The sequence below is a fragment of the Arachis hypogaea genome, chromosome 18 (genome assembly GCF_003086295.3).
Source record: "Arachis hypogaea cultivar Tifrunner chromosome 18, arahy.Tifrunner.gnm2.J5K5, whole genome shotgun sequence".
In the NCBI taxonomy this organism is placed as follows: Eukaryota; Viridiplantae; Streptophyta; class Magnoliopsida; order Fabales; family Fabaceae; genus Arachis; species Arachis hypogaea.
The window spans coordinates 134,285,736-134,402,881 of record NC_092053.1 but is presented as its reverse complement, the minus strand read 5'-3'; the positions used below and the strand labels follow the sequence as shown (position 1 = coordinate 134,402,881).

General features: G+C 31.5%; 10 protein-coding genes across 24 annotated transcripts; 2 read left to right on the top strand and 8 right to left on the bottom strand.

Moving 5' to 3' along the window:
* Positions 1-26,628: 26,628 nt before the first annotated feature.
* LOC112769213 (uncharacterized) lies at positions 26,629-33,579 on the bottom strand. The gene is made up of 5 exons (XM_029294849.2): positions 33,403-33,579; positions 33,176-33,287; positions 27,815-28,406; positions 27,132-27,733; positions 26,629-27,053 (listed from the first exon to the last, which is right to left on the bottom strand). Exons 3-5 carry the CDS (start codon positions 28,377-28,379, stop codon positions 26,877-26,879), a joined length of 1,344 nt encoding a protein of 447 aa, XP_029150682.1. The 5' UTR covers positions 28,380-28,406; positions 33,176-33,287; positions 33,403-33,579; the 3' UTR covers positions 26,629-26,876.
* A 1,428-nt stretch (positions 33,580-35,007) lies between these two features.
* On the bottom strand, positions 35,008-38,717 carry LOC112772952 (protein NUCLEAR FUSION DEFECTIVE 4). 2 transcript variants are annotated; one of them, XM_072224671.1, is made up of 3 exons: positions 38,148-38,717; positions 36,101-37,044; positions 35,008-36,026 (listed from the first exon to the last, which is right to left on the bottom strand). In XM_072224671.1, exons 1-3 carry the CDS (start codon positions 38,490-38,492, stop codon positions 36,002-36,004), a joined length of 1,314 nt encoding a protein of 437 aa, XP_072080772.1. In that variant the 5' UTR covers positions 38,493-38,717; the 3' UTR covers positions 35,008-36,001. The 2 variants fall into 2 exon arrangements, with proteins under 2 accessions (XP_072080772.1, XP_025673762.1); XM_025817977.2 differs by having other exon boundaries at positions 35,008-35,878.
* Positions 38,718-42,613: 3,896 nt separating this feature from the next.
* On the bottom strand, positions 42,614-45,954 carry LOC112772995 (thylakoid lumenal 17.9 kDa protein, chloroplastic). Its single transcript, XM_025818031.3, has 4 exons — positions 45,590-45,954; positions 45,028-45,142; positions 44,779-44,848; positions 42,614-42,969 (listed from the first exon to the last, which is right to left on the bottom strand). Exons 1-4 carry the CDS (start codon positions 45,901-45,903, stop codon positions 42,740-42,742), a joined length of 729 nt encoding a protein of 242 aa, XP_025673816.1. The 5' UTR covers positions 45,904-45,954; the 3' UTR covers positions 42,614-42,739.
* A 654-nt stretch (positions 45,955-46,608) lies between these two features.
* On the bottom strand, positions 46,609-51,596 carry LOC112772014 (protein-tyrosine sulfotransferase). Of its 3 annotated transcripts, none has more exons than XM_025816895.3 (13): positions 50,844-51,596; positions 50,603-50,668; positions 50,278-50,440; positions 50,113-50,184; positions 49,645-49,933; positions 49,150-49,290; positions 48,756-48,860; positions 48,510-48,651; positions 48,160-48,206; positions 47,973-48,041; positions 47,756-47,875; positions 47,442-47,586; positions 46,609-47,263 (listed from the first exon to the last, which is right to left on the bottom strand). In XM_025816895.3, exons 2-13 carry the CDS (start codon positions 50,649-50,651, stop codon positions 47,229-47,231), a joined length of 1,377 nt encoding a protein of 458 aa, XP_025672680.1. In that variant the 5' UTR covers positions 50,652-50,668; positions 50,844-51,596; the 3' UTR covers positions 46,609-47,228. The 3 variants fall into 3 exon arrangements, with proteins under 3 accessions (XP_025672680.1, XP_025672678.1, XP_025672679.1); XM_025816893.3 differs by having other exon boundaries at positions 47,455-47,586; XM_025816894.3 differs by having other exon boundaries at positions 46,609-47,260; positions 47,455-47,586.
* Positions 51,597-52,012: 416 nt separating this feature from the next.
* LOC112772222 (mediator of RNA polymerase II transcription subunit 30) lies at positions 52,013-55,018 on the top strand. 2 transcript variants are annotated; one of them, XM_025817122.3, is made up of 4 exons: positions 52,013-52,677; positions 53,311-53,406; positions 53,712-53,875; positions 54,626-55,018. In XM_025817122.3, exons 1-3 carry the CDS (start codon positions 52,267-52,269, stop codon positions 53,808-53,810), a joined length of 606 nt encoding a protein of 201 aa, XP_025672907.1. In that variant the 5' UTR covers positions 52,013-52,266; the 3' UTR covers positions 53,811-53,875; positions 54,626-55,018. The 2 variants fall into 2 exon arrangements, with proteins under 2 accessions (XP_025672907.1, XP_025672906.1); XM_025817121.3 differs by having other exon boundaries at positions 52,044-52,677; positions 54,629-55,018.
* Positions 55,019-55,964: 946 nt separating this feature from the next.
* Positions 55,965-58,883, bottom strand: LOC112771139 (non-specific phospholipase C6). Its single transcript, XM_025815771.3, has 3 exons — positions 57,347-58,883; positions 56,685-56,861; positions 55,965-56,584 (listed from the first exon to the last, which is right to left on the bottom strand). The coding sequence occupies exons 1-3, from the start codon at positions 58,479-58,481 to the stop codon at positions 56,286-56,288; spliced, it is 1,611 nt and encodes a 536-aa protein (XP_025671556.1). The 5' UTR covers positions 58,482-58,883; the 3' UTR covers positions 55,965-56,285.
* A 2,115-nt stretch (positions 58,884-60,998) lies between these two features.
* LOC112771166 (CBS domain-containing protein CBSCBSPB1) lies at positions 60,999-67,935 on the bottom strand. 9 transcript variants are annotated; one of them, XR_011876118.1, is made up of 18 exons: positions 67,398-67,935; positions 67,187-67,312; positions 65,982-66,150; positions 65,739-65,871; positions 65,473-65,643; positions 65,249-65,327; positions 65,028-65,141; positions 64,835-64,901; positions 64,545-64,650; positions 64,401-64,468; positions 63,813-63,907; positions 63,593-63,726; positions 63,124-63,209; positions 62,939-63,028; positions 62,095-62,380; positions 61,905-61,980; positions 61,546-61,609; positions 60,999-61,295 (listed from the first exon to the last, which is right to left on the bottom strand). XR_011876118.1 is itself a non-coding variant. In XM_025815810.3 (15 exons), exons 2-15 carry the CDS (start codon positions 67,297-67,299, stop codon positions 62,177-62,179), a joined length of 1,629 nt encoding a protein of 542 aa, XP_025671595.1. In that variant the 5' UTR covers positions 67,300-67,312; positions 67,398-67,935; the 3' UTR covers positions 61,697-62,176. The 9 variants fall into 9 exon arrangements, 3 of the variants coding, with proteins under 3 accessions (XP_025671595.1, XP_072080761.1, XP_072080762.1); XR_011876119.1 differs by having other exon boundaries at positions 67,187-67,309; positions 67,398-67,740; XR_003186936.3 differs by lacking the exons at positions 60,999-61,295; positions 61,546-61,609 and having other exon boundaries at positions 61,697-61,980.
* Positions 67,936-69,276: 1,341 nt separating this feature from the next.
* LOC112770989 (F-box/LRR-repeat protein At5g63520) lies at positions 69,277-74,494 on the bottom strand. Of its 3 annotated transcripts, XM_029295076.2 has the most exons (11): positions 74,087-74,494; positions 73,523-73,630; positions 73,344-73,436; positions 73,135-73,269; positions 72,490-72,591; positions 72,337-72,376; positions 71,772-71,915; positions 71,154-71,329; positions 70,549-70,667; positions 70,174-70,203; positions 69,277-69,820 (listed from the first exon to the last, which is right to left on the bottom strand). In XM_029295076.2, the coding sequence occupies exons 1-10, from the start codon at positions 74,345-74,347 to the stop codon at positions 70,188-70,190; spliced, it is 1,194 nt and encodes a 397-aa protein (XP_029150909.1). In that variant the 5' UTR covers positions 74,348-74,494; the 3' UTR covers positions 69,277-69,820; positions 70,174-70,187. The 3 variants fall into 3 exon arrangements, with proteins under 3 accessions (XP_029150909.1, XP_025671308.1, XP_029150910.1); XM_025815523.2 differs by lacking the exon at positions 70,174-70,203; XM_029295077.2 differs by lacking the exons at positions 70,174-70,203; positions 70,549-70,667.
* Positions 74,495-101,929: 27,435 nt separating this feature from the next.
* Positions 101,930-103,692, top strand: LOC112772250 (heavy metal-associated isoprenylated plant protein 4). The gene is made up of 5 exons (XM_025817155.2): positions 101,930-102,054; positions 102,136-102,352; positions 102,517-102,722; positions 102,805-102,886; positions 103,059-103,692. The coding sequence occupies exons 1-5, from the start codon at positions 102,046-102,048 to the stop codon at positions 103,610-103,612; spliced, it is 1,068 nt and encodes a 355-aa protein (XP_025672940.1). The 5' UTR covers positions 101,930-102,045; the 3' UTR covers positions 103,613-103,692.
* Positions 103,693-110,376: 6,684 nt separating this feature from the next.
* LOC112772103 (palmitoyl-acyl carrier protein thioesterase, chloroplastic-like) lies at positions 110,377-115,820 on the bottom strand. The gene is made up of 6 exons (XM_025816979.3): positions 115,270-115,820; positions 114,081-114,214; positions 113,599-113,712; positions 112,904-113,081; positions 111,900-111,968; positions 110,377-110,820 (listed from the first exon to the last, which is right to left on the bottom strand). Exons 1-6 carry the CDS (start codon positions 115,684-115,686, stop codon positions 110,557-110,559), a joined length of 1,176 nt encoding a protein of 391 aa, XP_025672764.2. The 5' UTR covers positions 115,687-115,820; the 3' UTR covers positions 110,377-110,556.
* Between the last annotated feature and the right edge of the window lie 1,326 nt (positions 115,821-117,146).

Genomic DNA, 117,146 nt, shown 5'->3' with positions numbered 1-117,146 from the left:
AATCATAATGTTATATATTATCGCTAAAAATTTGCTACTAAAAATAATTTTTGCTGTGGTGTCTTAATATATTGTATATTAACAAGCACAAACTTGGGTAGTAGCTAGCTATATGAATTGGATTTAGTAACTTACCATCCACAAAGGTAAAGAAGGAAGGTGGTGAGTGACAACAAGCCAAACAAGGCCATAACCAACAACATTTTGGAACACTCCAAAAAGTATAACTACCCACATCGGCGACGACTCGTTGATCTTGCCGGCGATAAGGCCTACGTTGTCGCCGAGATCCTTGGCGACACTTAAAAGGGCCACTTGATCACACTACAAGAGACACGCCGAATAGCGGCGGTTCTTTAGGAATTTGTGGCGGTTTTTAACCGCCGCAAAACGAAATTCCAGAGATTCTACAAACGTTGTCTATTAGGGGGTGGGGATTTGATTTTGCGGCGGTTTCAAAACCGCCGCAGATTTATGTGGATTTTTTTAAAAGAATGCGACAATATCACATACAAAGCGAATGTAAATGACTTGCTAGCATAACCTTCCCTTATAATAAAAAACAAGATTATATCACCAGTTCATGCACATGAATAAATTCATGAAGCCATTTCACAATTTAAGACAAAATAAAAATTTTGACAGAATAAAAAAAGCATACTTTAACCTCTTTTATCATAATTTCTTGTTCTAACTGCAAAGCAAAATAGTGCAGTTATTAGCTAAACTATTTAATAATGCTTGTTGAACTCGTCTCACATTCCAATTTAGACCTCTTCTCTCGGCTCCATTGTTCTTCATTGGTTGTTGACTCCATTTCAAGTTCCATACTTTGGTGAGACTGTTGTTGGTTCTCAGGAATCAAAGAATGCATGTTGAACTTGCTTTGAGTCCCCTCCATTACTTTTGTTCCTGGGGTTTGAGTTTATTCTCCAAACTCCCCAGTTGCCTTTGCTCCCTCTGTCTTGGTCTAGAGATTCCGTCTCTACAGGTTTTTTTATTTTTGCTTGAGGTGTGTGATATATTTGATTAATGTGAATGAAGAACACTAGGTTGAGTTGAATTGAATTGAATCATGGATAAGAGTATGTTAACTGGTTTGGAATCACTTCCAGAAGTTGATCAGCAAAGAATAGCGTCCATGATGTAACAAGTTCAAATCCGTGATAGGTACTTCCTCTTCACTCTATCTGTTAACTAATTCCATGTATTTTGATTTGATTTGTGTGTAAATTAATTTAATTTGTTTTGGATTATGATTGGATGAGAAGCTAAAGGATGGTGCATGGTCTTACGTAGAGCTTGCTAGAGAGTGAGTGATACGAGGACATATGTTTTAATAGTTTTAATTATTCAATGGTCTTATATCTATACATATATTTCCTTGCCTTTTAATAGTAATACATAAAAAAATCAAACTAACAAGTAATAAAAAGTAATAAGTGTATGCTTTTTTAATAGTTTGGCATACAAATGCACTTAATTCTCTTCTGTTTTATAAATAGTAATTAAATATGTCATATAAGAAACTGAGTTAAGTGTATTTAGAATATTATTTGTGCACTTCTTTAGCTGTACAATTTATTCATCCGTTCCAAATATGGATGCCAGTTTAAGTGCCTCACAAAACTTCTGAGACAATATATAGAGAAAAACTTTTCTTCCTATAAGGATAAATGGAGAATATAAATGAGAAGCAGTGATATAATTTTTGCACTTTGCTTAATAATGGAGCATAAAATAAGGTAAACAATAGTATGGTCCAAAATAACAGCAGAAGCTAAATCTTTAAGGTAATGTTCTGCGGAGAAAACTTTTCTTTTAGGCAGCATATACTAGATTCAAAAAATATCCATAGGTACTCTAGCAAGAAAACTTACTAGCATTTTCAGTACATAAAATTCTCATAGAAAAAATGAAGCGAATAATTAACTGTATCAAAATCCTTCATATTGAAAGCAAACACATAGAGACAGAGCAGATTAAACTGCAGCACTAATGGTTTTTAATTCTCATACCTAAGAAAATTACTTTCTGAATGGTGCACTCATTAATTAACAATTGTGAGTAAAATAATTGATAAAGTGAAGCCAATGAGCATGAATTAAAAGACCACATCCACAGGCTTTTTCTCTATTTAGAATATTATTTGTGCACTTCTTTAGCTGTACAATTTATTCTCAGAAGTTTGTTACATTAGATATTCCTTTTACTTCTGAAAATATATTAAAATTTATTTTTTATGTTGATTTTTTTTATTTTTTTGATGCCCTGACTGTATTATAACTTGTGAATTTTATTTCCTTTTTGATATTCAATATTTTGACAAATTTGCCATGGTTTATAATCTATTGATACTTGCCTTTTTCATGCTTAATCTGTGTGATTTAGAGATATTTTAGAGCTGACTAAGACTTTTAACATGAAAGAGGCTGAGGCAAAGGCATATATATTTGAAATCCATATTACTTTCCTTTTTCCAATACTGAATGAACTGCAAAAGTAACTGAGTATGGTCTTAATACTTCTCTTTTCAAATGATTGTTTTCTTAATTCCAAATTATTGGTTAAGCATATCAAGATATGCAGACATAGAACCATTATCTAATAAATAGCTAGGATTTTGCACCTAAATAGAATAGCTAGTGTTCTTTATCTTTTGTCCCATAACTTCTTTCCTTTCACATGTTAGTGTCCTTATGTTTGCTAATAAAAGAATTTCTTCCCACCAGACTTCAATTGATGCTGCAAACTATAACGGGGTGATGTTATTGGGTGGAAGAGCGCCAGAGTATCTTGCTCATGATCCTTTTGTTGTGGCACTGGTGATCAAGTTTTTCAGTTCTGGAAAAGCACTTGCTTCCATTTGCCACGGACAGTTGATTCTGGTGGCTGCAGGTGTAGCTAAAGATCACAAGTGCACCGCTTTTTCTCCTGTTAAACCAGCATCGGTTGCCTCTGGTGCTCATTGGGTTGAACCAGACACCATGGCACCAGCAGTGGTGGATGGTAATCTCATTACTGCCGCCACTTATGAAGGGCACTCTAAATTTATTCAGCACTTTGTAAAGGCACTAGCAGGCAACATAAGTGGCTCCAACAAAAAAAATCCTCTTTCTTTGTGGGGTATGTAATGATTTTCAGGCACACAACTGATAGGAACTTAGTACTCAGGGCACTAAGGTCTTTGTTTATTCTCTTTTCTTTTATTTATTTTAATTTTAGACTTAATTTGTAATCCTCTTTATATTCATTGATACATGAAAATTAGTAGTTTAGACTTTAGACATGTTTCATTTTTTTCTCTATTGTTGAATGATTGTTCAATTGGATAGTTGGATCTATTGTTTTATGTACTAATATACTGTAGCATTATAGTTCTTGTGAATCTTTAGAATATATTTACTATGCTTTGTTAGAATATTTTTTAATTTAGTATAATTGTGTATTTATTTTTATTTTATAATATTTAACTCATTTAATATGTAATCATATTATTAAATATTATGTTGTACAAAAAATTATTAGAATATTATATATATATATAAAATAAAAAAAAAACAATGAGGGACCTAAGGCTATACTTATAAAAAGTAGCCATGGTATACAATGTGGTTATGCTTTACAGGTGATGCAGTAGTGTTGAAAAGCGTAGCCTATTCTGGCAAAAATGGAAGCTGAAAAGCGTAGCCTTTGGTCCTGGACAGCATCACTTGAAAAGCGCATCCTATTCCCAAACGCCAAAAGTGTATCCCTTGGTGCAGAAAAGCGTAGCCTTTGAGAATAGGCAACGGCCGAATAGGAATCACCCCAAAAAGCGTAGCCATAGCCCAGAAAGCGTAGCCGTAGCCTAAGACATCATTTTTTTTCACTTTTGGCTACACTTTTCAAGTGTACATGAATGGGTATTTTTCTTGTAGTGAGATTAACTGACCATATATAACTGACATCCGACCAGAAATCAAAACGTCGGATATACAATTAATCTTTGTTTCAGGCACCGTTACTCAGAGACATAACGGTTATCTTCATTTCTCGAATATAAAGGAATGGCAGGGAAATCATTTTCATGACATTACATTTTTGGCAAATCTTATTACTCATTTACTTACTTGAGCGTTGAAGCGCCTTTTACAAGTATCCATCCCCTTTTTTGTTTTTTCACCGCCGACGTATACTTCATCTTGATGAAGAAGTTGTGAGCATCCATCAGTGGACGAGTTATACATCGGTAATGTTAGCAAAAACAATTGGCACCCACCGTGGGGCCACGAAATAAAATCCTTATTTCTATAGGCCCCAAAATTCTCTTCCCTGATCATGGCTGACCAACCTCCCCCCTCACTATTCGAACTTCTTCGAATGGTAACCGAGCTACAACAAGACAATCAGCGCATGGCAGAAGAGAATTAGCGAATGGCAAATCAAATAGCCGAGCTAACCAATGCTCAGATTGAGAATAATGACGATCACAACGAATAGCCAGAGGATAAGGAGGAAAATTTTGATCCAACTCATGTCTCTGAAACTCAAAGACTAGAGGGAGACCCGCACAACAATGACGGGGATGAATTAGACAACGCTGTCGGCCACTTTACGGCCGACGTTATGAACTTCAGATTACCTAGAAACTTCACTTTACCACTCACGCTAACTCCTTATGATGGCATGGGAGGCCCAAAAAAGCACATCAAGAAGTTTCAATCTATAATGATAATTAACAGTGCCTCTAATTCTATTTTATGTCGTTGCTTCCCTACTTTTTTAGATGGTCCTGTACTTGATTGGTTTTCTTCTTTGCCAGTAGATTCCATTTTGCGCTTTCAGGAACTTGCCAAACAATTCGAGGATCAATTCGCTACATCTTCGACCTATCTCCATGACTCTGACTATTTAAACACTATCAAGCAAGGACAACACAAAAGTTTAAAGGACTACATTACTCGCTTTACCAAAGTCGCAATGACCATTCTAGACCTCCACCCTGAGGTGCACCTACATGCCATAAAAAGCGGACTCCTTCCTAGAAAGTTCCAAGAAACCATCACAGTTTCCAAACTAAAGACCTTGGCCAAATTCAAGAAAAGGCTAAAGGCCAAATGAAAATCGAGGAATTGAGATAATCTCAGAAATCTGAGAAAAATCCAAACAATAAGGAAAATGACAAAGGTCGGGACAGTAAGAGGCCTTCCCGATTAGTACCACGTTACGACTTTTACACCCAACTTAATACCAAAAGAGAAGACATCATCAAGGAGATACTGAACTCAAAATTAATTAAACCTCCCCGAAAGGCTGGAACCTACCAAGATATAAAGAATGTAGATAAAACAAAGTACTGTGCTTTCCACCAGAAATATGGGCACACCATCGATGAGTGTGTCATAGCCAAAGACTTGCTCGAGCACTTAGCTCGGCAGGGGCATTTGAACAAACATATCGGAGGGCACATTCAGAAGCGCAACACCCATCCGACTGACTTATCTTCTGCAGGTCAATTGATGAAGGCCAAGAGTAGGTTTGGAATTTCACAAAAAGAATTTCTTCGTTGCAAGTATAGTCCAAACCAACAATTAACTCTCAATCAAAGTTTAATTCAAAGATGTCACAAGCAACACAAAATAACCGAGAGTTTTAAATCTCGGGTCATTCTCCTTAGGAATTGCAATGAAGTGCTCAATAATTGGCTATGGGAAAATGGGGGTTGAGATTGCAAGAGGCAAGTAATGTAAATAGTAAGGAATTAAAGAAATAAACAATAACTAAATATCAAAAGTAATTAACTCAAGGCACTTAATCAAGATAAAGGAAAATTCAGGTGCTAAGAAACCTCTTTGCAAAGATTGAGAGTTAAGGTTACCTATCCTAGCCATTGACCACAAATATATGATGATTATGAAGAGTTAATCCTACTTAGTCAACCCTAACATCGAGGATAAGTCAAATAGGTATAATTGATCTCAATCCACAAGTTGTAGCCAAATCACTAATTAGCTTAGTGAAAGACTAGCGTTAGTGGAAACCAAATCAACTAACTACCCTAATATATCAATCAAGAATGAACATCAATGACTCTAGGTTACAAAAGTCCTCAATTCCAAGCCAAGAGTGTGAAAAACTATGCTAAAACTAAGCCAAATATTTTATCAAACACTTGGTATGCATAAAAATAAAAGCATATTAAATTGCAATAAAAATAAAATCTAAAGCTACCAAATGCAAGAAATTAATAATAACAACTCAATTAAACATCAATAAACATAAAAAAATCAAATTGCATTAATAGAAATCAAAATTAACAAGAGTTCATCAACAATAAAATAACCAAATAAAAGAAATAACAAGTAAAAATAAAAGAAGTAAGATGCTAGAACAAGAAATAGTAAAGAAACTAAATCAAGACAAGAATTAAGACCTAAATCTAAGATAAAATTAACTAAATCTAACCTAATTCTAGAGAGAAGAGAGAGCTTCTCTCTTTAGAATAACCTAAAGCATGTTACTAAAACTAAACCTAATTGCTTGCCCCTTGTTCTCTCTTGAATTAGGCTTGACATAGCTTCAGAAATGAGTTGGAATGGGCTTTGGAAGCCCAGAATTCGCCCCCAGTGTATTGCATTAAATGAAATCACGTGCTGAGTGTCACGCGCTTGATGAGGTCTCTAGTCACGCGTACGCGTCGCATGGCAGATTTCCAAAACTTCATTTCTTCACGAATTCTCTACTTTTACATGCTTTTTCTTCATTCCTTCAATCCAATCTTTGCCTTCCAAACCTGAAATCACTCAACAAACACATAAAGGCATCGAATGGGATTAAAAGTGAATAAAATTTAGCAATTATAAGGCCTAAAAAATATGTTTTCACTGTCAAGCACAATTTAGGAAGAAATCATGAAACTATGCTATTTTAATGAATAAATGTGAGAAAAGTCAATAAAATCTACTCAATTAAAGCAAATAAATACCATGAAATGTGGATCCATCATCAATCTTCTCGGAAAAAAGACAAAGCTTATACAACTCAGCCCAACCGGCCCCGTGGGGTGATCAATTGCATATCCAGAGGTTTCGCTGGTGGAAGGGCATCAAACTCCGCTTGCAAACGCACATACCAAGCTATGCTCGCGGTAGAAAGCACAACTAGTACTCAACAAACACTGTCGACCATACCTGAAATGACTTTTAAGCCATTCGATCTTAATTCAACAGAGCTCAATTTAGATGACCCCGTTGTTATCTCCATTTAACTAGGAGATCTAATAGTTCGAAAGGTGCTGTTGGACCCAAGAAGTAGTGCTGATGTCCTGTTCTATTCTACATTCCAGAAGATAAAGATGAGTGACAACATACTCCAGCCATCAACTGGAGACCTCGTTGGATTCTCAGGTGCACGGGTACCTGTGTTAGGCTCAGTGTGGTTACAAACCACACTCTGTGAGAATCCTCTATCTAAAACTCTAGATATTCAGTACCTCATAGTTGATTACTTCAGTCCATATAATTTAATACTTGGCCGACCTTTCTTGAATAAGTTCGGTGCAATTGTATCTACAATTCATCTTTGTGTGAAGTTTCATGCGAGGATAATCTTGTTGCCACAGTTTACAGTGACCATCGCGAAGCTCGACATTGCTATAACATCAGTCTCAAAATACCAAACAGAACTGCAGGAGCACAAATAAATGCTATCAACAAATCCATCAAACTGACTCCACTAGCCGAATTGGATCCTCGTGTTGAATTTCAAGACCGACCTATACCAAATGAAGAACTAGAAAAGGTTAACTTAACTAACAATCCAAACAAGTTCACTTTTGTAGGATCAACCATTTATGGCACCAAAAGAGAAAAGCTCGTCCAATTCCTTAAACAACATGCCGACCTTTTCGCTTAAACACCAGCAGACATGCCAGGAATTGATCCATCAGTAATATCCCATAAGCTGGCTATAAACCCAGAAGCCCGACCCATAGCTCAGAAGAAATGCAACCTTAGAATGGAAAAGAAACAAGCATTCATGGAAGAAACCAAGAAGCTCATTGATGCAAACTTCATTCGAGAACTCAGATTCACAACATAGTTAACCAATGTTGTCATGGTAAAGAAACACAATGGTAAATGGCGCATGTGTGTCGGCTTCACTGATTTAAATAAAGCATGCTGTAAAGATGCATACCCTTTACCTTCTATTGATACTTTAGTTGATAACTCTTATGGTTTTGAAACTTTAAGTTTCATGGATGCATACTCTGGTTACAACCAGATTCTCATGCATCCATCAGACCAAGACAAAACCGCTTTTATAACAGAATACGGTAATTATTGTTATAAGGTTATGCCTTTTGGCCTAAAGAATGCAGGGGCTACGTATCAAAGACTTATGGACAAAGTATTTGCAAAACAATCGGCCGAAACGTTGAAGTATATGTTGATGACATGGTCACAAAAACAAAAGTCGGCAAGTCTCATGTGGACGACCTTTCGGAGATCTTCTCACAAATCCGAAAATACAACATACGATTAAATCCCAAAAATGCGCCTTCGATGTCCAGGGAGGTAAGTTCCACAGATTTATGCTCACAAGCCAAGGTATAGAGGCAAATCCAAAAAAGTATCGAGCTATCCTGGAGATGCAAATCCCTCAAACAATCAGAGAAATTCAACAACTAACAATGAGACTCGCTGCCCTATCTAGATTCTTACCTTACTTAGCTTCCAAATCTTTTCATTTCTTTCAATTACCAAGAAAGAAAAACAAATTTAAATGGGATGATGAATGTAAAACTACTTTCTCATATTTGAAAAATAATCTTTAAAAATCCCCTATTTTGCAAAAACCTAAAGTCGGGGAACAGCTTTATCTTTACTTGTCTATAATTGAGTGGGCTTGTTAGTTCGGTTCTTGTCACAGAAAGAGACAAAGTCCAACAACTTGTTTATTTTACGAGCAAATCATTGCAAAACGCCGAGCTTCGCTATCCAAAGATAGAAAAGCTCGCACTTGCTTTGGTTTTCTCAGCCAGACGTCTTTGACCTTATTTTTAGAGTCATACTATCAATGTACGCACTGACCAACCACTAAGACAAGTACTCACAAAGCTAGAACTAGATGGGAGATTAATAAAATGGTCAATCAAATTATCAGAGTTTGATATCAAATACCAATCCTGAGGATCAATAAAATCACAATACCTAGCGGACTTCGTTACCAAATTTATTGTGCCCAATTCCAATGATGCAAATACCGAATGGATATTATACGTCGATGGAGCTTCTAATCCTCAAGGGTCAAGGGCAGGAATTCTCCTCGAAGACCCAACAGGAATAGTTTTGGAACACTCCCTCCGTTTCTCCTTTAAGGCAAGCAACAATCAAGTCGAATATAAAGCACTTATTGCCGGCTTAAGGTTAGCCATTGAGTTAAATATTTCAGCAATAAAGGTATACTGTGACTCTCTATTAGTTGTTCAACAAGTTAATCAATCTTTTCAAGTCAAAGATCCTCTTTTAACAAAATACCTGGATATTGTTAAACAACTTATAAATAATTTTTCAAATTTTGAAATTCATCATATCCCTAGAGAACAAAATCACCGAACTGATATTTTGTCAAAATTGGCTAGTACACAATCACATACTACTACTATTTTACAATCCACTTTGATTACACCAAGCATCAATTCAATGAAAATTTATCACATTACTAATCAAGATGACTGGCAATGGCCTTACATCCATTACCTAAAAACTGAAAATATTCCATCTGAAGCCACCAATCCGAAGGACTACCTTCAAAAATACTCCAAGCCGGGTTCTTCTGGCCCAACCTACAGAAGGACTACCTTCGAAAAGTGAAAACCTGCACAAACTGTCAGAAATACGCTCTAGTTATACATCTACCAACCGAGCAACTACATCACTCAGAGGTAAGCTGGCCATTTTATCAATGGGGAATCGACATTCTCGGCCATTTTCCTATTGCACCAGGACAGGTAAAATTTCTGGTTGTGACAATTGACTATTTTTCTAAATGGATTGAGGCGCAACCACTAGCAAAAATCACATCAAAGCAAATGGTTTCCTTTGTTTGGAAACATATAATATGCAGATTTGGTATACCTCATCATGTTATTACTGACAATGGTCGCCAATTTGCCGACCATAATCACATCCTTTTTGCAGAATCTAAAAATCACACAATATTTCTCCTCAGTTGAACACCCACAAAAAATGGATTAGCTGAAGCAGCCAACAAGGTTGTCCTACACGCCTTGAGAAAGAAACTGGATATGCAAAAGGGCTTTGGGCAGAACTTATTCTAGAAATACTGTAGGGTTATAACACGACCATACACTCTTCTACTAAAGAAACCCCATTCCGTTTGGTTTACGGGTCTGAAGCAATGATCCCATTAGAGATCTCTCAATCCTCACTAAGGACACAAGCAACTAATCATGACGAAGTTCGACGAACCGAACTTGATTTAATTGAAGAAACTCGAGACATAGCTTCCGTCCGCCACCGAGCATTGCAACAAAACATAGCCCCGAGATACAATCAGATGGTCCACCCTCGCTCATTCCAAACCGGCGACTTAGTACTCCAAAAGACCGAACAGGCCAGGCGACCCCCCATCTCATGGAAAGCTCGCCGCAAAATGGGAGGGCCCGTTCTGTACACTTGAGAACCTCTTCATCATTTGTAGCATCTTCAGACTCCGAGAACACTTCATTCTCCTTGAGGACCATTATCCTTTTATTTGGACACTCTAAAGTATAATGGCCTAATTCCTGGCACCTAAAGCATTGAATTTCTCGATGCTTTGAAGAAGGGTTACGTGTGGAATTAGACTTTTTCTATGTTTGTTTGTGTTCTTTTCTTTCGAATCGGCAACCTTGAAGCCATTTTTCTCCTCAAACTTAGCTCCCCTAAAATTCTATCTGGAATTAGAGTTGGAAGAAGATCACATCCGCTTCTCTCTTTAATTCTTTTCTACCTTTATGGCCATATTCACCAAGTCCTCCACTTACACATATGGGTGAAGTTCAACAGCATATGCAATGTCTCGATTCAACCTACTCAAGAAACATGCCATAGTAGCTTCGGGCTCTTTTTCAATATTTGCCTTGATTAGTAGCATCTCCATCTCCTTATGATACTCTTCTACTAACTTAGAGCCTTGGTACAACCTTTGGAGCTGTTGATATAGCTCTCTGTAGTAGTAAGATGGTACAAATCGATGTTGCATAACCTTCTTCATGTTTTCCCAAAATTGAATTGGTGCTTTTCCAATCTGTCTTCTATTTTTCTCTAACTGATCCCACCAAACAAGAGCATAATCTGAAAATTCTACAGTTATAAGCCTCACCTTCTTCACCTCAGAATAGTTGCGACACTTAAAGACTAGCTCCACCTTTCGTTCCTATTCTAGGTACGCCTCAGAATCACTTCTACCTTTAAATTTCGGTATGCGCATGTTGATAGCATTGATATTACTATCAATATCTTTTTGTTGCCTATACCTCCTGGATTTGGATGAAGCCTCCTCCTTAAATTCCTCAGAATAATTGTGAATAAATTCTCAAAAATGCGCTCTTCTAGTAGATGTTAAAGAGTTAAATCTCGAATCCATGACATCAAGACGCTGTTGAACCCTTTCAGTATGCAAACGATGGCTTGGAGTTGGAATGTCAATTTTGGATCTTGGCTCGTTTCCTCTTCACTAGTCACAGATTGGTTTGGTTTCAATGACATCGAAGAACTGCAATAAGAAAAGTCCTCACAACGCTCTTCTCATGTGTATCACCTGAATGAAGTCACTCGTATTTGTACTCAATTTTTGGCTTGTACCCTCTTTAATTTTGAGCTTACTGCTCTTATCTTTTGCTACTCTTAGATTGCTTTAACAAGTTGCACTTCAGAAATTAAGAAAATGAGAGAGCAAACTAAAATAATATGAATGATAGAGACTTTCAATTTGACAAGAAGAAAACTAGAGTATGTTACAGTGGAAAGAAAATAATGAGCAACGCTAAGGTGACAGTGATGAGTTTTGAAAACTCTAAATTTAATTTGATGATGAACAAATATTATTAATTTAATTTAAATTACAAAATTGTTAATTTGATTTTAATTCATATGTATTGATTGACAGTTTTGTTGGTGCAGATTTTAGCATATGGGCCGAACAGAAAAGAAAAATGTTGCAAGCCCAATTATATTGAAAATACATTCAGCATTGATACAAAATTAATTTGATCCTAATGGCTGAATAGTTGTTGTGTTATTTGGGTCAGAATTTGTGATACAAGCCCAATTGAAATTCTTGCTCCAAGACCATTAAAGTTGGTCCGTAATCAAAAGGAATTGGGCCAGATTGGATTTTTGTTGCTACAAGCCCAATTATAATCTTTGATTAATGATTCAATGCTTGGTCCGTATCTAATTGAGAAAGCAAATGTTTTGCTTCATTGCTTCCAACGGATCCCACCTTTCATCATGTGATGGATTTCAAATTCAATTAAACTTACGTTGGGAACCATAAGAGAGAAAGTGTAATTGATTTGATTGATTGCATTAATGCTACACGATACTCAGCATAGAGAGAAGAAAAAGCAACTCACTTTTAATTAATTTGTCCAACTTCATTTAATTATTTTTCTTTTACTCTATCTCTTTCTCTACTCTTTCTTCTTTCTTTCGGTCATATCACAAAGAGCATGGAAGCTAAAGCTAGCCACCGAAGAGAAGAAGAAGCACACTACAAGACCATCACAATGATGGCAAGAAAAAGAAAACATAATGTTTGCTATGGCTGAGATTCTCATCACTTTTGGTAAGATTTGGTGAAGAGATCTTGGCTTCTTCATATCCAAAAATGGAAGAGAAGATCTCGGTCAGAGAAGAAGATTCTTGGAGAGATGGCTTGACTCTGATCTTGCTCAACCACCACAGGAGGTAGCTACAGTGGCTACGTGATGGAAGAGGCAGAGATTGGAGCAGATGAAGCTGTCATCATCAAGCATGCATCAAGGGCCAGGAGTCCATCTTGGAGAGCAAGGCAAAGATGGAGGGCTCGGATTGATGAAGATTGGTGACCAAGGAAGGACTAGAGGTAATTGCATGTTGGATTTTGCATTAGTTATCTCTTCTCTCTCTGGCAGAACCGGTTCTGGTTTGAAGAAGAAGAAGTTTAGCTTGGTTTGTTTGGTTTCAACTGTGGAGGCTTCTCCCTATAAGTAAGGGTGAACAGCCAGGGCTTGAAGCAAGGAGTGAGAGTGCAAGGCACAGAGTTCTCATAGCTACCTAAGCTAACAGAAGTTCTTCTCCTTCAATGTTTTCTATTTTGTAATTTTTCTTTTTAATTTTGTCTGTATTGAGTCTCATGGAAAAAGGCAAACAGTGAGATTTGTAAGAAAAAGCCATAGAGCGAAAAAAGGCAGAGTATGCAAAATTAAAAGAAAAAGCCATAGATGTCCTTAGAGGTCCTTTGTACATCTGTGTTGTGTTTCATGATTCTGTGGGAATTTCCTTGCAAGTGGGTTAGTACTTAGCAGTTGAAAGCTTGGCATTGACCAAGTCAAGTTCAGGATTGGAGTTTAGATTATGGACTTGTCCCGGATAGGAAGGGTAGTTCCTAGGGAGAATTGGTGTTTGTAATCAAGGATGATTATAGTGAAATTCCATCATTGTTGTGATGGAGACTGGATGTAGGCTGCACTGCACTTAGCAGCTGAATCAGGATATATCTTGGTGTAATCTTCTCTTTCTTCTACTCCATTTCTGTTTCTGCTGCCCAAGAGATAAAACTGAAAAATATCTCGTGCCGGTTGACGAGACAAAAAAAAAAAAGTCTCGTGGCTGGGTACGAGACAAAAGAAAAAGTCTCGTGGTTGGGTACGAGACAAAAGGCAAAAAGTCTCCAGAAGTTGTTTCAAAGACCAGCAAATGTTATTAAGTGAAAAAGGGGCTAAGATTCAACCCCCCTTCTCTTAGCCACTGAAAACCATCAGACAGAACTATAAAAATTTTAATCCTAACTAAAACACAATAATTCTACAAAGTTAAAACAAAGTAAACATGTTCGAAATTTGTTATTTTTTTTTTACTCTCTTTTTTTTTCTATTTTTTTGGTGATTTTTTTTTCTTTTGCAGACTCTGACTTTAAAATATAATAATTTCAGAAAACAAGAGATCAAATAAGAAAATTGGAGTTTTCGATTTTTTGTGACTCTAAAGTAAATTTGTAAAAATAGAAGATAAAAACAAAGAGACTAAACAAGAATCTATAAATGTATAAATAAATAAGAATTTACCTATTACCTGTAACTAATACTAAATGATAAGAAAATACAGATGAAATTGAAAGACTAAGAAAAGACAGCGAAAATATAAAAAGATAGATAAAGATTTTCCTACTAGACCTCTAAGAAATTTGTTCTTAGCAACCTAGGTTAACAGAAGGGTTTTTTCTACTAAACCTTCAAAGAACCTGTTATTGACAACCTAGATCAAAGAGTTGGAAATTGAAAGAACTAACACTAAGAATTATCTTTAGACTGGATCCTTCAAATTTCTTCATGCAACAAGCAAAGTAAATCACTCACCTCACTTGATCACACATAAAAAGCGTGCATATTAACACCTAAAAAATTTATTCATCAAAAGTTCTTTAAAATGACTCACAAAAGTATTTCAATAGATCCCTAATATATTAACCCAAACGTGAGTCAAATCTTTTTAAATATGACTCTAAAATTAAAAGATATGATAACTAATTTAAATAAGATTTGATCTTATTAGATTAGATCAGATTTTATTTAAATTTAAAATTTCTAAAAATACTACTAAACAAATTAAAATTAAATCAAATCTTCTAATAAATTAGTCACCAAAAAAATCTTCTAATAAATTTTAACAACAGATAATTTATGCCTTCCACTAAATTTAAAAAGCATTATTAGATTTTTTTGCACTCTCAACTAGTCCAATGAGACTTGTCCTTTCTCCCTTGGCCGACAGTTGATAGATTTTCTCATGTATGAGGGTGCCAAGTTTTCAAAATTTTTCTTGAGCTTCTTTGCATGTTCTTTAAAATGGAACTTTTTAGAAGTGTGAAATCTCCATTTTATCCATTTGTCTTTAGATGTCGATTATCAAGATCATGATATTGAGGTGTGAGCTTAAACACAAATTAGAATCCTAATCCCCCATCTCTGTCCTCCTTCATGTAGGCTCCCTCATTAATAATCACCACCATGTGACCCCCATTACCGTCGACAGAGACCTTGAACCCAAATCGCTTATCTCTGTCCTCCATCAAATGAGCCCCTTATCATCTCATGCCCTTAATATTAATCTTGAACCCCAAACCACATTGTCTCTTTTATATTAATACATAAAAGATAAAACATTTTTTTTTTTACATTTTTAATGCATCGAACCATTTCAATCCAACTAAATCGTTTTGAAAAATTAAAGTCTTTGAATTTAGTACTAAACATATCTAATCAATTCCTATTTTGTATGTATTCAAAAAAAACTTTTCAATTTTCAAACAAAATCAATTCCAAGTTCAAGGAGTCCAAATATACCCTTGGAGAATTAACACCAATGTTTTTATTTCAAATACTTTTTCAGGATAAAGCTTTTGCCTTCATCCGTAATTTCCACTATTCACTAGCTAACTCAATGAAAATACCGAGATTTGTTTCTTGATGAAATTGCAACAAATACTAAACTGCAACACATATATATGCCACATCTAAAATTTAATAAACTATTTGATTATCTTGCCAATAAAAGGACAAAAGATGAATGCAGAAGCCAATGAGTTATAGCTCAAATGGCATAGTCTTCCCATACTCATCTAAGAGGTTGCGGGTTCGAGTTTCCTATCTTTGGGAAAAAAAAAAAAAAGATGAATGCAGAAACCTTATGCATCAAAAGGTACTTTTAGAAAAAAGACTGGCAATTCTGCATCTGTTAGGCTGCATGATAACACAGTTTTTCTTTTTCTTTTTTTATTTATTTTCTTTTTTTGGGGGGGCAAAATCATGTTGTAGTTCAGGCATCTTTGCCAGTGTTTTCCCCTAATTCCATGTTCAGAGCTTCGGCTAGGATCTTCTCCCTATTCTTCTTCTGTCTGTCTACAGCAACCATATATAGGCCTAGACAAGTATAGTCATTAATAACAATAAACACAAGCTTATAATTGAACAAATTCAAGAAAAAATTAACACTATAATTAAACATGGTTGAAATTAAGAATTTAAGATTATAATTTTTTTGGTTGCCCACGGTATCCCTCAACCCGAAAGGCTAAGGACTAATCTGTCGCGGATCGGAACTCCATTTAAGGGTCTGCCGCTGGCCAATGGATTGCTGCATGCACAAGACGAGATTCGAACCCTCGACACTTGCTTAAGTGGACGAGTGAGCTAACCACTCGACCAACCCAAGTTGGTTAGATTATAATTGAATAATGAGAATAATCTATCTATCTATTTATAATATATTAAAACAGAACACAAAGTAATCTCCTAATGCATTATTAATCTTATAGTTTTCTAATACTATGCCACGTAAGCATAAGTAATTTGTTTGGCACAATTTGCTTACTACTTATCTAATTAAATTACGTTTTAATTTTTTTGTTCTAACTCCTCTTGTGTCTCATTAATATAACTTTGGATTCTTTTTTACTTTTCTTCTCACTCTCATTACATTTATTTTTATTTAGGTTACTCTATACTTTTAATTAGTTTTTTATATATCTTCAATGTTAATAATATTTCTCTTTAATAGGTATTGTACGAGATGTCTCCGGTACATATTGAAGGGTGGATCGGGAACCTGCGGGCAAGGCTGGAACCGGATTGCTTGACTGGAGCGATGGGGGGAGGTACCTGCAAAGACACTCTGACGCTCAAGTCAGAATGGATCTAAGAGGTAGAAAGTGTGAGGAATGAATGAATACCTGGAGGGACCTGGGTCCTCTTATTTATAGGTGGTGGTGAATATCTTATCTTATCTTATTTAGCTAAGATAAGAGAGATATTTGGGTTAGAGGCTTTGAAGGGCCGGTTTTTGGGCCTTCGGGTTGAAGCGGGTTGTCCCCGGGTAACCGGATATGCGGGATCCGTGGGTCGGATCCGTAACAGGTATAAATATAATTTATCATCTTTTTTATACTCACTTCTTATGTTTATTATATAAGATTATAACTTAGGATTCTTTTTCACTCACGCATAATTCATCCTCTTATTTTATACTCACTTTTTCTTATGTTTACTATATAAATCATATTCACTTCATACATCTTCTCTATCTCCTCTTTTCATATAATTTTATGCCTCTTATTCTTTTTCCTCCATTCTTACTAATGTTTTGCACAAGTATTTGAAGAATTCGGTTGATTACCAAAACTCTTTTTGTTTGTTTGTTAAACATATGTATCAAGTAATAAATTCCTAAAACACTAGACCTTTATAATTTTTTAGATTTTTTTTTAATTTTGATCTAATTGTATTCATTAGTTATAACATTCATAAATTATTTTTTCTTTAAATAATTTATATTTTTTAATATCATGTAGTTGTAATATGTTAAAAATATATGGTACTATCGTGAGTCATGAAAAATAAAATTAGAAAATTGAATGTTAATTTCAATTATATATCATGTGGTTTACAAATTCTTTTTAAGTTTTTTCATTTAGTCTAATTGTATTCATTAATTGTATTCATTTTATGGATCTAATTCTAGTTAAAACGGTTTGAAACTAAGAATTTAATATTATAATTAAACAAAGATTTTTCCTATAAAATTTCGTATGTTTTGGTTACACAGCAGATATTGCTTGAAAATTAATTTTACAATAGCCATATTTATATAGCAAAAAAAAAGGACTCAGTCCATTAGTACATTATATACACAATTTCTGTATAATAACCGATTATATCATAAATAATTTATTCATAGAATTCTAACAGTCCACCTCAAGCTTGAGCTAAGACTGAATGCACCAAGCTTGTTACATAAATAAGTTATTCTAAGACCTCATAAGACTTTAGTTAAGAGATCTACCAAGTGATCATTTAATTTGACAAAGCTAGTAGCAAAGTTATTAGAGAGTATCTTTTGTCTAGTGAAATGTCAATCAATCTCAATGTGATTAGAAGCAATGTGCAAAGCCGTCTAGTTGTCACATACAAGTGTCTTAAGGTTTGATTATCCTACATTTGAGTTTTGCAGGAAGTTGTTTCAGCCACATAAGCTCACATGAGATCAATGCCATAGCACAATATTCTACTTCTGCACTAGATCTTTCAACCACATCCAAATTTCGACTTCTCCAAGAAATAAAATTGCCAGCAATGAGGACACAATAGCTAGAGGTAGAATGTCAATCAATCGAAAAACATGCTCAGTGGCACTAGAATTTTAACAATGCTGATATCACTGAAAAAGATCAGCATACTTTGCAAGGGATAATGTGGATTGGTTTGGAGTAGTTGAGGTGGTGGTGGGATTTGTTTGAGCAACATTAATCGCCCGTGGCAGGAGACCACGAAAAATCTAAAATTTACAAATAGTATGACCCAAATAATGGTAGTGATAGCATTCTGGGCATTGGCGGCCACCAAAAAAATGACGCGACCAATAGCTCGGGAGACAAAGGCAAATGAACTAATGGTAGGCTCAACAGGAGGTTTTGAGGAATGCAAAGTAGAGAGACCCCAGATTGTATTATTAAGGGAGGGAATAGTCGTGGACCCAAAAATTAAATCACAGGTTGAAGAGTAATCGAGGCAATACATATAAGGCTAGAATCATAAAGAATGAGATACTTTGTTCCAACTCTTTTTCTATAGTTGTTGCAGGAGGCAACAATTCATTGAAATCATGGAGAGCACCATGAATTTTTGCCAAATAAGAAGACATAGGACCATCAACTTGACAAGGGCAATGACATTCATGAGGCCTTAGCAAACTATATAGGACCACTGAGTGTCATTAGTATAAAGGGCCTTTAGCCTGCATCTAGACGACTTAACAAATGACGTGCACAAAAAAATTGCTTAATAAAGGGATGGATGGTGCTCTTGATGAGGCTGCAAAGTTGCGCATCAATTTTAGCCTGTTTGGGAATAGTACGCCAAAACATATCAAAATACCATGAGTCATATAGTTATTACCATCCAATTTGTCTATGGTAAAGGGTACACTAACATAATTAGTGAAAAATGGGAGTTTTTGCAGTGGAAGTAGAACTTGCAACAGCCATGAGAACAAAAAGGAATGACCAGTAGAGAGGGAAAGAAATAAAAAAATCCAGGGGCAAAAACGAAAATAAAAAAGGGCAAGGTCAAACATGATCGGATGAGAAAAATAATCGGATCTGAAAAGTCGACAGTAAGGTGAGCACGATGGTAGCTGTGGCAATGGAACGAGACCGTGAATGCGCAAGCAAAAGGGATGGCGGTGGGTGTGCTGCAAGGAGAAGAATTGGCAAGTGAAGGGGTGTCAGAAGGCGGACAGAAGTTCTGGTTTAAAGGCTGAGCAGCACATGCCGACACAACTCCAATGACATAAGCGTTGTGGAACCTACAATGGAGGAACTGGTGGAGGAAAGCTAAAAAATAAAAATACAACAAAAGGTGCTGCCAGAGTAACTCGCTTGTATAGGGCAGGAGAGGTTCTAGCAACTGAAAAGACGCACGATAACAACGGGAAAAGAAAATGAAAAAAAGGACCGTGTGTCCCCTTGGCACACGAACTAAATAAGCCTCTTTAAACACTGGATACCATGGTAAATGTGAGAGGGAGAGAAAGACATAAGAATTCTTGTGTGTTGGTTACACAGCAAAGGCAAGTTTATACAGTTTGGTAGAAGGAATCTATACACAATTACAGGATATGCACAATTAACTATCATATCATAACGGACCATATAATATCCTAACTCATTTATTCATAGATATTCTAATATCTCCAACGAAGAAGAAATTTAGAAGAGAAAAATATATTTACAATTGGAAAAAGTCAAGAAGAAAATAAGATTAATTAAACATAAATTTTCTCCCATTAAAAAGGGAAAAGACAGATTTCAAATCATAGTTTCTTGACAGTTTAACAAATTTGGCGAAATAAAAATCCATCAAAACAAAGTCAAGAATGCTTACCAGCAGCACTTCCAAGAGCACAAGCCCAAAGAATTCTCATGGACCACTTGTCCCCGACAACTCCTCTGGCTCCCATGTCATCAAGAGAAGGGAAGAAGCTTTGGTCTGAAAGGCAAGGTAAGATGGGGAATTTTATGGATGAAATACTTAGCCAAGTAAAATAAGTAAAAACTTGCTGATCTATCTATTCGTGAATATCAAATCTTCATCACAGAGGGTGAAGAGCTATGGTTTAGCCAAATAAAAAGATAGCAAAAATTGTAAAAGAACTCAAGAATTTCATTCAAAGAATGAGAAGATATGTTCAAGAGCACCTCTCTAACTTAAAATATTCTTTTCTTCCACACTCAATTATCAACTATTTTCCCATGCATTCCCCATTACCCCCACTTTCCTCCTCAAGAATTATCATTCGCAACATAAACATAACATGGTCAATAACTTAGTCAAACAAATAAAGTTTATTTGAAGGATTAGTTCCCACAAGACATAACTCTAGACTATTCATTAATCAATACTTAGTTACAAACTCTCAGACAACTAGATAAATTTTAGAATAGAATCCTACAACAAACCTATTCATACTATATAAATGCTGAAGAATGACATGAAAACTTAGAACTTGGGTTTCTCCCACACTCAATTGTAAACAGTGCATTCTACGGAGTACACAAACACAAGCATATTCTGATATATTCATATAATTAGGAAATAAAATATTCAAAATAAAGCATGAAGAGCTGAGGAAGGAATATAAGAATACAAGATTCTATCCCATCATTTAGCAGACACCAAAATAAATAAATACATGAAAAGATAAAATCAAATAACAACAAAAACAAATTCCACACTTTCAAACGAGAGAAATTATCCACCGTGAATTCAATAACATAGACATAGACTTAAACCCAACAGAATGGAGAATGGGTCCCGGAACGCAGTCCCAACACACGAAACGAACTCTCAATTGATATTGAAAAACGTAGAAGACAGAGTCCATCTTCAATCAATAGAAACCACGCTACTATCAGCAAACGATTGATTGAAAAAGGGAAGAAAAGGGATTACCTCAGTTACTCTAGAAAAGACTTTGCTCACCGCAGGAATGAAAAATGTGTCCACTTTCCAGGTAGTATTCTTGTGGCAACGGATCGGGTTGTCAATTTGGGGATTGTGTGAACTTATTCGGGTCAGCATTGGTGTGTTATAAGGAGAGTATATCAAGGACAGTCAAAAACAAGCCGAGTCCTATACAGAACCCGAACCCGAAGCCGATAAATCCCAACCAGTTGGAAACCCGATCCCCAACCCTTCCCTATGCTTGAACTCCCTCCCCTGAAGGGGGAAAAATCACGAGCAGGTATTCATAGCCACCAATTGCCAAGCTCGGTTACCAATGATACCCACCCACTCCTGCTAATGCCATTCGAAGAGAATACCAATGCTACACCTTCCTTCTTCTTGGATCTTCTAAGGCCGGAAAATAGATGGAGCTAGACCAAAGCTCAGAATTCCACCACAAATGAACCACAAAGAACCGGTTCATTATACCCGAGCAAGGTTCTGAAAACCGGAACGGACCGCCCGGTCCGACCGGTTGAACCGCGAACCGAAATTCATTACGATTTGGTTTAACTTATAAACAAGGTTCTAAAAATCGGACCGGTTATCAAACCGCTTTAGTCACGGGTTTACTGGTTTATTAGTCCAACCGGTGGTTCAATCGAAAAAACCGTTTTAGAATAAAATAATATATAAATTATAAATAAACATCCTAAAATATCTTCCAAATTTAAAACACTACACAAAAAATCATCAACCAAAAAGGATTTCAGATTAACTTTGTGATAAAGTACCAGAAATTTAATGGATTTCAGACTAATAACATTTATTTTTTCATCTTTACAGATGATATTAAATTCCGTATACATATACTATATATGGGTTTATTTTTTATTTTTTGGACCGAGTATTAGAAGCATTAATTATCATACACTGCACTCTTTCCCGCTACTGTTTATTGAGCTTAGCCAATAGCACTTTCAAGTTTCAATTCGTCTACCAATTAGCAGTGATTTTCTAATAACAAAGTCAAAAACCAATTGGTTGTTTTTGGTCTTTCATCATGTATGTAAGTATGTTAATTAACAGGGACAAAGCAACGTTCTAAATAACAAAATTGTTAGCATAAAAATTAATAAAGATAAACATAAGATTGATTATAATGAACAAGTAATAGTTTCACAATTTTAACATGGCCTGAAGTGATCTTAGTGGATGATCATGAACAAACTCTACTAAAAAAAGGATGGAAAACCAAAAAGAAAGAAAAACTTGGAATGCTAGAACACTGTAATTGCTATTTAGAAAATCAATATAGTAACAATGTTATTGAGTTTGCACATATATATTCAAGACTCATCCCAAGACTCCTTTTTAACAAAACTAATCTCAATTGATATACCAGATATATATTTCTTATAACTAACAGAACTTAATTTTACTAAGTGATTTCACTATCTTTTGTACCCTTTGTCAAGTATAAATTAACTAATTTAGTTAATACACAGCTCCAAACACGGCAAGTAATCTGCTTCATACACTCCTCAATAACAGTGAACTATGCTTCATAAACAACTCAAATTGTCAAAATCAAATTTCAAGAAATGCATAATTTATCAAGCATGGCAAAGCTAAGTTCTCAAACAAAATTTTAATTGAACACAGAATCGCAACATAACAGAGCATAAAATACAGCAGAGTATATCACAACAGCATTGAGCAAAGCTAATCAATAATAAATTAAACATTCAATAATTAATCAATCATTCAATAATTAATATAATATCTGAACGAAAAATAAAAACAAAAAGAAAAACAAGCATTAGCAGTGTGCAGAGAAGCCATTGCCTTCTTCGATCTGAGCAGTCTGGGCAGAGTACGAGGAAAAGTGGTTGAGCGCGACGGACGACGGTGACCAGGCGACAAGCACGATGACGGACGGAGGCAGAAGCGTGGCTGAGCAGAGGTAGACCAGACAACGGACGCGAAGAACGAGGAAGAAGCTGTGATTGGTGGATGAAGAGAGGAGTTGGAGACTTGGATCACGACGACAACGACCAGACAAGGACAGAAGCTCCTGAGCGCAACGGACAGCGGCGAAAACTATTGTAAGCTAGGGTTTCTTTTTGGGGGAAGATAGCTTCGTTTAAGAGAGTGAGAGTTGAGAGGAGTTGGAGTGAACAGAGGTTGGAGAGCTCAAGAATGAGGATGGCGCGACGGACGGCGGCAGTGTCTCCTTCCTTGCAGCAGCGGTGGAGGCTCCTGCTAGGGTTTTGTTTTTTGTTTGAGAGTGAGTTTGAGTGGAGGAGGAGACTGAACGCCGAACGCTTTCCCTTGTTGTTTTTATCCGAAACCCAAAACAGCACCGTTTCAGCAAAACTGGCCGGTCTGACCGACCGGTGCTGTTTTGGGTTTCGGATAAAAACAACAAGGGAAAGCGTTCGGCGTTCAGTCTCCTCCTCCTCTCAAACTCACTCTCAAACAAAAAACAAAACCCTAGCAGGAGCCTCCACCGCTGCTGCAAGGAAGGAGACACTGCCGACGTCTGTCGCGCCATCGTCGTTCTTGAGCTCTCCAACCTCTGTTCACCCCAACTCCTCTCAACTCTCACTCTCTTAAACGAAGCTATCTTCCCCCAAAAAGAAACCCTAGCTTACAATAGCTTCCGCCGCCGTCCGTCGCGCTCAAGAGCTTCTGTCCTTGTCTGGTCGTTGTCGTCGTGATCCAAGTCTCCAACTCCTCTCCTCATTCACCAATCACAGCTTCTTCCTCGTTCTCCACGTCCGTCGTCTGGTCTACCTCTGCTCAGCCACGCTTCTGCCGCCGTCCGTCATCGTGCTTGTCGCCTGGTCACCGTCGTCCGTCGCACTCAACCACTTTTCCTCATACTCTGCCCAGACTGCTCAGATCGAAGAAGGCAATGGCTTCTCTGCTCACTGCTAATGCTTGTTTTTCTTTTTGTTTTTATTTTTCGTTCAGATATTATATTAATTATTGAATGATTGATTAATTATTGAATGTTTAATTTATTATTGATTAGCTTTGCTCAATGCTATTGTGATATACTCTGCTGTATTTTGTGCTCTGTTATGTTGTGATTCTGTGTTCAATTAAAATTTTGTTTGAGAACTTAGCTTTGCCATGCTTGATAAATTATGCATTTCTTGAAATTTGATTTTGACAATTTGAGTTGTTTATGAAGCATAGTTCACTGTTATTGAGGAGTGTATGAAGCAGATTACTTGCTGTGTTTGGAGCTGTGTATTAACTAAATTAGTTAATTTATACTTGACAAAGGGTACAAAAGATAGTGAAGTCACTTAGTAAAATTAAGTTCTGTTAGTTATAAGAAATATATATCTAGTATATCAATTGAGATTAGTTTTGTTAAAAAGGAGTCTTGGGATGAGTCTTGAACATATATGTGCAAACTCAATAACATTGTTACTATATTGATTTTCTAAATAGCAATTACAGTGTTCTAGCATTCCAAGTTTTCCTTTCTTTTTGGTTTTTCATCCTGTTTTTTAGTAGAGTTTGTTCATGATCATCCACTAAGATCACTTCAGGCCATGTTAAAATTGTGAAACTATTACTTGTTCATTATAATCAATCTTATGTTTATCTTTATTAATCTTTATTAATTTTTATGCTAACAATTTTGTTATTCAGAACGTTGCTTTGTCCCTGTTAATTAACATACTTACATACATGATAAAAGACCAAAAACAACCAATTGGTTTTTGACTTTGTTATTAGAAAATCACTGCTAATTGGTAGACGAATTGAAACTTAAAAGTGCTATTGGCTAAGCTCAATAAACAGTAGCGGGAAAGAGTGCAGTGTGTGATAATTAATGTTTCTAATATTCGGTCCAAAAAATAAAAAATAAACCCATATATAGTATATGTATATGAAATTTAATATCATCTGTAAAGATGAAAAAATAAATGTTATTAGTCTGAAATCCATTAAATTTCTGATACTTTATCACAAAATTAATCTGGTTAATCTGAAATCCTTTTTGGTTGATGATTTTTTGTGTAGTGTTTTAGATTTGGAAGATATTTTAGGATGTTTATTTATAATTTATATATTATTTTATTCTAAAACAGTTTTTTTGATTGAACCACCGGTTGAACCAGTTGAACCAATAAACCAATAAACCAGTGACTAAAACGGTTTGATGATCGGTTCGATTTTCAGAACCTTGTACCCGAGTGGCTGTGCGACCGAATATTGCGCACAAGGAACATCAAATTCTTCTTCACTCGGGATATATCCCTGCCTCATCCGAAATTTGTTTGGGACTTGAAGCCCTCAAACTGGAGTAAATACCCATAGTAGTTCCTGAGATTCACGCAATTACTCATAGTAATCCCTAAGATTTTGAATTCCCTATTGTAGTCCTCCAGATAGAGCTCCGAGCACTCAAATTAGTCCCTGGTCATATTTCAGGTGATGACTCATCACCGGAACGCTGACGTGGCCTAGGATTGCCACGCTGGACTGCTGCCAACGGCTAGCTGAGCTGGCTAAGTTCCAATTTTTACCCAGATTGGTCCCTCGTAGTATAATTAACCCTAAATCCCCAAATTCTCATACACCTCCCCTCTTCGTCTTGTTCACCTCTTCTTCTTCCTCTTCCATACAATTGTTCCTGTTCATGCACTCTCATCCGGGATTGTTACTGATGTCGATGATTGGTGGAGGTAGCACTGGGGGTGGAAGCTCTGTTCGTTTCCCATCTAGCTGGAATCGGAGTAGAACGCAAACGAAGAGCAGAAGATCGGCGCCGCCAGAATGGTGCGGCTGTGGCTGTAGGCCAGTTCTCAGATGGTCTGGCACAGATTCGAATCCGAACAAACCGTTCTATGGCTGCCCCAATTATAATGTAGGTTAGAGTAATCACTTTTGTTGCTGTTATTCTCCTCCCCTGACTGTTCTTGTGTTGTTATGCCTCCCCTGACTGTTTTTGTGCTGTTCCTCTCCAAACTTTGATCCTTTATTGGTTGCAGACAAGTGGGAAGAGATGGTGCGGGCTTTTTGTGTGGGCAGATTCTGTGAATGAGGAACAGGTTGAAAAGTCAGAATCGTGTGGTGATGAAGTGAAGATCAACGTTGATTGGAGGCTTCGAAGGTTGGAGGAGGATGTCCAGATGCAAAAAGTGATGACCCAGTTGTTAGTGTTAGGTGTGTGTGTATTGACAGTGTTGTTGGTGATCCTGTATTGTAAATGATGAATGAATTGGTGGTTTTGGGTTCCTTGTTATCAACATTTGTAAAAATCTGCTTCTTGATGGAATGAAAAGTTTTACTAACTATGAAATTGTTGTTAATTTAAATTCCATTGTGTATGAAAAAAATAAAGAAACTGCTTCTTGAATGGTAAAGCACATAGCATAGCATATTAACATAAATTCCATTGTCTATCAAGAAACAACAAAAGTTGACTGTAAAAGGCAGCCTAGAAACCATGTTGCTGCTATCAGTAGTTTCATCAACAGCAAGGCCAAGGCATACCAAAAAGGCCTTTGCATCACAGTTTACCATCTAGTCATTATACGATGGAAAATACTAATAACAAAACACAAAACAGAAACTCCTAAGTACATATATCTAGTATTCAATTCTTCTTTCTTGGAGGCCTAAATCCTGGCGTTGGGATGAACTGCATCAAGTTGGCAAACTTTGAAGATGTTGCTGAAGATGCACCCTGCAAGGGATTCACCGTTGGTGCGGTTGGCTGATTAGAGGATCGTCTTCGTGGTGACAGCTTGGAAGGTCTTTTCGGTGCAGGATCCTATAGGAGAAATAAGTGGCATTAACTACTATTTATGCATGGAAATAACAACATACTCAAATGTAAAATTTTAGTTACCTTTTCAGAATCCTCTTGCTCAGAAGCAGAAGGCTGAGTTAATTCGATCTCCTGGGGATTGCTTCCCAAATCTGCTTGGCCAGACACGTGTTGGGGCTGATGAACCGGCTTCTCAGGCACAGTATGAAATTCATCATTTTTCTTCTTCTCAGCTGCCTTGGCGGCAGCGGCAGCGGCTGCTGCTGCAGCAGCAGCAGTAGCAGCATCAGCATCTTTTTTCTTTTTGCAGCCTCTCTTTGTATGCCCCTTATCACCACAGTAACTGCATGTAAATGCACCCAGCTGTCTCTTTAGGTGTACACCATCTGCAGTGTTGCCTGAGAGTTTTGGGTCAACTTTAGGCTTCTTAGTTCCAGAAGCACTCTTCTCGTCCGCATCCATCCTCCGCTTCATCTTTAGTTTTCCAGGTTTTGTCTTGATTTTAGGGGCATGTGGCCTGTTACAGTCCTCTGCTTTTTCCCACAGTGGTTGACCCGGAATTGGATTAATGTGGTGGTTATAAGTTTCCTTGTATGACTCCATGGTCAGCCATCTGTGACAAAAGTCTTCTGGCTGTTTGTTCACACGAGACAGGGCAGCACAAGCGTGCACACACGGGATACCTGCAGGTGCCAAACAGTGAGAGGAACCATGATAATAGTTATGGCTGAAGAAAGTAAAATGCATAAACACAATTAACTTACCCGTTAGCATCCAAAATTGGCATGTGCACAGTCTCTTTCCTATGTCCACAACATGGTTGGTTGGATGTCTGTGCACCTCAAATTTTTCGTATCCGTTATCCCCAGTCCAAATAGGCTTCCAATGCTTGGATTCTTTCCTCACCTTCTCCAGCCTGCTCTTTATAACAGGTGTGAGCTTCCCGGTGTGATTCTGCAGCTTCACCTTGTTTTTCGCTATGGTTCGCATAACAAACATCCTTACCTCCTCCAGCAATGTTATGATGGGTTTGGCTCGTGCATCCTTGATCTTAGCATTGAACACTTCGCAGGCGTTGTTACAGATGCTATCCAATTTCGGCTTATGACTGAATAAGCTTCTGGTCCAAGCATTCATAGGCCACTTCTCTAAGTATGCCCAGGCATCCTCATTTAACCTTTTGATCTTCTCCATTCCATCCCTGAATTCTTGGTATGTTGTTGCCCTTGCACATTCCCACAGAAGTCCCCTTAGCTGTAAGTCCTTCCAGTTCTTGTTGAAATTTTTCCATAAATGCCAGACGCAGAAACGGTGATGCACATCAGGCATCACCGCTTTCACTGCTGATATCAGTCCCTACCAAATTCAGTAAATGTTAGACACATAATCGTCCCTGACATTATAATCGTTACACATAATAGTCCCTAACATTTGATTAACATCCCCATAATAGTCCCTATAATTGAGGGTCGTGACCCATAAAGGTCCCTAGCGTTTAATAGAACAGCTCGATTAATGACAAAACCAGTAATTACAAGTTCTCTATAAGATGCACTACAATCATAATGAAAGCACAATTCTTCAAGCAAGCATAACAGCACACCTAATAAGTAACCATGAAGATCCAATCATCTCACAGTCTATGCAGATAAGCAAAACAGCAAAATTCTTAACAAAATAAATAACCATCATACTCGAATGGAAGCTACAATTATTCAAGTAAGCATAACAGCAGAAATCTGAATTCCCTTATAACTAACCACCAAAATCCAATAATCCAATGATCAAAGGTCTTACACTAAAAGCTAACCAGCCAAATCTAATGAAAGCACAATCATTCACAGAAAGCATAACAAAACAATTCTTAATATAAGATCACATAAAATCAAATAGAGACATTCAAATTAAGTCACACCTTTTGCATATCCGATATGAAGCACCAGTCATGCTCTTTATAATGACCCAAGTCCTGATGAAGTAGCTCGAGAAACTATCTCCATGTCTCTGTATTCTCCACTCTGACAATAGCCCAGGCTATGACATAGATATGATGATTAGCATCTAACCCCACGGCTGACAAAATCTGTCCACCAAACCGGGTCTTCAGGAAAGCACCATCCAAACCTATCAAAGGACGGCAACCAGCCTTGAACCCGTTTTTGCAGCCACTTAAGCATATATACATTCTATCAAAGGTAACTTCACCATCTGGTTGGGGGGTGGTGCATATTTGTATAGTGGAACCGGGATTAGTCTTCAACAGCGTCATACCATAATCCCTAACCATCCTATATTGTTCTTTTTCATCCCCATACACTACACTTCTTGCATCCATTAATGCCCTGGATATTGAGTTTTTATTCAGAGTCAAGTCAAACCGTGTCTTGAAGTAAGTTGTAGCCTCGCAGTGTCTAAAATTTGGATACTTTCTCACCTTCTTCACAAGCTTGCTGCATACCCAATTCCTGTTGGCAGCCCTATTCTTGTCCTCTCTTGGGCAAGTGTGGTCATCATTGAATGTCTTAATTTGTCAACATGTGTCTTCATGGTCTCTTGATGCATAAGCCACCCATGGGCACTCTTTCACCTTACACACCGCCCTGTACCTAATGTTATCATTTTTCACTATCTTTATGCTCCTTCCCTCTTGGATTGTATATTCTCTCACAGCTTCTCTAAATTCCCATTTAGTTTCGAACTTCATGCCTACCTCAAGGTGCAGCTCTCCAAACCTTGCACCCTCCCTAAACAGCGAATTTGCCTCTTCAGATTCATTTCCTTCCTCCAGCTCATCTTCTGAGTTTGGAGGCGTCTTCATCTCCTCCGAGTGCCAAGAATTGGTGCCATCTGAGTCAACACCTGGGTCTAGGTCATCCTCTACCCCTTCATGAACACAACCCACAAACCCAAGGTCAACCTCAGCGTCGCTCACCTCCTCCACCAAACCATCGTCTTCATGTAATATCTTCTCCTTCCCTTTACCTAGTGGACTAATATTTCTCTTACCCACCGTAGCATGTATCATGTTTCTCCTAATCCTACTCCCAGTTTTAGGATCAATCCCTGTAGCCTCAGATTCAGAGGAACTACCCTCATCCGGACCTGGCTTGAACATGCTATCCTCTTCACTATCAGAGGAATCAGAAGATACATCAAAGGGAACTTCATTGTTAAACACTTTGCTAGTAAATCCTCTAGCAGCAGACCGTGTGCAGGGTCTCCTGGAAATACTTGGTCTCTTAAACAGTTTCTGCTTCTTGCTCCTATCTGATTTGGTGTTCTGACTGGATTTCGTGGGCTGGCTGATTTTGGTGGGCTTGGTGAGCTGGGTGGGCTTGGTGGGCTTGGTGACTTTTGGGGAGTTGTTCTTCTTCACAGGTTTGGTTGTCTTGGAAGGATTGGCAGTTTTGGAGTGTGATGGTTGTGATTGCCGTGGAGATGTTCTGTTTTTTTTGGGACTGGATTTGCAAGAAGTGTTGGGTACAACCTTAGGGATAGGAGGAGCAACTATGATTGCATGAGTCTCTGTAACTGGGGGACTCACATCAGTATCTGTACCTGCATTACATCCCTCTCCACCATGATCATCCAAGTACACAACTGTGTTATCTCCCTCTAACACCTCCGGCACTGACACTGTATGCTCGAAATATATATCAATCAATCCCTCATTTGTCCTAGCACAATTCACCATCTCTCTTATCTCTATGTCACTGTTTACATTTCTCAACCCCTTCTCCAAACATTTTCCAGGAACATACCACCAGCACTGTTTAATGTCATTGTACCCAAGCTCCCTATGGTAGTTCCTTATGTAGAACACATCCAAAGTATCAGTGTCTAGATCACCTAAACAGGCCTTATTGTCCGGAGAATATATCATAATTCCTTCTGCATTTTTTTTGAAGTCACCCCCATGATGAAACATGATGTCCAACTTCTCCTCCATCTGCAAGAAATTTAAAATTTTTACAATACATAGGGAGAATTTGAAAGCCTACTCATGCATTAAAAAGGAAAAATAATCACCACAAGAAAACTTTTTTTTTCAAACCTCCATACTAATCCCTGTTTCTTCCCTGTTTCATTGGTATTACAGCAACCCCACAAACCCCAACCAACATTCAAACCCTAGACACTACAATGACACCAAAACTCCAGAACCTCAACAACACTGACCAATGCTATCATCAAACAATACTGTATTCAAAATGCAAACTTAAAAAAAAAAAAAGGTTACCTTGAGTCCGATCACAACGTCAGAACCTCGTCTTTGTGGTGAACAAAGGGAAGGGAAGAGCAACAACAACTTCTGATTAGATGACTTCCTCTCTCAAATTTTTGTTAACCCAGCACATACAACCCTACGGCTACGCCATTGTTGGGGAGATGAAGAAGAACTCAGAAGGTGGAAGAAGAAGAGACGAAGTGTTTGTGTTGGTGGAGAAAACTGTTTTTCATATTAAGTAACAACTATACGGCGTCGTTTTTGGCTTTCAAGGGCGCCAAACCCAAAACGACGTCGTTTTGGACATGTCCCACGTGGCAATCCTAGGCCACGTCAGCGTTCCGGTGATGAGTCATCACCTGAAATATGGCCAGGGACTAGTTTGAGTGCTCGGAGCTCTATCTGGAGGACTACAATAGGGAAATCGAAATCTTAGGGATTACTATGAGTAATTGCGTGAATCTCAGGGACTACTATGGGTATTTACTCCCTCAAACTGCGATGATAAGGAGCGAGAAGATCAAGAATTTCGAATTTGAGTTTACCAAACAAACCCGGAGACACCAAACGCAACCCAACCTAGTTCTAAACTACTCATCTCCCTCTTCTCTATAAGACCTTGCATCCTTTCATCTACCCGGATATCCTTGCATTTCTCTATAAGAACTTCGCTTAGCTTCGCATCATGAAAAACGCGTGAGCCAGTGTTTGGGGATTTTGTAATCTAATATTAATCTTTGTGAAGGAATTTCCAACTGGAGTGGGTAACTGAAAATAAAAGGAAGAAATCTTGCTTTTCAAAACTCAATTCAGGTCGGTAACTTATTGGGAAATAATAGGACATACACAAATCAAAGTGAAATGTCACAAAAAAAAAAAGCTAAAAATTATAGATGCTGCTACAACACACATCTAAAGTCATTTTCACAATAATTTTATGTCCAAAAGCAATAAGAACAAAAGGAGAATTTTAAGGGCGGAAAATAAATTAAATAAAATACAAAAAGAACTATTTGGAAAGGTTTGGTTCCACAAATAGTGGAGCTGTTTACTTGGTTTGTGTTGATAGGCAGGGTGAATACAAAGGATAGGTTGAGTCGTTTTGGCATTATTAGACAGGAAGATAACGTATGTGTTTTATGCAATAATGATGTGGAATGGGTACATCACTTGTTTTTAGACTGTGCATTCGCTTGGCAGGTGTGGAGTGCTTGAAAATCAGGACGTGGATACCAATGGTCTTGCCCGGGTACGATGAAAGAGCATTTTCTAAGTTGGACAGAGGAATCGAGGAGTACGGAGGCTCGAAAGCAGTGACTAAGGTGTTTTAGCGCAATTATTTGGAATATATGGTTGGAAAGAAATAGGCGGATCTTCCAGAATCAAAGCAAAGATGTTGCACAAGTTATCCACATGTCCGCGACCAGCGTTAATGAATGGAAAGGTGTTGATCCTCTGGGTTGTTGATGGCTATGCCGAAGATGACACCGGGACCTTATCATGTTACTGCTTCTTGTAGGCTTGTGGTGGTTTTCTAGTTCTTTGCTCCACGTTATTGTGTTGAGCTCTTGATTTTGTGTTAGTTCTTTTAGTAGGTTTGTGGTGTATTGCTAGTTCTTTTTGCTCACTTTATTGTGTTGAGCTCTTGTTTTAAAAAAAAAATACAAAAGAAACGGCAGCAAAAGGAAACAAATCCAAATGATAGAGAGAACACATAACAAAAAGGGATAGAACAGAAGAAGAAAGTGGAAGTCATTTCCAATAATATTAAAAATTGAATCCTCAGATCTTCACATCCCATGATTTTTTAAAGAAATCAAATCCCCGGAAACTCGTGAAGTGAGAAAGTGGAAGTAATCATATTAAAAGTGAATAGAATTATGAAAGATGAATGAACCTGGAGACTGACCCTTAACAATTGCCTCTCGAAAGGCAGCTTCCTCAAGATAGCCTTCTGCTTCTGAGAAATCACTGTCAACACTTGAGCAATGAACAGCCTCACAACCTTGCTGCAACAAAAAAAAAACCCCAAAATGAAAATGGCATTAACACAAACACCTTAAATGCATAAGCAATCAAACTGTTAAAGAAAGAAAGCAACCCATCAAAGAACAGATCTTTTACATCTTGGAGGGCTTATTGAGGGCACCACCAGTGACCTTGGCGACACGGAGCAAAGCAAGCTCGCTTTCAGATCCTTGAGCCACTGATCCAGAAGCAAGGAAGCACCAAGAGGGAAGAGCCGAAGAGGAAAGACCATTAACACGGTTGTGCGTGTGAAACTGGATTGTGGATTCACCAATTCAGTCATAGATGAGGTTTTTTTTTTTTTTAATTTTGGATTTTAAATTGAATATAGATTTTTAGATAAATAAGTTACTTAATAGATATTAATTACGTTACTTTTGAGTAAACGTAATTTTAGTCACCAAAAAAAACGTAATTTAAACAATACATAAGTTAGGGCCAGTTTTAGTAAACATATTAATTATAAATAAGTTACTTAATACAGATTAAAATTACGTTATTTTTGAAAAAATAATTTAAACAATAAATAGTTATATTAAAAATTGTTTATAAATAAATTATTTTGTATTTAAGTTTTTAGTTCAAAAAATACTTATTTTAAAGGAAATGTGATAAAAAGTAATAATATTATGAGAAAGGTTATTTTTTTAATTTTTTTATAAATTTTTAAATAATTTTTAAAAAAAACTATAATTTGACTTTGAAATTTGCACCAAATATTAATACTACTACTTTCATAAGTTAAAAACTCAAAAAAAATTATTTTTAAAGTTTCCAAATGAGTCTTTAAAATTATTTAAATAATTTAGATTAAAAAATCAAAATATAAAAGAAATTCAATTTGGTTTGAATTTTTTATTTAAAATTAATTTTTTTTAAATAATTTAATTTGAATTTAATTTAAATTTCAAAATCTGAATTTTTATTGTCCAACCCTAATTAAAATTAGTTTTTTTTTTAATGGTTAGATTTAAATTTGGCAGCCATCATCTTTTTTTATTCATAGTAAATGTTTGAGAATATGTTTTTAGAAGTGAGATTATGTCATCTCTATATCATCATCCGTAATTAAAGTAATATTTCACGGTCCCCATTGCTTTGTTATTTTCTTTACATTTTCTCGATTTAAATTTCTTTTTTGGTATTTATGGTATTTTTCAGTTCAACAGACTACAAATTAATTTGTCATAGATCTGAATTTTATTTAAAGGTTTACTGTTGGCCAAAAAATTATTACATGTACAAAGCGAAATTTAAATTTCTCACACTTGCTTAAACGAATAAGTGAGTTTATCACTCAATCAACGCAAATTGATTCTCGTTTCAATTTTATATCCCACACACTATAATAAATACAATAATATCTTTTCAAACAACATGACACATATCCAAATCCACAAAAATGACAAGAGGGCCTGGGTTCCAATTACGGAGCCCGTAACTAATTAGAAAATATCTTTTAAAATATGATTTATTGCAAAGTTAAATTCTTATTTAGAATTTAATTTTGATGTACTTTTAATATAAAGTAGTTTTACATATGTATTTAATTACATAATGCTACATCAATAAAAATAATTACTTTTTATATTGACCGCATAAATAGTCATTTAAAAGGACAAATCTAATTGTACAACTGCATAAAATTGATATCCTTAAACATGTAGTGGGTTTTAAACATCTTCAAGCTAAGAGTAAAAGGAGATACAAAATTCTTTCTTTTTATTGTTTTGATTTGATTCTTGCATATGATCTCCAAGACGGGATTTCTATATAAGCAAGCTCACACAGGCAACATGAATATAACAATCTTGGACAAGAAAGGCCACAACAATTACACATAATAGACCATGTACACATCCAATACAACATTCAAACCTAGGATCTCTGTAACTTCAAGACATTGAATTCAAAAACACTGAATCTGTCTCCATTGTCCTATATGGTGGCCAAAAAATATATTCCGACACACCTATTTTCTTGCGCAAATAGGTTTTGTGTCGCTCGATGTCTATATTTCTATCCTGAGACAGTTTTCGAACGCAATCTTAGTGACACTACTCAAGATAGAGACTTCACATGAAGTTGCGCATAGAACCTCTTAGTCCGGCAGACTAAGATCAAGCTCAAAGCTGCAGCGAACAGACAAACCACTGCGAAGATTATACATGTCAGGGAAAAGCATATGTTTCCTTCACAAACAAGCGATTCTTCGTTTCTTGCAACATAAGGCAATGTAAAGTTCAACGAGGCCTTAAGACTCTGCATTCTCTGTTTTGCTTGCTGCTCTGCATAGTAGTCATATATTTTGCTCGCGACGAATCCGGACAAAAATAGAGATCCGGTTGGGCTAGCCACAGTGAGAAAATTGTACAAAGTTCCAAAGTTCTTCAAGCCAAATATCTCCGAAGCTGCAGCAATTGCAATTGACCAGTGTGCACCATAGCCAAAACCCATTGATATGGCCACTACATAAACTTGACCAACCAAACCCATGGCATAGTAGGAGAGTCCCACTGCCATCATTCCTTGAACCACTGCCAATGCTAGAAGTCTCGAGTACGCAAAATTTCTATTTAGGGGAAAGGGTACATCAGTAGAGGGATTATAGGATTTGGAGTTTTGATCTTGGAGGGAAAGGTAAGGATGTGAAATAACTGAAGTATAAAATTAACTAAGCTTTACACTTCAACTTTCAAACCCTTCTGATCCTGTTTTTCCTATCCAAAATCAAAACTCGCAATCAAACACTAGGTTGTACTAAAATTCAAAACCAAGAAGGAAGAAGGCAAACCTTACTATAACCTCTGAGAAAAAGCCGCCGCCGACTCGGCCGAGGAAGTTTGATATGCTGATAACTGATATATACATATTGACATTGTTGTCTCCCAAGGACTGGCAAATCTGACCCATGTTGTTGATCATTGTCAAACCTGATCCACACCCCAAGACAATAGAGAAGAACATGATCAAGAAATCAGCCTTCATCAATGCTTGTGATAGGGTGAAATCATCTCCTCGATGCGGCCCATTCTTCTGCTTCAATTTCTTCACAGCTTCAGAGATTACTCGCGAAAGCTTAGCTTGAAACTTAACAATTTTCCCTGGCCTTTCCGTTACTGGCAGCCCTGTTTGCTTTTGAGCTTTATCTTCTTTGACAAGGCAAGAACTTGCACTAGTCTCATCATCTACCACACGCGTTGATGTACTTGTTCTTGTTTCTGGTTGAAGAAGGCTTTCTTGATCTAGATTTTGAGGTTGAGTAAAGAAAATCATAAAGATAGGAACTATAATTGGAAGCAAAATGAGAATGATCAAAACAATCGCGATTAATGTAATGGTGTTGTGGTCCAAATTGAACATGTTTTCTAGCATTAAAACCCCCATAAGGTATGCTGCTAATAGAAGGCAAACGCTATAGATGAACATGAAGCCAGAACCATCCTCAGAGGATCTAGAAGATTGCTTGTTGTAGCTTTCAACAGGCCTTATGATGAACATGAGAGCGCAAGAAACCATAGCAGGCCCAACTGCTATGACAAAAATCAGAGATGCTTGATCAGGGAAGCTGATCATGGCAACAATTTGAGTCCATATTGCGCCGCTTAAGCCAACAAAACCCTTCAGTATCCCCACCACCGGTCCTCGACTCTCCGGGAAACTTTGCACACAAGAAACTAGCGCGGCCGTGTTGTAATATGTAGATCCATTTTGTCCCAAGAAGATGAAAAAGCATAGCTGCAAATCACTGTCATGTTAAGAAAGTATTGACAGAATATGAATTGGGAAAAAAAAAAGTATAGCAATTAGAAGAAACTCAAGATATAATCAAGTTAAAAATGCATAGTAAGATGAATTAGGTAAGATAAATGTGACCTTGTTGATCTATGATAATAACATATTATGTGAAGGCTCTCAAGTTTATAATAGATCAAATGCTGAATTTTTTCGTTTAGGAATTTTATCAAACACTTTGTGGTCATTCTAAGCCTCTCCACAATTCAACAACTTCTTGAACAGGACAAAGAAATTGGTGAGAACTATAAAATAGTAAACAATATATAGCACTATTAAGGGGGTAATAATTGAGAAATAATATTAGACATATATAGTTTAAACCTAAAAGAGTAATAATGCACTAATCATTCGTTAATCTTAAGACTATACCTAATTCAACTTCAAAAATTAACCGAAAAAATGCAATATTAGGATTTCAACAATTAACAAAATCAAAGAGTAAGTTTCTAAAATGTACTTCGTTGATTTTACGCATAAATTAAAATTGAACAATTGTGACATATTTTAAAAATATTATTTACATAAAAATATTTTTATACAAAAATGATAACTAAAATATAAATATCTTAAGTGTCATTAGGCATTAAACTATTTGTAAGAAATGGTTTAAGAAAAGAATCGTTTTAAACTAGAAAAATATTAAAAATTAACGTATCACATTATACTAATTTATGATAGTAGCTACTTCACATTTTTATAAAAAAATTGATATTGTAAACAGTTAGATAGTTCAATTATCTTCAACTGGAAGAGCGATTTGTGTATTATTGAGTGTATTCAAGTTGTCTAGAATGATACAATATAAAAGGGTATTTATAGATACTAAGAGAATCGTAATAATAAAGACGTAATCTCCTATAATAAATATTCAGATATGCTAAATAATGCTAATTGATCCTAATTATATTCTAACAATCTAACTGTTCACAATATTATCTTTAAGTGAAGATATTTTTGTAGAATCGATGAACCAATTTACTGAAAGAAATTTGGATTGAAAGAAATTTGGATTGAGTAACTAACTAACTAACTAACTAACTTACCATCCACAAAGGCAAAGAAGGAAGCCTATGAGTGACAACAAGCCAAACAAGGCCATAACCAAAAACATTGTGAATAATCCCAACAAGAATGAGCCTCCAAGTTGGTGAAACCTCACTGATCTTACCAGCAAGGAGTCCAACGTTGTCACCAAGATCCTTTGCAACACTCAAGAACGCCACTTGTTGCTGATTGTATCCCATGCTGCTCTTGATCACTGGAGAAATGCTCCCAAACATGTATGATGTTCCTGCAAATGACATGTCCCATATTGCACACACAAACACTACCCATTTGTGTCCTATGAACTCCTTCAACTTGTTCTTCCTCTGCATTGAAACAACCATGTTTCTTAGTTAAACAATCTTGTTATGTGTTGGTTCAGGTTGCTCTATATTTTTCTCCTTTGCCACTAATTTTCTTGGTGATAGATGATGAATGATTCTGGGGTTAACTTATCAAGTTAGCATTATAACCAATATATATAATGAAGGAAGAGATGCACTCATGTATCATTGAAGGTGGAGACTCCCGTCTAGTTGTATTCATGTGAAGTTGATAGCTAAAAATCGTTAAATAATTTAACATATTTAATTAAATTAAAATATAATAATTTTTAATTATTAATTTTAGATAAAAACAGTTGCAGGTGAGTTTTTGCCATCATTGAATGTAAATATTATTTAGATCATATTTGTCATTTTGTGTGTATTAGTACTATATTTTTAAATTGATTCAATATACATTTTTTTTATTTTGTATAATTAGATTTAATGTAAAGTATATATAAGATATAAGTAGGGACGGACATACGGGGCGAGTGGAGGTTTTGGCCCCCTCAACTTTTTTAAAAAAAGATTAATAGTAATAAATTATTAAGTGTGATTTAATTTTTTAAAAAATTTATTTAATATTTAGTTTAATATAAATAAAAGTCCAGTCTAATTTAGATATTCATTATTTCTAATATCTAAAAAATAAGTAACAATGAAAAGATATTATTACTAATATTTTTTAATTAAATAAAATTTTTCAAATTCTATAAAGGGAATTTTTTTTCTTCTTGTAAGCGTCCTTCTTGATTTATTTGATATTAGTTTTCTCTCTTTCAACTACTATAACTGAAAGATCTTTTTCAATTATGAATATTGTGAAGAATAACCCAGAAACAAAATAAACGATGAATTTCTTGCTAATTGTCTTTTAATTATATTGAAAAGAAAATTGTTGAAAAATTTGACACAAATTCTATTATCGATGAATTTTATGATACGAATAATCGACCACTTCGTTAATAAAAAGTACATACATTTTTTTGTATTTTAAAATATATTCGCTATCAGTATATTTTTGTAATACATTTTACATTATATAATTTTTTACATAATTTTTATATATGTTATTGGTCCTCCCATGATAATATTTCTGAATCCATCCCTAGATATAAGTATGACCTCTTATATTATATGGTGAAATAGTATTGATGTGCATTTAATTAAAAATATTTACCATTGTTTTCTTTATATATATTATCACATTAAAAATAAAAAGATTACAAAAATATCTCTCATATTGATACATACCTCTTCAAAATTGAATGATATAAAAGTCAGTAACATCCGAATTAATCTCTAATAAATTTTAAAATAGATCATCAACAAATTTTTGTTACACCAAAAGTCTTAAAAATTATTTTTATTGAATAGATTAGTCTTTTAATCACTTTCAATTAAAATTTTAATATGTATGTTGAACAAATAAAATTTTTAATAAATTTTATTATAAGATAATTAATTTCAAAAACTATTAATATAATATAAATTAGTTTTTTTAAATAATAAAAAAATCAATATATATATATCTATAAAAATAATTTTAAAAAATAATAAAATTTTCTTGAAAATAAAAGATCCTATTTAAAATCTTTTAGGGACCAGTTTAAATGTTGACTATAAATTTTATATCTCATTTAATAATAATATAGAAAGAAATGTGTGTTAACTTAATATATCCAAAATTTTGTAAGGAGGAAAATATCTTTCTTGTTAAGAGAAAATCCATTGAATAATACTTTTAAACTGCTGGATATTTGTGATAGCCTATATCTTAATACTAAAGATGATAGTTTTGTAATTATAGTAAAGATATTTCTTAGTGTCTCTCTCTTGATCACTTTCCATCATGGAATTGATACTTCTTTGGAAGATATTATTCTATTAAAGGTGCTGGAGTCTCAAAAGAAATAGGGAAAATTAATTAATCCCAAGGACCACTAACAACAAATAATTATTAAAAAGGACTAATTACATTAAAATTATTTTAAAAGACCAATTTAAATCAATTCAAGGAAAAGGATTAAATAATTATTTTAAATAGACAATAATATCTTTAATCAATTTTTAACATTAAAAAAATATAAAAAAAACTTTAATTCATTTTTTTTATTTCAAAATTCCTAAATTTAATAACTCTAAATTTTTAATCTTCTTTTATAAATATTGTAATATCTAAAATATTACTCATCTAAGTCTCTAACGCTATTTATACTTAAAAATAGAGGATAATTGAAGAAATTTATCAAAAAAAAAAAAAAAAAAAAGAAATCACCAATTAGCAAAGTAAGTTTTATAGCCTAATTTAGAGCATCTAAGAATAATTTTTTTTTATACAAATTCATTTTACCTTGAGACTTGGTTATGGTTATTCTTTGAATTATCTTTGATAATTAATTTTGATATGTGATTTTTTTGTGAAAATAATTAAAAATTAAAATTACACAAAATAAAAAGATGAATAATGAACTGAAACTGAAAAAATAAAAAAAAAATCTTTTTTTTTGTTTGATATTTAAAATACCATTAGAGATTAACTAATAACGTTATTATCCTTTTAAAACAATAAATCTGTCCTTCTTTATAAATTTTATTTAAATAAATTTTTTTTAATAATAATGATATAATTAGTCTTTTTTATTAATTGGTTTTTGTTAACCGTCCTTCTTGCTAATACTTCCAAAGAAATATCAGGCCTTTTAGATCCATCACATCATGTGGGGCTCAACCTTTTGTATGTGATGCTGAAAAAATATTAAAAAATATATTTTAAAATTATAAAAACTAAGAAATAATGATGATTTTTGTGTAGAAGAATGTGGTTCAGAAGCACACATATGTATATATTATAGGAAGAATGTGGTTCACAAGCACATATATTTTAGTTGTTTTAACCGATTGATCTGAATTATAAAAAAATATATATATAATATATTAATTAAAATCAACGGTTAAAACAACTGAAATACTGGTGTTTTTTGATATACTTAAAATTTTTTTATATTATATATATAGGCTGTTGTTAACAACTGGTTATATATGATGATAAGTCATTTGAACTTATAATAAGTGAATAAAATTTAAATCTGAATAAAGATATTTATGATATTTACATCTATGGTAACATATATAACTAGCATTTTTTGTCAATTTTTTTTTCAAAAATAATTAAAAAATTATGTTTTTCCTCTGTTAGTCATAAAAGGGCAATACTATTGATCTCTTTATTCCCAATGCCTAAGATTAAGTAGTAATTTACCATCCTTCCTCACAAGAAATTCTCTACCTTGGTTTAAAATTTGGAAAGTACATAGAATATTAAATTATTAATTATTCCGTGTTGTTCTAAGGTATTTGCAACTATTTATTTTAGTTAAGTGGAATGCATCAAAAGCTAAAATATTTATATATATTTTTTTATCAACTTAAATTTTTAAAATAAATAATTTTATAATATATTGTCAGAATATTTTATGACTAAAAGATTTAAAATTTGTCTCTTATTACTTCCAAAAGAAAAGAATTTCAATATGATATAAACAATATAAAAAAATCTATGTAAAAATTTTACATAAACCTAAAATAAAAAGTTGTTAAATGAAGAAGTTTGTTAGAAATATAATTATTCATGTGTTTATTTCTATTGATTTAAATTTTTAGAATACATAATTTTATGACACATTAAAATAAAAAATATTGAATAATATCCAGAAATATGTTTCTGTCTTGGTGAGTTTGAGACTCTGAGATTAATAATAAATTAATAATTAATAATAAGCAGCAAAAACCATGAAACTGCAGACACTAAAATGTAAAATATAATAGAGGTTTAATTACTCTGCTGGTCCCTATAGTTTCGCAAAATTTTCAATTAGGTCTCTATACTTTTTTTTTCTTTTAATTGAGTTATTGCACCAAAATTTTTTTTTAATTGGGTCCCTACACTTTTTTGTCCTTTTATTTAGGTCCCTGTACTAATTCTTTTTTTTTTAGTTGGGTCCCTATAAAATTAAGCCAATTACTACTAAGAGGGACTTAATTGAAAAAAAAAATTTGGTGCAGGGACCCAATTAAAAAGAAAAAAAGTAAGGGACCTAATTGAAAATTTCACGAAACTATAGAGATTAACAGAGTAATTAAACCTGTAATAGAACTTTGTTATTTATATATTTGATATATGAGAATTGTGTTGATGACAAATGAATGAACTTTGCTAGTTTGATACAAATAATTGTAAGAAGTAAAACAAGATGAAAAGAGCATTATTCTTGTTCTTGCATGGAATCAAAAGTTGGAGCATACCATCCCAATTGGTCTCCAATTTGCTTGAGTCTTGATTCTTGACCCTTAGAATCTCCAAATGCTGTTGTGAAAGGGTATACATAAGTTACTTTTGTTGCCATACATCTGTATAAAACCACATCACCTTTCACTAGAAACTCAAATACATCTCTATCAAACCCTCCATCAACTTCTGCTTGCAGATATTGCCCTGCATATATAGATTCCTAGTATTAATGAAGTTATAATAAATACAAGGTTTAATTATTTTGTCGGTCTCTATAATTTCACCAAATTTTCAATTTGGTCCCTATACATTTTTTTCTTTTTAATTTGGTCTGTGTAACATATTAGATTTTGTAAACAAAATGCTGGAATTAACGGAATATTCTATTAAATAAAACGGATATACCTCACACTTGATTGAATATTCTTTATAATTTAACAGAATATTCGGTTAGTTTTAACGTTTTTGTCACAGTAAGAACTTAATTACAAAATCTGATATGATATAGGAACTCAATTAAAAAGAAAAAAAATATAAGAACTTAATTGAAAATTCAATAAAACTATATGAACTAACAGAGTAATTAAACCTAAATAGAACTTCATTCTTATATTGTTGCTTATGGTATATTATTTTTTTTGTTAGATATATAATTATTTATTTTTTTATGATATTTTAATTTTTTAAGAAAATAGTTCATAACATGGTGTTAGAATTTATATGAATAAAATATCTAAAATTTTATTTCAAAAGTTTAAATGAATGGACAGTGATACAAATAGTTATAGGAAGTTTACATAAATTCTTTTTTCCTTTTTTTTTTTTGTTTTATATTAAAATTCTTTTTTTTTATATAATAAAAATCAAACTTTATTTTTTTGTTATAAAAACTCTAATATTACGTTATGAAATAACTTACATGACAATTCTCATTCTTGTAAATTAAGATAGAATTTCATTATAAGACAAAGATAAATCTAAATATAATTTACAATTTGATATTAAGAATGGGTAAGATATATAACAATACATGTTCGGCTATTTAATAGTTTAACCTTTAAGGAGAAATGGTTCATGAATCATGACACTTTTGGTAATTAATGTAACTTCCTATATCATTGTTGCTATCTTGCTGATATTAGTAACAAATTGGGTCAAATATAGTTTTTGTCTCTAAAATTTGGTTAAAAATTTTAAAAATATTCCTGAATTTTATTTTGTTTTAATTTTATCAAAAGAATATTTGATTTGCATTAAATTATCTATGACGGCTAATTTTTAAAGAAATTTAGAACCAATTCAACAATAATTTCGTAAAAGCAACCTTCAACACAAATAAATCAAGCATAATTTCAATTTTTCATGTATTTTTGTTAGATTGGTCTTAAATTTTTTAAAAATTTAGTTGTTGGGGGTATATTTGATGCAAATCGAAAAATTTTAAGACGAAATTGAAACAAATAAAACTTAAAGAATATTTTTAAAATTTTTTGTTAAACTTCAAGGAGTTACCCTAACAAATTTGTATATTAATTAAAGTTTTAATTACTCTACTGGTTCCTATAGTTTCGCAAAATTTTCAATTAGGTCCCTATATTTTTTTTCTTTTAATTGAGTCCTTACACTAAAATATTTTTTTAATTGGATCCCTACACTTTTTTTTCCTTTTATTTAGGTCCCTGTGCCAATTCTTTTTTTTTTTTTTAGTTGAGTCCCTATAAAATTAAGCCAATTATTACTAAGAGGGACTTAATTGAAAAAAAAATTTGGTGCAGAGATCTAATTAAAAAGAAAAAAAGTATAGGGACCTAATTAAAAATTTCACGAAACTATAGGACGAACATAGTAATTAAACCTTAATTAAAAGCTGAATAGAGCAAGTTACATTAGTTTAGACCTGTGTTCAAAACTCAAAAGAGTTTATGATAGAAGTTTTGAAAAGAATGATTAAATTATAAAAAGTTGATATAAAATCAAACATGGATTAAGTCTTCACAGTGCAATATGCATTACCATCAGGGGTATCTTCCACAGCCTGAAATTTCACATTTTTCTGAGTCTTTAGTATTGCTTCCCGCAATTTCTGGGAAAAAAAATATATAAAAAATGGGAGAAAATTCAAGAGATAATAATCAGGAATGGCTAGAAGACATAAATGTAAAATGCAAATGTAACAAGAAAGTCACAAACAAAGAAATTAGGATAAAAGAAACACAGGGCACTTTTGATTAATTAATGATTAATGATATAATATATAGTAACCTCAATAGCATTGTCTGAGGAATTTTCTGGAATTGTCCAAGGGAGTGCAAATGATGAAGACTTAGCATTTGTTGATATACATCCTGGATTGAATGATGGGCATGGTCTAATTTTTCTGCAAGAGAATAATAATACAAAAAGATTTTTGGTAATTATAAGTCTTTTTTATAAAATTAAAAAAAAAAACACTATAAAACATGCTATAGACTACAAAATTGAGCAAAATTTCACTTATACATACATAAAACTTAGTCTAATATATAACATTTAAATTAGTTCAGATGAGACACTTTATTATCATAGAAGTTCTTGCTTTCAATCAAATGCTTAATATTCATGTTAGATCAATAAATTTTTAACAGATTTTATTATAGGACAATTAGTTCTTAAAAATATCATTATGACTGAACTAATTTGTCTGATAAAAATAATTCTCTAAAATAAAAACTAATTAGATGGCAAAATATTCAACAAAGAATTCTAGAAGAACAATTTGGATATCTACTCAAAATTAAAAATAGACAAGGCAATATATGATGAATAATTGAGAATTTTGACATACCCATTTTCCAGTCCAAGCTGTAAGTTCTTGGATTGAGAGAAAGGAGTTGTGGGAGAGATTGGTGGAGGGAATGATTGAGAATTGAGGGAAGGAATTGCAAGTGAATAATGGAAGGGAGAGGTTAATGTTGAAGCTGCAAGGGCCAAAGACAGAAGATTAGGTAGGACCCTGCTTTGTCCACCAAGTTTTGGATTATGAGGGTGAGTTTTCTTCAGTGTTGGAAGAAGATTGTTGGTGTTTGTGGAAGAAGAAGAAGAAGAAGAAGAAGAAGAAGAAGTAAGAGGAGGGAGGAATGATAGAATCATAAAACTCATGACTTCATGAAAGTGAAGTCAGTTTCTCTATCCATCTCTTCAGTTAAAAGCTTGTTAGAGCCACACAAGTATGTAGGTTCCTTTGTGAAAGGTGAAAGTACAAATTTACATACAAATTTACAGTTACTGCATTTCAAACTAAAAAGTGTTTGAGGGTGTTACATAAAAATTTAATTTTAATGCACTGTTATAACGTCATATTAATAAAAATAATTAGCTTTTATATTGACTGCGTAAATAGTTATCCAAAAAAATAGTTATAATTATACGACTGTGTAAAACATTTTATAATTATTCACACACACAATTATTACATAATAAATGATGTTTCATAATGTATTGGATAAATTGAATTGAAATTCCTTTATAACTTAATATTAATATGATCAATTTTTTATGTACATAGTATCCATCAATAAAAATATATCAATACTATTTTCATTTTCCATTGAAATCCTTTTTCATTATTATTGAGGTAAAGATTAGTCCATTTAAGTGTAGTTAGATTTGCCTCTATAAAGCTAGAAAACTAAACATGCATTAAAATCATTTTTTTATGAATTCATATTATTTTAAAAATTTTACACTATTTGTCCAATTAAATAATGCATTTATATGATTTTTGATACAGTGGATAATCCAAATACTAATGTAATAATACATCTACATAATAAACCTCATACTGTAGAATATGAAGGGTACAAGTGTCCAATCAATTATTTCCCTATTTTGGAATGCTCAATTATATCTGTTGATTCTGTTCAGTACAATGTAAATCAAAACCTTTCGTTCAAGATAAAGTTAGCAACTTCTGCAAAGCTGTGTTTAAATAAGAGTGAAAAATAACATATTGCTTGATACAAGAAATTTACTATACTTGAGGTGGTAAAAAAAAATCTCTGTAAACAAATTCACTGTGACTTGATACATGATAGGGGTCAATGACGTCCTTTAATCTATGGGAATTTTGATAGGAGTGTAGAATATGAAGAGTATAAATAAGGGCCCAATCTATTGCTCTGAATTTTCCTTATAATCATATACTTGTATGTGTAGAACTGGTTGGTACAAAAATACCATCATGATCATAACAGTTCATAGTTGCACCGAAATGTCTAAATGGTTAAACCAGAAAGAACCCCCAACCAAGACTTGAGAATTGAGCTTTCTATATGAAGGGACAAAACTAGGAACAAAAAGATGGCACTTAGTACAGTTCTTACTTAATCTTCAACGTTCTTCTTCTCAGATTTACAATTAGTAGCGATACGAAAATGAGGAAGGCAAAAGTAATTGCCAATGGAAGAAACTCCCAGAAAGTGATTTCAGAGGCATTGCTTGATATGATGTCCCATCTCTGCTGCATTTAGAAAAGGTAAAAAGCAATCAAAATTAAAAAACTCGGAAACATGCACGCCACGAAAAACAGGCCAATTCATAGTTAACCCAACTTCATAGCCTAATAAATATATCTTTTGTTACTTATCCTAACTATTTTAATACCTGTAGAGGAAAATGAAAAAGAAGAAAGATCAGACCTTCAACACATACCTCAGTGAACGTCCGCTTTGTAGCTTTATGTTGTTTATCGAAAATGGCTCTTGCATACTTGTAAAGCTCTAAGTCCAGGTCATTAAGAGACCGTATCTCTTGGAGAACATCTTTGCTAACTCGAAGACGTGCCTGTAAAATCATAAAAGTCATCGGCAAGGGATAGCACAACACTGCAAGTTAATGGTAGGCTTTTAAATTATCCAACACCCAAGTCAAACAAACAACAAGACTAGGTTTCATGCTTCATTGAACAGAATTGTGGAATGATATTCTTTTAGCATTAGATCTATTTATTTACCTCCTTAGTAAAGTTCACTGGAGAAATCCCCTTCAAAGAAGCGATACGCCGGCTTGACTGGGCCTTGCGTAAATTAGAGATGCAGCCTTCATAAGCATCCATCAGCTCTTTAGCAGACATCTGAAATCGATGAAAAATAAGCATGCAATCAGAGATTGGAAATAAACTATTTGATAAATCCATAAAACCGGCATAGTTGTTGTGGAAACATCTTTACCTTCAACTTTGTTGCTTCACCACTGTCGCTTGAAGTAACCTCACTTGCTACTGTCTCTGAGGTACTATTCTGTCTTGAAGGGAGAAATGCTATAAGAGTGCTTCCCTTTATATTTTTTAATGAAAAGGGATTTACCCTCACCCAAACTTTAATAACCAAGTAACATCAAGAAAGAGGTGCTTCTTACCTGATGTTCACTGCTATCAGGATCAAAATCTGAAACTGAACTCTGTTCTGCAGTACATGTACATCAACGATAGACGTCATTGAATTTTTTTTTTTTTCAAGAAAAAATAAAAAATATGGCCAAGAGCCCAAGACTAAACATAAGATGACAACATCAATGTCTACCAAAGTTCAGTGTAAAACGCGATATTAGAATATTAGACAAGCTCACCGATATCATCTGAAAACATTACATGCACAGGTACATAGCCTTAGCTCTAAATTCTGTACTAATTTTACAGCCCCTTTGTAACCTACGTCAAAGTTTGACCGAAACTGAAAATTGCTTATAAAGTTATATAATACACTAACCTGTTTTATCAACAAGCTCCAGGCTAGTGTTTGGAGCATTAAGCTGTGATATAACCTGAGCACCAACCACATTTGCAAACATAGTTGCAGATTCTCTGTGCTCTTCAGTAAGACCAACATATAACATATTATCCAGTTTCTTCTGCAAGATGTACAAGCACAAGAAACACATATTGAGAAAAGGAACAGGAAGAAGCTGAGAACTACATATTGAAATTATCACAACTTCCAAAGCTTATTTATTACCTTTGCAACTTGTAGCACATATTTGCCAAGAATCTTGTACTTCTGCACACAATGGCGCACTTCGTGTGCTTCTGCCAGATAAGAATTGTTCGTCAAACCTGCAACCTGATAGTCAGAGTCAAATTTTTTTTATTGATTATGGTCACCACTACCAAGAAACTAATTAATACAATGTGATGTTAATTATAGTCAAATGAAAATATATTCATCCATATTTTCTTGTGGCAACAATCAACAACATAAGATTTGACCAAAAAAAAAAGAAAGAAAGAAATTCTTGCCAACAAATTCTAGTTGAACCACTATTTGAGAAATCAGCATAACACATCATGGCAATTGCATAAAATGATGACTTAGAATCCCTATACTCGTAAAGAAATGCAAGCTGAATTACTTGGAATGTGGCTCCGTTATGTACAATATCCCTGGCCGCAGGATGATTGATGTATTCATATAATGGCATTGCAAAATCTTCCATGTCATAATAATCACCCTTCTCTATTATATGCTGTCCGTTTCTGCGCCTTGCATCTCTCTGTCAATTTAAGGTCCACATAAATCATATATGCAACGCATCGAAATAGAGAACATCATGGAGTAAATAATTTACTTTCTCCTTGGCAATTTTGGTGATTTATGTTTCCATCTTCAAAATAAGCAATTGGTTTAAACACATCTATGTCATAATCATACCATAAAAAACAAGTTATCCACCTAAACATAGACTACCTAGCAAGTCCAAGATTACTTTTCACACAAGAACCAGGCTAGATACATATGCTCTTCAATGCTACTATATCAGCAATATCCATCCTCCTCTAATAAATGCTACTATAGATGGTCAGACACAGAACTTATTAGTAAGCTTTACAAATGAAACATGATATACCCTTTCAAAAAGATCTTGCCGCATCCATGGAACCAGATACTTCCATGGCCAGATATCCAGTGTACTAACTCCTTTGGTCTTAGAGCGCAAGCGTAAAGTCATCTGTGTTGCAGATGTCAAGTTGGGATGCACCAAAAATCTAGCTGCAACCTCTATTGAAAATTCATACATACTAAAGACACGATCTACCGGATCCCTAAGTATGGTAACAACTGAAGTTCTTGCCTTCGGAAGTTTGGATGTTATGCTATAGTCATCATGTGTAACTAACAGCCTACAGTTTGGTTTGCTACAAATTGACAAACACAGAGAAAACACTAAATAAGTAATCTGTTTTCAGTTTACAGTAAACTTTTGTATGTATAATATGGCTATTCAAGAACAAACTACAACTAACAGTAAGAATATTGTGAACTTAGAGAAGCTGCTATGCTTTACATCTGCATGATAGTAAGAACAAGATAGCACCTTGGATCAAAGCGCAACTTATCATAAGAGCGAGGGCATTCCAGAGAGTTGGGATACAATTTTTTCAAGAAACTGCAAAAACACAAAGGTCGACAAACTTGTCAACAACACAGCTAAAAGTCATTCAGCTGCCTCAATAACTACATCATACAAAACAAAATTTACCAGTGAAAATATGTCCGCCCTCCCGTCCTAGGCACATGGAGGAAGAACAGCAAATCCCCCAGCGTGTGTTTATCCTCCCTGATTTCATTATCAAGTGAAGTGTATGCCCAACTCTTAACAACTCTCTCACAGTGCCCAAAATCACTTGCAAAAGCATCATTCACTAGCACCAAAACAATAAACATAGGAAAAACAATCAAAGTACTATAAGAACCATTCACTAATACCATAAGAAACGCACTCATGCATAGTTCTAAGTTCTAACACCTAAGTACTAAAAAAGAATAATTTTAACCACATTTTTAAAATCATCCACCGTTGATACCTAATAGAAGAAGAACCAGCAAAGCACAGAGCTTGAGAGCAGGATCCATGCACGAAATCCCTAATCCTGCAGCAGGCAATAGAAATCAGTCAGCAGAGTAAAAATCAGGAAAGAAAAATGACCAAAAAAACACATAAAACCTAATAATATTCAAAAAAAAAAAAAAAAAACGCGGCATCAATTTCAAGGGATTCGAAACTACGGCAAGGGAAAATGGAACAGTAGTAGGTGATGGAGTTACCACAAGATCGAGGAGGACCCACTGGAAACAAAACCTTGTTGTTGGTTGAGAAAAAGGATACTTTTTTTTTTCCCGGGAAAAGGAAATTGCGAGAAGAATTATTGGCAGTGAAGTAATGAACAATACAACACAAAACGAAAGAGAATGAAAGGTTCTGTTTTTGTGATGTATTGAATAGTTAGTTGAGTTGCTGGTTTCTGAGGAGAGTGTTGTTTTCACTGTTTCAGGCTTTCAGCTACTGTGCAATCTCTCTGAGAATGAAGGGCAAAATGGTAATATTGTCAGGCTGAACTCTCCTCTGGACGCCGACGAAGATGACTCTCCTCTGAACGGCGACGAAGATGACGCGACGAAAACGGCGACGGTTCTGCCTCTCACGCGACGAAGACGGCGACGGCGACCGCGCTGCCTCTCGCGCGACGACAACGTTCTCTGAGGTTTCTCAGGCGCGCGACGCGACGACTGCTGCGGTGCCGGTGAGAGGGATATAATTACAATAAAATATTTTACAGAGCAAATTACAATTTTTTTTATAATTATTCACACACAATATATAAAAAATAATTAATTTTATTAATGTAATATTATATAATTAAATATAAGTATAAAATTATTTTACACTAATAATATCTTAAAATTAAATTCTTAAAATCCGTAGTATATTCAATGTATTAAAAATAAAAAAAATATTTTTTAATAAATTTTAATTAAATATTTATATATTTTTTGAAAAATAAAAGATTTGATAAATATGACATGATTCTAAAATTTGATATGAGTATATAATTGAGTGGGATGAAATTTTGGGCAGACAATTGTATAAAAAGAGTAAAATATATATTTTGTCTTTAAAGTTTAGTAAAAATTTTAAAAATATTTCTAAATTTTATTTTATTTTAATTTTATCTTAAAAATTTTTTATTTGTATCAAATATACTTTTAACGATTAATTTTTTAAAAAATTTAAGACCAATCTAACCATTTATATAATATATAATATATTTTTTTGTTATAAACGATGAAGAGAGTAAAATCTAAAAGTAAAAGCTTATAGATAGAAAGTAAAAGTGCATTTCTGGCTTTTTATTTATTTAATTTTCTAGGTAAGTAAACTATAATTTGAGCATTAACCATTTTAATAATAAAATTTATAAATTAATTTTATAAAGATAAAAAATTAAAATAATAAAAGTATTCGATAGATTATTTATTTTAAATAATTTTGTCAAATTAATTTAAAATTTGGGGAACGTGGTAAAGGAGGTAAACTTGGATTTTTCTGGGTTTCACCCGAACAGATTCGAATCCCTCTGTCTCTGATTTTCAATCTTCACTTTCTTTTCTCCAAATTAGGGTTAGGGTTTTTTCCAATTTCCCACTATCAACAATCCAAGACACTCGATTGAACTCAGCAGTAACTAAAATGGAAGAGCAATCAGTAGTAAACGGCATCGTTTCAGGTTCAAGCAGTTCCAGAACGACACAGGAGCTTGCAATGGAAGGCCAGAAGTACCTCGAAGAAACCATAGAGTACGCTTTTCAGATCCTATCTTCCATGAACGACGAGCTCTGCAACCCCGTTTTGTGGTCCATTGCTTCTCCGTCTGCAGCTTCCTCAGCTTCCCCGCTTCACCATAACAACGGTCCTTCTTCTCACTCTTCCAACGGTGGCGCCGGAGATGCTGCCTCCGATAACTCCAACCACCATGCTGAGAGTGGTGCCGTTGGTGGAGGAGCTGGCGCTGGTGGCGCACTCGAAGAGGCAAGGTTTCGCTATAAGAACGCTATTGCTTCTCTTCGAAACGTTCTCGAAGCAATTCCCAATTCTCAAAAGGTACATTTTTTTTTGTTTTCAGAATTTGAAGACAAACCATTTTTATGTATGTGACAGTTGCATATAAATTAAACTCTTATTTATTCAATATATTTTATTTTTTGGCACATGCATGGTTTGGATAGGGATTAAGTTTTTAGAACTGTCAGAATACTATGGTAATTGTTGTTCATAGAGTACTGAAAATGATCTATCTGGCTGAAGGATTAACGAATGATTATCTCAAGTAAAGTGGTTAGTTAATTCTAAGTGTATGACATATTCATATGATATCAAGTTAGTTAATTATTGAGTGGTTTCAAATATTTTCTCACAAGAGTTCCAAACTTATCCATTCATGTGTTTTATATATAATTTGTTCCATGACTATGATAAACACTGGTGTGATAGTGATCTTACTAAAGGATAAAACAACAGAACCATAGTTGTAGAACTATAATACATCACCTTCACTGAACTTGTTTCTTGTGTATTATCATGTCATCTGCCGGAATTTGAACCATGCAGTGTAAAATGAAGTTTAAAGGATATTGGCATGCAAACTTGCATATTCTTTATTGTGAACTTAACAACTTTTTGTCTAGGGATGCTTTTTTCCCTTTTCCCACGAAACTAAATAGGTCGGTGTTACAGGCAAAATCATTTGACACTGGTTCAACTGATAGTCCAATGGAATTGGATGATATGGAAATTGAGAAATTGGAGGAGCGAGCCTCTTCTCTAAGAAAGGTAAGTTGCAGCGAAGTTTTTATATGTTTCTATAAACTTTGATATATTTTTATGATAAATATTTCAACTCCTGAACATTGAAATTGTCACTTTGGGCTCAAATTTTGTGTATTGGGGGATCCATGTTATGTCAGCTAAGTTTACTGGAAGCTATTTTATTCTTCTAGGGGCTTGCCAATCTAACTGGTTAATACTGCTGAAACAACTTAATTGGGTTAATAAATTTAGCTTGCTGAAACAAGCTATTTTGTTTTTCAAATTATATTTATTGTGTTTAACATTTGAATATCTGTTCGTTAATATAGGAGCTTGCCAACAAGAACATGCACCTAAAGATACTCATTGATCAACTGCGTGATCTTCTCTCTGATATATCAACGTGGCAAAGTCCTTATTCAACCTGAAGATTAGGATGAACTCTTAAATTTGAGGATAGTATCATAAAATGAAAACCTGAGTTCAGAGTACAGTAAGTGATAATTATGCCTCTTGATATTCTAACACTTGAAGTTGCATAGTTGATCACAAAAGGGATCTTTTCCTTCCCTGAGATTATTGTTTAATGTGCGATTACGATTAGAATTTTTTTACTTAACTATTATCAAAGAATTAAGTCATCCGATTGTTATGACAAGAATTGTATTTGTTACCTTATTTTTTTTATATAGGTTTAAGATTGGTGCCTTTTATTTCCAGGTCCAGTTTGAAAATTACCATATTCATTTATTTGATTTTGAGAAATATTTGATTAAGGGATGGGAAAGTGTGGCTGAGGCTTGTGTACTAGTGGCAAATATGTTTGCCTCTTAGAGAGACACACCAAGCGTGATCCCTAGTGGTTGAAAAAGAGCTTCTAGTGTAGTGTGTGAGTGGGTGTGTATGAACCAAAAAAAAGGGGATGGGAAAGTGGTTACATAGTTTAGTGATAAAAAATCTTCAAGTTTAATGAGAAAAGATCTCCCTCTTCTTTACTTGTGAGTTAAGAAAATAAAGGATAAAGGTCTTTCTCTACTTTGAGAGAGAAAATTGTTGGGATTTCAAATTTAAAAAAAAAAAAAAGAAAAAAGAAACCAAGATGAGATTGGTATCCATTGATCCTTACTCTCTATAAAGTGAAAGAATCTATACCTACCATCTTCTTTACTTTCCCTTTTATTTCTTTCATGCCTGTGATTTCTAAACATGATCCTAACAACCTTCTTTTTTCAATGTTGTGTAGCAGGATTTCTGGTCTCACGGATCTGGTGTCATTCTTTAGCGGAATTCTTTGTTTTCCTCTATCCTCAGAAACAAAAATGCTATGCGCATAAAAAAAAATCAGCCATTAAATTTGTCATCATATATTTTTGTATAAATACATTGTTTTTTAATTTATTGTCAATATGTATTTTATATTTTATTATAAAATTTATATTGTAGTTAATTTAGTGTCTTTGTTTTTGTGTAAGTAGCATGATTGCTTTGAAAAATATGCGACCCTTTAACATTTCTAGGACACTCAAAGGGATGATTTTTATTATACTGCAGATAATACATTCTCTCTTTACTGTTTCTTCTCTACTTGGGAGTTAAAGAATAGGTTTTGTAAATAAATATTATGAATTTCTGATCAGTACTTCTATATAACCCTTGAATTTTTATTTTATAAATTGCCTCCTTTTCAGGCAAGATTATCGTTGTCAACTACTTTTCAATGCCCAATTACAACACCAATAAAAGCATCTTCAATGCCCAATTACACAACCATAATAAAATCATATACAATTCAATTAAATATATCAAATCAAATACAATTTAAACATAAGTTTAACATAATGATATATATAAAATTTTTAATATATAAATTAAAATAAAAATGAACTAGAGTTATTTACACAACTTATATATATAAAGACATTTAATTAATTTTTTTTTTCGCGGATCCTTGTGAGGTAGGTATATCAATTCCTTCCTCCATCCCAATTTATCCACGGGACAGGTTTCAGTCCTGTGGGAATACTAATCTGTAGTTACTGTAGATGTCAAAAATAATATCCAAAAAATATCTTATTGGAGTTGCACTAAGTTCAGTTTGGGTAAATAGCTTAATTAATTTTTTTTTTAAAAAAAGCTTAAACAATAAATAACTATATTAAAAATAGCTTATAAATAAATTATTTTGTATTTTGATTTTTAGTTCTAAAAGTGCTTATTTTATAAAAATGTGATAAAAAGTAGTATTATGAGAGAAGTCTTTTTTTTTTTAACTTCTCTATAAGTTCCTAAATAGTTTCTTAGAAAGCCGTAATTTAATTTTAAAAATTGCACCAGACATTATTACTACTACTTTTCATAAATAAAAAGCTCAAAAAAATTATTTTAAAGCTTCCCAAACATACCCTAAAGGAGGGTGTTTGCCGTTTGATTTGAAAAGAAAATTCACTCAACCCAAATGAAATTTTTGACAACTATGGAATCAAACCAAAATTTGGACGTTTTCATTATAATAATAATAATAATAATAATAATAATAATAAAATGAATGCCAGAAAATCATTTGCATGAAAAACAGAAGGAACTCAATAAAATCGTGGTGCTTCATTTATAATATGATTTGTACTTTGTACAAGAAGACTAAAATTTTTCTACTGCTAACTTTAAGCACTAACCAAACCATTACTCTTCGAGTAAATGTTTGAAGAAATAAAAACAAAATGAACCTTTCTTCACACACAAGATACCAGACCACATTGGCACACACCCTTCCCTACTATTGAAACTTCAGTTTCAATAACCTAACAGTATCTTAACACCAGAACAATCTCACAACCTATAATAATTAATAATTAGATAAAAGATAACCACACTTGTCCTCTTTTTTTTTTCTTTTATTACTCCTATCAATTGTGAATTGAAGTTCTAGTAGTGAGGGAGGATCTCATATCAACAATAGCAGATTCATCAGCCCCTAGCTTGATGGCTTCTTTGCTAGCTCTTATGAACCTTGAAACAGCTCCTTTTACATATCCATGAGCTTCCTTCACACTCATCTTCTTGCTCATTTCGTCCGGGAAACTGCTCAAGAAGTGGTCACCATTGAGAACAGCTGCCAATTGAACCACCTCACTCTGAAACTCGGATAGCTTGCCGTCTTCTTTCGCTTCGGTCTTCCTTAGAGGTGTTACATCCGGTAGAGTCACTAGAACAAACATACCACACAATCTTAATTCAATTACCACATGATGCCACATACATGAAGGAACTTGACAATTCGATACGAAAAGATTTGGAAATGATACCTGGGCAATCTGTTCTTGGGGAACTTAACTCCCCAACAATATGCTCAAATGTCCCAGCCCATGCATCTCTATGAGTCAAGAAGTTAGATGAAAGGTTGAACATCTTCTTTATGGTGGCAGGGATGGAAGAGTGCTCAAACTCGGAGTTTTCGGTAGGTCCTTTGGCCCTACTTACAACTACAAAACCAGATCAGTGTAGTACATTAGTTCACATTTCAAACTAATCATGGGTAGCTTGAAGTTTAAGATTCCAACATATACAATCAATCAATTACAACCCACACTTACTCAACATTCAACTACAAAAGAACAAACCTCAAAACACAAGGAAAAGGACAAAAGCATATATAGGCTCTAGAAAATCAACCAATGGAATTGGGTTCAAGGTTAGTTAAGGCTATCTGATCCCTAAAAGGCATCATAATCATCATTACATGGGACGCAATACGTTCCAGTACATAGATGAATTGATACGCAGCTCGTGCGAATTGGTACGCAGTATACTACCTAATTGGTGAATTCATGTAACTATGATGAGAATACCCTTGAAAAGAAAGTAAAGAGGTCAAGGACAAGGAAAACAAATCTAGTATCCAATGGAATTGGTTTTGATAACCCACTAGAAGCTACAAAATGGTAAACTATGAGGATTTTAACCTTACCAGTCCCTTTCTTGATCCAAGGAGACACCATGATCGTGGGCACGCGAACGCCTAATCTATCAAATTTGAAGAAATAAGGAGCTGGACCGGTGTTTCCATCCGGACTAGGGATGTTTTCAAAAGGAGTCTTGACATGATCATAGAATCCACCATGTTCATCATATGTAATGATGAGAAGAGACTCATTCCATTGAGGGCTTGCTCTTAGTGTCTCATAAACCTCCTTAACAAGCATTTGTCCATTAGCAACATCATGAGATGGATGATCATCATTGGCCGGAATACCGGTCAAATCAAAGTACCTAGGCTCAATCACAGTCAATGGTGGAAGCTTTCCATCTCTAGCATCTTTCTTGAACTTGAAATCATACTGATGGAATTTCCAAATGTACTTCAATTTCCTCAAATTCCTATAGAACAAAGTTGTGGGGATGTTTTGGAAATAAATCCCAAAGTCCAAATCATTCTCATGCAATGAATCAAAGATGGTTTTTTGTGGATACCCTTTTGCTAATTGCTTCTTGATATGGCTTGTTGAGCCATGAGAAGTAGCAGAATACACAAAAAGCCTATTGGGTTGAGTTGGACCAGGAATTGAAGAAAACCACCTATCAAAAACGGCAAATTCCCTAACCAAAGTGGCATAAATAGGAACAGACTCAGGTCTGAACCCTTTCATCACAGTCTCAGAGAGATTCTGAGACAGAGACAATGCTTGTTCCACAAAACCAGACATTGAAGGAATTGAACCTCCTGAACCAAATACCTGTTCCATAACATCCTCAAATGAATGTCCTGGATCCGGATCCACAAACTCAGCATCATCAGTGAAGCAGATTGTACCATTCCTTGGGTTCGTGGAATTAACCGGGTTGCATTCATCACCTGTGACACCATCAATCAAAGGGTTGATTTCCTTCTTCATCCAACCCAACATGTGATCAAACGAACGGTTTTCCATAACCAAAACAACAATGGTCTTAATAGGTTGTTGTTGTTGTTGTTGTTGTTGTTGTTGTGCTGTTGCAAAACCAGAACTTGTTGGGTTAAGGAACACACTTGACACAGTGAGAAAGAGCAAAACAATGAAGGAAACAAGGTTTGGTGGTGATGATTTGGGTTTGATAACCCCCATTGTTAAACACCAAAGTTGGATTCTTTTGCCAAATGGGTATCTAAAAATGCAAATTTCGTAATGTAAATGTGAATCTAAGAACTAAGAAGGTTTTTTTGTAACAATGGATATGGTTGAGGAAGTGTTTAGATAGCAGTAATAGCAAAGTAAGTACATGAGAGAGCAAAGAGAAGCTTCTGGTTATGGTTGTTCTGTTTTTGTGCATTACCTCACTGAATCAATCACTCAAGTTCAAGTGGGAATATTATTTGGAAAAAGAAGAAAAAGGTGACGCAATTAATGGGAATGTGAAAATTGAAAGTGTCGTATTGTGGTTCCTACACCCTCCTTTTACGCACACTCTGTTTAAAGCATTCTTACTAGTAGTTTTTTTTTTTAATGGGACAAGAAATAATTCGTTCTGAATTTAAATTTTATTTAAAGGTTTATAAGTTGCTGTATTTATAAGATAAAATTTAAATTTTTATATTTATTTAAGCGAACAAATGAATTGAACATTCAATCAACTCAAATTAGTAGTATTTAATTCAAACTCCACTTTTATAGGTCATAATTATTAATATATTTTTAAATTTTAACTATATTAAGTGTATATAAAAAATTAGTTATTAAATTAATTATTCATATAAAATATATATTAGAATATAAAATATATATTAAAAATAAATTAAATAATATATATATTTATACACAATATATGATGATTGATTTTTTGTTCATATAATATTTTTTATTTTTAATATATATATTTTTAATAATGTTAATCAAATGGCATAGTCTTCTCATACTTACCTAAGAAGTCGTAGGTTCGAATCTCCCTATTTTTGATTAAAAAAAAAACATAAGAAAACAAATTAAAGAAACTAACTACACAAATATTTTTTTTCTTTATTTTGTGAAGAAGAGAGAATGAAAATAGTCGATGAGAATAATAGCTCAAATGGCATAGTCTCCTCATACTCAATTAAGAGGTTGCGGGTTCGAGTCTCCTATCTTTGGTAAAAAAAAAAAAAGAATGAAAATAGAGTTGTTAATTATTTAAAATTTTGTAATAGAATTTTAGGATTGTCATTATTATTTTTTATTTTCTTTTAAGTAGTTTGTTTTTGGGTTTAGAGAAGCAAGAAAGAATTCTTCCATTAATAAAAAGAAATCAAACTAGAATTTTGTTAATATAAATTTGTTCCTTCTTAACTACCTCAAAGTCTCAAACTTTGTTCACTTTATAATCTATAAGGAAATATCCTATGTGATTATGTCTTATTTAATTATTTTGTACATGTATAGAATAATGATAGTCCTTTTGTCATTAGGTCAGTATGCATTAATTATATTTCATATGATTGGAAGAGAACTTTGTCACGTAATAGAAATAAGTATATGATTAAATAGTGATTTGGGTTCACAAGAACGGAATAACCATTAACCAACCCTTTGATGTGGATTAGAATCCTAAATTTCGAAGAATTTGAAAGACATGAATCTTGGGCAGCTAGGTACTTAGCTTGTTGATATGAATTTAAAGTTAATTTAATCCTATAAATCTTTCTTGTCATGTAACGAAGTTGTAATTTCTCGTGATGAAGAAAGACAAATGATGCTGAGCTGGCATTTGCAAATAACTTCAATTTAGTAGAAATTAATCAAATTATTATTGGCTGTCTCTTGATGAGTATCAAATTCCGTTCATTAAATAATTACAAAGTTCATCATCATCATCATATATATATATATATATTCATTATTTCGTATCATTCAAAATTAAAAATACTACTATGATTGGAAAATAAATATGTGAATTAAAAGCGGCAATCATTTGAAACTTACCACCACATGAATTAATAAAGCAGGTAAAAAGAAAGAGACTTCAATCCTTTCCCGTACAACAATATCTTAATTAAACAAAAGGAAAAAAAAAAAAAATATATATATATATATATATATATATATATATTATCTGGTCTTGCAATTAAAATGAATATGAAAGTAATAAGTTGAATTTTTCATATAAGGACAGAAATTGAAAGTTTGAAACTGCAAATTTTCTGAAAACTAGCAACACAATCCACGCGTTTGAGACCACAAGGGAATTTGTAGTTATATATTTTAGTATTATTTTATATTCTTGAGGAAATTAAATATTTTAGTTATATTTTATGTTATATTATTTTAGTTATGTAGACTAATTGGTGGTCACTTGTACATTGACATGCACACAGTAATGCATGTGAGAGACAAGAACAACGTGCAATTTATTTATTTATTTATTTATATTCACTATTATTATTAACAATTAGCATAACATCATTTGGATTCCTAAATTTAGATTTTAAATTTGAGTGTTTTATATATTAATATTCTTTTACTTTCTAGTGTTATTTTTATATGAACCTCGCTTTAGGATTTGGGTTTTAAGCTTTATTATGGTAGTGTCATCTTTTCGAGTGTAATTTACTAATTTGTTGCCGGCAACAATTAAATTAACAAAAGAAAAATGGCAATTTCTTTATGCTCGAGTTGAGAGTAACATGGTTATGATTCTGTCGGTGCTTATGGTCAAAAGAGCACAGAAAAGAATAGTTGTGAATTGTGACGCGCTTTGCTTTCTGTTCTTTTTTTTTTTTTTTTTTTTTGTCCTACTTTTGAATTATTTTGAGGGAAAAATAGTAGGGGAAAACGAAATTGATTTTCAGACAAACATGGGGCCAATAGGGCCCAGATACAAACAAGAGACTCGAAATCAAAAGATTGGATGGGCCAAATGGGCCAGACCATGTCTTTATGCTGGAGCCTGGAGCGTTCCAAGCCTCTCATCTGACCAAAAAACATATAAAACACCAATAATATGAAAAACAGCAAAATACAAATAGTTACCTAAAAATAATTCATTTATTTCCTAGTATATATATCTTTAATCTATAATAAAAGAGTTGGCATTGGATAACTAATTTGTAGTCTCTCTTCACGGTTGGATGCTAATTGATTTCAAAGGTAAAGTGTTATTTACTTAAATAATAGAATAGCCAAAGAGGATTAAAAAAAGTGATAAAATCTAAAAACACACCTCAGAAAAGATGTGAGTCCGAATTTTCTGGGGTAGACATTATGTAGTAGTAACAGCCACAAATCTGGCATAAATAATTAAGAAGAATCCTCATCAACTAGAGAAAAAGATTTTAATTCAATTTGGTTCAAGAAGTAAAAGATAATGTTAATTAGTAAGAAAAAGGAAGTTTACATTATCAAGTCTCAATTATACCAAGTCAATCAATCTTTGTAACACTATCATTAGTATTTAGTCATTACACACAGCTTATTAAACTTTTTACTGATAAAGTACAAACAAGATCATTATTGTAAGAGAAAAAAAAAATCATCATCCCCTCCAAACTCAATCCTGAGTGATTGACTTTATGAACTCACATAGATGAGGGAAGAAAATGGACACAAACTTGTGGTTATGCCGTTTGTTCTTGTACACTATGCAGGGCTGATGACGCTGCAGAAAACTAAAATTGTAAATATACAAGCAACGATCTATGCTGCAACCAAAGTGAAGGCTAAAAAAATGCTTTTGACCTTTTGCCTTTTATTTTTTGTTGAAAAAATTTACCTATAAATGGTTTTCAGTAATACAAAATTTTGGAGCTAGCGGATGTGCATGGCTTCAGCTTGGCGTAGCCACTAAACTTCGATCAAACTCGCTTCAAGTATGTTAATATGCCTAAGCCTGCAACAAGTGCAGCTCCAGCAGCATAGGTACTGTATGCTGAGGCCCATGCATCTTTAGTAGCATGATCCAAACTCCCTGAACCAGAACCTCTCCCATGAATGCGTTTTTCTGTTCCTGTTCCTGTTCCGGTTCCGGTTCCAGAGTAGTCTAAGTACAATCTCAATCCCTGCGAAAATTCATCAATCCATAGTCAGACTCATCGAGGCAGATTTATAGTTTATGATACCTACAAGTACTTCGACCATAAGTCGAATTCCAAGTTTTATATATTGAGGAAGCTACCCAAATAAAGAGAGGGCATTGCCATTTTGCCACAAGCCTCAACAGGTGTAGAGAATGCTTTATCAGATACAAACCACTCTTGAGGAAGTCTACAGGCTTTATCTTGCCCTTAAACCTTCTCAAAATGATCAGTGTCTGAGATTGCATGAAACCAAATGCCATCAAATGGCCAAGGGTTCAACACCACTGAAACTATTATATCTTTTAACAAATTTAATTTCAGCGCGGCTATAATAGACCTGTGCTTCTATAAAAAGTTTCCAGGTTTGCTGGTCCCGTGTGATATCTCTGATCCTATGAAAAGATATTTATACAAAAAATAGAAAGACACATTTATCTTATACTGCACTAGACTAAAATTTCCTTCAAAGCAACAAATGTGTAACCCCCCTTCCAGAAAATGTCCATTCAAGAAAGGATTCAGCAGACATAACAACTATACCTTCATGCCAGTTGTCCTTGCATGGTCTACAGCTGCTGCAAGATCACTGTCTGAAGCCAATATGACTTTATCATGATCTTCGTCTTCATACTGAACATAAAAAAAGAAAAACAATGACCAACTTGCCTCAGGTTGGAATCATGTCAACTCAATCTTATGAATGAATATATAATACAGAAGAGTACCAGAATTTGGGGTAGATTATTGGGGTCAATATCATCACCAAGTCTCTGAAGGATTGAAGTTATAACCTCTGTCATGCTCCGTGTATCTGAATTGCAACCAACCACAGAAACCACTCAACTCATAATTTTCTACTTGCCCTCAAACTTGATGTCAATGTTTAGTATTTACATAGAAGATGCATTACCACAACACACAAGATTGTTAATAATTCAAAACAAATCAAGCACAAAAGTCTTATTATTACTGCATTACTACCTATGAAGTAGATCAAGAAGAAAATACATGATTATATTTGAGGAGTATATGCATCCACTGACTGGAGACTATGCAACCCAGTCTTGTTCAAGTGAGACTCTTGAAAGGACTAGATAGAAAATATGTTGATAGTTATAGTTGACACTAGCATTCACATGCTGTCAAAAGTATAACAGAAACCAGAAAGAGATCCAATTGGTAATGCACTCATACCACATGTGAATCTATGCATTCTGCCCTTCCTATCTTGTATTTTGAATGAAAATATATTTGGCATTCCTGCTGCAAGATAAGTGAGGGATCTCCCAGTTTCCCCTCCTTCTGAAGCAAATTTCAAGGAACTGTCACTGGTACATAATAAATTAAGTGTAAGTACATCAAAAGAATTTGAAATACTTTTCCAAAAAACTCAATACGTATAAACATATATAACCTTCGTGTTTCGTCATCATCATCATTTTGAGTCAAGGCCATGGCCGAATCCCAGAATCTTTGCATCATGGTGCTGGCAGCTTCATTGTTTCCAACCTAATTAGTGGAGAAAATGACATCATGAAACTCTTGCAAAGGGAGAAAAAAGGGCATGCTGGTAACATACTGTGTGCCAATTCACAGGTAAATGGTTACATGGTGTAATTAATTTGTTTAGCATGATCCGTCTACTCCCTTTCCCTTCCTAAGACCCAATTGTTATCTTTGAAAAGTTTTTAAAGAGCAACAATCAGCTAAAACAAATGTTGCATTTTGCCAGGTTCAGAACTAAACTGCAGACTTGAAACTGCTTGTCAATAATAGCCATACATGTTGAGATATCAATGCCTATCAGTACATGGACAGTATTTGATAATTTTAAACCTACATCTAGTCTAAGCAATCAACAATATCAACAGAGCCAAATAAAGGATACTGGTCGGAAGTCTATACATAAATATTTCCATTTATCCCATTTTCATGCAACAAAAATCAAATGGACAGTCCATGCAATAAACAGTATCGAGTATAAAAGTCTATTAAAACACACCTGACTTGCTGTTGCAACAGCAGCATGCGTGACATGAATCACATCAACCACCGCAACTACCCCACCATCTGTTTTCAACCACCCAAATCAGAAAATATATTTGATGCATTAACCTCTTTGCCATTCCAGTTATCATGGCATTACCTCTATCAACCACAGGAAGATGCAAAAATTTCCCATCATGCATAGTGTGAAGTGCATCTACTATTGGTGTATCAATAACTGCACATTCTGGATTAGGAGTCATCACCTACATAGTGTTGAACAGATTCATACAAGAGGGACAATAAAACAATGAAATTCAGAATAGCTTCTTTTTTTCTAAGATATGGTGACATGAAATATTTTACCTTGGTGATCCAAAATCAAAGAACAGAGGAGGTGAACAAAATAAATTAGCTTGCTCTAAACAGCCAAAAAATAAAATTAAGTACCTTCTCAACAGGAGTTGAAACTGGAGGAAGATTTTGCGCAACTACCCGCATCAATATATCCTTGGAACTGAAATTTGTACGCATATTATAATATAAATAAATAAATAATCTAAAGATATATAAAAACAACTGGGGGATGGCAAAAGGAAAAGACAAAGTGGATGGCTGAAAATTTCATTGGCTACAAACTTACGTAAGGATGCCGCGAGGTTTGCCATCAACTGTCACAACAGCAGAACTTGAATGAAGTTCAACCATCTTCTTCGTAGTTGTCAAAACAGAATCTGTTGGTGAAACTGTTACAACCCTGAAAAGAAACACTATCTGTTAAAGTAACTGAAATGGGAACTACATACATAGAATAATTAAGTAGAAAATTTTCATCAACTCAAACAAAAAGAAGATATTACCTACTTTAAATTCTCAGGAATGATCGTAGACAATGATGGCTTAAATATCTGTTCCCGAATAGTCTCAATGAATGTTGAATTGACTGCACAAAGACCACATTAGCATTTAACAAATTCAGCCACTAGAAAGAATAAACCGTGAACCTAACAACAACCAGGGCATCTTCCCCCTCATTAGATTTCAAAGTGAAAGAGATAAGTCTTCAAAAATGAAAATACTCTACAAACCCGCAGTAGATGATCCCCATTGTTTTTCAACACCCTCAACAGCTGCTGCAATTGCTTTTCCTTTCTCAGCTGCCCGTTCCATACGAGCAATAGCATCATACAAGCACTTTGCTATATCAAGTATGGCAACAACTTCTCCATTGTCCACCACAGGTAAATGTCTGAATTTGCCTGTCAACATATGTCAACTCTGTATTAAAACTTAAAAGGAATAACAAAGAATAGTCAACTTGTAAAGAAAAGTGTTCTCTATAAATACAACCAACCTTGCACCATCTTTTGGAGGGCTTCCACTGCAAGAGTTTCAGAAAGGACAAATACTGGATTCTTTGTCATAATCTTAGAAACAGGTGTGTCTTCAAGACTAAGCTCTGAGGCAATAGCTCTTTTTGTTATGTCCTTCAACCCACAAAAATAGGACACAATCATGCATGTTAAAATTGCAAATTCAGGCAGAGTATTAAAACTTTCTTGTTAAATGATGAGAAAAAGTCTTCATGAGTAAATACCTTGTCTGTAAGGATCCCACAGAGCAAAGCATTTGAATCAGTGAGTAATATAGCATCTAATCTGCGAGCAGCCATGCGACGACAAGCTTCATAGATGGTTGTTGTTTCAGGTACTGTTAGAGCCTTTGAAAGACGCAATGATTTTACTGTCCGCTCTGCCGTCAGTCCCCTGATCAGATTTCCAATTGGCAACAAGAGATCATATCATGATTTAAATTGATAAAAAGTGTCATCTTTTTAGATTCTTAAGCAGCATCTATCATAATTCACAAGCTTGTTTAAAGATGAACTAAGTGCACTTATCATCTCATGAAATGTATCCAACATTTTGGCCTTCAGAAATTAAATGATATGTCGTAATGTACGTGATTCAGTGGTTCAGATTAGTTGTGGGCAGTTCTTACTCCTTAGACACAAACATGACTTCGTTGATGTAGATTATTAATGTCAATGCATAATAAGTACATCCAAATAGTACCAGAATATAGCAACAGGTCAACAAGCAACGTTAAAGTACCAAACATTCTGGAATACACTTTTCAAGTACTCTGCTTGTTAAGAGTTCTTGGAAAACGATCTGTTTGGAAAAGTGTTTCAATTATTTGAAGTTGACTACTAACAAACTAGAAACTGACCCCAAAATCAGTAAAGTAATATTGTAATAAACAGTTCGCTGCTACCATTAGTACAAACCAATCAATAAAGCAACGCTTTGCAAAGTAATACTTGTCTGACAATAACACTTTCAAAGTACTTTTGCAATTATAGCACCGAAAAACGTGAATTCTTCTAAAAGCGACATCAAAGAAAGACCACCGGAATTAATAGCTTTTAAATTTTAATAGTACTAACAATAGAATATAGCTTTTAAATATTTTAACATTTTTTTTCTCAAGTTAATTCCTTTACACCTAAAAATAAGAGCAGAGAATCAACAATATGAAAATGCACGTGTTATCATCGAAGTATCGAAGTCTTCCAAGGATTTTGGACATAAATTAAGTCATAAAATGTAAATTTTGACATTGGTACAGTTCTGTAATTGATGAAAAGTTTTTCATTTCATACTTGTGAAAGGTGAAATAGTATCAAAAAAGAGCATTTTTATCCGAAATAAAAAGGAATCATTCGGCTGAAGAAAAAGTAACATTTCTACACAGAACCACATGAAAATAAGAAAGAGAAAAGAACTTGAGTTAACGTACAAGGGACGCGAAGAAGAAAGAGACTTTCGAGCATTAGATTGAGAAGCTCCATGATCAATGGATTTTCTAACAGACGTTATGCTCCTTCGAGACGCACCACTTTGACTTGCCATATTCTATTCCCTTCTACTCCAAATACAAAACCAAAATCAATGAATGAATAAATAAATAAACAAGCAAACTAACAAAATTCAAAATCAAAGAAACTCACCGAAAAGATAGAAGATAGAAGCTAGCAAGTTCAATTTGAAACACTCTGCTGTGAAATTATGTTGACTTCAAAGTGAAGACGAATTAATCGAAAAAACGCAGCTCGGAGTAACGGTGGCCGGGAAAATGACCGGAAAATTGAGTTTCCGGTGAAGCTAAAGGACCGGCCGGCGACTAAGAAAAGAGGGAGAAGGAAGAAAGAGAGAGGAGGAAGCAAACCCTAGGTAGAAGAAGAGAAGAGAAGAGAAGAGAAGATACTATGACGCTATGAGAGATGAGAAGTCAGTGCACGCTAACTTCTGGAAATGGAGCCAATAAAATTCATCCACGTCAGCGATTCTTTCTTCCTTGTCGTGGTGGTGAGAGATGTTAAAAGAAAGAGTAGAACGCCATGCTTTTGGGACATTTTACAACACACGTTACACGTGGAATTTTGTCCAGCGTGCGCGGGTACATGTAACTGTAATAAACTAATAGAAATTATTTGTTAATAATATTTAGATAATTTAATATAGAGTAAAGTATCGTTTTTGTCCCCAACGTTTGAGGTAAGTCATATTTGTGTCCGCAACGTTTAAATCGTCCTATTTGTATCCCTAACGTTTATAAAAGTGATTCAATGTTATCCTACTATCAATTATACTATCAAATCAGATTATATTTTTCAATTATTCTCACTTGGATGTATTCATTCTCAATTAGACCTCACTTGGATGTGTTTGATTTTAATATTATATCCACTATTTATGTTTAGATTCAATTATGTTCTTAGAAAAGTGAATTATGTAAATGTTGTAGGAATTAGTTTTAACTTTTGATGAACTATTTTTCAGAGTGGATCATCGATTTTATACCAGATATTTGTATTCTAACTTCAAGAAGAGATATTTAAACGTTAGGGACACAAATAAAATTTACCCCAAACGTTGAGGACAAAAACGATATTTTACTCTTTAATATATTTAATTAAATTATTTATTTTTAAATATTAATTTTACACAAAAATAATTATATGTAAATTTTTACTTAAAAATTTTCTGGTGTGAAATATTTATTTTGTTAATTTAAAATTAGTTTTAATTTTATTAATACTTTTAAAATTTTAAAAATAATAACAAACTTATAATTATAATCTAAAATATAATTGATTAATCAGAATAAAAACAAATTTATTCTCAAAATTTTTAAAATTTCATAATAATAATGATTAAGAATCGTTAAATAATTAAATATATTTTTACATAAAAATATTTTTATATCAGTAATCATTTTTTCTGTGTTGCCAATAGGCTTGAATGAGGAAGTTTGGAATTGGAGAACTAATATCAAATTATTCGAGATAACAATTAAAATAGTCCTTTAGTTTTAGCTTGATAATCAAAATGATCTTTTTGTTTTAAAACTAATCAAAATAGTATCTCAATTTTAAACTTAAATCAAAATGGCCATTTTGACAATCACCGAATTAACACTATCAACAAAAGTGCAGGGCACGTTAATTTTTTGATTGGCATAATATTAGATAGAGATAATTAACATGGTCCCTTTTTATGGGCGTTAATTTGATGATTGCCGGAAGGACTATTTTGATTTACTATTTAAAACTGAGAAACCATTTTGATTAGTTTAAAATTTAGGGGACCATTTCAATTTTGAATTAAAACTGGGAAACCTTTTTAATTGTTATCTCAATTTCTCAAATAAAAAGTAAACATATATTATATATACAGTAATCTGTCCCTTCAACAAAAAGGGTCACCATGCATTGCTGCTAAGCTTGGCACTTTTGAAACTTTGTGGGGTTCAGAAGTGTCCAATTCAATCATAAAATGAAGCATGGAGATATTAGAACATTACCACATAACACCACACAAATTCCATGAGCATCCAAAGCAACATTATTATTAAATACACCATAAGATAGTTTTATCAATTTTTATAGCAAAGAGGAAACAAACCATCATATTCAATTTAGCAATGTACATCTCATGAGACAAAGACCTGAGAAAAATCTAACATCCCATAGATGGAGGGGTATATGACATTACCAAATATACAGAGCTGTAAACATGCAGACAGCAGTTAACATGGCTTCCTTCTCGACTAATCATAGTAGTAAAAGGACGCACGATTTCTCCGCCACAAAATACTCCGGCCACTGGTAGCCCTGGAAAACACTCTAAGAGCGGGGAGCTATCCACATTGTGACATCCAAAGAATGATTCGCCGCGGCCATAACAAGCAAACACAAGGCCCCCAAAAACACAACTATTGTTTCCTTCACCCTTGAGCTTAATATTCTTCAGAGCATCATGGACCTTAGTAACTGAAGCTTGTGCGGCATTAGGATCAGAATAGTAGAATTGGAAGATATCTCCTGTTTTCATGCCAGTTCCATCAACGTAGAGGTACTCTTCATCACCTCTGTCCAAAACACAATAGCCCTTTCTAATGAGGGAGTTTAAAATAGAGAACATTTTAATGCTTAACTTTGAAGTAATAAAATATAGGAGCAATGCTACATGACCAGCAAATATTATCATTTTTTTACATGCATTTGGCCAGCAATAATTTGCACTCATATTTACAGATGTTTTGCACACAAGAAACATATAGTTTGCACCTATATTTATCAGAGTTTTGCACACATGAATCAATACAGTTTGCACCCACATTTTTTTGAGTTTGCACACATGAATTAGTAAAATTTATTTGTTAAAGACAATTTATTGTTTGTGCTGGCCAAATCATGACAAAAAATACTAAAAATTACTGACCTCCAAGAGTTTCTCTAAATATAATTGTACCTAGAACGAACAAGAAATACGAGTTGGAATATTGGTCAGAGTTCCAACTTCCAAGAATCTAAATGACAGCATAATATAGATAGTTACATGCTTGACCAATTTTGCTAAGGTTTATCAATGTAGCACATGATTCCCCAATAAGGTAAAAAAAAAAACAAAAAAAACAAAAAAAAAAAACATAAAATTTTGCGGTGATTTTCAGTTGATATTCCTTGATTTGCTTACATATCATAACCGTCATGCCATAAGCAGCTGTATAATACCAATTACCTAAATTGGCCAAAATTTGCGATATTTGTTTAAAATGACAAAGAAGATAAAAATAATAAGTGTTTTGTATCATACCCCACAACTCCATGATATGCAATACAAGATCTTGGTGTTGGCTTCCCTCCTTCTATCGAGACTTTTCTGTTTTTAATCACCCCAATGTACAAATCAGGTGATGCAATATGATTTTCCAGCTGCCACATTTTTGTTTAAGGTTCAGAAAACTACAAATTAAAGAATAAAAAGGGAAGGCAACAACAGATAGCATCACCCTATGTTATCTTCAGTTTTGCAGCAAAAACTAGCATACCAAATTTACTAGTCAAGTGTGCATTAATTTTTTTTTTCATCATGATCAATACCAAAACTTATAATCATAGTTTACTTGAAGGGATATAAAATGATAAAATAGGAGAAAATCAGCATGATATAATGGCACGAACATATTTAGTTAAAATTCCATTAAATCAATCTTATAAGAACTCAACTAATTTTATTTACTTATTTGTCTCTACTTCCAAAATAAGTTCTCGTCAAATTGTTTTGCTCCTAATTCCATTAATCTTATCTTGCAAAGCATTTTGAAAAGGGATGAGGGTTAATTACATTATATCAAGGTTTGTTATTCAAGAATGGAAATGACAGTTTTATCGAAAAATACACACACAAAAGTTGCGCACCAAATTGTTAATGTCATCCAGAATACTTTGACCATCAAGAAGTTGTTGTTGCCCTTCCCTCTTGGCAGTTAACCATGTTGAACAATCAGTGTTGCTTGTTCTGACTGAAGCTGCCTTGTATGTTGTACCCACAGGTGAAACACCATTTGACAATGCAACATGAAATTTAATATTTCCTGTATTGAGAAATCATTCCACAAAAAAATGAGTAACTTGTGAAGAATTGCTAAAATAAATGAAAACTAAAATAATACATGTAACTCAATATCAAGGCTTTGTATCCGGAAACAATCACTTCTAAGATCATATGCATAAGACACCCTTTATTGTCAGCAACTATATGAGAGAAGAAGCTAATAGATATTTAGACATGTCTAATCTAAGTTGAGGTTATTTCCCAATCATTTATTTATTTTCTTTGAAAACTATTTGAATGATGATACAATTTGTCCCATGAAATATTAGAATATTACACAAGAAAATAAAGGAGTTATCCTTTGAGAAATACATAAAATCACATTCCATATAATGAAAAAGGAGAGCATGCACCATAACAGATTGGTATGGATCATATGTACACCAAGAAACAAGAGCTACCAAAAAGATAGTGAAAAGTACCTGAAGACCTGTCTCTATCCTGAGCAAATACAAGAGCAATAGCATCTAAGGACCCAATTGTATTCCTTTTAGCATTTCCACTTCTGTATATAAAGCAGCCCCTCTCATCACCTACAATAACAGTGTCTCTTGGCATGGCACAATCTGTAATAAAATAAGTCACTAAGTAAACCCAAAACAAACAGCCAACCACATTCCTGAAGCAAAAATATGCGTTATTTGTAATAGGTCAAGAACAGAAGTTGCTCCATCCAGGGGGGAAAGAAAATGCACGTCTTGTAAAAAATCAAGCACCAAATTCCCATTTTATGCATCCCTTATAGATTATGTAGCAAGGCACTAGTCAATGATATATCTTTGATCTATCTACATCAGTGCATTTTAATTCCCTACACTTTTATCAGACAAAAAATGGATACACGCTCTATCAAGTAAAATACCAAATTATGTTATAACTGTTCCTAAAAAAGTTAAACAAAGAGTAACTAGGTATCACCAAAAAAAAAAAAAATCATTAAGAAACACTGTAGGTAAAACAAAATATATGCATACACGTACTACTCACCTAGCTTCTCCATAACTGGATTCATGTCACCATTTGCTTTCTGTGAATCCACATCAGTGTGATTCGGAGTCAAGAATGACATAAACAATGAGAAAATAAAAATATCTATTAACATTAAATAAAATGTTAGCAAGTATGTGGATAACTACTAACTCCAAATAATATAATCCCAACTGGAAATGGGCAGTTGGAGACAGAGGCTGAATATTCCTTGATATCCTTTATAAAATCGTCAACACACACTGATGAATATATCTGCATCAAAAATGTTTTTATTTAAAAACTTCGTTAATCATAAAAGCATAACACATACCAGTCTTAATTTAATTTAATTGTTTAATCTAGATGGTATCAGGGTAATCAAAAGCAGTACAGAATGTCGCATCTACGGAGCTGCAGTGAGGCACCAGAAGGGGTTAGCGCATCTTTCTTAGGAACTTATCTCTATAACTATATCAAAAATATTTCTAAAATAATAGCAACTCATAATTTGTTAATTGTGATGCTAAATGGTAAAATAGTAGCACATTAAGTAAAGAACTACTTGTCTAATGAAGGACCCTACTATTTTGATTAAGAACTTAATTTACAATAAATTAATGCAAAATTGTCACAATTTTAATGCCTTTCTTGGGGGAGCAGAGGGGCCACTAGCCTAAAGGAGCTAAAAAGCCATCGCAACTTAAGGAACCTCTTGCATATATGCTATACTATTACATATTCATTAATATCGGGGATGAGTCAAGGACACATGTCTGAGGATGCAAACTTCAAATTCTTAACAAGAGACTTCGTTACCCGGGTTGGATGCCGTAATGGTATAGCTTCAACCTTTAATCCTGGAAGGTAGCCAACTGTCAATAATATGCCTTCATTTACATTTCTTGCGTAAGATTCACCCTCAAAACCACTAAAAAGGGCTCCCCATTTGACCTACACAAAGTATCCATGTTCAATTGAGTTTACCAAATCCATAACATAAATGGAAACAAGCATCAAGATCCAACCTCTTTAAATTCACTAGTGAGTGCATCCCTTCCTATAATACCATTTGACACGGTAACAATAATCGGAATGTTGCATCCCAGGGTCTTTCTTATCTGCATAAGAGACAGACCAAAGTCAGCGGTGCAAAACAAACAATGCTTCCACCACAAAAACCAGAAGAGATTTTTTAATCCCATACAAGATGCATTATCTTCTCCAAGTCAAATCCACTTCCAACATTGACAATGGCAAAATGAGGCCGAATCGGCTCACACAGAACCTTCTGAAGAACATCATCTACAGCTTCCTGTTAGTATGAAGCACACATTGGTAATCAACTTCAAAAATATTCAACTCACACTATTCCATACCATTCATTTAAGAATCTCAACACATGCACACAAACATCGTTTCTGTCGAAACACAGACCAAATTTTTTCACATTTGATGATAAATTTGAGTTATCAAAAAGATAAATAATAAGGGTAAATGCTCAAATTGGTGACTCAAAAAAAATGCTAGGCATAAAATTAGTCCTTATCATAAATTCAAGCACTAAATTCATTTCCATATATATCACCAATTTGAGGGCAAAATGCAATCTTCCTAAGTTCGTCAGAACATAACATGTATCGTTTTCAGCACAAATTCGAAAATTTTACTCCAAAAACAAGCTGACAGAATCATGAAGCTCCATTTCCATTTTCAATTAACCCTAGCTTTTAAGAAATGTTTTGATTCGGGGGAAATAGGTGAAACTCACGGAAAGTGAAGGATTGAGAGAAAGAGCAGAAGAGAGCTTTGGACGAGTAAGGATTCGATTGCAGACAGAGCTCCATGATTTGCTGACGCAAGCAGCGGAAGCGAACCAACGAGCCGGGAGCCTCGCCAGAATGTTCTGGAGAAGGTCCTCGTTCACCGAACCGAAACTTCCACCGTTCCCGGTGACGTTAGCGTCATTCGAAAGTTCCGCCTTCTTGCTCTGTCTCGATGTCGATGTCGACGGTGACGGTGAGTCCTCCATGCGGTGGTTCAATTTTGGGTCAAGGAAGAAGGAACGAACAACATGATCTAATTTTTCAGACTTTATTTTTTATTTTTTTATTTTTCTTTTCTGATCTGATTTTTTCTTAAATTTTTTTTTTCCAAATAAACAATCAAATTTCTCCCAATTAATTTTTATTTTCAATAAATTAATCTCTAATAAGAAAATAGTAAATACCAACACTTTAGTTAAAAATGAAAATAAATATAAATTAGTTAATATTAACTTAAAAGAAAAGTCTAGGGATAGCAACTTTGTTAAATTTTGACCTGTAACCAGCAAAGAAAAATGAATTATTGGATAAAATTTTACACAATCTCACACCATTAAAACCATTATTGATGACTATTTGATGGCTACAAATCACAAAAATTACTGTCCCCTAGCATTCTTCTAACTTAAAAATAAAAATTAAGTATAATTAACTTTATAAAAATTAATAGTTAAAAATTATTAAATAATTTAATAAATTTAGCTAAATTATATTTTAAGAATTTTTTAACTATTAATTTTATATAAAATTAATTACATCTGAATTTTTATTTTAATTTAAATATAAAATAAATAAAATATATTAATCTCTTAATTTTTAATTTGTTAATAAATAAATTTTAATCTTCCTAATATGTCTAATGTAAAATATTTTAGCCAATGAGTAATAGCTCAAATGGCATAGTCTTCTTATACTTAATTAAGAGGTTGTGGGTTCGAGTCTCCTATCTTTGGTAAAAAAAAAATGTAAAATATTTTAGGACTTTTGAATTGTTTCTTTTTTTGGGACATGGGCTAAGCTCTTCTCGTATCAGACAGCAAGCACGTGGAAGAAGAAAATGACGAGAGGGGGAGATTTTGGGCTTTGATTTTTGAATGATGCCCAATAATGTAAATGACAAGATAGGTTTTTATTTAGTGAAATTAAAAAAATTCGTCCCAACTCCGAACAATTCAGCCCAACAAAAAGAGTTTCAAATAACTGTTTTTTTGTTTTAAATTTCAGTAAACCAATTTAGTCAAGTGGTCAATTTACTTGTTAGTTTAAATAAATGTCAGAAGTTTAAATTCTGTTTTATACATATAGGCATGCAGTAACCTATTAATCAGTAACATACCCTTAATTAAAATTTAAATCCCTAACAGATTAGTCATTAACCTATTAGAACAAGGGATATGACCAACCAAAAAAAAATCACAAAATAACACTCAAAAAAAATTTTTCTACATTCTAAAGAATCCATTACTATCAGTCAAAGATTTCTTATCGTTTATGGTCAATTAGTACGTTCTTTTGGGTGATTGGGTTTTACAATTTATTCCTAAAACTTAAAACATTTATAATGATTCATATGAATAAATTAACATCACCTATTAAAGCATAAATCGATATAGATATGCATGTGAATTTATAAATTGGTCAATAAATTAAACACAAAGATTCCTAGCGATTTATGAAACAATTTACCAACTAAAACACATAAATCGTGTTAGGTTGAAAAGTTCCACAATTTCTTTTAATGATTTAAGAAGTATATAAAAAAAAAAAGAACTTGGCAATTCAAAAAAGATAAAATATGTTTTTAATCTTTGAAATCTTTGAAAAAATTTTAACAATATTTTCTAATATTTGATTTGATTTAATTTTATTCTTAACATTTAAAATAAATTTTAAGTTATTAGAACGTGGTTAGTTGCTATCCCGTAATAATCTCATCAAATCCAAAATCAAATTAGATAGATCTCAAATATTTTTGAGTTCCTTTAATTTAATCGAATTCGAATCCTTTCAAATTCAAACCCTATAGAGGATCAACTATATATATGTATAGTATACATTCATAGAAAAAATAAATAGAAAACACCATGAAAGGGTTCCAACAAAAAAGAAGGGAAACACAAAATCTTGAGCAGATTTACAAGAAGCTGGAACAAGATTGGCACGCCATGAAGCAAAATTCTAACTCATTGAAAAAATCATTGAGCAGTTACAATCACTATTCTTCTGATTTAACGGAAGAACAAGGATATGGGTATGTTTCTAATTTTTCAAGAAAAAACACGTGTGAGCTTCAACGTGAAGCCGAGAAAGATTATTGCAACTTCGACCCGATCATCGTGTCGAGGGACAATGACATTGAAGCGCGTGAGGCGATCCATGAGCGCGTGGAGGCTATTGAAAGTGGCAAATTGAAGTGTAACATGCCTTTGTTCAATTTAGAAGAAGATGATGTTGAAATTTTTGAAGATGTGGATTCGAGTCCTTTTTGTATCGACGAAATTAGGTCAAATTTTTGTGATTATGATAATAACGAGTATAAAAAATGTTGCCCTAATAATCGTTACGCCATAAATGGAGGTTGTTATTGCAGTTGTGATCAGTCGTCGTCGTCGGTGTCTTCGTCGTCGGCTTACAATGCTGACGTGGACAATGAAGAGGCAGTTAGAGCGATGGTGGATATTGCGGCTAGGGTTTTGGAGATGAGACTTGCTAGGGTTGAGAATAGGAGAAAAAGGAAGAGGATGTTTGCTAGTATTTTTTGTTGGTTTATTGCTTTTTCTTTTCTTGTGATTTATATGTTTGTAATTTATGTTGGAATTGGTGTTGGTGAAGTGGGTTTAGTCCCAACATGAATTTTCATCAAGTATACATCTTTAATTCATTTTTTTTATTGAAGATATAGGAAGACTTGAATCCGTTGAGTATGGAAAGATTATGTCATTTGAGTTATAACTCGTTGACTAATTCTTTTTTGTTATTATAAGGATGATTAAGGACATTGATAGTTTAATACTTATATATTGTCATATGAATATAATTTTCATCCAACCAGTTTTTATAATGTGTTGTCCAATTAATTTTTGTGTATGCAGAGGGATCACTTTAACTATGAACGCCATTGACATGATTATATTAGTTTTTGGATATTTACTTATTTTACTTGGATATCATCATATCTTGTTATTAACAATAATATGTATCCTTTGGTTTATCACATGTTTGACTCATTCGTCAAAAAAACAAATACAAAGATTTAAATTCTACTCTGTGAAACACAGTAAGTAATTTATGACTATCATCAAACTTTTAAATTAAAAATAAATAAATAAATACATCATTAATTTTTTAACCTATAAACATTTAAATTCCTAACGATTTGAAAATATATTTAAATTTCGAACTTTTTTAAATCTTTCATAGTATTGGCCTGACCGATGTACATATGCAGATATGTATTTTTAAATTCTCAAATATATAAATGCCTGCGGATTAAAAGGTCAATGATTTATTTGTCATTTTCTCTTAAATTAATTTCTAACTTAGATAATTTTGCATAACTTTAGTGGATTATATTTGTACAAAAAATTTAAAATTTAAATATTTTGTAAAAGAGGTTTAGATAAACAATCATTTGTATATTATACTATATCAGTAAAAATAAAAAATTTTTAAATACACAACTTAAAAAACCATCTAATTTTTTTTTTAAAAAAAAACTCTTATTTTTTATTTTTTACTGGTATTTCTTTATCTACAAGCTAAGGACTAATCTGTTGCGGATCTGAGCTCTATTTAAGAGTTTACCAACGGGTTGCTGCATGTAGGTGAAATTCAAATTTTTTATACTTAGCTTGTTTAAATAGACTAGTAAATTAACTACTAAACCAACTCAACTCAACTTGATTAAAAGATTAAACTCTTAGTCAAATACACTTTTGTCACTTCCCTTTTATTTTATATAAATGGAATTTAGACTGAAAACCCAATCACCACCACAATTTTTTTTTGGGTCAGTGGATTAAACAATCTCCAATTTTAGACGTCTAAGGTAGCGTTTGTTTTGAGATACTGAGACAGAGACTGAGAGACTGAGACTCAGTATCATGTTTGTTAGTTCAGAGACTGATATTAAAATTTCTGTCTCTGTCTCTAAAATTTCAGTATTTCAGTACCTCCAAAAAGTAGGGACACAGGGGACTGAGATTTTTAGAGATGGAGACTGAAACTTTAATAACATTTTATAACTAAAATACTTTCATTTCAATTAATTAATTCCAATTTTACCCTTTATGCAAATTAAATTAGAGTTTCATTCTTGTTTCAATTCCTGTCTTCCATTTTGCACCAAACAGAATACTGAGATTTATTTCAATCCCTGTCTCTTAGTCTCTGTCTCTCAGTCTCAGTCTTTCCGTCTCTGTCTCTCTACCAAACGCTACCTAATGGATTGAACAACTCCCAATTCTAAGTATGCAATACATGCACACACTCCTCACATATTTACCAAATTTTCTCCTCAATTACAATTTCTACAATTTAAACCCTAGCCCTTTTTTTTTTTTTTGGACGTGACCCTAGACCTTTGATCACCACCACAATTTAGATAGTGTTTTTGGTTGGCCCAAAAGCAAGTAACAGGGTCCATTCTTCTTCAAACTGGATTAAGAAATCCAAACCCAAACGCAAACAAAAATACGAGTTATATAGAAGAATAGTTGAAAAAAAAATGGAAAATATATCCGCTACAAAAATAACAAGAGGGTGGGCCGTCGCTAAAAGTAAGTAATTGTGGATTAGCGATGTCCATATATCTGTTGCTAGAAACTAACAACTAATTGTGTAATTCTCTGCTACTGTGGTTATATTTCTCGTTGTGATGCACAACATTAGTTAAGTGTATTAAAATTATTCTAAATACACGTTAACTCCATCTAAAATATTATTGAAAGACAAAATTAAAAATATCAGGCGAACTCAACAGAGTCAGTTATAGTGATTCCGTTACTATGAAAAAATATGCTAAACGTGCTCAATTGGGTGAAATTTTTGAATTAGATCGTGCCACTTTAAAATTAGATGGTATTTTTCGTAGCAGTCCAAGGGGTTGGTTTATTTTTGGACATGCTTCGTTTGCTCTTTTCTTCTTTTAAAATAGATGTGATACAAATAAAAAACATTAATAACAAAATTTAATGAATTGAAAACGTTAGAAAGACAATTGAATAAAATTAAATATTAAGAATAATTTTGAATAAAAATAAAAACATCAAAGACAAAAAATAAACTTTATTTATATATATTTAATTAGTTTTTTTGTGGGCTTCAATTTTTATCATTTGTCACTTGTCAAATACCCACTCCATTAAATTTTGTACCAGCTTTTCTTCTAGCTAACAACCGAATTTTTGAAGCTAATATATCCACCTCACATCACATACCAACATCCTAACCTAAATTATTATGGCCTTCATTCTACCTAGATTGTTTTGTAGAAGTGGATGAAGGTGAAGGGACACTACTAAGTTCTTGTCACCGCTAAGGTATAAAGTAAATTTTAGCAAAATATAATAATGATTATGTCCGCCAAAAACGACCTCATGCATGTACGTGAAAAAAAAAATCTTATCTTTTAGAAACTGTTACCAGAAAATTCTTACCCTTGTCATACTCCTTTTATGTTACATCGTCCATCAATAATTGAGACTTGCTGTGAAAAACTTTTGAATTATAATTATGAAAGTTGATTAATAATTACATTCCATGTTGATGATGGGAGCTCATCAATAACGTTGTGTTTGGTTCTGAAAATAGAATAAAATAAAATATTGAGACAAGATATAAAGAATATATTAAAAACAAGATATAAAAGATAGAGGCACAAAAATTAGTACTTTTATATTTTGTTTGATAATAAATTATAACAAATTATGAAAATTTAATTTATTATCATTTTTCTATTTAAAAAGATTGAAAAAAATATAATTATAAAAAATTAATAAAAATAATAAAAAAATAAAAAATAAGTTGTTTCTTGTTAGTAATTTTGTATTTTTTCTGTCATGATAGATACAAAATATTCTAATTTAGTATTTTTGAATAGGTTTAATTACTTTGTTGGTTCTATAGTTTTACAAAATTTGTAATTAGGTTCCTGTATTTTTTTTTTCTTTTAATTGGATCCTTGCACAAAAATTCTTTTTTAATTGGATCCCTATACTTTTTTTTTCTTTTATTTTGGTCTCTGCACTATTTTTTTTTTAGTTAGGTCCCTATAAAATTAAGCCACTTACTGTCAAGAGGGACCTAATTAAAAAAAATTGGTGTAGCGACTCAATTAAAAAAAATATAGGAACCTAATTAAAAATTTCGCAAAACTATAGAAACCAACAGAATAATTAAACCTTTTGAATACAATGTCTATATTCATATCTTATCTGTTAAATAAAATTTTATGTCTGAATATCCTGTATCAATAAACAAATACATCTTAAGGGTACCAAAGAACTATTTAAAGGTGGAAGAAAAATAGCTACTACATTTTTAGTCACAATTATTGTTTCAAATTTCAATATGTTATCAAGATAAATTTCTCCATTACTAATAAGAAATCAAAATAACTACCTTTAGGCATGCTAATAAATTGCTTTTTCACTAATAGTATTCCATTAGTATATATACATACATATGGGTGTAATATTATTATCGAATACGTACTTTACATATGGGTTTAATATTACTAAAAAATATTCCATAAACACATTAATAATATAAATATAAAAATTATAAAAATAAATTTATATTAAAATTAAAAACAACACAATCATAATTAAATTCATGTCAAAATAAAAAATAATACAATTATTAAATTTATATACTATATTTTTAAATATATACATTATATATTAAGAATTTGGATTAGTCAAATAGAATTGGCTTGATGACATAAATTTGAATCTAACCTTCTACTCTCAGTTCAATCCGACTCCAGTCAATCATATTCACCGCGAGTCAAATTTAAAAATAAAATGACATTATATAATATAAAATATTAATTAAAATATAAAAATATAATATTTTATTATTAATTTAATTATAAAATATATATATATATATATATATTAGTTTTATAATATGATTTCGTATTGGATTGGATCAACTTAAAGCATAATTCATATTCATATCCAATTCTAAAAATAACACTAGATAAAAATAATAAATTTAAACTTGACAAAATATAATTTAAATTTGGATTTTGTACCCGGACAATTCAGTGGGCTTGATTCAAAGCAATCACCAAGTTATTCAAATAATTAATGCAGGGGTAATTAATAGTAAAATAATAAAAAATAAAGTAAATGTCGTTTTCGATCTTTAATTATTTGGTCGATAGACTTTCCATTTTCTAAGAAATTTAAACACCTAAATTAGTTTCTATCTATTTTGATATATGTACGTTTCGGTCTTTGGTTAAGAATCGAAAAAGGCATTTACTTAAAATAGATAGAGACCGGAACGTACATAAATCAAAATAGATAAAAACCGATTTAAGTATTTAGATTTTTTAAAAAATAGAAAGTCCATCAGGCAAATAATTAGAGATCGAAAAAACCATTTACTCTAAAGAATAATACTACGTCCTGAGTAGCTAAATAAGAATTGATGATGAGTACTTAGTCAGGAAAATAAATTGAAACTCATAAACGTCAAGATCTTTAATATAATTGACAATCATGATTCAAAGGGACTTCTACAATTGAGTTAGGTTCATCACCTAATTAAATTTCTGTGGCTGCGTTGCCTTTGTCTACAAAGACACTGAGAGAGCAGAAATATAAAGATATAAAATTATATTTTATAGATAAAATATAAATAAAAATATTATATTTAAAAATATTAAATTAAAATTATTTTGTATTTATTTTAATAAAATATTAATAAAAAATATTATTTATTATTCATTATTATTATATATTTTTTTAATTTTTTAAATTAAAAAAATGAAAATAAATTTAATTTTTATAATTTATTTTAATTTATTATTAAATAAAATATAAAAATATTTATTTTTGTATTTTTATTTTTTATATTTTATTTTTAGTATTTTATCTTATCCTATTCTGGTAACCAAATGCAACAAATGTAATCATTGTTGTGAGGACAAATTAAATTAAATAGACATTCACCCACCCATCACAATCACATCCTTGCAACAAATGCCCTCTAAACTTAAACCTACCTAAGCTCCCTTTTTCTGTATTCCAAAAGTAACATGAACAAACAAAACAATAAATTAAACTTTTATTTATTTATTTATCTATACCCAAAAGACTTTTAAAATGTAATTCACCTCCAAACTTTAACTGTTAAAATACATAATATAACCATCATTCTTCTCATAATTTATTAGTATCAAAATATTATCTATATTTAAACTATTTATCCATACCATACTGATCATTTTGCCATTGTGATATTTTCCTGTTTATTTTGAAAAGCCAATAATGTGGTCAGCATTAACAGTATTTGTACGTAGTTTTTTCAAAAATAAACCAAAATATCACTAAATTTCTATAAATAGTCACTACTAGAAAAAATACTTTTAACGATTATTTATTTTATTTTTAGTAGCGATAAAAATAAATGCTAATAATATATTTATCGATAATTAAACATTATTTATCTTATGTTTTGTCACTAAAATTTTTAGCTGTAATTATACAATTATCAATAAAAATATTTTTTAATAACTGTAAAAGTATATAATTATCATTATAATATCTAATAATAACAACAAATATATAATTATTGTGAAAATATAAATTAAATAAGACATATAGTAGCTATTATATTATTGTCATAAAAAATATAATTATCACTAAAAATAATTTTTGTTGTAGTGAGTTTGGAAGTCACACAAAATTATCCCTTTTGCATAACAAGAGAATTTAAAATTAATTTATAATATAATATAGCAGTTTATAAAATAAAATCAATTTAAACTAATTTATCTCTATATCTATATTATATAATGAGATATTAGAAAAGTTGGTGTCTAATTTTTTTTTAAAATATCCTTCATTATATAATTTATAAAAAAATATTATTTTCAATCTTGAATTTATATCACCAACATTGGAATCTAAAAATTTTTAGTTAACTTATAACCTACTTATCATCTTAATTAATTTAATCTTTATTATTTTTATACATATTTAATAAATAAAAAAATGAGTGGTTATTGAGATACACTAGTATAAATAATTGGCTGGCCATGATTTATATGCAAATAACTGTTTTTGTCGTCCTGGGTTGACTCAACATATATATATAACTCTTCTTCAGCACAATGCTAATCCCAACCCAATACTTGTGAAATTTCGACCCAATAATAAAAATATTTAAGCTTGTTTATGATTATTTATAGTGAGGGTATAGTATTCATGTTGCTCCAAAAGCAGATAAAAAGCTGATTGGTATATTCATAAATGATAATATCCATCACAAATGATGCTTGAATACGGGACACGATACAGTATTAGATACACAAATTTTAAAATTTTATAATATACAAAAATATTGTATATATATAAAATATAAATTATTTTTAGTTAAATTACAATAATATGTTATTTTTTATTGATATTAAAATATAAAATAATTTTTTTTAACTATTTTAATATCTTTTTTAATTATGTAAATATTTAAAATATTTTTATTTTAATAAATAATAATATATATTATTTTTAAACTCTTTTAAAAAATACATATTAAGAATAAGGCTGAATATATATATTGACACGTGATGCACTACAACAGGAACGAAGAACTGCACCGGAAAATTGGGGGCCTTTCACCTTGTCCCCGCAAAACAAGAATGCGGAAAAAGGATTCTTTCGTGTGCCGCAATATTAGCGGCGATTGCTTAGTGAAATGCCGCTAGGTGAGAATCTACTCATAACTCAATTTTTTTACCCTTTTTTATCTTATAACCTTTAATTAATTCCTCCCCAAATTTACTAAAACCCGCGAAGAGTCCTTGGAAGCGCGCAAACACTGCCAGCGTTGCTCTACCGCGCTACTGCTGCTGATCCATCGTCCTCTGGCTGCCGTCGACCCTTTGCCTCATCCACAGTTCCTAAAACCCATACTCCCTCATCCAAGGTGTGCGACATCCCTAACCTCTGCTCCACCCTGGACCCATCAACAAAATGACTGTATTTGTTAATTTGTGTCTGTAGGAAAGAATTGAGGAGATTAAGCAATAGGATGAGTCTTCTAGAGTGTTGTCTCAAAATGATTCAATTATTCAGGTTTTCGGAAAAGAGAAACCGAGTAGAATACGTGGTTTCAAACCAACTCCTAGTCAACTATTCGGTCCGAATTCACATGCGACAGGCAACGGAGTCCAAGTAGAGGAGATACAAAGAAAGCTGCTTGAACTGCAGCCAAAGCTGGAAGGCAAGAAGTTGAAGAGGAAGGCGATGGAGGATGAGGGAGCAACAGAGAAAAAAAAGAGGCAGGCGATGGAGAGTGCACTGATTTATCTATTTCTACGGCAGGGTGAGGAGCTGCCACCAGGCATCACTGCAGGGCTGAGATCCGTGGAATGATAGAGTGAAAATTAGTATATTAAGATTGGAGATATTTTGGATTGAAGCAAACATTTTTTTGAATTAGACTATGCAATTCTTTGCGGGAGATTTGTTTTCTTCGTATTTTCATGAATATATTATTTTATTTCACAGATAATTTTTTTGTTTTTTATACAAGTTTAGATTCTAAGGTTAAAAATATTAACTCTTAAAATAATAAAAAATCTAAAAAGAAAAAAATAGTTCTATAATATTTTAAAAAAATTCTATGATCTTTTTACGAAAACCCAAATTTTCTTTTTTTTTTTAATTAATTTTTCTTAATTTAGCAGCGGTTTTTAACCGCCGAAAAGTGTCTCTAAATTTGAAAAGTCTGTTCGATATTACGGCGGTTTACAACTGTCGGTAACTATGTCCGAAACCATTTCACCGGTTTGCGGCGGTTAATACATGTCAACTTGAGAACGTCAAAGTAAATAGCGACGGTTTTGGAACCGCCAGTAAACATGCTAAAAATCGTGTCACTCGCATTTAACGGCGGTTTTCTGAATGATTGCCGTAAAATAGTGATTTAGCGGTAGTTATATTAGCGGTTGCTGGAATCCGCCGCCAAACCTAATCCCGACATCCATAACCATGGCGTTCCAGTGAGCTGCCGGCCTTTGATTTTGCGGCAATTTAAAACTGTCGCTAATCATAAAAAAATTGCCGGTATTTTGCGCCTCACTTGCAGTGATAATATTTAAATGTATTTAAAAGAAATTATTAAAAATAATTAAATACAATAAGTTTATATATCAAAGAAATATCAATAAATATTATATTTAAAATATATTTAATATACAAATACAATAACTCAATACAAATACAATAACTCAATTAAATAACTCAATACAAATACGATAACTCAATGAAATATTCATCCTTCATGGTAATCCTATCATATCGGATTCTTTTTCCTAAAGAGATAAGTACTTATCAATATTACTATGTAAGCGATGAAACATGTACATACAGACAAATCATTAGTACGTAGGATTCGATTTGCTGAATTAGCCCGCTTGTGATTTCTCTGTACCTCTTTGTTCTGTTTCCTTTGGGGTTCGTGATTATTATTATAGTAGTACTGAACCTTATGCATGCTAATCTTGCAACTTGGTTATATGTACACACACATGTATATACATATATATTTTAAAAATATTTTTATTTTTTAAAATATTAAAAATAAAAATTATATTTTATTCTATACTTATTATATTGTTATAAGAAGAATAGGATTTAGCGTATAATAATAAAAGTGTATGTATTATCTTACATATTCTGTATTTTCACAATTTTTACCAAATTTTTAATATTTAAAATTTTTTAAAATAAAATATTTTTTTATGGCCAATATTTTAAACAAGTGTCAATGTTATTCTTAATTATTTTTTATTCTATTTGTATCTTAAAAGTTTTAAAAGTTATAACTCAATGTTATTCCATTGTAATTGAATAAAAAATAATAACTCATGAAAATAAAGACATATACAATAAATTTTGTATGTAGCGCACTTCAATATATTCTCAACCCGACTAAACACAGAAAATAATTAAAAAGTAAAATAAAATTATAAATTATAAATTATAAATTATATTCTCTTCCTTACAAATACATGCTTCAAATGTTCGAGATACGAAGAGTTTAAGTATTATTTAGAAGATATTAGTTTATATTTTTAGAATATTTTTATTTAATTTAATATATTTTAATTTTATTTATTTAATTACTAGATTGAGCCTTATGTTTATAGGCTTAGGGCTTTCTATATTTTAATCTAATAAGAGGTTATAAATACATCATAAACTAGGATAGTCGTAGTATAGAATGATTTAGAGGTTTAAAAATTCCTTTTTTGGTTTCGTGATGAAACCATGGTGTGGACAATTGAAGTTGAGAATTTCCTCTTTTATTACATCGGGGAATTGGGTAGAAGGTTGATGAGTTTCTTCGATTCAATTTTTAAACTATGGCGTTGACAAGTTAGGTTGAAGAGTCCCTTTCTTATTGCGTTAAGAAATTGAATAGAAAATAAAGTGATTCTCTTTGTATTTAATTTCAACCTATTCTTTTGTTTTTATTTCAATGTTAATGTATCTTTTCTATTCAATTTTAATTATTGTCTTGTTTATCTTTTTATTTCTTTATCACTTACCTTTAAAGCTGAACTGACTATATATATCCAAGTAAAATTTACGTGCGTCGGCATTGGTTGGTAGAATAATTTAAGACACAAACTATTCATAAGTTCAAATCATAGCAATGTATGCAAAATGATTAATTTTTATTTTTTATTTTTGTTATTATTACTTTCTATCTTTTCCCTCCGTTTCTTACGGTTAATCATCAACACCATTGTTTTTATTTGACTATGCTGACTATAAAGATAAGTGTATATGCACTAATAAAAAGGCAATGACAAAGGAAACACCATAACGATTTTTGGACAGATAAGGTTTTTACATTTTCCTTTGTTTTCTTTTGTTTTTTGTTTTTTATTTATCAATACAAGCATTTTAATAAGAGGGGGATTGAATCTAATCTGTGGGTGGGTCAGTTCAGTGAAACAAACGTGAAATAAAAAACACATCACTTGGGGTGAGTATTACCCGTCCGAATCCGAACCGAACTAATTAAATTGGTTCTAAAACCAACGGTTAATCGGGTCCAATCTAAATCAAATCAATGGTTTTTGTTAGTAATCGGTTCGGATATCGGTTTTGGGGGTACGGAACCCGAACCAACCCGCGAATCCGATTATATATTAATTAAATAAAAAAATAAAAAAATATATATGACTTTTTCATTAGACAATGATTATTCATTATTAATATGTTTGTATTTTAATGAGTTTAGTTTTTAATGTATTTGGTGTTTAACATGTTTGTATTATTTCTATTGATGTTACAAGTGTATTTGTTGAATTTTTAAGATAAAAATTTGGTTTTTTTTTAATTTCAAAGTCATCGGGTATCCAATTACTCGAACCGAACCAATACGTTCTTAATCGGTTTGGTTTGATTCGGATACATATACAAAAAAATACAAATCCGAACCAAACCGAACCAATTACATTTTGATCGGTTCGATTCTAATTTTACCATAAACCCAAACCAAATCGACCCATGCTCATCCCTATACATCACTTGTGTTTGATCTTTGATGTTTTGAAATTGAAATGTGTTATTTATTTATTTATTTATTTTTAGTAGTAATTATTATTGTACCTTTGTTGAATATTTGGACTATATATGGAGTAAGATGAGGTGGGCATGGCTTGCAGTGGAACAGATTGATTCTGTTGGTTTCCCAAGGAGGAATATTGTAAATATATATATCATTATTTTTGTGTTTTATTTATTTAATTTTAAGACTTTAGTTTTATTAAAAATGAAAAAAAATTAAAAAAATATATTTGTTACTTTTTCTAGCTACAAAAGATTTTGAAGGTTAAAATAGAAATTAAAACAAGCTCCTGACTTTTTATCTATTATAGTGACACTCACCATAGAAACCTAACACTTATTAAAGTTAGAATGGTGTTTCCTTTTTCATTTTGATATTCTCTGTTATGAAAGAAATGTAGAAACAATAAAAATAATATTTTTTTCCTTTTTATTCATAAAATCCTAAAATTAAAATAATTAAAAACAAAATTTTAATTATGAAATTAATTATTTTAATTAATTTCAATTAATTTTTCAGTCTCGTTATATATTTAAACATTTTTGTCAACTAAGTTGGTCTAAATTCAACAAAACCACTCATAAGCTTGCGTGTAAATCACACATTTCTTTTTTTTTCACGTGAAAAATAGTACAAAAAATTTTTAATCATGCCACAAGACTTTTTTAACTTTGACATTGAAAATTCTTAATTTTGACACTACAATTTTTTAACCAAAACTTCAGCTTTTTATTCTTTTTCCTTTTTCAAACAGAATTTACATGTTTTTATTTATAAAGTTACATGTTTTTTCTTCAAACTTTTTTGTTTATTGTTAAAAAGGATAAACAAAAAAAATAAATGTTGCATAATTCTTTTATTTTATTCGTCATTTTTTTGTTTGATTTTTTTTTATTTTTGTTCTTATTCTTCTTAGAGGATGAAACAAGAAGAATTATGAGAATGTAAAAGAAAAAAAAGAAAGAAGAGGAGGAGGAAGGAAAATTTAGAAAAAGAAAAAAATAGAAAAATAGCCGCAAAAATTATTAACTACAATACGCTTTGATACTAAAATTTTTTAACTGTAACATAAGAATTTTCAATAAGGTTATGGACTTGTTATGTAAACATGTGCAATAGTTTCTTAACAAAAATTTTGACTTCTTCTTTTTTTTTTTTTTTGGTTACTTTTACTTCTTTTTTTTGTTATGTATTTTTTTCTCGTTTTATTTTTGTTGTTGTTGTTTTTTATTCTTACTTCTTCTATTTTGTTATGATTTTTTGTTTTTTTTTTTTGTTTTTGTTCTTTTTAGAGAAAGAGAAAAAGAGAACAAAAAAGAAGAAAAAGATGATAATAATGAAGATAAGAAATGAGAAAGAAAAAAAATTAAAGACGTAGAAGAAGATGACGACGCATAACGTACGTAAAATTGTTATATAAGTTTTCATTTCAGCCGAAATAAAAATGGCAAGTAGGTTTTTTTTTTAAGTGTCTAAAAAGAAAGGAACAAAAAGCACCATGAATGGCTAACCAGGTCAGTAACTTAGATTTTTTCAAACTGTTCATTCGCCACAGATACTTCCAGCTCTGCCCCTCGTACTAGTGAATCCTTCTTCCTCAACAGCCACAAATATACATTTCTGGTTAAATAAGATTTGTTGGAGCACTCCGTCCAAACCCATTATGGTTTTGCTGAGAGCTGGCTAGAGAAGGTGGTACTTTGAAACATATGAAGAACTTATTCTAGTAAAAGCGTTGCAATCCGTTCCAACAACCATGCATATTATTTTAAAGATAGAAAAGTGCTAGGGAGCCAGCAGATTATGTGATTTATAAGCATTAATTAGTCATTAATAATATTTTTAATTGTGTGAGATTACATCGAATGATATAAGATTACTTAAATTTTTTTTATGATTAAGTGTTAGTCAGAATTTAATAAAAATGTTAGTTTCTAAATTTTTCCTATTTTAAATATCTCTAATTTTTAATTAATATCAGAGATGTGCACAAAAGAAAATAATCACAATTTTTTTTATCTGGGTGCCAAAGATCTTACCAGACTAATTGTTCTATACTACCAGGATTTTAAGCTAATCCTTCTTGAAGACTCTGAATCACTGTCACAATATTCCTCCAATAATATGATGCATTTTTTGGAACAGATAAATTAAAGTTCAAAGACTGATTGATATATTTATTAAGCATAATTTAAACCCATAGCTTGTCTTGATAGTTTATTATTTGTCACACTAATTTTTTTTATCATAGTAACATTAACTAAAAAAAAAAATCACCAACGTAAACCACCAAAATTTCTTAGAGTAATTAATAACTTCCAATGAGTAAGGAAAAGATACCTTCCATCATTGTTACCCTTCCAAAAAATTTAGCGAATGAGAAAAGGCACATAGGTTTGAGATATATTATTTTGGATTAATCTTTACATACAAGCCTTTTCACTATACAAGTTATACAAGTTTTGAAAATTTTTAATTCCTAAAACGCATCTCTTATGACATGTATGTTTCACGCACATCCTTAACAGATTTTTCAATCAATCAACGCACAAATATATAACTTTCTTTTTCGAAAGGATTTCGTTTCCTTTTTTGAATTCCTTCTACTTTTTCTTGTCTTCTCTTTTCAATCTCTTTCGTGTGTTTCTCTTTCCCTTCTTCGCCATTTACGTAAGTTTCTCTTTCTATTCTCTTTCTTCATTTTTCTCGTTTTTAATTATTTCTGAAATTAAGCTCTGAAATTATTTTGAAGATAATGAATGATTCAATTTCAGATTATCAGCTGAATCAGAGCGAAGTGGATTTTGAATTTGAATCCAATGAAGTTCTCAAGGTGTGGTTTTATTCCAATTAATAATTGAATTTGAATTTGAATCCAGTTAGTAGTTTATAATTATATAGTTGAATAATGCGTGAACCTTGTCCGTGAAATTGGCTGTTTATTATTCCTTATTTGAATTGAATCTAATGTACTAGTTCTGATGAATTTTTTGCATTTTATATCAGACGTTCGAGTGTAAATCAGGAATATTTGGGTGTATTTTAAGAAAGTTTGGGTGTATTTACAGTTTATAACTTTTCATCTCATTGAGGGTTAATTGTCTTACTCTTTTAGTTGAATTGTTTTAGTTTCTGTTTAATGATGATTCATGAATCTGATTTTTGTTATTTTTTTATGATGATTTTATAGTTCTATTTGCATTTTATAGTTTATGCTTGTTTTAATATGGTGTATTTTTGGTATATTTTGCAGCCCCTCTATGGTATTGATGAGCAGTTTGTTCTCCACATACAAGCGTTTTTCTCATACAAGTCTTTACAAGTCTTCTCCTCCTTTTATTGTTTTGAATCCAATCAAGTAGCTGAGGTGTGGTTCAATTCAGAAGAAAAAAATGTAGCATTAGAGGAAACATTTTTCTGTACAAAAATGCTATTTGTACACTAAAATCAGCCACCAATGTATTTGTGTATAAATACATATGTGGTTTAATTTATTTTCAATGTATATTTGTATTCCAGTATGTATTTTATACTGGTGGCTAATTTTAGTGTACACATAGCATAACTCATTTCTGTATTTGCACCAAATTTGGGTGTAAAACGAAGATATTTGTGTGTAACACGAAGATATTTGGGTGTATTTTAAGGAATTTTGGGTGTAGTTTTATTCTGATAAGTTCTGCATAATTTAAAACTCTTTCTCTTCTTCCTCCTCATCTTCTGCTGCTTTTTTTTTTATCATCATCACCATCTTCTTCTTCTTTATTTCTTATTCATCTTTTCCTTTTTATTTTACCTTCTCAAGTTTCTTCTTGTTTTACTCTCTTAATAAGAATAAAAAAAAAAATCAAACAAAGAAGAAGAAGAAACACATAATGCTCCAAAATTACTTGGAAAATGATAAACTTTCATTCATTTAACTAAAAGAAAGAAAGAAATAAGGAAAAGAAGAAGAAAAAAATACAGCATTAGAGGAAACATTTTTTTGTACAAAAATACTATTTGTACACTAAAATCAACTACTAAAATCAGCCACCAATGTATTTGTGTATAAATACATATGTGATTTAATTTATTTTCAATGTATATTTGTATTCCAATATATATTTTATACTAATGGCTGACTTTGGTGGCTAATTTTAGTGTACACATAGCATAACTCATTTCTGTATTTACAGCAAATTTGGGTGTAAAACGAAGATATTTCGGTGTAACACGAAGACATTTGGGTGTATTTTTATTCTGATAAGTTCTGCATAATTCAGAACTCTTCTTCTTCCTCCTCCTTATCTTCTACTGGTTCTTTTTTTTCATCATTATCACCATCTTCTTCTTCTTTTTTTTCTTATTCATCTTTTCTTTTTATTTTACCTTCTCAAGTTTCTTCTTGTTCAAACAAAGAAGAAGAAGAAACACATAATGCTGCAAAATTACTTGGAAGATGATGAACTTACATTCATTTAACTAAAAGAAAGAAAGAAATAAGGAAAAGAAGAAGAAGAAAAAAATGCAGCATTAAAGGAAATATTTTTCTGTACAAAAATGCTATTTGTACACTAAAATCAGTCACTAAAATCAACCACCAATATATTTGTGTATAAATATATGTGTGCTTTAATTTATTTTCAATGTATTATTTGTATTTCAGTATGTATTTTATACTGGTGGCTGACTTTAGTGGTTGATTTTAGTGTACATGTAACATAACTCATTTCTGTATTTGCAGCAAATCTGAGTGTAAAATGAAGATATTTGGGTGTATTTTTATTCTGATAAGTTCTGTGTAATTCAGAACTCTTCATCTTCCTCCTCCTCATTTTCTGCTGTTCTTCTTCATCTTCTTATTTCATATTCTCATAATTCTTTTTTGGAGGAAAAAATCAAACAAAGAAGAAAAAAATACATAATATTGCAAAATCAAAAGAAGAAGGAGGAGAAACACGATGATGAAGATGAAATACGCGAAGAAAAATGAGGAGAACCACAAAGAAAAAGGAGAAGAAGAAGGAAGAAGAGGAGGAGGAGAAACGCGAAGAAAAAATGACAGTTATGATTTTCATCGAGGAAGAAGAAGAAGAGTCGTTCTTAATGGTGAGGGAGCGCTTTGGAAACGTGATGCGCGTGTTAACACGCTTTTGTGGATGAGCGTAGTTTCTGTTGGGTTTGGCCCAACTTGTAAAACTTGTAAACCAAAAAGACTTGTATGTATAACATGACTGTATTATTTTAATTTGATTGAATTTTGTTAGGTAAAAGATTTGGATGTGTAACTTTTTTTATTAATATTTTAACATTATTATTTTGTCTTGATTTTAAATCTTAAATTTTAAATATAAACCTTAAATTTTTTAAAAACATAAAAATTATAAAAATATTTTATAATAAAAACAATTAATATTAACTAAAGTACATTTTTATAGTTATTCAAAAGAAAAAAAAAACCAGTAAGATTCTTAACACTTAAACTCTCATTTGTACTTTGTGATTAATTTAAGTCTAACTGAAAATTTCGTGCATGTTTTATTTTTATGTATGGTACAAGAAAACATTAATATTCTAAGACACATATTAAACAAAAAATATTTTTTTAAAAAATTATACTTTGGAGTATACAAATAATAAGACATTTTTTTTATAGATATGAAGAGAAAAATGGTGTAGGTCGCAGTTATGGAGTGTATGGGTATTTTACGTAACTGTGATGTCAGGAACAAAAATCGGACCGTCCGATTTATGTTTAAATAATTAAAAAAATTTAGAATGTACAAATCGGACGGTCCGATTAGTTTAGCCAAAATTCAAATTCTCTCTCCCACATAACTCGAACTGTCCGATTAGAAGGCAAATTTTTTTTAACAAAGAAATCGGATAGTCCGATTTCTCTTTTTACTATTTCAAAACAAACTATCCCACATTCATGTCTAATACCTATATTCTTCACATCCACGCACAATACACACGCTGCTGCCATATCGAAAAAAATGAGCCAAATAATAATTGTCTTTAATTTCCAAAAATGTCCAAGACAAGTTAGACAACCTAGGGAATAGCAAACCAATGAGGAAGTGCCAAGTGGATAAAGTAAGAATTGGACACCATTGTTTCCAAGCTATGTCCTCTCTGTCGCACGTGCCTTCCCATTTTCGGCCACTTTATCTCATTATCAGGATCATGATGGAATGAGTGCATGCCCTTCATATATATCTCTTTGCTTGGAAAGATTCTACAGTGTTTTTCTTTTTTAAATTAACTTTTGTGACAATTAAATAATACGAAAGAAGAACCAATTTGAATTAGTCTCATAATTAGTAATTAGTTTGTTTAAATAGGCATTAGAATTTGAATTTTATTAATAATTTATTGATTAATAACAAATATTTATGAGCAATTATATAAATAAATTAATTGGGATTTATATTTATCTAAATTCAATAATATGTAACTAATTAGATATCTGTCCTATTTCGTTTTTATGTAAATTGCGATGGATAGCAACGGTATATTATTTAGGTATAAATTACGAGACTTCTATCGTGGTTTATGAAATGCAGCATTCGAATATATACTGTGGGATTCTATTACAGTTATGAAAATTGTTGGCTTTATATATACGAGTTGAAGGTAATTGTTAAGGAGAGAGAGAGAGAGTGTTATCTTCACAACGTCTAGTGAGGAAGATAGTTTCTTAGTCCTAGTATAAGAGAGGGTGTGAAATTTACCGACAAGGAACCCCTTGAATGTATTTATCCGTTCATTGAAAACCTTGTCAGATCTAAAATCAAGTATATTGTAGAAATTTGGGGTATTTGGGACCAAATGGGTGAAGAAGTTATTTTAGATATCTATTCTAGTTGTGTCAATTGGTGTGAAGTATGGTACGTTTATGACAGGGTCTGATGAAGATCTGCATGTTCTATTTTATTTGTCAGAAATTTTTTTCGGAGGTCAGAACACACGAGCTGTATATGAAGTTGAAGGATGGTGTCAACAGTTATGGAGCATCAGCTCCAATTCCTCAGTCGATTGGCTTAGGGGTACTTCCAGTTTGATGCATGTAGCTGCACCGACTTGTCCGATCGTTGCATCCCTATCCGTTGCGGTTTATTTGAATTGTGCGGATGAAGATGGTTGTGTAACATTGGAGAATCATTCGTTCCAGTAGTTTGCAGTTGAGATGGCTAATTCTCCTGTCATGATTCCTGATTGTGTAGGTGACGGTGAACCTGATCGAGTTGAAAATGCAATGAGCGAGGATGATTCGAATGGAAAGCCTATCGATATAATTGGGGACAGTGACGAAGATACAAGGAGCAATCTACGTACACAGCAGGGCCCATCAACTTCCGAAACACAACAGCATCCTCCACACTTTTCAACCCTGAACTTGGAAGTTTTAGGGCAACAGCCGAATGTAGATGCTGTCTTTAGTGGTCAAGGATTGCCTCATGGAACTACTCCTACAAAATTTCAGATTGGACAATCATTCCAGAATAAAGAGAAAGTTGTGTTGAGTGTGAAGGATCATAACATCCATAGAGGAGTTGAGTACAGGGTGTTAGAATCAGATCATCTTAAGTACCATGAAAAATGCAAGAAACTCGAGAAAGGTTGCACATAGTTGAACACTACGTCAACGAATGGATACTTGAGAGGTTAGACGGTATAATGGTTTGCACACTTGCTTAGCTACATCTATTTCAAGCGATCACCAGCAACTTGATTATCACGTCATCTGTGCGAGAATCGTTCCGTTGGTTAGAGCGGATGCTGCGATTACGATAAAGGTGTTGCAGGAAGCAATAGAGCAATTTACGATTTCAGGCCTACCTATAGGAAGGTTTGGATGGCGAAGCAGAAGGCAATAACACAGATCTATGGAGATTGAGAAGAGTCCTACAGTGAGTTACCACATTGGATACTTGGAGTCCAGTTCACCATACTTGGAACCATTACAGTGTTGAAAACTTCTCCAGTTAGAGTTGGGAAACAGGTTTAGGTCTTTCGACATTGCAAGTCATTAGTTAGCGTTGCCTCTCAATGAATGCACTCACCAGAGACTCATCCACCCAAAATCAATGACTGTTCAGCCTCGTCAAGTGATACAAATTCGTAATTTTAAAATAAGGTATAATCCGCTCATGTAGAAGCATATTTTGTTGTCTCCTAACACCAATAATGCACCTAATTGACTGCATCATGCAAAAAAAATTAATTTAATACTAATTAAATTTTAACAAAAAAAGACTAATACTTTAATTATTTTTAAATTAAATAATTAACAGATAAAAGACGAATACATGCATGCACAAAAAAATTAAACCGTACCTATCAAATTTTAACAGAAAAAATACCAACACTTGAATTAATTTTGAATTAAATAAGTCATAGCTAAAAGAGTAACACATTAATTACAAAAAAAAAAAATTTAATTTGTACTAATTAAATTTTAACAGATAAATCATTAATACTTAAACTATTCATAAATTAAACACTTCAAAGATAAAGGTTTACACATCAATTAACTGAAAAAGTAATTCGATACTAATCAAATTTTAAGAGATAAATCACTAACACATAAATTATTTATAAAATAAACAATTCAAAGATAAAAGACTAACACGTAAATTAACAAAAAATAAATAAATTGATACTAATAAAATTTTAATAGATAAATCACTAACACCTAAACTATTTATAAATTACATACTTCAAAAATAAAGCTCTAACACGTCAATTAACCGAAAATTTAATTTGGTACTAATCAATAGGAGTGTTCAAGGATTAGATCCGATCCGCACTTCAGCAGTATTTATCCGAATCCGATAAAAAAATGTAGATATGGATCCGATTCGCAAAGCTATCGGACCGGATCCGCACACTAATAAGATCGGATTGCGGATTTTATGTAGGTATCCGCATATCTGATTCGCATATCCGCAAATTCGCAAAAATAAATAAATAAATATTCTTTTTTTGTTTTATTTCAACTAATAATTATTATATATGTTGTATTATTTTGTTTTTATTATTTAAGAAAAAAGTATGTTTAATATTATTTTAAAAGTAAACATATTTAAAAAGGGAAAAAAGGAAATTTTATTGATTTTTTAAATAAAAATAAGCTTTTAAAAAGTATTTTTATGTTTTGTGGATATATCTGATATATGATCTGCGGATCGGATCGGATCCAAGCTAAAAAAACTATGGATATTGGATTCGATCCGATGATTTTAGTGCAGATCGGATCAAAATTTTGGTAATATCCGATCCAATCCGCGTTCACGCCTACTAATCAAATTTTAACAAATAAATCACTGGCACATAAATTATTTATAAAATAATTAATTCAAAGATAAAAGACTAACACATAAATTAACATAAAAATTAAACAGGTACTAATCAAATTTTAATAAATAAAGCACTAATGTAGCACACCAAGACAAACACAGGCAAGACAGACAAGGAAAGCACAAGTAGGCAGCAGTTACAGCAAATAGTTCAAGTAGCAGTTACGAACAGTTTAGCAATTAGGCAAACCAAAACAAATTCAAACTCAAGCAAAGCATACAAATGCATATGATGCATGCCTGTCCTATGACTGATGAGGCTCATCTGTCGGTTATCCAGCCAACCCGACAAGTCTGAATTGTACTTAGACTGTCCCCCGATGTGCATCCACAAGAGTCTATGCATGGCTTTTTCTCAAATAATCAATATTACTCAATAGGGGTAACATTCCCGGGAATTTATATAGTGCCCGGTCACCCACTTACATCGTAGGGTCAACAGAGTATCGAGTTTTCAACCTGGTACACGTGGTGGCAAGCCACGGCACTTAATCCAGGGAACCTCGTATCTCAGATATTTCAAATTCATAAGCCATGTGAATAATTCAAAATTCACATTCTCAACATTCTCAACATCGCCCCGGTTGTGTTGGAATCGCCACTATTATTGTGGGTTTAGGCTAAGCGGGACTGTTGTGTTAAAATTATGCGGTTGCGACATCGAGGTAGGGGTTTTTCTTAAAATCTAATTTCTATTACAAGTTTGTAAGAGGGATAGGAATTGTACGTTTTATATTTTCTAATATGTTGAGTTATTATGTAAGGAGTCTTGTATATGAATCTATGCTTGCTTGTTTGTTTTTTTTAAGATAAAGTATTTACTTCCGATGTTCAAAGAAAACAGCGATACAGTGTCGAGTCACAGGCTCCTATTTTAGTATTTAATATATAAAGTAGTCGTAATACTTTTTTTCTATCAGAGCAGCGCAGCCGGAAGCGTGACTTCTGATAGTGAGGATGTTACAACTAACACCTAAATTATTTATAAATTACATACTTCACATATAAAAGTCTAACACATCGATTAACTAAACAATTAATTTGGTACTAATCAAATTTAATAGATAAATTATTAACATTTAAATTATTTATAAAATAAATAATTCAAAGATAAAAGACTAACACATTACTTAACAAAAAAAATTAAACTGATACTAATCAAATTTTAACAGATAAATCACTAATATCTTCAAAATTATTATAAAATACCAAAACTACACATCAAACTGACATAACATATGAACGGGATAACAAACAACTAACATATAAAGAGAACAACCTATAAACAACTAATATTTTCATTGATGTTTCTATCCACGTGAGCAATACTGTTCAATCGGTACAAACGATTTTATTCTTCCGTGATCCTAACCCGCTAAAGTATCGATGGCAAGTGATTTTCTCTCAAATCTTCTCAAATTCAAAGACTCAAATCTTAGAAAATGAAATCCGTCACTGTCTATTACATTTTATGTACCTTCATAAACTACGGTAAAAGAGTCTCACGATTTATATACGAATTTTGTTCTTTATAAATTGTGGTAGAGGTCTCGCACTTTATGGTCAAATGATAATTTTATGCGGTTTACATAAAAATGAAATAGAATAGGCATAATAATAAAATTAAAATTGTTGGATTTGCAAAAATATAAATTCCAATCAATTTATTTAAGTAAATTATCTAATATTTAAATAGTTTTAATAGATAATAGATTATTCTGTTAGATTACCAAAAAAAAAACGAAAGAAGAATTACCTTGTTAAAGAAATTTCTCCTTTCATAGTATTTTTAATTGTTCATTCTAGTTTTATTATCCCAAATAATAAACAGAGTTAGTATTCAAAAGATAAAAATAGAAACTAAGAGCGTTGAAATAATAATAATAATAATAATAATAATAATAATAATAATAATAATAGAACATTCTTATTTAATAAAAGAATAATAATAGAACAATTTTTCAGTATTTATATGACTGATCATTCAAGAATAACTTTTTTACATAAAAATAATAAGTGCTACTTATTGTAAAAACAAAAAAAAGTAAGCTGAAAAGTATGTTGAAATGACATATAATAAAGAGAAACATAGAAAGAGTGTGATGTAAGAACTAAGAAGCGGTTTTCGCAAAAAATAAAAATAAAAAAATAAAAAAAATTCATACTGGTAACGATAGGCGGATTTTGAATTAAAGAAAATAGTCATTTTATGTTGATCAACAACAAATCGGACTCGTCCAATGGCACCTGTGTAGAAATTGTCCAACCTTCATTTCATGCATACATGATTAGAAATGCTATATACTCTCACACTATAAAAAATACACTCAAACTGTCGCATATAAAAATTGCGACGGAAATATGTTATCATTGCATTTATCGTATCCGACACCAATTTTTGGTCAGAATTCTCCGGCAATAAACATCAACAAGATAGATGAATCTGGCAGTAAATTTTTTCAACGGTAATATTTAAAGAATTTTAAAATTAAGATTATTTGAAAAAAATTATTATCGAATTGTTACAGTAATTATTTATTAAAAATTTAATTTTTACTAAATATAAACCATATCCATACAATTTGTTTTCAAAATCAATATTTTTCAAAACAGTAATTTCACAATCCTTGTTTACATTGCTATTAAACATGAAATAAATGTCTACTAACAAGCAACAAAAAGCCTAATTAAGGGTCGTTGTAAACTCGTAATAATCCGTATTTTAGTAGTGACTATTCTCCCTGCAAAATTACAATAAAATAGACTAGTCCCACCTCGGGTCGAACTGTTGGTTTGGTTTGTATTGATAGGCAGGGTCAACACAAAGGATCGGCTAAGTAGACTGGAAATCCTACAACACAATGAAAGTGTCTGCGTGTTTTGTAAAAAAGGTGTAGAAAATGTACAACACTTATTTGTCACGTGTGAGCTCTCTTGACAGGTGTGGTGTGCATGGATATCAGCGTTTGGACAATAGTGGACTGCTCCCGATAATCTGAAAGACCACTTTGAGAGTTGGAGATCTATGCCGATGAGGAACAAGCAGTGCAAGTTTTGGCTAGTTGGGTTCTTCTCAGTAATATGGACTATTTGGCTATGACGGAATGACGTCATATTTCAGAACAAGACAACATGAGTGACAGAGTGTGTGGATCAATCGTTTTCATATGCTATAGAGTGGTATAGTAAATAACTCATGTGGTTCGATGGCTATGACGGAGATGACATAAAAATTGTTTGTCTTTTATGATTTTTGTTTGTCTTTCTTTGCTCCACCTTCAGTGTTGAGCTCTTCCTTTCTTTCAAAAAAAATAAAATGGCACACATACACAATTTGATCAATTAATCTCCCTTAAACCTGTATTTTAGTAATTAATCTATTTTTAATATTTATTTTTTAGATGCCTATTGTATATATCTAGTCTATTGACTTAAAATGCCATTATTGAATTTATTTATTTATTTATTTTAGTGTGCATCACATCGTTAATTTTTTTAAATATTATTTAAAAAATAAGAGTGATAGTCTCATTAAAATGGTGACAAAAATATCTTTTTCATCTGAAGCAAATTTTTTGAGAATTTCTTTTAGAAACTAAAAATAAATTTAATTTTAATGCACTAACGTATAAAAAAATTTTATATGTGTATTCAATTTTATATCACCATATGAACAAAAATAACTACTTTTAATCATTAACGTGTAATTAGTAATCTAAAAAAATAAACATGATTAAATATAGTATAAAATGGTTTAAACTATCAATGTATCAAAATTAAACTTATTAAAAATTTTCTTGTATTTGAATGACAAAAATGCAAATACACCGATTAACATTTTCTATATAAGATTTTTTTTTCTTATCGCAACTTAACGTTCGTAATTCTGTTCAAAAATATAATTATTACTATAAAATTTATTCTATATAATTTTTCATATCATCATTCCATATGTTGTTCATATTTCTAGTATTTTAAATTAACAAAGACTTACATCAAACATATGCAAATAACATTTTTTAACTAATTATTAATATATGTTTTTTATATTATTAAATTTTAAATAATTTAATTTTTAAATGAATATATAAAAGATAATTATTTCCAATTATTCACAACTGCTCCTTTCAAAGAATATACAAAATGAAACTAACCTCTTTAGTACTCAAATAACTTCCTCTACATTCTTAGTACATAAAAATGGAACTATGCTGCTCTCAAAAAATAACTTTGCATGAGAATAGGAAATGAAAAAAAAATAAAAAAAATAGAGCTCCATTTAGTAAATGACTTGTGCGACAGTGATTTGTCTAATGTCAAATGGTAGAAGCTTGTTGTGTTTTGAAGTATGATGAGAAATTTTTATCATTTAATATTTATTAAGATAAGAAACCAACAATTTGTAATGAGTGTGATTATATTATTTTAGATTAAAATCTTTCTAAAAAAATTATATGATATTAATATTTTTTTAAAAATAAAGTTTAAGAGAATAAAATTGTATTTATATATTTTAATATTAATAAAGAAAGAGTAAAAGATAATAATAATAATAATAATAATAATAAGAATAAGACATTCCAGAAAAAGCAAAACACTCTTCATAAAAAGAACAAAAACAGAGAATAAAATATTAAAATTACAGCACAAACAAATATTAATAGCAACCTCCACTTCGCTTATCCCACCCTTCACACACAATTCCAACCTCAAATCAAGAACAACAGCTAATACAAATGGGAGAGGCATGTCAACTATTCTCCATCTCTCTGTTTTCATTATCAAATTTACTATTTTGTTTCGCTCTAATTTTGCTGTTTTTTTAGGAAGAAAATAAACTAGAGAAAACAAAAGCAGCGGAAAAAGAGCAGCCAAAAGAACCAAAAAAGGCAGAAACAACTGTAGTAGAAGATAAAGGAGTAGAAAAATTGGTGGAAGAACCAAAATCCGAAGCCGCAGTTCTACCTGAAATTGTGCTAAGAGTGTTCATGCATTGTGAAGGTTGTGCCCGCAAGGTTCGTCGTTCACTGAAGGACTTTCCAGGTTTGCTTTTCTAATCAGATAATATAACAATTGACTGTATGTACTCTATGTACTCTATTATCAACTATATTATTGCATGTATCTTTTCCACCTTTTAAAGTATTTAGATTTTTTATTTATAAAAAAGAAAATTATAGATTTTGGTTATACCACTCTATTTTTAGGGATAGAAACAGTGATAACAGATACTAAGTCTCAGAAAGCAGTGGTGAAGGGAGAAATAGCAGATCCACTTAAGATTGTGGAGAGAGTGCAGAAAAAGAGTCATAGAAAGGTGGAACTTCTGTCTCCAATTCCAAAACAGTCTTCATCAGAGGATGAGAAAAAATCACCAATAGAAGAAGAGAAGACCGAGCAAAAGAAACAAGAGGTTCATTAATTATTAATTTTAAATTTCTCTCCTTTTGTTTACATTAATTTTGAATTTTTTTTTTCTTTTCACATATGCACAGATTATAACTGTTGTTCTGAAAGTTCACATGCACTGCGAAGCCTGTTCACAAGAAATCAAGCGACGAATACTCAAAATGAAGGGTATGTATGTCCTATGTCACTTACCTTTCTTTCAATCTTTTTTCTTAAATTATTATTTTCTTGAATCATGCAAATACTTAATCTGTTTTATTATGTAAATTTAATTATTTAAATAAGTAATACTATAAGCGAGTGTTTTTCATTATTGATTAATTTATTATTGATAATGAAGGGGTGGAATCAGCTGAAGCAGATCTAAAGAATTCATTAGTCAGTGTAAAAGGCGCCATGGAAGCTTCGAAGCTTGTTGACTACGTATACAAGAGAACAGCAAGACATGCAGTGATAATAAGAGTAGAACCACAGGAAACATCAAAGATTCAAGAAGAAAAACCAACAAATTCAGAAGAAGAAAAGTCACAACAAGAACAAGTTGGTAGCACTGAAAATAACAAGAAAGAAGAAGAAAAGAAGAATAAAAAAGAAGAGAAAGTAGCTGAAGAAGAAATAAAACAAGAAGAGAAAGAAAAAAAGGAGGATAATAATAATAATAATAATAATAATAATAATAAAGAAAAAGAGACTATTAGTTTGACTAAAAATGAACATTACTATTACCCACCAAGACATGGCATGGAGTTGTATGCATATGCCTACAATTATAATTTTCCACCACCTCCACCTCCACCTCTTTCTCTTCTTAATAATGCACACCCTCTTTATTATCAAAACTATCCTCCTCAGATGTTCAATGATGAAAATCCAGATGCATGTAATGTTATGTAATAAGTGAATGAATTAAGGGGTATTATGGAATTTTTACTGAAAATTCTAAAATTTAAGATAGTTGTATCTTTTTTTCTTTACTTGCGCATTTATTATTGTAATATTACCTGATATGATATGATGTATTAAAAGTTTGAAAATATACTCTACATAAGTAGGTTGTGAAATTTTGTAGGAACTTGCAAATTCTTTTTGAATGATTGTTAGAATCTTGTACTTAAATCAAGAAAAATAATAACATTGAAAACTTTTACTTTTTATTTTTTTCTGATTGAATTACCAATGTTTAAACTATATAATTAAAAATTTTTCAATTAAATATAACTGATAAAAAATATATGAAAATTTTTATATCTCCTAAAAATATTATTCTATTCATAGAATATTAATTCAAAATCAATATTGGTTAAAAAGCCAAAATATTTTCTATTCCAAACAATTTTATATTTTTAGTGTTTTGCAACAAAATAACCTTTATTAATTTCCTTCGAAATTTATTTACTATTTATATATGAATTGAACTAGTTTTTATGTAAGTATTAAAAATATTATAAGATTAGAATAATCATTTGAGGTGTATGTAAAATACTTTTTTTATTGTGTTTAGTCTTTTTTTATTTAAATATTTATAAAAGAAAATGTTTTTTGAATCATTTGTATGTTTTATATATATTTGTATGTTCACTTTTTTTTTTAGTTCTGTGTCAATTGTGTCAGCAACGAGACAAGTGGAGAATGTACTATGCATTTATGAATAACAACTAACTATATTATTGTTTCAAGAAAAATTTCATTACTAAACAGATAATTTGATATGCACATGAAAGTTGATTGATATATGTTATTCCGGTAACAACTAAAAAAATAACAAAACTAGTAATGAAAGAGTAGGGTTGGGAGAAAGTACTTGAAACTGAAGTTTAACTACTATAATATTATTGGATATTACATGTACTACAATTAGAAAATTAATTTTTATGGAAAATGCTTTGGTCATTGGTCAAAGTTATTAATGTAAAATTTTTATTTACGCAATATATATTAATGGTAAAAATGTTTAAAATAAGTATAGTTTATAGATAAATAATTAAATATCTTTTATAATGAGTTATACTTAATTTTAATTTATAAATAACTTAAAAAAATTATATATTTATATTATTTTTCATTACAGGTATAATATTAAGATGTGGTGGTCATCTGTGTGTAACACCATGAAAGTGGAAATTTATGCATTGAGTAAATTCAGTGGAACTAACTTGTCCTTAATAGTATTATAAAACCAAAATACAACATAAATTACATTCCAGTATATTCTACTGGTTATTAACTATATATATTTTGATAAATAATAATAATAATAATAATAATAATAATAATAATAATAATTGTGATAACCAAAAGTTTATCTCTTAGTAGTGTAGTGCATGATGATGTATCTGATTTTTGTAACATCCCTAAACTAGCATTAGTAGGTAGTTGATTGACTGAAATGATGATAACAATGCTACTGAAATTAGTTCTGACTAAGCTTCTTGAGATCTGTGAGTTTTCATTTGGAATAGACAAATTTTATGACAGAATTGTGTGGTATGCAGTAAAAGCTACATTGATCTTATGATACTTTTATTTCACATTTAAAATAATTTTATAATTGATCTTGATTTTTGAATTCTTTGTCATTAATGTAAATTGGCTAAAATTATATATATAATAAAAAAAGATAATAAAAATAAATAAATTATTGATAAAATTCTACTATAAAATTATAAGTTCTTAAAAAATACTAAATAACTTAAATGAGTATCTTTTAAAGAATTATAGTTAACTTATTTAATATTACAATTCCATATTTACTTAAAATCTTCTTTCACCGGGTGGTAGTGTGTCGTAATAATGATTGTGAAAAAAAAAAAGTAAAGCATAGGAGGTTTGAAAATTTTGGTAGGACTAGACAAAAAATAATAGAGATAATTTTATTAAAAAAAATTAAAACAAAAAATATTAACTATTAAAAACATAAAATTAAAAAAATTAAATTAAAAAAATTATAAAATATAAAAATATAAAAATATAAAAATATAAATTAAATTCATCTTAAAATCATTGAGATTGAGAACATAAAACGTATTCTATATATATATTTCGGTCATCCTTAATTACTTTTTCTTGTTACATGCCATATCAATTGAATAGTATTCAATTCTTATTGTTTTCATCTAAATTATTGAAATTGGCACTTACCTCGTGGAAAGTACATTCGTTATCACAATTGGCACTTTTAGGCACTGATAATAAGTTGGTTACAACTTGGAGAAAATTGAACCAATTAGATGATACTCAAAATTAGTGAACCTATCGTTTATCCAATCAAACTTAGAGCAGAAATTGATATAAATTGTCTGGATGAACGGTTCATAAACTTCTATATATGTACCAAAAAAAATATTCATAATCTTTTATTGATGATCAACAATATTTTCTAATTTTCATAAAATGTATAACATAAAAATTAAATTTATTATGAAAATTTTATTAGGTCAATAAATACTAATATATTCATTAATTTATCATTTTATTCTTCAATATATTTAATGATAATAAATGTCATAAAATTATTTAAGATGATAAATATTTTTTTAATAAATAGTTTAGGAGTGAAATCCTAAAAATAACACCTACACCACAAATTTCTTCCAATCTTTTTTTATATATTAAATGCATTCTAATGTGTAAATTTTGCATTTGAAAACTCCTAATAAATACTCACTACGAACATTAGCAAAACCCTACAACTTATGGATAGTACCAAATGACAGGCTTAATTAGCTTAGGATTTAGATTTAGATCTATTATCATTGATCATAAGAGTAAAGAGTTTATTATCTTATTAAACTGAGTTATACATTATTTTTGAAAAAAAATTACCTATTATCATTAGACAGAGGGAGTGTACTTTTATGTTTTAACACTCTTTATATATAGGCGGATGCTCATAAAGACGCGTAAAATGTCTTTTTGTAAAAACGTTTACATGTCACATTATTATTGGGTGTATTAATGAATCAGTTATTTTTAAATTTTTTAATAAACTAGAATAAAACCGATCTTTTTATAACAATAACAACAAATCTAATTGTTATCAGATTCGGCAAACTTAATTGTATTTTTAAATTTTTAAAGATTTAAATGTCTGCAAAAAAAATCAAAGATATAATTGTCTTTTTATAAAAAATTTAAAGATGATTCGGTTCAGATTGTGTAAATCGATCGAATCGAATCGGGTCTAATAATTATAATATGGACAATTAGATTTATTATTTTTACTATAATAAACCGATTTTATTTTAGTTTATTAAAAAATAAACTATTAATCAATTTAATAAAAATATCCAATAATAACATGCCACATATATATAAATATTTAAAAAAAAAGATATTTTTAATGTCTTTATCAAAGTAGTTTTTCTATATATATATATATATATATATATATATATATATATATATATATATATATATATATCCAAACAAAATAAAGGACAATAAAATACATCAATTTCATTCTATTTAACACACCCCACAAATTAAAAAACTTGAGAGGGATCATTATTATTTATTCAATTTTGTTTGTATATATGTTGATATGATGAAGTTGCATGTCTTGTATAGTGGTTAATAATGTGCTGTTTGCAATAAAGAGAAAATGGAGACACATAAATGACATTTCTGCATTGAGGAAGATGGTGGGGGCCACTCTTATCAACTAGCTACCATGCATGCATTGTTACAAATTAATGCTCTTGCCGATTGAGTTATAAATGAACATTACTATTACTTTACTATATGTGGACAATTTAATTAATAAGTAATAATGGTAGCTCATATTACTAATTGTTTTGTGGACCATTTTCATATGTTGTTTGGTTGGAAAATTAAGACAGCAAGAAAATAATAATTTTGCAAAGCCATGCATATATATTGGTACCACATACAATCTCAACGACGACGACAATAATAATAATAATAATCTTCAGAGACCACTTTGTTTTTTCTAAGAGTAAATAGTAAATTCGTATCTAAAAAATTACTTATTTTTTAAAATGATTACTGAAAAATTTTTTAGTGTTAAATTATCCTTCAAAAATTTTAAATTAATCACATTGGTCTTTCTGTCATTTCTTTTGTTGCGACATCAAAGTCTGCTAATGTAACACTATAAATGACATTACAACGCACACTTAAAAGTCCTAATTGACTAACATGATAAATTCATGAAATTAGATCAAATCAAAACTTAAGACATTAGAATCTCTCAATTTGGGATTTGATTTGATCTATTTTCGGGGGATGCTCCCATAAAGATGCGAAAAACGTCTTTTTGTAAAGACATTTACGTGTCGCATTATTATTGGACGTATTAATGAACCGGTTATTTTTGAATTTCTTAACAAATTAGAATAAAACCGAATTTTTTTATAACAATAACAATAAACCCAATTTTTTTTAGAAATTTTAAATTTTTAGAAATTTAAACGTCCGAAAAATAAAAGTTAGGGATATAATTGTCTTTTTATAAAAAAATTTAAAAATATTTAGTTTAGATGGTATAATTCGATCGGATCAAATCGGGCCTAATAATTATAATGCAGACAATTGAATTTATTATTGTTGCTATAATAAACCGATTTTGTTCTGGTTTATAATAAAAAATAAACTATTAACCGGTTTAATAAGAATATCCAATAATAATATGACATGCGTGAACGTCTTTAAAAAAAGACATTTTTAGTGTCTTTATTAAAATGGTCTTCATTTTATAAACTTATCATGTTATCCGCAAGCTCTAACAACATTAGCAACGAAAATGTCAAAAAGACTAACACGACTAACTTAAAATTTTTAAAGAATAAATTTAATTAAAACAATCTTTTAAGACCAATTTAAAAAATAAGTGATCTTTCAAGAATTAATTTGACTATTTATTTTTTTTCTTGTAGAATTTTTTTTAACACGTATGAAATTTAATTTTTATTTATAATAACAATAATAATTTTAATTACAAATTTTTATGTAAACTTTAGACATATTAACTTAAACTCTATGATACTCAAAGAACCTACCCAATTTATTAGGATCTAGGTAGTCCCTTCTAAAATAAGTAGTAATAGTAGTATAGGACATAGTTATGTGCTTCCACATGAAGGAGGAATCTTTGGTAGAGAGTGAGTGATAGAGTGATAGAAGAGACTTTGAAATAGTTGGTGATGGAACAACTACTAGTATAGTGTAGGATCATTCATTCTTCACTAAATTTAAGAATTTAATTTTCTTGAACCCTCTTTTAATTTCACGTGAATGAATAGTATTTCACAAAGAATCTTTAATTGTACTATGGTTATTATAGCGGTTTGTTTGTATTTAGTCCGGTTGAAAATTTAAGTTCTATGTTGCTATTTATGAATAATTATATATTTAATATTTAAAATATATATATATATATATATATATATATATATATATATATATATATATATATATATATATATATATATATATATATATATATATATATATATATATTATGATGCACGATAACTAAACACGACCGTAGGACATGATACAATATAACATATATACGCGGACACACGAATTTTAATTCTTATGAAGTGTATGTGTGTTTCATAAAATATTATATCATAAAATTTTTTATCACAAAAATATATCTTTTACATAAAAAGATTTTTTGTTTTATACTAATTTTTTTCTTGAGATAGCAAAAATTGAATTTTTAAATATTTTTGTTATAAAATATTTCTAATATCATATTCTGAAACGGTTTATCATAAAAATTTAAATATCAGATAGAAATTTATAAATATTTTTTATGGGAATTTTTCAACCAAGTAGATTAAAAATTAATTCCTCACGAATCTAAATTTCATTTAAATATTTATTATTGGTCAATAAATTACTGCATACAAAAAAAATAAAATTCGAATTTCGATACTTGTTTAAGGTAGGGGTGAGCACGGGTCGGTTTGGTTCGGATTTAAGAAAAAATTAGAACCGAATCAATTAAAATGTAATTGGTTTGATTTGGTTTGGATTTGTATTTTTTTGTGTATGTACCTGAACCAAACCAATCCGATTAAAAACGTATTAGTTTGGTTCGGGTAATTGGGTACCCGATGACTTTGAAATTCATAAAAAAATCTAAATTTTTATTTTAAAAATTCAGCAAGTACAATAAACATGTAACATCAATAGAAATAATCCAAATATGTTAAACACCAAATACATTAAAAACTAAAAATATTAAAATTTAAACATATTAAACACTAAACACATTAAAATCCAAACATACTAAATACCAAACATATTAGAAGTTAAATACAAAAGTGTAATAAAAATATATTTTTTTTTATTTAATTAATATATGATCGAATTCACGGGTTAGTTCAGGTTCCGCACTCCCAGAACCGATACTCGAACCAATCACTAGAAATAGTTATCGGTTTGGTTTGGATTGGACCCAATTATCCATTGATTCCAAAATCAATTTAATTGGTTTAGTTTGGGTTCGAACGGATAATCGGATCACCCCTAGTTTAAGGGTGAGTGGACTAATCATACCACCAATTCAAATCGGTTAAATTCAATTATATACATTCATATATTTAGTTAATTAATGAATCGATAAAGAAGAAACAGGGCATAAATAATATAAGGAGTGCATTACTTTAATTTGTGAAGCAATTCCATTTTAAAACAAATAATGTAAAGTGTTAGCTATTATTATCAAGGTATACATGATTAATTTCCTAATACATATATATACATAAGGCACGTGACAGAAAAAAATAAAATATTTACAAATGTAAAGAAACAGACGAAGAGGCTATTGGAGTTAATTATTATTATTATATACATATATAATTAAATTAAATTGAATTAGCATAGTTCTTGAAATGCCATTCAGTTCTGGCTCTAACAACTTCAGGTCTTTGATCATCATCTAAAAGACGAAGCAAGTGTGTGAATTGCAAATTGCTGTTTACTTTTATATTGATGGAATTGTTTCCATGAATGAGCTTTGATGTTGGAGTCGCCATTGATTCCAACATGTTAGATTGTGTACACTCTCTCCTAAACTCCAATGTCATGCTTGTCATGTAATAATCTTCTAGCACTTTCATTGGCAAGGACTAATAAGAGAACCAAGTTATTAATAAATAATACATTGATTAATAAATGTAATAAAATATTAAGTAAAGTATATTTTTTTGTCTTTAGAATTGGTCAAAAATTTTAAAAATATTCTTAAATTTTGTTTTGTTTCAATTTTGTCCCACAGTTTTTTTATTTGTACGAAATATATTTCTAACGGCTAAATTTTCAAAAAATTTAAGACGGATCCAGTAATAATCACTACAACAATATAGATTATTTTTTAGGATTATTATGTGTAAAAAAAATTAAAATTCGTCAAAAACATTTTTTTACACTATTTTAACTATGAAAATATATTAATAAAAATTTTGTCAAAAATAGTATTTTTAACATATAATTAATTGTAAAAAAAAGTTTAAATCTTATTTTGATAAATATTGGCCGTAAAAAATAATTTGTTAGAAAAATTTGAGAATATATTTTTTGTGATACTTATTAACCGTCAAAAATACGATTTATTTTGACACTTATTGACCATAAAAAATTCTCAACAAAAATTTTTAACAAAGAATGAGATGAGATCTTGAAACTGAAAAATAAACTGAGATTTTGAAGATGAAGAATGAGTAGTATGATCCCAAACTGAAAGCAGTGTGATGCCAAAACTGACGGAACTCAACAAAGAAAAAGAATAATGGAGTAAGTTGAAAACAAATGAGTGTCAAAATTGAGGAATAATTTTCTACAATCAAATTATTCATCAAAAAAACATAGAGAATTTGACATTTATGATATTTGTTAAAAATATATATTAATTTTTACACTTAACTATGAGTGTTAAAAAAAATCATGTTAAAATAGCTCTCTTTTCTTGTAGTGAATGCATGACAATTATCTCTAGTTTATTTGTATATTGATGATTGGTCTTGTAAAATTATTGCTAAATTGGTCATAGATTTTTTAAAAAATTAGAGTATATTTAATGTAAGTTAAAAAATTTTAGAACAAAATTTAAATAAAATAAAATTTAAAGATATTTTTTAAATTTTTAATAAATTTTTAAAAATAAAAAATATATTTTATTTTAAAATATTTTGCATCTGATGAGTACTACCTCCAAAATCCATCCAATGTATTTCACATTGTTCACATGCTGGTTAGCATCCATGTCGTTCCACCTTGGCTGTATATTTGCATGCACATAATAAATAAATCAGTTTCTTTAATTTAGATGGTTATAAATAAATTATTTATTAGATTAATAAATTTTGTAGTGATGGATTTATAAGTCTTTAAGAAAAACTAAAGTACTAGTTAAGTCTTTGAAAAATTTTGTTATAAATTTATAGATTTTTGAGGGAGAAACAAGATAATAGTAGACTTTTACATTTCTAAAAACTTGAAAGAGGCTCATATATATGTATAAATATATTTTATTAATTTATGTATGCAAATTTCAAAAAAAATGTTGGAGTAAACTATATTGATTTATGTGTACAAACTCAGATAGATATAAATATAAATTATATGTTTTTTGTGTGTAAAATTCTTGTAAATATATATGCAAATTATTGCAAACCAAGTGATATTAGTAAAAAATAATAATATTTACTGATCATGTAGCATTGCTCAAACAATATAAATTAGGTTACTTATTTAAAATTGTCTAATAATTTTGAGTTGAGCTAGTCAAATATGCACTTTGGTCGAATAATAATAAGGTTTAATTATTCTGTTAGTCTATATAATTTTATCAAATTTTTAATTAAGTCTTTATATTTTTTTTTCGTTTTAATTGGATCCATATACTATATCAGATTTTGTAACTAAGTCTTTACTGTGACAAAAACGTTGGAATTAATAACATATTCCGTTTAACTATACAGAATATTCAGTCAAGTAGTGTTAGGCATATTCATTTTTTTTAACGGAATATTCCGTTAATTCTAACGTTTTGTTATGATATAAACTTAGTTACAAAATTTAATATAGTATAGGACTCAATCGAAAAAAATATATAGAGACCTCATTGAAAATTCAGTAAAACTATAGATACCGACAGATAGAATAATTAAACCTAATAATAACTACTATAAAAATCATGTAAAGAAAACTTACAGCCAATCCAGTTTGGATGTTCTCAGCATCTTGATCAGTAAGCTTGTGAATCTTTTCAGAATCTGTGTCTTCATTAGAAATAGCAAACCTATTAATATAAAATGGAGTAAGCTCTTCCCTTACTTCTTCAGGTATCTTGCAAAGTTTTCTTGTTTCTCTATTCATCATCACCCACGTACTGCATCAAACCAAGTCATTTTTATCATGCATGTAATTTTTGTCTTTTCTAATTTATTAGACAAATTGAGTTCTCTTATTTGTGTTTATTTAAGATTATTAGATTAGCCTTCATGTAGAGATACTTTGACAAATTTAATTAAATTATTTAATATAATGCATATGCTTATTAAAATTTTGAATTGGTTATGAAATTCTCAGTAGAATTAGAAGTTTAAAAATTTAATCAGAATTAAACTAGTTAGGATAAAATGATATATTTATGGTGAAAACTCAAGTGAAGTCGACTTCACGTGAAGTTGATATTTGAGAACCGTTAGATTATTTGACTGATTTGATTAAATTTTTATCTAACAGCACTCAGATATTAACTTCACGTGAAGTCGACTGCACATAAGTTTTCACCTATATTTATATATAAAATATATATTTTAAAAATTTATTTTTTTTACATTTTATTATTTAAACTGACTAACTGTTAAAAATTCGAATTAATTTAACTATTTAGGATGGAGTACCTTGTAGCTTTTACAATGACTTCTTTAGTGAAGTGATCTCTAATTACCCAATCTCTGCGCATTCCATTCTTTCCATGTGCATCAACCCAAGTATCAATTTCAATTATATCTCCCCTATCATATCACACCCATAATTAAAGGTATTTAAATGGTTATAATGGTAAATTTAAAAAGAAAAAAAAGAGCAAGAAATTATTATTTAAATATTATAAAAATAATTTATTATTTTTATTTATGAACATTTTTAATATTTATAAATTTATTTATAAATAAATAAAAAAAATTTTATACTCACAAAAAATGAATAATAACAACTTTTATTAGAAAAAAATAGAATACTAACAAATTTAATAATGAATGAAATTAATGTTTAGGCATGGTTAGGTATTTTGATAAATAAAAATAATATTTATTTTATACTATAAATGAAATAAATATTTTAAAATTTTAAAAGATACAAATGAAAAAAGAAGAGTAACTACCAACTGCTATATCTCTGGACTTGAACCTGAATGCGAGTAACAACCCAGATGAGTTTTCGAATGCTCATCTGGCGTGTTGCTCCAAATCCAATCCCACCTATTCCAGAGTTCGCCACATGATTTAGAGCAGTTTCCTAAATATATTATTAAGAAAAAAGTTAGATAATTAACAATTAATTTTTTAATATATCTTACATTTGAGTCAAAACTAGTTAATAATAAAGACTCACATACAATCACGTGAATTTGATAGTTAAAAGTTATCGAATAACTAAATTACTATCTAATAATTTTTAACTATCAACTTGACATACAAATAACGACAATTGTAATCTCTCAAGGAGAATTGAGAATTGATGACTGCATCAAAGATGTATTTATTATTGCTAAAGAGGATGCTCCCATAAAGATATGTAAAATGTCTTTTTGTGAAGACATTTATATGTCACATTATTATTGGACGTATTAATGAACTTGTTGTTTTTTAATTTTTTAACAAATTAGAATAAAACCGATTTTTTTTATAACAATAACAATAAATTCAATTTTTTTAGGGATTTAATTGTATTTTTAAATTTTTAAGGATTTAAATGTCCGAAAAACAAAAAGTCATGGATATAATTGTCTTTTTATCAAAAAATTTAAAGATTTTCGGTTTAGATGGTATAATTCGATCGGATTAAATCGGGTCTAATAATTATAATGCAGACAATTGGGTTTATTATTGTTGCTATAATAAACCGATTTTGTTCTGATTTATAATTAAAAAAAATAAATTATTAATCGGTTTTAATAAGAATATCCAATAATAACATGACATGTGTGATCATCTTTACAAAAATACATTTTTAGTGTCTTTATTTAAGTGGTCTCCTATTGCTAATACTAATACATCGAAAAATTTTTAAATTAGTTAATTTAAATAGTCCAAGACGAAAGTATCTCGAACCTACATTGAGATATTGACGGCGATTCTCAAATATCGCAGAACCAGATGAGATACGATAAAATAAGATAGAATGCAATAGAGACGACAAATAAAAGATAGAGAGAACGAATTACTTACTTTTAACAGTCAAAACAAATCCAATCCTTTCATTACGAATTCAAGAATTCAAATTTTCACCCTAGTTAAATCTTAGAGTCTTTTTCATAGTGCATGAACGAAATTAATTAATTAATTAATTACCTGAAGAAAATTGAGGATGGTCTCCATAGTAGCAGTTTGATCTGGTCCAATCTCATAAGACCTTATAGCAAAAATCTGCCTATAGACGAAAATACCCTCCTGAAACCTTCCATGCATGCAAGTTACAAGAGCTTCCTCTGCTGAATCTTCCTTTAATTTTCTCAAAGTCAGAGGAGCCTCTGCCACACGCACCCCATTCACCTTATAATTTTTATTATTTATGTTATTATTTTCTCCATTATTTATTGTTCCTCCTAATCTTCTATTAGAATTTGCATTCACCATTAATGAAACTCTTCTCTTATTATTAGGTGATGGTGATGAAGAATGAAACCCTAGCTTAACCACATTGTTGCTCAAGCTACATGGAAATTGTAACCCTAAATTGATGGATGCCACCATTGATGTAAGTTGCATGCTAGTTAATTAATTAATTTTTTTTTCTTACCATTAGAAGATTAATTAATGTTTGTAGGTGTAACGTTTTTTGTTAACTATTATATGATTAGTGAAAGGTGCATGTCGGATTCAAAGCCTAACCAACCAAATCGAGTGGGGGGAAAATTGGTGAGACATGCATCGTTAATAACTTGGATCTAAGAAAAATAAAAAAAGATTGTGTGTGATGGAAGAAATGTTTCAAATTTAGATTACATATATAGAGATACCTCTTGTTTTAAAATAGCAATAGCTAGAAATAAATTATGGGGTTTTTCTATGCATAGTAAAGCTACTCTTTTTTTTTTTTCTTCAAGAATAATTTTGTCCAATAATTTTTGTTGTTGTTCACAGTCTTTTTCACTTTGGTCAAAGACTAATGCGTTATAGATCTGAGATTCATTTAAGAATTTGTTGTTGTCTAATGAGTTGTTGCATATACAATACAGTATTCAAACTCCTGACACTTATTTAAGTGTACGAATTGAGTTGACCATTCGACCAATTCAAATTGATTATTTTGCCCATTAATTGATCTTTTTTGAATAATTTTGTTATTTTACTTTAAATTTCTCTAGGCCTATTATAATTAATTTCCCATCCCATATGTAAAAAATACTTGCATTTTTAAATTCAAGAGTAGTAAAAAAAATGAATAAAAAATAGTGAGTGAAGTCCATAATTTGTTGTTCTTTTATTTTTATTTTTTTTGTCAAAGCCTATAGTTTAGGTTGACGGAGACTATTTTATTGAATATTATTTGGGCCACATGGAAATGAGCCCACTATTATTTGGATAAGGCTTTCAATTAGAGCATGAGGTAAAACAAAAAAATCAGGTCCATGGATTTTTTTTAATTTCTCACCGTGGGACTATTAAGCTTGCTGCATGCATAGGGCGAGATTCGAATCTCCGACACTTGAAAAAATATAATTACTCTCAATATTATATTTTTAATACACCATTAAACGAATACTTCTAATTTTGTTGAGCTTTAAAATTGTGAGTTATGTAAAAAATTAAAAATATTATAATATAAAATTAATAAATTAAATTAATATCAATAAGAGTTTTGTAGATTTTTTAAGACTTTAGGAGATTTAGATATTAAAAAAATAAAATTTGTTTTGATAAATTATAATTTATCTAAGCTTTGTTTTTATTTTGGGTGGTATACGAAATCATTACCTAATGTTTAGAACATAAAATTCAGGTTGCAGAAAAAATTGGAAGATGAGGATCATATATTGAGGCAACTGGCAAGAGTTTGATCCTTCTTAGAGCTATTTTTCAAGTCAGAACCCGTTATAACCAGTGAGATTTTTAGCTTTATTTAAAAGGAAAAAAATAGTACCTGTAAACCAAAAAAAAAAAAAAAAAATCAGTACCTAAACCCTGTCAATCCTTGTCTTTCCTGACACCATTTTAACGTTTTTTGT

What these genes read in the sequence shown, in the direction of transcription:
- LOC112772103 (XM_025816979.3), bottom strand. Translation starts at nt 115,686, where the DNA reads ATGCAACTTACATCAATGGTGGCATCCATCAATTTAGGGTTACAATTT. An exon ending in GTCATTGTAAAAGCTACAAG is followed by an intron (nt 113,082 to 113,598) that starts GTACTCCATCCT and finishes GGTTTGATGCAG; the next exon opens with TACGTGGGTGATGATGAATA. An exon ending in ACATTGGATGGATTTTGGAG is followed by an intron (nt 110,821 to 111,899) that starts GTAGTACTCATC and finishes TTCTCTTATTAG; the next exon opens with TCCTTGCCAATGAAAGTGCT.
- LOC112772952 (XM_025817977.2), bottom strand. Translation starts at nt 38,492, where the DNA reads ATGGTTGTTTCAATGCAGAGGAAGAACAAGTTGAAGGAGTTCATAGGA. An exon ending in CTTCTTTGCCTTTGTGGATG is followed by an intron (nt 37,045 to 38,147) that starts GTAAGTTAGTTA and finishes AGTGATTTGCAG; the next exon opens with CTATGCTTTTTCATCTTCTT. An exon ending in TTCTCAGAGGTTATAGTAAG is followed by an intron (nt 35,879 to 36,100) that starts GTTTGCCTTCTT and finishes TCCCCTAAATAG; the next exon opens with AAATTTTGCGTACTCGAGAC.
- LOC112772995 (XM_025818031.3), bottom strand. Translation starts at nt 45,903, where the DNA reads ATGAGTTTTATGATTCTATCATTCCTCCCTCCTCTTACTTCTTCTTCT. An exon ending in CAGCTTGGACTGGAAAATGG is followed by an intron (nt 45,143 to 45,589) that starts GTATGTCAAAAT and finishes ATTCTCTTGCAG; the next exon opens with AAAAATTAGACCATGCCCAT. An exon ending in TGTGGAAGATACCCCTGATG is followed by an intron (nt 42,970 to 44,778) that starts GTAATGCATATT and finishes CTATATATGCAG; the next exon opens with GGCAATATCTGCAAGCAGAA.
- LOC112770989 (XM_025815523.2), bottom strand. Translation starts at nt 74,347, where the DNA reads ATGGAGGACTCACCGTCACCGTCGACATCGACATCGAGACAGAGCAAG. An exon ending in TGGAGAAGATAATGCATCTT is followed by an intron (nt 73,437 to 73,522) that starts GTATGGGATTAA and finishes TCTCTTATGCAG; the next exon opens with ATAAGAAAGACCCTGGGATG. An exon ending in TGGATGACATTAACAATTTG is followed by an intron (nt 70,668 to 71,153) that starts GTGCGCAACTTT and finishes AAAATGTGGCAG; the next exon opens with CTGGAAAATCATATTGCATC.
- LOC112771166 (XM_025815810.3), bottom strand. Translation starts at nt 67,299, where the DNA reads ATGGCAAGTCAAAGTGGTGCGTCTCGAAGGAGCATAACGTCTGTTAGA. An exon ending in CTGTTGCAACAGCAAGTCAG is followed by an intron (nt 63,908 to 64,400) that starts GTGTGTTTTAAT and finishes TCCACTAATTAG; the next exon opens with GTTGGAAACAATGAAGCTGC. An exon ending in GATGATGACGAAACACGAAG is followed by an intron (nt 63,727 to 63,812) that starts GTTATATATGTT and finishes ATTATGTACCAG; the next exon opens with TGACAGTTCCTTGAAATTTG.
- LOC112769213 (XM_029294849.2), bottom strand. Translation starts at nt 28,379, where the DNA reads ATGCCTGATGTGCATCACCGTTTCTGCGTCTGGCATTTATGGAAAAAT. An exon ending in CCAATTTTGGATGCTAACGG is followed by an intron (nt 27,734 to 27,814) that starts GTAAGTTAATTG and finishes TGGCACCTGCAG; the next exon opens with GTATCCCGTGTGTGCACGCT. An exon ending in AGCAAGAGGATTCTGAAAAG is followed by an intron (nt 27,054 to 27,131) that starts GTAACTAAAATT and finishes TTTCTCCTATAG; the next exon opens with GATCCTGCACCGAAAAGACC.
- LOC112771139 (XM_025815771.3), bottom strand. Translation starts at nt 58,481, where the DNA reads ATGGGGGTTATCAAACCCAAATCATCACCACCAAACCTTGTTTCCTTC. An exon ending in TTGGATCAAGAAAGGGACTG is followed by an intron (nt 56,862 to 57,346) that starts GTAAGGTTAAAA and finishes CTGGTTTTGTAG; the next exon opens with TTGTAAGTAGGGCCAAAGGA. An exon ending in CCCAAGAACAGATTGCCCAG is followed by an intron (nt 56,585 to 56,684) that starts GTATCATTTCCA and finishes TGTTTGTTCTAG; the next exon opens with TGACTCTACCGGATGTAACA.
- LOC112772014 (XM_025816893.3), bottom strand. Translation starts at nt 50,651, where the DNA reads ATGGATCCTGCTCTCAAGCTCTGTGCTTTGCTGGTTCTTCTTCTATTA. An exon ending in GGGCGGACATATTTTCACTG is followed by an intron (nt 50,185 to 50,277) that starts GTAAATTTTGTT and finishes GTGTTTTTGCAG; the next exon opens with TTTCTTGAAAAAATTGTATC. An exon ending in GGCAAGATCTTTTTGAAAGG is followed by an intron (nt 49,291 to 49,644) that starts GTATATCATGTT and finishes TTAAATTGACAG; the next exon opens with AGAGATGCAAGGCGCAGAAA.
- LOC112772222 (XM_025817122.3), top strand. Translation starts at nt 52,267, where the DNA reads ATGGAAGAGCAATCAGTAGTAAACGGCATCGTTTCAGGTTCAAGCAGT. An exon ending in CAATTCCCAATTCTCAAAAG is followed by an intron (nt 52,678 to 53,310) that starts GTACATTTTTTT and finishes TCGGTGTTACAG; the next exon opens with GCAAAATCATTTGACACTGG. An exon ending in GAGCCTCTTCTCTAAGAAAG is followed by an intron (nt 53,407 to 53,711) that starts GTAAGTTGCAGC and finishes TCGTTAATATAG; the next exon opens with GAGCTTGCCAACAAGAACAT.
- LOC112772250 (XM_025817155.2), top strand. An exon ending in TTCACTGAAGGACTTTCCAG is followed by an intron (nt 102,353 to 102,516) that starts GTTTGCTTTTCT and finishes CTCTATTTTTAG; the next exon opens with GGATAGAAACAGTGATAACA. An exon ending in CCGAGCAAAAGAAACAAGAG is followed by an intron (nt 102,723 to 102,804) that starts GTTCATTAATTA and finishes ACATATGCACAG; the next exon opens with ATTATAACTGTTGTTCTGAA.